Here is a 110086-nt window from a genome sequence, read left to right on the forward strand (position 1 = left end):
AAAACTGATGGTCATCCTAAGCGTTTTCTCAAATTCGAAATGTTTGTGTAATTTATTTAGCAGGAAGATGTAAGCATACCCTAAAAGAAAAATATTTGATATTGTTAATTTGATTACATATATAATCATATCAATATGCAAGAATTTTAATATTTTATGATCAAATTTAAGAATAAGAATGAAATTAAAGGAGATGACGGTAAAAGAGAGGTACAAAAAAATATTTTAATGAGCTAAATTAGCTACTTGAAGGTTAACAACTTTATTCTAAACATGACTTAATTCATTCTACATTCTAGATTTTATACTAACCTCTAAAAGACTTAAGATTATTATCAATTATGACTTAGAACTATTAAGGTAAATATGATTTGAGCATACTTCGTTGAATAATGATAACAACATAACCTATATTTGTTTTACATGGGTGTATAAAGTGATTAGACCGACAAAAAAAATGGGACTTTATGAGGAGTGTATTTCACTATATATTGGTTTATAAGAAAAAAAAAAAAAAAGCATATATTGGTTTTACATGGGTGTATAATACCAAATTTTGTTAATTATAAAAATAATAATTTTATAAACTTTTGAAAATGATATATTTTTTCATATGCAGTGAAAATTTAGGATTATTAAGTTAATATATAAGGTACACTTAGGTGGTGTTTGTTTTTTGACTGAATAAAAAAAGTTAAAATATTTTACTTTATCTATTCAGTTAAAAGTAATCAGTTGAGATCATCCAATATAATTAAATTGAATTTATTGATAACAAGTTCACTTTAATTATATTGGATGATGTCAATAAGTTACTTTTAACTGAAAAAAAAAAACTAAATATTGATTTTTTTCTATTTAGCCAAAACACAAACACCACCTTAATTTTACAATTCATAAAATTTTGTTATGAAAGCCCCTAAATAAAAGAGTTAAGCTATAATTAATATTGAAATTCACTAAATTGGATGGAAGAAGGAGATATAAAGGAAGTCAAATTGATTCTACGATTGTTAAAACATTTTTAGAACAACATTTGGATTCCAATTTTGATTTCTAAAATGATTTTGATAGGTTAAATCTAAATTTTGTTTTCCTATGACAACTAAATTTCGCATTTCACTTTCAAAAATTGATTTTGACATGTGAACTAAGCTCGATGTTGATTTTTACATTATTTGGAAAGTGCAGTTTTGATCTCTCCAAGGCCCATATTGATTTTGTAATAAAATCACTTCATCTACACAAAACTCAAATCAATTTTATATTATAAGTATTGAAACTAAAGCAAAATTTCACTTTAAATCTTCTACACGTCACCATCATTTTTCCTAAAGCCAAATGAAATTCCTTTAGCCTTTCAAATCATTTTTTGATGTGATTCTCTTTTGAACTCTTACTCACGTCGATGTAATCTTGCCTTGATTTTTATCACTTGTAACTTTTATATGACTTGTTAGGGTAATAGCATAGGGATTGTCACATGTTTCTTGGTTTTTTTAATTAGGAGTGGGAGACTTTTAGAGAATTCTAGATTCCGACTTTTTGATCTTATTAAAACTCAAATTTATTTGAATTTGAATTCACTTGTACTTTTCCCTCCATTTTTTTCTTATTCCTTTTATTTTCTTTTATTTTCTTGTGATCAGAGACGACATCTAAGAAAAAAAATCTTCACCATGATTGGTTGACCCAAGGAATGAGCAAGCAAAATGGAGGATTGATTTGAGAAATTATAAATAGTTGTAAATTTTCATCCAAAATTTTGTTTTGAGGTCTAGATCTAATGATTAAATTCTTTTTGTAGTTTGTCTCAATTAAGAAGCAATCGATATTTAACTTATTTATGATAATGCTTGGTTTTCCCTTAATCATTGGATAATCGATTTTGATCAATTAGGCACGAATGAAATGAATCTAGTGTTTAATTGTTGAAATAACAAAGGATTAAGGTTAATTCTATAATTTTTTTACATCTAAACTCAATTGCAAAATTTAGGTTTTAGATTTAAATCAATCTTTAGGTGTGACTTACTCTTGGATAGACCTTTGATCATCAAAGTAAGAAAAATCTTTAGATCTTAGAATTAGTAAATAGTTAATTATTTCATTATAACAACTATGATGGTCCTAAGGGCGATAACCCGACTCACCATGCAACATAGCATTCATTTTTCTTACCAAGGTTATTGTAAACAATTGCAACTTCACTTTTATTTTAAATTTAAAGAGAGACAAGGAAATGAAATAATTAAATCAACGAATTCGAGAAAATGAATAAATGATATTTTATTTTATCATATATTCTATATTATTATTGATCAAACATGAGATAAAATAAGAGATGAACTAAAATATTTTATTTTACTGTTAACCAAATATTGAAAAAATCTTATTTTACCATTAATTCTATTTGATGTTATATCTAACAAATTAAACGTGTCATAACGAACTTATAAAAATAACAAAAAAAAAAATGTAAGTAATATATCAATAGTTATTGCAAAATGACCATAAGTGATAACATGGCCTAAATATAAGTGCTACTATATATTTATACCGAAAACAAGTAGAATAGTTAATTAATCAACTAAAATGAGAATTTACAAAACATAATGTTTTATTTAGAGGTTATTTATATATATATATATATATATATATTACTATAATTAACTTTTAAAATATTTTTATTTTATTCGAATTTGTTTAATAGTTTGTTTTTTATTTAAGGCATATTCCAATCAAGATACCCTAATTCTAAAATGCAAAGAGGCTTGTCTTAAACTCCACTGTTTTAATTTGCTTCAATTTTCATGACAATAACCAAATGATTTTGGCATGCCACACACATTAATCATGATCACTTTCTCAATTCAACAAAACGTCGGCCACTTCCACGTGAACACAACCTTTTTATATCAAAACTTCAACCGTGCTTACCGTGTTCACGTATTATTTCATTTCTAAAGTTTATATTAAATATAGAAAAGCTTTTTAATTTTAAATTAAGTTTTTAATTTCAAAATAGCTAAACATTTGTATTTTAAATTGATATCTTAAAATGAGATATAGGAGAAAACTAAATTCAAAAACTATTTTTATTTTTAATATTATTATAGTTTATTTTCAAACCCTGTATCATAATATTTGACACATTTTTTAAATTTTACATTTAAATTGTTTCTTGATGCAAAATTACTTAAACATAAATAGTCAAAATTTAATTAATAGTTTTAAAAAACTAATATTTTTTATTCAAAAATCTTAATAATTATTTAAGAATATAATAATATTGATGATCGTAGAGTTGCTCTAAATATTTGTATCTCTTATTGTATCTCTTATTCTCTCCTTATCCATATGTTCTTTCACCTTTTTAATTAGATTGAGAGATTATGAAAACATATTCTTAATTTTCTTCGTCGAATTTAATTTTGATTTTACCTAATCAGATATCTCTTATTTATAAAAGAAATTTGTGTACCTCTTCTCAAATTATTTCATTTATGACCTAAAATTAAATGTTATTATATTTATAAAATTTACAATTCATAAAATTTGTGTACCACTTCTCAAATTATTTCATTTATGACCTAAAATTAAATATTATTATATTTATAAAATTTACAATTCATAATCTTTTATTTACAAGTCATTTTTAATATATATATATATATATATATATATATATATTATTTTTATGCTATCATGATTTGATAAACATGAAAATAAATTTAATGTGTAAATATATTTATAAATTACTACTTTTAAAATAAAATAAAAAATACAAAACCTTTTACCAATATTACTACAAATTTTCCATCAGTTTTTTTATATATCGGATAGATATGGATAATTATATTCTAATTTAGTAGGAATTAAATAGCTAAAAACGGTACAAGGGAAAAAGAAATGATAAATTCTAGTGTTAAACCTAGCATAAATTTCAAATTCTTTTCAGACTTAAATCATTTCAAAATCTTACGAACCATTTAAAACAAAATATGATAAATGTATTGGAATTTTTTGTTTTTTGTTTTTTGTTTTTATCATTTTTCATTAAATTTTAACTTTTTTCAATAAAAATATTTTATTATTAATTACTTCACATGGTAAAACTAAAATTTTGATAAAATTAAAAAGAAAATATATTTTAATTAATTTGTGAAATTTGTATTAAATTACTTTCAAGTTGAAATTGAATTTTCTTTAAATACATTTTTTATTTATTAATTCTTTAACAAAATATCATTCATTAAATAATTAATATTTAATTTTCTAATTTTATTAAACAACCCAATTGATTTTGAATCATTCACTAATGCTCCTACTAATATGGAGAGAAATTTTTTTCAAAAAATACAAATAAATAAAATTGTTTGCCAAGTGCAAACCATAACCCTCCAACAATAAACCGAAAGTGCTCCACATTTTTAGATTTAGATATTTAAAAATAAATAAATTGGAGCAGTTTACATGCTTGATATTTAGTCATGGGAAGAAGTATACTTTGAACTTTACAACATTAAATAACGTAATCTTCTAGTCCCAACTTGTCTCAGTATACTAAATTAATAACTTCACTAAATGTATAAGATAATATTTTTAGAAATTCCTAAGGGTCGAATAAAATATAAATTAATAATTAATAAAATACATAATATATATACTTCATCTTTTGGGGCATTAAAGTTTTACACCCCATTTTTAGGAGTTGTATTTTTTTTTATCTATTTTATTTTAGTCTCTTAAACTTCTATGTATTAACTTTCCACTACATTCATTGTTTTTAGATGTAATCGTAAGACATATACAAGTACTCTATAGTAGAAATATAACATTCTTTATAAATTAATAATTATTTATTTTTTGAGAAATCAATAACCCCACTAAAATAGTTACTATTATTTTATAAGGTTTTACTATACATTATGATTACGACACCTAACACAATGTGTATTTAATTAAGATTAACATAATATAGCTAAATTTATCTTCTTTATAAATACTAAACACATCTTAATTATAAAGTCTATTATTACTTTTTACTATTATTTTTGCATCATCTCATACATTGACAAGGCTATATTTGGTTTTCAAAATGTAATAAAGAAAAAAAAAATTAAAATATCATATAAAAATAATTTATTTGAACATTAGATAGCTTATTTCCCTTTTAATTTTCTTACCAAGGTTATGGTACACAATTGCAACCTCATCAAATGTGAGATTAAATGGGAGGTGAGAAATCTCATTATTAACTAAATATGGGATAGAATATCTTATTCTACCACTTATTATATTTGATATTATATCCAGCAAATCAAGTTTTACCTAATGCACTTATAAAAATAACAAAAAATAAATAAATTAAGTAATACATAAATTGTTATTGCAAAATGACCATAAGAGATAGTGGATTCGGTAAATGAGACATTGAAGGTAATTTTAAAATAGTGATAAATTATTTTAGTAAAATGATCGATATTTTCATTTCTATTAACATACAAATAGAAGACATTGGAAATTCAATGCATGACCTAAATATAAATGTTATTATAGTATCTTATTTTGTTCTATATTTTTTCCATTATAAAGCATTTCCCAATCAAGATAGCCTAATTCTTATAAACAAAAAAGCTTGTCTTAAACTCTAATATTTTAATGCGAAAGAAATTTATTGACATCTAGCAAACGATTTTGACATGTCACACACATTAATCATGAATACTCTCTCACTCCAACCAAAATGCTATTCCTTTTTATATCAAAATCCAACCATGTTATACATTGTATTCAAAAGCTTATATTAGATATAGAAAAGTTGGGTATTCTATATTGACATTTTAAATGAGATATAGGAGAAAATTAAATTAAAAAGAAAAATAAATTTTTAATATTATTACTTATAATATAACATTATAAATATTATAAATATTGTAACAAATGTTACTACATATTTATAAGGAATCAAATAAAATAACTAATTATTTAGCTAAAAAGATAATTTACAATCTTTTACTTAGAAGTTAATTTAAAAATAAATAAATAAATATTATAAATTGAATTGCTCCATGAATGTAAGAGAATGGATGCTAGTCATAAAAAAGATATGAAAAATTACCATTAGTGCTTCACTAATATTATTTCAAATATGAAAAAGAGATAATTTACAATATTTTCATTTTTATACTGATAGAGGATATTGAGAATTTAATTCATGATGTAAACGTAAATGTTACTATATTTATAAGAAACAAATAGAATTATTAATTTTTTAACTAAAAATAAAGTTTACAATACATAATCTATTATTTAGAAGTCAATTTATATATATATATATATATATATGTGTGCGTGTGTATGGGCATATTAATGTAACACATTTGATCCTCAAACATGATTTTGACATGTCACACATTAATCACTACATGCTAGTCTCTCCATGTGAACACACCCTCTTTAATATCAAAACTTCGTCCAAACTTATCATTATATTGAATTGTTTTATTTCTAAGACTAATATTAAATATAAAAAAATCTTATGTTTTAAATTGATGAGATAATGGGAGAGAATTAAATTAAAAATAATTTTAAAATTTAATATTCTTATGTTTAAAAATAACATATAAAATTTTATTTTCAACCCTTATACTATAAACCCTTTTTAAATTTTTGCTTTAAAATGTTTTCAGGTTTGTATTTCCACTTCAATGAGGTAAATGTTTTTATTTCCTGTAAATGACAAGTGTTTTAGTAAACTCTATAACTAAATGAACACTTATTTATTTATCTTTGTAATTATATTCCTTTTCATATTTTTATTTTACCCATATTTAAAAGATATGGATTCTCACTCCTATTTATAAAAGAATTTTATAAAACTTATATGTTATTAATTTATGGGGAAAATTATTGAAATTCCAATATATATTTTAGACATTTTCAATTTACTAGTGAGCCACGATTCTTGGAAGTGGTACTAGGGTTCACAAAATATATATTTGTTAATATTATATTTTAAAAATGTTTTTATTAAAAAAAATATAAATAAATAAGAATAAATTTTGATATGAATGATTTGATATTTGCCAACAACAATAATAAAAAGTTATATCAAGAAGTTAATAAAAATTTGGCATCATAGTATTTAACGGGTTTGAATTCCACTTCATCATATCTATATACTTAATTTACATGGAATTATTTAAGTGGACTTTGACTTGTTTATATATATATATATTTCAATTACTTATGATTTTTTAACTATAAAATGATATTTTTATTAATTAATATATTATTTGTATACTATTTCAAAAAAGTATTTAAAATTTGTTGTATCATGGATTTAAATTTATAAAATAAATTATTGTGAGATTTAAGATAATCATTAAATAGTCAAATTAAATTCAATATTTAGACCTCAAATGATACCAAACATTTGTTTTACTTTTACTAATTCAACACTTATATAGTTTAACATTAAAATATTTTTTAATATCTAATTTTATAATTTTATTTTTTATTTTTTAAAAAAGTTGAGTTTGAATCATTCACTAATGCTATTACAAACAGTGTAATATTTTTCAGAAAAAAAAAAAAAAAAAATTGTTTGCCAACTACAAACCATAACCCTTCAACAAGGAGAAAAGTATGCATTATGATATGTAATTAATTAAGAACCACATATCATAACTAAATTTATCTTCTTCTTAATTTAATATAAAGTTCATTATTATTTTTGAATCGACATTATATATTGCAATAGAACTTGTGGCAAACTTTCTTCATTGCCCCATGAATGTAAGAGAATGGATGTATGCTAATTGAGGATATTGGGAATTTAACTCACGATTTCAGTATGCAACACACATTAATCATGACCGCTTACTTCAATGAAACGACAATCTCTTCATATGAACACACCCTTTTTATATCAAAACTTCGAAGACGCTTACCATTGTATTATTTAATTTCTAAAACATATATTAAATATAGAAAAGATTTTAATTTAGAATAAGTTTTTAATTTCATAATAATTAATGATTAGTATTTTAAATTTAACATTTTAAAATGAGATATGGGAGAAAATTAAAATTAAAATTAATTTTTAATTTTTAATATTTTTATAATTAGTATAACATATAAATTTTTATTTTCAAAGATTTTATTGTAATTTTTGAAACCCTTCATAAGTTTTAGTTTTAAAATATTTTCAGATATTAAATTAATTCAACCTTCACGGACAGATATACGTTAAATGTTTTTATTTCCATTCAATATGCTTTTATATTGTAAGTCAAAATCAGGTATATGTAAACTGGATATATAAATGAATAAGGGAATCATGTGATATGGAGAAAATACCCTTGAAAACATGCACTAGTAAGAGATGTATGTTACACGCAAGAATGAAAATATCGGTAATCACGGATATATCGGTACTTCGATTTTACGGATATATCGGATATATCGACGGATATTGAAAAAAAATATTGATAGACTTAAAATTATTAAAAACTCATAGAAATGTAAGGAAAACCTCATAATAATATAATTAGAAGTATAATGGACATTTTAAAGTTGTTTTATTGAAAAATTTGATATATATATATATATATATATATATATATATATATATATATATATATATATATATATGATATAATTTGCGATATTAGATATAATTATATCATGTTGATCTATAAAAAATGTTAATTTTGTAATTGTTCTCATTATAAAATCACATAAAATACTTTATTTCATTAAATATCAATAATTTGTACACATTAAATTCATTAAATAAACATATTTCATATTCAAAATATACTAGTTCATGTTAATTAAATTAATTAAATAATTTAGCATATTAATTAAATTAATTAAATAATTTAGCTAAGTTAACTAGTTTAATTTAATTTTAAATGTGAAAATAAATCACAAATAATAATCTAAAATAAACATATCAATTTATAATTAAATAATCAAATTAACCTAAGTTAATTCAATAAAAATATAAAAATTAATTACAATTGAATGTAAAAATAGCATTAAATCATCCATATTGCAAACATACTAATTAATTGAAAATACATGAGCTAATTACAATTGCAAACAAAATTAATTACAATTTAAATTAAATATACCTTAAAATGATTAAATAATTGAGCAACCTTAATAAAAATTGGAGTAATGAGAGAGCAAATGAAGAATGAAAGAAAAAATGGATGAAATAGATGAAATTTGGGCTATTTATAGAAGAACTTTGGGCCAAAATAGCCGTTGGAACATTAATTTACCATTGAAAATCAATTTTGGCTGTTGGATCAAAATCTGGGAGCAATCTGGCCGTTGGATTGCCATATTACCATTGGAATCACATCTAGGCCGTCGGATCAACACGGATGTGATTTGGGCCGTCAGATCATGTTGCATGAAGGAGGGGAAATATCACAAAAAAAATCAGCGATATATCGCCGATATATCTCCCAGAACCGATATATCGCCGATATTTTGGCGATATTTGCGAAAATATCTCCCCTCCGATTTTTCTTCACGAAATATCGTGTCGACCCCTCCCAATACACGATATATCGCCGATATATGCCGACATTTTCCTCCTTGGTTACACGGGAATAGGGAATGAGAATAGACATCTCATTCATTTTCTCCCTTATTCCTATGTTTGGATAAATGTTAAGAAGGAAGAAATGAAATAAAAAATTATTCAGGTAGAAATCAAATTCAATTTATAAGTTCGGATTTGAATTCATTAAAAGTATGTGGTATTCTGATTCATTAAACCCATCTTCTTTGCAAAGCTAGAGACTCATTCATCATTTACTTCTACTTCTATGCAACAAGTGATTCTCCCAAATTGAATCAATCAAAACTCTTCTTTGCAAAATTAGAGACTCATTCATCATCTACTTCTACTTCTATGCAACAAGTGATTCTCTCAAATTGAATCAATCAATCAATCAAACCTTCCACGACATTTTAAAAAAAAAATTTCAATTTCTAATTTCTAATTTTTTAAGGTTATGGATTTTATGGTATATGATACTTGTTGAAATTAGAATGAAATTTGAATTCTTTAATTTCCTCTTTTGGAAATAGAAAAAACATTTGTTGGCTTTGAGAATTTAAATATTATAATAAATAAATAAATAAATAAATATATATATATATATTGTAAAATATAATTTTATAACTACTTAAACATAACAAATTATTCAATTTTTTAATAAAAATAATAATTGAATATTTGTATATTAGGGTATATGATTTTTTATGGTTAATTTTTTATTTATTAAGTATATATATATTTTTTAGTCTTATTATTTAATAACAAAAAAACTCTCAAAATTTATTTATTTTAAATAAAAATAAAAATAAAATATTTTTAATTATATAAAAGGATATTATTATAATTTTTTTTTTCATTCCTATTATTATCAAACATTGGAATAAAAACAAATAATCATTAAAGTAATTAATCAATATTCCAAACTTACCTTAAAGTCCTCTTCTCTTATAGCCAACTATCACAGTATCACTTTTTTTTGGTTTACCTTTTCATTTTTCTCTTTTAATTAGTTTGACAAGACAAATGAGCTACCATTACTATTATTATTTAAAAAAAAAAAAAACTTTGACGTAACGCAATATTTTAATTTTTCATCTCCTCTGTAACATCCATCTTCTGTTTGCTTTTGTTTTTAAAAATATATTAACTTTGATAAAATCTTTTTAATTTCAATTTTTATTAATATTTCATCTTTTTATATTTATTAATTTTAATTATTTATAGACATTTTTAAACATAAAATAATAATATATAATAAATAATTAATGATAATAAATGTAATATAAAAGTAAATACATGATAAACAAATTTAAAGATTTAGAACATAAATTTTTTTATATCCATGTTAAATAAAATATTTATTTATTTTATAAATCTTATTATATTGTCATATTATTTTATTATCTATATTTTTAAAATTTAAAATTTTTATGTGAAAATAATAATTAATTATTACAGTTTTAGTTTTTTTGCTTATAAATTTAACTGACTCAAATAACAATTGAGATTTAGGATACAATAATTTATCTAACTCAAATCACAATTGAGATTTAGGATATAATTTTTTTTTTCTTTGCTAAAATGTTTAATATTTTTAATTAAATAAAATGAATTGGTTGTGATTATAACATTTTGATTTATTAAAATTTAAAAATTTTTATTTATATTTTTCATAAAAAATTATATTTAATTTGTTATATTAATTTTTCTTAATTTTATTAAAAATTAATTTTTTTGTATACTAATGTTGTGCATTGATCAACACAACCATAATATATATATATATCATTCTTTTATGAATAAGGTATCACTCTTTTATGAAAAAGTTATCACTTTTTTTTATGAAAAAAAAGTAACACTAAAGTGTGTTACTTTTAATACACTTCATGGTACTAAAAGTATACTAATGTTGTGCATTGATCAACACAACTATATATATATATATAAATAGAAACAAAAAAAATAATATGATGAAGGTATTTTAATTAATCTATAATAAGATTTATAAAATAAATAAATATTTTATTTAATATGATATATAAAATCTTATATTCTAAACCTATTTGACATTAATTATTTATCATATATTATTATTATTATTATTATTATTATATGTTTAAAGTATCTTTAAATAATTAAGATCAATAACTATGAAAAGGTGAAAAAGTGAAAAAAAAAAAAAGAAATTTAAAAAAGGGTTGACTATTTACTAGGTAAAATAAAGAAAAATGAAAAATAATGTGGATTATTTTCTAGGTAAAATGAAGAAAAAAAGAAAAATAATGACTTGTGTTAAAAAAAAAAAAAAACAAATGAGTTAATCGGTTTAAAAAGGAGAAAAGAATAAAAGACAATTTTGTACTTTTAATAAAGTTATTATTTAAATGCATTAACAATGCACGTTTACCTAATTTACCCAAACAACATAACATCCCTTATTTATTTATGATATTACTTTTCATATTTTCATTTTAATCCCATATTTAACCTTTTTTCAAATTTCCTAAACTAAGATATTGATTCTTTCACCTTCTATGAGATTAAGATATTATATTACAGAATTTTACAAAACAATATATAACTTACATGTTAACAATTTACGGAATTGGTATATTTATTTTAAACATTTCCAATTTATTACATAAAATTCATAACATTTGCCCATGAAATATTATTACGAATCCTACATAACTCTTTATAATATGTTTTTCATTAAATATTAACTTTTTTTAATAAAAATATTTTATTATTAATTACTTCACATAGTAAAATTAAAATTATGGTATGACAAAATACATTTTAATTAATTTATGAATGTATATTAAATTATTTTCACGTTGAAATTTATTTATTGTTTAAATAAAAATTTTATTATTAATTCTTGAATAAAATAGCATTAGAATTCTAAATTAGCTTTATTTAATTCATTTATAAAAAAAGTATATTTTTCTTTTATTAAAAAGTTATGAAAATTTGCTTTTTTTTTAATAAAATCTTTGATGGTTAATTCTTCCTCATAATAAAACTAAAATTCTAAATTGTCTCTATTTAATTAATTTATAAGGATTAATTTTTATTAAAGAATCTTGAAATTTTAGTTTATTTTAGAGTTATAAACTTAGTTAAATATTATTGCATGGTGATTAATGATCTTATTAAATCTTTGTCATTTATTTCGAGGAATAAATGTTATTTTATATAATTACCATTCTTGCCATTTTGGTTTAGAAGTAAATATATTGTTATTAATTTTATTTTATTTTTTTGTGAATATTATATCTTTTAAATATTTTATATTAGAAAATATAAATGAAGGTGAACAAAATTTGATATCATATAATTTAACGGGTTTGATATATTTAAAAATCATCATATCATCTGTATAAAATTAAATTTATAAAATAAATCATTTTGAGATTTAATCTAATTATTAAATAATTAAATTAAATTCAATATTGAAATCTCAAATGATACCATACATTTGTTTTACTTTTATTAATTCAACACTTATATAATTTAACATTAAAATTTTTTAATATTTAATTTTCCAATTTTATTAAACAACCACTAATGCTATTACAAGTATGGAGTACAATATTTTTCAAAAAATACAAAGAAATAAAATTGTTTGCCAAGTGACCCTTCAACAACAAAGGGAAAGTACTCTACATTTTTAGATTTAGATATTAAAAAATAAAAATAAATTGAAGCGGTTTACATGCTTAACATTTTAGTCATGGGAAGTTGCAAATTTGAACTTACCGTATACATTATGATTATGATACAGTAATTGGTTATACCCAACATGATGCGTATTTAATTAAGAATCACATTACATAACTAAATTTGTCTTCTTTTTTAAGTATTAACTACTTCTCAATTATAAAGTTTATTATTATTTTTGCATCACTTCATGTGATACCACGATACATGCGAGATACTACGGTACGTAAGATCATGTTTGGCTCCAAAAGTGGTAAAAAAAATGATTTTACTATATAAAATACAAAATAAAATTAAATATAATTCAAATTTGTTAAAATATTATATATTTTTAAATTATTTAATCTTTACATAGGAAATGAAAAATAAATAAAATCAAATTATACCTGGATTACTTCCACTGAGGCCATTTGACTGAATCTGTTGACTCCTTCCTCACATTTGACGGACCACTACTATCAGCGGAATCATGCCACACCATCTCCATCTGAGGAAAAGACTTAACATATTGTCACTTGAATTATACCAATGATAAAAAGAGTAAATGGGAGGGAGCTACAAGGCAGGCAGTCATGAGTTGGACAAAAGACCTGACAAATATTGAACGACTGAGATCTTTCTTGTTATTCTTTTCTATTTTAAGAATCAGGGTATTCAACTCTCTTATAAATCATCATTACAGAAGCCTTTGCAAGATACCATCTGAATAAAGTACAGGGCTAGACGTGCCCCCTCCAGCAGAGGGCAAAGTTGAGTCTCTACTTTACTCAGAATAAATGGCCTTTGAAGGGTATCTTGCAATGAGTCATGACAAAATTTTCATGCTAGCATTGTGTTACCCATGTATCTGAGGTCAAGATAGACATAAAATTGAAAACAGTGAGAAGGAAAATGTTTAAAGTTGCATGGACAAACCTCTCCAACAATCACAGTGTCACCTTCTTTGACACCAAGTTTGATGAGAGACTTGTTCACCCCGCAAGCCTCCAGAACATGCTGGAACCTTCTGTCAGATTCTATATATCTATTCCAAAATAGGCATTTATGAATATCAGTGAGATGAATCAGCATCACCAGAAAGGTAATATTTTCTTCCCAGAATGGACAAAATATGGAGTTATAATGCACTATTTGCCAGGTGGAGCATAATATAATGCACATCATGCAAGTTTAATATAAGTTGGAAACACATTGAAGACTATAATGTGCCTTAAAGGTTGGGGAATAATTTGATGAATATACCAAATATGGCAGAAGACATGAAATAAATTGAATCTGAAGGAAAAATTATAGCAAGAATAAGTAGTATCAAGTTATTTGTGCTGTACATGCAAATAGAAACTGGACACATCCTTAGTCCGAGCATAGGAAAAACCTAAAGCAACTGATGTGGTGTGAACAAAGAAGAAGAAAATGGCATTGTGATTTGAAATGGAATCAGAATTATGCATAAAGCTAGTCCAATGGTAATTTAGCAACAGGAAACAATCCTACTCAAAAACCAAAATGAGCATACTTAGATGTTATTAATAAGAGCATCCGTTTATCCACTTTAACCATATCTTATATGTCTAACCACAAAATATCTTGTGTCCAAGTATTTTACAACTCTACACCCAAGAGTCACAATTTTTCTTCTACCCTATCTTGTCTGGCCAGTCCACAAAAAGAACTGCATTACAAGATTTCCCTGTCTAAGAAAGGCCTTGAGCAAGGAATATCCAAATAATCCCACTTTGTCCAACCTAAATCCCAGCTTTCAGGTGGACTTTGTTCTGCCCAATTAACCAAAAAAGCCAACTACTATGCATTCAACAAAGTATTCCCTGTTTATAATTCCATCTGGATTATACCAAACTTGATTAATAGGCATATCCACTCTGAACCCAATTTTTTGCAAACCCCACCTTACGGTCACAAGAAGACAAATACTGTAAAACTGGAAAGGAAGATAATAAATGCGTCTTCAATATCATGTGATCTTCAATTTAAATTTTTTTTTTTTTGATAAGTAAAGGATATGCATTAAGAAAAGGCAAAACGCCACACAGCATACAGGAAGTATACAAGGCAACTTAGGCCTCAAAAAACAAAAACAAAGAATCACCTCCCTTTAAGTGGAAGTTATCCACTCTAAGAAGCCTATAAGGGAGAACACCTCCTCACCTACATACAATTTGGCCCAACTCCACAAGTTACAAACAAAAGAATTCTTTAACTTTTGAACATTCAAACCCCCCCCCCCCAAAAGCTAATCTATTCCTCTCCTTCCACACCGTCCAAAAAATACATAACGGAATGGCATCCCATATCTTTTTCCTTTTCTTCCCCACAAACGATCCCCTCCAACTAGCTAAAACCTCCTTTACAGTTCCTGGAAAAACCCATTTCACATCAACTAAACCAAAAACAATATCCCATAAAGCTCTAACCACTGTACAATATATAAGGATATGATTTACACTTTCTTCTTCACATTCACACAAGAAACAACGATTTGGAATTTGAAGTCCTCTTCTTTAAAGTCTATCCAGAGTTAGCACCTTCCCCCATGACGCCTCCCACACAAAAAAGGCAACTTTAGTTGGCACTCTTGCCACCCAAATGCTTCTTGAAGGAAAACCTATATCATCAGACTTCGTCAACAAACTATAAGCTTCCTTGACCCTAAACTGACCACTTCTTCCTTTCCTCCATAGAACTGAATCTTCCTCCAAGGAGGGTTTGAAACCCCTCAATGTGTGGAGAAAGTCTCCAACCAACTCCAATTCCCAATCATTGAAGTCCCTCAAAAAGTGTAGGTTCCAGTTTCCTTGACCCGAATTTTGATCCCACATTTCCTCAACCGTCGAATTCCGTTGCGCAGTCATACCAAAGAGATGAGGGAAACATTGAGACAATGAGGATTCTGAGCACTACACATCTATCCAAAATCTGATCATGTTGCCCTTCCCTACTCGGAATGTCATGTTATCCCAACACCAATCTGATTCTTTCCAAATCTCCTTCCAAACCCCTACTCCAACCGCCCCATTTGCCTTTTTGGGCCTCCAATCAAGACCCTCCTGCCCATACTTCATCTTGATCACTTGTCTCCACAAATTATCTTTGTCACAGGCATACCTCCATATCCACTTGCCAAGTAAAGCTTTGTTCAACAAAGCTAGCTTCCTAAGTCCTAGCCCACCTTTATCCCTGTCTGTACAAACCACCTCCCATTTAACCAGATGAACTTTTCTCTCCAAATTTCTCCCTCCCCACAAAAAATCCCTTTGCACTTTCTCAATCCTTCTAACAACAACCTTGGGCATTCTGAAAATAGACATTTGATAGATTGGCATGCTAACCAAGGTACTTTTTATTAAGGTGACTCTTCCTCCTTTAGAAATATATTGTCGTTTCCAAAGAGCTAGTCTTCTCCTTATTCTCTCCTCCACCCCATCCCATATATAAGGAGCTCTATTTGGGGCCCCTAAAGGAAGACCCAAATACTGAGAAGGTAAAGTCCCCACCCTGCAACCTAGCTCAACAGCCAACTCCTCCATCTCCACCACCTCTCCAACTGGAATGATTTCACTCTTGGCTAAATTAATCCTTAGGCCTGAAGCCGCTTCAAACCAAAATAAAATCCAACTTAAGTGAGTTAGATGATCCTTTCTGGCCTCACAGAAAATAATTGTGTCATCCGCAAAAAACAAGTGAGAGATGTTCAAAGAAGAGCCACTTCCACCCCTTATGTTGCATCCTGATAAAAACCCCCCCTCCACAGCTCTCCTGATAAGAACATCTAGCACTTCCATCCCCATAATGAAGAGGTAAGGAGACAAAGGATCCCCTTGTCTAAGGCCTTTAGTGCTAGGGAAGAAACCTGCAGGCACTCCATTAACCAACACTGAAAATTTAGCTGAGGATAGGCAACTCCACATCCACCCCACCCACTTAGACCCAAAGCCCATCTTTTGCAACACCTTCAACAAGAACTTCCAATTGATGCTGTCATAGGCTTTCTCTATATCCAATTTGCATATAATGCCATTTTCTTTTTGTTTCTACCACATGTCTATCACTTCATTTGCAATTAAAGAAGCGTCAAGAATTTGTCTTCCCCTCACAAAGGCATTCTGAGAAGTGGAAACCACCTTACCAACTACTTTCTTCAGTCTATTAGCTAACACTTTAGCCAATAACTTGTAAAGTCCCCCCAAGAGACTAATAGGTCTGAAGTCTCTAAGGTCCTCAGCCCCACTTTTCTTGGGGATCAGCACCAAGAAGGTATTGTTGAGACTCTTAAGGAAAGAACTGTGATCATAGAAGTCTTTGAACATTTCTAAAATCTCCTCTTTAATGAACTCCCAACAATTTTGCCGGAATGCCATAGTAAAGCCGTCCGGACCAAGGGCTTTATCCCCATTCATCTCCATCAAAGCCACATGGATTTCATCCTCTGTAAAGGGCCTCTCCAAGTTCTCAGCCTCTTGTAGGCTGATCTGATCAAACTGAAGGTTCCCTATGTCCGCCTTCCACCCCATATCTTTTGAAAGCAAACTTTGAAACGCATTAGCAATTCCTTCCCTGATTTCCTGCTCCTCTATCATCCACTCCCCATTGATCTTTATTCTCTCCAAAGAATTATTTCTACGATGAGCGCTTGCCATGCGATGAAAGAAGCCCGTGTTTCTATCCCCCTCCTTCAACCATATTTCCCTAGAAAGCTGTCTCCAATGAGTTTCCTCCATAATCACCCATTTTCTATAATTATCCTTTGCCTCTTTCTTAAGCTCTGTTTCCTCCACAGTCAGAATTCTTTCACTTTCCTCCCTATCCCAAAATTCCACCTGCTGCAAGGCTAAGGATTTATTGCTCTCCAGCTTTCCAAAGACTTCTCTATTCCAAACTTTTAGTTTCTGTTTGATTTCCTTCATCTTAGTAGCCAATTTGTAACTAGCACTGCCCCTAACCTCAATTCCTTGCCACCAGCTGCGCACAAGATCTTTGAAGCCCTCAACTTTAAGCCACATATTTTCAAATCTGAAAGGAGTCGGGCCTTGTCTTATCCCCCCCCCCCCCACTAACGTAATTGGGAAGTGATCGGATACCGGACGGGGCAGCCTACACTGATTAATCCCATTGAATTGGTCTGTCCAACTAGGGGACACAAGGAACCTGTCCAATCTTGCCCATGCCTGATTGTTTTGTCCCCCATTCCACGTAAATTCTCCCTCCTGAAGGGGAAGATCCATCAGCCCAAGATCATCCACAATTTCAGCAAATTTCCTCATTGCTGAATTCATTCTCCTCTGGCTACTCCTTTCCCTCGAAAACAAAGTAATGTTGAAATCCCCCCCTATACACCAAGGGTCTTCCCACAGCCCTCTAATCGCCCCCAACTCATCCCATAATGCATCCCTTTCCACTTTGGAAAACAGACCATACACTCCCGTAAAAATCCATATAACCCCATTTTCTACATTCCGAAATCTGCAAGATAACGTAAACTGACCCTCTTCCCAATCTAGAATATCCAAAGACCTTCTATCAGAGCATATCAGAATCCCTCCCGAAGCCCCTTCCGCGTTCACAGCTTTCCAATCTAGGAATCTTCCGGAGCCTATACTTCTCACAATGCTATCCGACATGGCTTGAATTTTAGTCTCCTGAATACAGATTAAGTCCACCCTCTGGTTACTTATGAACGTCTTAATGACTTTTCTTTTAGAGCTATCATTTGCTTCCCTCACATTCCAACTCAGGATTTTCATCTTCATTGGACAATCACAATCTGACGCCCTTTGCCCTGTACCGAGCCTTTCTGTTTAATTCCCCCCTCATAATTAATGGAGCATTCCAGTCTTTTTAACTCCCTTTCAAACTTAGATTTTTCCAGTAGCTCTTTATTATGGATTTTCTCCCTTCTTTTTCTGATTTTAGTCAGAAAATTCAGGATTTCCTTCTCCAATCCCTCCGTGGGGAAACCCAGGAATTGGCTGAATTTCGCCAAACCACTCTCCTCCCATTTGCCCTCCTGCTCACCTCTCTCTGTTTGGGTATCATATATGTCACTGACCCCAAACATCCCCCTGCCCTTATCACTGCTACTTTTACTTGCTCCCAAATCCTTACATCCATTGCTCCTTTCATTACAGCCCTCATACACCGTTAACCACATTGTATTGTCAGCCCAAGTTTCCTCATTCCAGTCCCCAGAATGATCGAAAAACTCCCCTCCCGGAGTCCGATCAAAATTAATAGAATTGAGATGAGAGGTCCCCAAAACCCTTTTCCCCCAAGAGCACAACCCCATTCCATACCTCATTGACTCCTCTTCAAGCGCCTTATCCGTCTCTGATATCCTAGCCACACCATTTAGCTTTCTCATGTCCTCAGTCTCCCGTGCAACAAAAGGCTCTGGCACATGAGTATTACCTGGAGCGAGACCCGTCAACAGTAAGTCCTTCTTCTGAGAGTTATTATGTTCTTGGGCTGCTGAGGAAGATGGGCCCTCCCTTAGCTTTACAACTATATCAGACTGATGGATACATCCCTTTGAGTTTGGGCCTTTGTTTAATGGCGACTCTGGGCCTATAGTGGAGCAGCCCACCTCATCAAGCCTATGCGACGGGCCTGCTTCTGGACTAATCTCGCTTGCAGCCACACCTTTCATCTTCAAGCCCATGACTCCACTCTTCAGGCCAGGCCCACCAACCCCTCTTGACTCCTTTGGGTTCGCAGTTGGGTTCGCAGTTGGGCTTAAGGGATGCATTGCACCAGATTGAGCCCAAGACCGGGTTATTAGGCTTCGGACTGCGCTGGATACAACCCGACCCGGTCCAATCCCCTGCTCACCCGTCCCATCCTCTGACGGGTGCAGGGTCTCGAGCCTCACGCTCACCCACCCCTTCGTCACTCGCTTCTCCGCGCGTGAGATCTCCTCACCCCTAACCTCACTGCTATGACGACCATCTGCTTGTCTGCATGACCTCCTTAGCACCGAACGGCATTCCCACCATAAGGATACCGCGTAGACCTCCTCCTCCGCTTCGACTTCCAGGACACTCGGTCTAGCGTCGCCTCTCCCTCTCACCAAAGATTCTGGCCCACTGGAGCTCACCCATCGTTTTCGTTTGTTCATCGACTGTGATAAAACCGCCACATTCATCCCCCACTTTCTTCAAAATCTCTGGGCTCCAAAGCGAGACTAGAAGCCCAAATAATCTCACCCAAATTTCCTTTGTCTCTTCCTTCTCTGTCTAGCATCCACTTCTAGGACTCCAGAAATCCAGCCCTACCTGGACTCCTTCCATCGTGCGATTTCCGGAGGATACAACACGACGAGCCTCTTCCAAATCTTCAAAGTCCAGCAGAACCCTTTCCTTTCCCAACTTAGCCAACCCTAAGCTACCTTTAAGCTCCCACGATTTTGCCCAAAGCTGTCCCAGCTTCTCAAGATCATCTTCTCCCCCTGAGTTATCTTTCCTACTCGCCACAACACAATGTTCCAATTTCTTTAGCAATCCTATTGATTCCTCCCTTCTCACCTTCACTACGATTGCGTTTGGATTGCCCGACAGAGCTCGTTTTGCTATTGTTGCATACGATCTCCCCCCAACAGTCTTCCCCATGTCCTTTCCTTCCTGGGTTTCTGGTTTACTGCCCGAAGAGCCTACCACTTGGTTAAGCTTCTCCGCCATGGTCATCCACCCCCTTTTATCCCTTCTGCCTCTCGGGATGAAGATGCAAAAACGTTTCCTCTCTAGATCGGAGATCCTTAGGAATAAACCCCCCCGCTTTGTTTATCCCTCGTGACATAGAATATATACGGCCCTGCTCCTTCCATTCCCTTCCCCATCTTCCTTCTTTCTCATCCTTGATACAGAGGTTCAATCCTTCCAAGAAAAACCCTAGGCTGTCTGATCCCAATCGGACCCATGACGAGACCCCTCCCTTCTTCTCCACAATGAGGACTTGGCTTTTTCCTTTTCTCTCGTCCACAATAATCCCGAACGCCTTGGATTCCACTATGAAGCTGCATTCCTTCCTTTTGCTTCGCGGCACCGACCCCTCCTCCCCCTCCTCACCATCACACTCACCTACGCACTCTCTCTCGCCTTCTCTCGCTCTCTCTCTCTCTCTTGAAATTATGCTTCGTGCAGTAACATTAATATAGACTCAAGGAATAACAAAGACAGGGAAAGAGATACAAAATAAGAAGTCAACCAACCGCCAGTTTGTCATTTGAACGAAACGTTGCAACCCAGATCCAACTACATGCCAAGTATTGGAACCTTTCTCATGAAAGATCTCAAACTCATTAATAGAGGCACTTCGCTGCTTATGTAGCATATCGGCAACATGGTTCAAATTTACTGGATCTGTCCATCCTAAATCAGAGGGGAATTGTCAATATAGCATTGGATCAAATATGAAGGACAAAAAGGATTAGACTACAAACAAAAATCAAGTCATTATTTGATAATTTTAGTACTTGAAATTAGACAATTTAATCCCAAAAATAATAATGCAAATTCCAAAACTAGCATTATTTCCTATTGATGATCACATAAAATGAATATAAATCACCGCACAAAACATTCTCTGGTGCATCTGGAAAGAAGCTAAATAGGAACCCTTTTGACAAGATGGAGGAATCTTTTACTCAAGTTGCAACCCTTTGCATTGAATTTCATGCTAGGTATGGAATCAGTATAGATGGCTGGTAAGATATTTCTTATGTAGATTTTATTGATTATTTCAAGTTGTAGGAGGTCCTCATTTTCTAGTTTCTGGTTTTCATCTCTGAGCTGTACCCTTTTCTTCATTGGCTTAATGAGATTTTCATTACTTACTAAAAGGAAGGAAAAAAAGGGTATTTGATTAAAAGGGAAAAATAATCATAGATTCGGAAGAATAACCTCCTCCTTGGAAACTTGAAATATAACATTTTTTGGACTAAAATGCTCTTCATCAATTTTTTTATCCCCATCTCACGTCCAAGCACCTTTTGAAAAAAAGTGCAGTGGTAAAAATATCAAATTGAGGTTATATTTATAATTTTCAATAAGTGGGGGTTGTTTTTTCAATGGGGATTATCTTGTCCCTTTGACACAAATATTCCAAAAAAAAAATTCACTGCACATAGTTATATAATCACTAAAAAGCAATAATAAATGAAAAGAGGAGGCAAACATGCATATTCATAACTTTTTCAGCAACTGACCAATAAAAAATAATTTTCACATCCAAAACAAACGGAAACCTGTGATACAATATTCTATCCTTGCCTCATGTATCATTTAAGGGCTAACCAACTACATTACTTGGAACCATCACTCAGACAGACAAGATAGATTAGAAAGGAAATTAAGATAAAATTCTGACCTTCAATTTCTTTATTGCTTTCTGTTCTGTTTCTTAGAAGCTCATAGGCAGCGCAGACCACTTCATGAGTGCCCTCTCCTTTCACCGCACTCATGCAAAAAGTTCCAATCCCACGAGCTTGTAGCCTTTCTTTGAATGATGGCCACCGCTCATATGCCTCTGGAAGGTCCATTTTGTTGTAAGCAACTACGTAAGGTTTTTCAGCAAGTTCAGGACTAAATAGTTCCAGCTCAAGACGAACGGCATCAAACTCATATTCTGGCTGCTGTGAGGAACCATCAACAACATGTACCTAAGCCAGGAAAAGAATAGGAATTCTATTAGACTGCAATAGCTTTCATATAAACACAAACATACATATAATGACAAAAATATCAAATTGATTATTAAGTTTGGAACAGTATACAGGGAATATGTAGAAGGGGCTAAATAGAAATAAATAAGATAAAAGAAACAGTATATACCAAATGACAAACATCTAACACCAAAATCAACTTAGAGATATTTAGAAAGATACCAAGAACATTCAACCAGGTGAAAGCTAATCTTAAAACGCAAGAGGAGCTGAAAATTATTACTACTCATGAGTAATGAACAAAGGGCAATCTCATGGTGTACACCATGCTTCAAGCTGGAGATTACAGGTTATTGAACTCTTCAGGTAATCAAGCAGGTGGAATTTGAATTATGTGACCAAAGCACTATGATTCTATAAAGCTTTTCTTACATGGTTTCCTTTTCCAAAACACAAAATAGAATTCATCAAACAAGTTACAAATGCATAGGAAGAGATAATCAGGCTCAGATTGGCCAAAGAAGCATATGGTAAGAGCAGGAAAAGATGTGTGAAGTGAAATGTCAAACCTTGACTCCCTGCATAAACTTGGCCTGGTCAAGGAAAAGTTTTCCCAACTGAGCATAAGTTTGTTGGAACAACTACAAAATTGAGCAGTAATGCAAAATTCAATTTCATTGGCTTGAAGAGATCCATAGAGTTTTGAGCTCATGTAGGGAATTGCTGAAACAATTAATCTTAAATAGTGGATTTATTAGTGTCATCACCTAATTAACATTCAGGAGCTCAGTTTTTCAATCCTCTGCTTCTTAACCAACATCAAGCCTAAAGCAGAATCTTCCATTGTGACTAAATGTATTTTACCTCTAAGACTTTGTTACAGTAGCAAGGTCAGATATAATATCATCTATTGATAAAACTAAATAACAGGTATGGGTCACTACTGCAACCAGTCAAAAGATTGATGAAGGAAGATTGCAGAAGGTAATTTCATAAGTTCACATAATTAGATGACATGCAAAATTCAATGACAAAAGACTAATACAACTGCCTTTCTAATCATTGGACCAGAAATGCTATGTCTTGAAAAATAAATTAGTTCCAACAGAAAGTTAATACCAGTGAAGAACACCTTTCGGTGTGCCGAAGAAACTCATGACCTAAACCAAAACCCTTGTGTGCTCCTTCAAGTAAACCTGGCAGATCTGCTACAACCATTGTAGCATCATAACCAAATGAAACAACACCCAAGTTTGGAAGTAAGGTTGTAAATGGATAATTTGCTATTGTTGGCTGAGCAGCACTTATCACACTGAGAAGTGTACTTTTCCCTGCATTTGGAGCACCCACTATTCCAACATCTGCAACCAGCTTCAGCTCCAACTCCAACCACCTGATAAAAAAAACCATTATTCTGAATGTGCATATCATGGAAACACATTAATCACCCTTAATGGGGTTGGATAGGAGGACATAGAGCCACAAAATGCAGGAAATGCACAACTACTGCTAAGCTTTACCTATCCTTAAGCTCACAAATAAGCCCCATTCCTAATATTTGGGGTTAGTTAAGATCTACCAATTATTTAAATCTAGCATTAACAAGTAACAGCCAGAAAAAAGGGCACCAAGGATCCCGTATGCTAACCATAAAATCTACCTTTAAACCAGCGCTTGCATGGTTTTCTACACATGCATGTGACCTTTGCAAGGTGGCATGTGAGTTCCACTAGTAAAAGAGCTTGAATTTTAGTTCTCACCCATAAACTTGGGACACTTGCCTCTTTGGGCTTAAATTGTTGATATTTGAATGCATGGTACATCAGGGCTTGAAATTTGGGTGGCAAACCAACATTTGGCTCCATTGAGAATGGTCAAGCAGGCCTATTGCAATGTAAAATAAATTGATAGATTAAATAGATCATTCATAATAAGCAAGCACTGGTACCAAATTCACAGCCTAGCTTTAGAGAATAAAATTGTCATGGTTGCACATTAAAGTAAATCCAAAACTTCCAGAATTGAGCACCATTGTTGTAACTGTACTGGAAGTTTTCTGGCAAGAGAAAATATTCATTCGACTAGTGATTATGTTTTTAAGAACCCATCCCATTTGTTATAACCTACATTATCCAATGAACTGCTCAAAAATGCCAGATTCAATTATTTAAAAATAAGAGAGAGAGCGAGAGAGAGAGAGGAGAAAAAAAAAATTCACATTTCTGGACCCTCTTCACCATTCTCTGCAATCTTTGGCACCTTATTTGTCCCTGACTTAAATGATGCATTGCCTCTCCCACCCCTTCCACCAGGCAGCAACATGGCCCTCTGCCCTGGATGCAACAACTCCAAAAGCACTTCCCCTTCAACCCCATCAGAACCAGCCTCTCTAATAACAGTCCCAGGTGCCACTTTGACCACCACATCCTCCCCCTTAGCCCCATTCTGATTCCTCCCCTGTCCATGACTCCCTCTCCCTGCCCTAAAATGCACGCCATTCCGAAAAGGCAAAAGCGAATTCATAGACCCATCGACCTCCACATACACATTTCCACCTCTCCCTCCATCCCCACCCGAAGGCCCCCCAAACGGCACATACTTCTCTCGCCGAAAAGCCACCACTCCATTCCCACCATCCCCAGCCTTTACATAAATCTTCGCCCGATCAAAACATCGCATGACGGCCGGTAACCCCTTCTCCTTCTCTTCTTCCTCGCCATTAAAAACACTCACCATTTCACCGTGTCCAACAAATACTTGTCCCTCACCATCCTCATCCTCATCCTCATCCTCCTCTTCGGGATCGGAATTAACCTCATATAACTCAAATTTTCCATAATCAAAACCTAATTGCTCGTCAAAAACATCCTCTTCGTGGCTAGATTTGTCGATTTCGGATTCAATAGTGGGCGGAGATAAGTCGGAGAGTTTAATTTCTGTGGAGGATTGGAAAGATGAGTTGAGGGAAGTAGTGAAGAAGTCTTCTCTGGGAGGGAGGCTAGTGTAGGTGGTGGCTTGGTCGCCGTAAGGAAGAACTTCATTGGGACTGGTGGTCCTGGTTCCGGTTCTTTTTCTGATCTTAGGGTTGGGGTTAGGGTTAGGGTTAGGGTTTCTAGGGAGCTTTTTGGGATTGGCTTTCCTGGTGGTGGGGCGAGCTAGCGAAACTGGAGAGAAGCATATCGATAGGGAAGAAGACATGCTTTACGGCTCGAAACAAATTAGCGGTAAACTGAATTTCACTTCTTTTTATTAACGGATTGGATTTCAATTTCCTAAACGACGTCGTTTTAGTTTGGCGCACGCGCATGAAAAAACTCCTTTCATCTGTCTCCAAAAGTTTGAGAAAATGGAGATTCAGAGATAAAATTAGAAATAAGATACTAAAATAATTGTATTAAAATTTTGGAAAATGCGTCTTTTCACACACTCATATAAAATTTGGATTCTTGTGATTTTTTTTCATATGACGTATTGAAACACACTTTTCCCATATAAAAACATTAAAGACTAAAATTGGTTTTAGCCAAAAAAAGAAGGGCCCAAACAGCCTTTTAACGAGGCCCAATACGAACATTCAAGCCCAGGTCCACTCATTCCGGAAAATGCATGATCACTCTTAAAAATAGTTTTATATTCCTTGAAATACAAAACAGATTTCTAATTTAAAATTCTTAAATATGAGAACTTAACAGATGATGATGATGATGATGACGACGATGACGAAATGATAGTAGTGATGATGATGATGAATGATAGTAATGATGATGATGATGATGACGACGATGAAATGATAGTAGTGATGATGATGATGGTGATGAAATGATGAGGAAGAAGAGATGAGGGAGTACAATGAGAATAAAATTTTGATAAACTTGTCTGTAGATAGATAAACTTGTTTGTTTAAGGACTTTATGCCTATTATGTTGCTTGAAATTATTGACTAGCTATAGAAAAAATGGAGAGTAATTAATGCCCTCGTTTTTATGGTAAATTTTGAAAATGAAAAAAATAAAAAAAACAAGTGAAGAATAACATATAAAGAAATATTTAAATATGAAAATTGAACATATTGGATAAGTTATTTTGTTCCAACAACATCTTTTGAGACCGAAACTATTTGATAGGATTTTTGAGCCAACGGTATAATTTGAGAGCTTCTAACACCTACATAAATAAAGTTAATGGATGTATTGGAAAATGTACTATTGAATTGTTAGCAAATGTTTAAAATCTTTGAATTCCTTCAAAATTTCAAACCCCTATACAAAACATTGTAAAACATGGCTTTATGACGATCAAGTCAAAAGTGGAATAATAATGACAATGCAAAAAATAGAAATAAGAATAAAATATTCTAATTCAAAAGGCATTTAACTTATATATTAAACTTTACATTCTCTATACCACCTTATAGCTGTAAACACCTATACATGGCACATAGCGAAGGTGTAGCACCCGACTTTCCTATTGTACAATTTAAAACAAAAGAAAAAGAAAACAAAATGTCATTCTTAGATTCAAGAAGTGAACTAATCAAAAAGCTTAAAAAATCTGCACAAACCATACCACTAGAGGCACAAGAGCATGTTTTCCAAAGATTAGGTCATAAAACAATAATAGTAATAATAATAATAAAAATAATGTTTGAAATAAAAGAAGCTTGCAAATGCATATTCAATTCAAGTAGTACTTGGCCATCAGGAAACTTTGCTTTGTAAACAGAACCAAGGTTCCCTTCACTGAACCTGTTAGCAAATTGAATGGAGAGCAATAGTGAGAATTGCAATCTCAAGCTAGACACTGTTCAATCAAATAATCTTAGTCACTCAAATAACTAAACTAAATAGGATGTTTAGGAATGCCAAATCAAGTCAACTTCTGGATTAGGGCTCTAAATAGCTTGACTGAATCATCTAGACATACTAAGACTGATGATTAAAGTATGTCACTTTCCAAATGCATACAGCAACATCAAACTAACCTACCTACTAAATTGGCTATCACCAAAAAAGGTCCTTGAAATATGTATATTTTATCCTATAATGTAAAAAAAAAAAAAAAAAATCCACATGTTAGGCAATATAGGCATCAAAGAGAGAATATTCCATTTATACTTGATTATACTCGGCAAACTGGGCACCATTTTGGTCATTTTGGTCTACATGACATGACTTACAATGGTTTTTTTTTTTTTTCAAGCAACAACAAAAAATGCAGAACACATAAAGATCAGCAGAAAGATCATTTGATAGAACCTGTCCACTTAACCAAGTCAACAGAAAGATCAGCTATGCACTTATCTTCTAATTCACCACTCCGGTGGCTGACTATCATACCCAATCCAGCAGCTTTAGAGTCTAGTGCAGCTCAAATGGATTCAATCACTATGCCATTTTTTTTTACCTACAATTATATATTACATATGAGATAAGATCAGAATCAACATGCAATATTTCCTAATGAAATATGATGATGATCAACCATAGAACAATTGCCAACAACTATTGTTATACAACTCATCTCCTGTTTAGATATAAAATGACACTGATTTCTTGGCGATTTAACTCATAGGAAGTTATTTGTGGTACAAGACCCAAATCACAACTAAGGAACTTGTGCTTGCTCCAATTTTTGCAATCACAACTAATTAAGAGTTTCCAAACCTATCATTCGAATGATGTAATTCAGAAAATGAATGAAGAAAATGAAAAAAGACAGCTTCAATGTCAACAATGACAACAAGGATGATGGTAATGATTATAGAGATGATGATAATTGCTTCTATGAGAAAAAATACATATAAGAATAACATTGAATATGTAAATCAAACTTACCTTTTGGGGATTTTTTTGCCTACCACACTTTTTAAGATAGTTGAACAGTTGCATAAATATATATAAGAATAACATTGAATATGTAAATCGAACTTACCTTTGCCTACCACACTTCTTAAGATGGTTGAACAGTTGCATAAAACACACTGGTAGAGGCATTACTGCAATCTATTAAGTGGTTAATTTAGAAAACAAATGGAGAAAAAACAAAAGAGAAATAAATAATAAAAGATTCCTAGATATGGAAATAAAACCTGCTTAACAAGGACTTCTCTACCAACTGCATCATTTAAAATCAAATGGTTCAATAAGGGTTCTTGTGTCAACATCATTTGTTAATGTATCACACCTACATCAAGGAAGTCAATTGATGCATTATCAGTAGGCTCTTGAATTATAAAGCAAAAAAGTCATACCTTGGAACCAAAACTTTTTAAGCATTGAGATGTTTGCACCAAAAGCAAGCTGTTTAATAGTTAAGCTTGAAAGAGAATGAAGACAAAAAAAAGAAAATAAGAAGATAATAGACGTGATCTATTTATCCATTAACTTTGTGATAACTATACCTTCGAAGAGCTTTGAACACCAACAAGAAAAGACAAACAACCTAATTTTCCATGACAATGTCAAAAATAGAAGAAAGATAAATAAGAAATAAAATTCTTAAATATGAGAACTTAACCTATTTGTGGAAGGTTCTTGTGTTGCATCTACCATTAGAGAAATCCAAAATCCTACACAAAGTATGTTAAAAGAACCAGAGCATGCTCCTTAAAGCTTAAGTTATGAAATGATAGTGAGGATGAGGATGATGAAGATGATGATGATGATGATGATGATGATGATGATGACGATGATGATGATGACGATGATGACGACGATGAAGATGATGAGGTTAAAAGAACCAGAGCATGCTCCTTAAACCTTAAGTTATGAAATGATAGTGAGGATGAGGATGATGAAGACGATGATGAAGATGATGATGATGATGATGACGATGATGATGACGACAATGATGATGACGATGAGGAGGAGTCCTCAGGATGATGAAAATGATGATGATGATGATGATGACGATGATGACGACGATGACGACGATGAGGAGGAAGAGATGAGAGAGTACAATAAGAATAAACTTGAATATAAATGGATAAACTTGTCTGTTTAGGGACTTTATGCCTACTATGTTGCTTGAGATTGTTGAGTAGCTATAGAAAACAAGGGAGAGGATTAATGCACTCATTTTTATGGTAAATTTTGAAAATGAAAAAAGAAAAATACAAGTGAAGAATAATTTGAGAGCAAGAATAAGTATAAATCATCATAATAATTCATAGCTAATATAATAGTACTATAGATCATCATAAGTATATACATAAGCTAACTAAATTTCACCTTCAATTGTAGTAGTTGGACGATAATACTGTGGACTTTCATAGCCCTCCAGGCTTTTGTGATTGTGTGCATGAGCTTAATTAATGCGAACAACAAGTAGGAGCACTGCACAGCTTACCAACAAAATTCCTCCCCAACAACCAAAAGAGCTATTGCTCCATAACCTGGTTTTTTCTTCTTGTGTTCATGTACTTTCCTAAAGAGGTAGTTCTGAACAACACTTGATTCAACTATTGGTAGCTCAATTTCCAAAGGAAAATCCCAGGGTGAATAAGTTGTCTCTAGGATGGAACCTATTTCCCCAAATCCTAATATAAAAGAGATAAAGATAAAAAATTATCAAAGCACAATTCAATATGGCAGTGTACACAGATTAAAAGCAACAACTTTACTCAGGCGATTATCACTAACCATAAATTTGCTATTGACTAAAATTGTCTTGGTATGATGCTAATAAAATGTTTACCATGGATGTTCCTGGTAAAAAAGAAACAAGTCTTTTGATAAGAGAAATATATAACACCAGTTGATAGAAAGATTGCTATGAAGGGACCTACAGAGAGGGCCAAGAAGACCACATATCTAGAAAAGTGATTGTATGATAAATCATTGGGACAATAGATCCAAATATGGTATGATTTCCAAGGCATAGAAATTTTGCTTATAGAACAGACCAATAGAAGAAGTTAAATAATATGTAAACATTATGATTTATGATAAAACTATATAAGCAACTATCAATTAGTTTTGACTCCATCCACAACAGAATATTAACACATAAGGCATCCATATAAAGAAGGCTTATCATTGTGCCATAATCTTCAAGAAAAACTATTACCACTAGGTAACACCTAATAATATAACTGTCTTGCTTCCTTTTAGATTTTACAGGCCAATAAATATACATTCCTTTTAGATTATGTTGGCCAGTAAACACATTGCCAATGGGTCCAGATAATGAATTGTGGTTCAGATTCCTATAAGAATATAATTGTTATTTATGAGTCATTATGATATAAACCAACCGTAGTAACCAATAAAATAGGCAGTATCGGGAAAAACAATTAACAATTGTCGAAGATTTTTCCTTAAGGTGAGGGAGTGGGGAACATTTTGACTATGTTGCATGCCAAATTTCTGCATTCATAGAAAATGAAATCACAAATAAAATCCCACATGATCGGTAACACAAGCATTAGAGATAAGAAAAGATTCCATTTATACCTGATTATACTACTTGGCAAACCACTTGCTTCAACAAGATGCACCATTTTGGTCTATATGATGTGATATACAATAGTTTCTTTCTAGTAGCAACAAAAAAGGCAGAACACATAACAGAGCTTAAGGAGTTCAGCTGATAGAACCTGTCCACTTGCCAAGCTAACAGAAAGATCATTTATGAAGTTATCCCTCTGATTCACCACTCCATTGGTTGACTATCATACACAATCCTGCAACTTTGCAACTTTAGAGTCTAGTGCAGCTCGAATGGATTCAGTCACCATAACAATCTGGTTGACCAGCAATTATACAGGTAAAATATTAGATAAGATCAGAATCAACATGCAATATTTCATTAGGAGATATAATGATGATCAAACATATAATGATTACTAGTAACTATTGCTGTACTACTCATCTCCTGTTTAGATACAAAATGACACACTGATTTCTTGGTGAAATTTAACTCATAAGAAGTTATTTGTAGAACATCACCCAAATCATAACCAAGGAACCTATGTTTGCTCCAATTTTTTCCATATCAATGTGTTCTTTAGTTTTTCTTATTGCTTTGATTAAATCAATATAACCAATTTGTCTTTCTGAAAAAAAAAAACAAAAAAAAGTATCTAACCACAGTTTTCAACTCTAAAACATATAATTCTAGAACCATCATGTCATTGTATGGATTTGGCTAAATGAAGCTTTTTTGAGATTCATAATTCGTCACTCAAAATCTGAAGATCAAAATAGACTATATATAATAAGGAACCCCAAAGAACTGAAGTCACATGGATGAAGCTGGCATGGTTAGGTACTAGTGTTTGCAATCATGCTTGCAACAACAATCGAAGTTGTAAACTAAGGACAACATGGTCCATGTCTACATAATAGCCTGATACTTTTGAGGGAAACCCCAAAGAATTGTTGTTTCTAGCTGATTGAACCTTTGCTATAGTGTGTTTTGCATTTGCTGGGATTCTGGAAGAAACTTCTCTTGGAAGAAATTTCCTCAAATCTGACATGGCAAGTAGTGGGAATCTGCCTTGACACATCAGTGGAGGACTGAGAGCAAGGAATTGTGGACTTTCGTCTACTGTAGTCAAAGACCATTGAATAACCAGGAAGGAAGGTAAATCAGGAAGGTAACAATCCATAGCTGATATATAACAGTACTATAGATCATCAATAAGCATATACATAGGCTAATAAAATTTTACCTTTGATTGTAGTAATTGGAAGATAATACCATGGACTTTCACTTGCTCTCCAAGCTTTTGTGATTTTGTGCACAAGCTCAATTAAATGTGGACAACAAGTAGGAGCACCATGCAACTTACCATCAGAATGCTTCCATCAACTATGAGGGCTTTCCTCCAGGACCCGATTTTTTTTTTTTCTGGTGCTCATGAACTTTCCTAAAAAGTTAGTTCTTAAAAACACTTGATTCAATTGTTGGTGGGCTATTAATATTTTACTTAGTTTCCAAAGGGAAATCCTAAGGTGAATAAGTTGCCTCTTGGATGGAACCTATTCTCCCAAAACCTAATAAGAGATAAAGACAAAAAATTATCAAAGCATAATCTGATATGGTAGTGTATGCAGATTAAAAGCAACAACATTACTCAGGCTATGATCACCAACCATAAATTTGGTGTTGACTGAAATTGTATTGGGATGATGCCACTAGAATGGTTACCATGGATGTTCCTGGTAAGAAAGAAATAAGTCTTTTGATAAAAGAAACATATAACACCAAGTGATGAGAAAGATTGCAATGCCTACAGACCAACAAGAAGATCACAGACCCAGTAAAGTGATTGTATGATAGATCCTTGGGACAACAGATCCAAATATGGTGCAATTTCCAAAGCATATAAATTTTGCTGATATAACAGACCAATAGAAGAGGCTAAATTATATGTAAACATTATGATTTTTTTTTTTTATAAGTATAAACATTATGATTTCTTAATGAGTAATAAAATTATACAAGCAACTGCCAATTAGTTTCAACTCCATCCACAATAGAATATTAATACACAAGACATCCACATAAAGAAGGCTTATCATTGTGTCATAATCTCCAAGAAAACCCACTACGACCACGTAACACTTAATAATTGCTTCTTTTTAGATTCTGCAGGCCAGTAAATATATAATTGTCATTTATGAGTCATTAGTGTAAACCAACTATAGTAACCATTAAAATGGGCGGTACTAGGACAAACAATTAACATATGTCGAAGATTTTTCAATAAAATGAGGGAATGGGGAATATTTTGACTAAATTTGTTGCATGCCAAATTTTTGCATTCATAGAAAAGAAATCACAAATAAACTACATAAAACATTAGGAAATCTAATAGAAACTTATAATCAAGCATCTCATATATTAGTGGCACATTAGGGAGTAACCCGTATGGAATTTCACCTTGAATGTTATTGAAGCCAACATCCAAATAGAAAACACAGATTGAAAAATAATTAGTGAATAAAACCCACATAAATTTACATAAACCTAAATTTCAATCAACATAATCTCTTACAGTTGCTTCAAATTATGGAGATTATGGAGATGGCCTTCAATACCTATCAAAAAAAAAATTATGGAGCTGGCCTCCAACAATATGTCCACCAAGGTTTAGTCCTGGAAGCTGACTGCAGAGATAAGAGAACATGTGGTTTCCACATATCATCTAAATTGGGCACATAGTTAAAAATGACCTATGTTACATTGCATGAAAATAATAATGGACTTCGAACATCGGACTCCCTTCCATGATTCATCACATGGACCCCATCATATGATCTCCACTTCTGCAACTATAGTGGGTAGAGTTCAGTAACTTTAGTTCCTTGTACAAGTCTTGAAGAGTTTTGATAGATAAACCCACAGAAGATATATTAGAAAAATGGTGTTTAAACGGCAACGCAAAACATATAAGGAGTATACAAGAGTCACCACAAAACAAAAGACAAAAAGGCAACTCACCAACCCTCAATAAGAACCCAACCAATCAACAAAGTTAACTAAAGAAATGGGTCCTACTTCTAAACAAGACTTAGCTCAAGAGAAGAGATTATAAACAAAAGAATTTTTCATTATTTGAATCGACAAAACCTCATTAGCAAAAACTATCATGTTTCTTTCCTTCCAAACCGTCCAAAATAAACAAAGAGGAGCTGCCCGCCAAGTCTTTTCACGCTTCTTGTCCACAAAGGAAGTGAACCAACCTAAGAGAGTGTCTCTAATTGTAAGCGGAAGAACCCAATTAACACCAAACAAAGAAAACACAAGATCCCACAAAACCCTCGCCTTGGGGCAAAGAACAAACAAGTCTTGAAGAGTTCCCACGGCAGAAAGTGAAAAAAAGGGAATCACTTAAGTTTTTTCGGATTATTATCCTATTAATTAGTCGTTTTTATTTTTGATCCAATGTAGCACTCAATCACTTTTGGGCATTCATCCATTTTGGTAGACTCCACTATGATTGCCCACAATATTATATAAGCCCCATTCATAGCTACATAGGTGACCTCAGCATTACCTCATTTGGAGAGAAAACCATTCTGAAAATGATATTGGACTTATGTTAAAAAGGACCTATGTTACATTGCATGAAAATAATAATAGACTTAGAACATGGGACTCCCTTCAGCACATGGACCCAAGCATATGATCTCCACTTGTCCAACTATAGTGGGTAGTTCAGTAACTACAGTTCCTTGTACAAGTCTTGAAGAGTTGCCACAGCAGAAAGTGAAAAGAAGGGAATCACTTAAGTTTTTTCGGATTATTAGCCTATTAATTAGTCATTTTTAGTTTTGATCCAATGTAGCACTCGATCATTTTTGGGCATTCATCCATTTTGGTGGACCCCACTATGATTGCCCACAATATTATATAAGCCCATTCATAGCTACATAGAAGATCTCAGCATTACCTCATTTGGAGAGAACCATTCTGTTATTTTCCCTCAAGAAAAGAACATAAAGATCTTTGCTAGCAAATAAAACTAAGGAAAAGAAAGAGTGAAAAAAAATTCAATTAAGAACCATATTATCTACGTTACTCTTGAAAAAACAGTTTTAGTTTTGATCCAATGTAGCACTCGATCGTTTTTGGGCATTCATCCATTTTGGTGGACCCCTCTATGATTGCCCACAATATTATATAAGCCCCATTCATAGCTACATAGAAGATCTCAGCATTACCTCATTTGGAGAGAACCATTCTGTTATTTTCCCTCAAGAAAAGAACATAAAGATCTTTGCTAGCAAATAAAACTAAGGAAAAGAAAGAGTGAAAAAAAATTCAATTAAGAACCATATTATCTATGTTACTCTTGAAAAAAAAAAGTTTTAGTTTTGATCCAATGTAGCACTCGATTGTTTTTGGGCATTCATCCATTTTGGTGGACCCCACTATGATTGCCCACAATATTATATAAGCCCATTCATAGCTACATAGAAGATCTCAGCATTACCTCATTTGGAGAGAACCATTCTGTTATTTTCCCTCAAGAAAAGAACATAAAGATCTTTGCTAGCAAATAAAACTAAGGAAAAGAAAGAGTGAAAAAAAATTCAATTAAGAACCATATTATCTACGTTACTCTTGAAAAAACAGTTTTAGTTTTGATCCAATGTAGCACTCGATCGTTTTTGGGCATTCATCCATTTTGGTGGACCCCTCTATGATTGCCCACAATATTATATAAGCCCCATTCATAGCTACATAGAAGATCTCAGCATTACCTCATTTGGAGAGAACCATTCTGTTATTTTCCCTCAAGAAAAGAACATAAAGATCTTTGCTAGCAAATAAAACTAAGGAAAAGAAAGAGTGAAAAAAAATTCAATTAAGAACCATATTATCTATGTTACTCTTGAAAAAAAAAGTTTTAGTTTTGATCCAATGTAGCACTCGATTGTTTTTGGGCATTCATCCATTTTGGTGGACCCCACTATGATTGCCCACAATATTATATAAGCCCCATTCATAGCTACATAGAAGATCTCAGCATTAACTCATTTGGAGAGAAAACCATTCTGTTATTTTTCCCTCAAGAAAGAACATAGAGATTTTTGTTGGCAAATAAAACTAAGGAAAAGAAAGAGTGAAAAAAAATTCAATTAAGAACCATATTATCTATGTTACTCTTGAAAAAAAGTTTTAGTTTTGATCCAATGTAGCACTCGATCACTTTTGGGCATTCATCCATTTTGGTAGACCCCACTATGATTGCCCACAATATTATATAAGCCCCATTCACAGCTACATAGAAGATCTCAGCGTTACCTCATTTGGAGAGAAAACCATTCTGTTATTTCCCCTCAAGAAAAGAACATAAAGATCTTTGCTGGCAAAGAAAACTAAGGAAAAGAAAGAGTGAAAAAAATTCAATTAAGAACCATATTATCTATGTTACTCTTGGAGTGGAAAAAAAAAAATCAATTCAGAACCATGTTATCTATGCTACTCTTGTTTTAGAGAAATAAAAAACTAAACTCAACCAACCATTGGGTCCAATTAAGTGGAGGTTTCGCTTTCTAAGATTCCAGAAATTTTCTTGGAGACCAAACAATTGGAATGAAGCATTACAATAACTAGTAATCACCACGTAGTGCAAATTATCTCAATTTTCTAGAGAAATTTAAAAGAAAATGACGAGGAAAAAATCAAGAGTACAAGAACCAGTACCCTTTTTGTGATCCGTAAAAGCTGAAACTGGTTAAATTATTTTTTTAACAGTTAAAGAATCAATCTCCCAACAATAAAAATGAAAAGAAAAAAAAAATCAAAAGATGACAAAAAAATCAAGAACCAAAAAGTGGAGATGCAATCTCGTGGATATGCGATAGCCGAAGCTTGCAAAGTGATGAATGTCGAGAACATAATTACAATGAGAAATAATCGTAGATGTCGTTTCATCATTTCAAGAAGCAGAGTAACATAAGCATGTCTTTTCCCTCGGAGAATCTAAAGAAAATAGAGATATCACAAAGGAAACATATAACAACATCTGTTTGGATGCTGAGAAAACTCATGAAAAGAAAGAGAATGGAAAATCTCGAAAAAAAAAATAACAACATATATGAAAAAGCAATCAAATCTAAACAACATCTGTTTGGATGCCCAGAAAACTCATGAAAATAAAAGCAAGGAAAATCTTGAAAAAAAGAACAACGTATACGAAAAAAATCTTTTATTCAGGAAAAAAAACCAATAAAAAAAAGGTTTTCAAGAATTAATAATCAGTTTTTCAGAGAGATTTCGTTCTTTGAAAAAACAGAGTAAGGAAAGTAATTGAAACTCAAGAGAACAAGGGTTTTGAACTTACCTCTGAGGAAGCTTTAAGAGAGAAAAGCTTATAGAGAGAAAGAGAGGGGTTGAGAACGAGAGCTCTGAGTTGAGTGTTGTGTCCTTGAACAGGTTTTATACATTGATATTGCCAGCTCAGCATTCTCTCACTTGTGAAGCGAGCTGTGTTTTTGCGTTGGCGTTTTGTCCGTTGATATTGCCAGCTCAGCATACCTCACTTTTGAAGCCGTTAACCTCACACGTATAGTGAGAGCTGAGCTCTGTGTTCTTGAACTGGTTTCACCCGTTGATATTGCCAGCTCAACGTATTCTCACTTTTTGAAGCCAACTGATTTTATACGTTACTACTGTCGGTTCAGGATACTCAAAGTAGCCGTTAAGCCGAGAGGAGTCATGTGTTTTATTGAATTATTTGAATATTTACGAAAGCCTTACAAACAATCTTTAGAAAAAAATGAAAACATTTATTATTTAGAAAAATATTTTAATAATTCAAACATGTAACAACTATAAAAATACTATGCTTTTCAGCTATCTATTTTACCCTCCACAATCAAATAAAAAACAAAAGTTTGAATAAAATAATTTCTCAAAAACAATTTTTTATTTTCTAAAATAAAATATCGATCTTTTAACCTTCCAAAACTAATTTTTAAAAAATGTTTTCAAATTAAAAATAATAATATTTTTCTAAGTATTTTATATAAATAAAAAAATGTTTGACAAGTTGTTTTTAAAAATAAAAAATAAAAAACTTTTTTGAATAAGTTGTTTTTAAAAATAACTTTTTATTTTAGTTTTGTAAAAATATTGTAAATTCAATTTATATAATATAGATTAAATTTAATTCGAGTTTTATTAAAAATGAAAATAGTTTTTAATTACAAATAAATTAAAAATCAATAGTTTTTGGTAAAACATAAATAATAATATTATAATAAGTTACATTTTTCATAAAAGAAAAATATTATTTCGGTATATGTTAGAAAGATAAAGATATTAAGCTCTTCCTAATTATTATTTTTGGTTAAAAATGAATAATAATGATTTAAAATAATAATTTTTAACAATATTTTATTGAAAATAAATAATGAATAAAGTTTAATTTTTTAACATATAAATACATGTTTATAAGCATAATATTCTAGAATGTTTTGATTTAATATGCAATTAATTGAATCAGTTTTTCAGTTCAAATTTATTCTTAAAAAAAATCATTAAATAATTTAAATTATTAATTATGTCTTACTTAATTTATAATTTATTTATCTGAATTCAAAAAATATATTTATGTGTATAGGAGAAATAGTAAAGTCATGACACATAATATATCAATTTTGATATATTATTTTTTTAAATGATTAGATCTATTTTTTGAGTTCCAGATTATTTTAAAAAATTGTTAAACCCATTAATAAATTCAATACAAAATGTCACTTAATAATTTTTATAGTGAAAACATTTATAAAAATAAAATTATGTGTAAGAAAAAATAATAGAGCTATTATGAACCAATTTTTATCCATAAAATTCTAGTATTAATAAGTTTGTTACTTGAGTTTCAAATTATTTTTAAAAATTATTAAACTTATTAATGAATCCATCATATTAAGTTTTATTTATTTAATTAATTTGAAGCTTATTTTTCTGATTAAAAAAATTATAAAATAGTGATTTTATATAGTAGATAAACTATAGAGTTATTTTTGTTCATAAATTTTTTATATTCATTGGATCATTATTTGAATTTTACATTATTTTTAAAGATTATTATGTTGGACTTTAACACGGAAATTAACATACAATAATCCAGATCATTATGATTCAAACTCGTCTCTGATAATAAAATAATAATAAAATAATAAAAAACCAGTAATTAACAAATAGATCACATACCATTTGAAGAAGACGCAGCCATGAGAGATTTCCCTTCAACTTATAGATCTTGAATCCTTGATCTCTTCTTCTCCTTATCAAACCTTAATACACAGAGTTATTTTCTGTAATTGATGGAAAAAGCACACACTCCACACATGAAGGGTTTTCTGTATATGTCTTTTATTGATAGGAGAAGAGGGCCAAGAATACACGTTCAAAAACCGTTCTGAACGTGTCAATCAAAATAACTGTTAATTATATCAAATAATAATATTAAAATTATTATAATTTACCCACTCCATCAATGGTAAATATCTATAACAGTTTAAAGATAGTGGATATTATTTAATTGGCTAAATACTAGGTTAGTGGGCCACCCACTTAATTTTAATGTGGAAATAACATATTAGACTTGTTAATTAATCCAACGGATTAGGTCTTGTTTAATTTTGAGTTCATTTGCCTAGTGAAAAAAATCGAAAAATAAGGATTCTATGTAAAAGAGAAACAATAATGTGGTTTTAAATCAATTTTTGTTCATAAATTTCTTGTATCAATTGGTTCACTATTTAAGTTTTAAATTATTTTAAAAAATTACAAGACTTGTTAATGAATTCAACTTATTAAGTTTTGTTTAATTTGAAGTTTATTTACCTAATAAAAAAATTGTGTGTATATGTATATATATAAATTATATGTATATAAAGAAATAAAGAAGAAACTAACTCATGCTTTTAAAATAAAGTTTGGTCTATGAATTACTTATGTTATCAAGTTCCATGACCTTTTGGTATTAATTAAATGGGTTTTTGAGTTCCATGAAAATTAATAAATTTTATGTATCAATTATAATTTGATTTGAAAACTATTTGTTTGATAAAAAAATTTAGTGAAGTAAAAAATAAATTCAGAAAAGTATGTGTAATTTAAAGGAATTTATCACTTTAAGATTTTTCGGTTTCAGTATTAGATCGTGAAAAGAGAAAATGAATGATATCATGTTCAATTGTATTTATTTTTTATGGCTCTGTTAAAAAAAAATTATGTTTTTCTTTTGTTTTTAAAAATAGATGAAAACAACTTCTAATTGTTTACTAAAAATTGTTCTCTATTTCATTTTGTTTTTAAAAACAGTATTAGAGAACAACAGCTAAATAGTATTAGGAATTTTTAAAAACGATTTTCTATTTTTAAAAACAAAAAATTGTTTTTAAATTGAAGAAAACCCAAAAATAGTTCCAAACAAGTTAGTAAATATGGCAAAAGATGAAAATATAAAAGAATTTGTAAATGTAAAAACCACGATAGTAGGGTATAGAAAATAAAAAAGACCCCAATGGAAAATAAAAACAGAACTTTCTAACTCTCTGCAACTAATATATGAATATGGAATGATTTTACATATAGATAATGCATAAAACCTTAATAAAACCATAGAAAACTGGAACAACCTTTAAATTTGGTTGGTGTCATATTATCTTTTGAAAATAAAAAAGAAACATATGAATTTTATAAAAGTACTCTTTAGAGGAATCATATTGTAATTATTTAGGAACATGGAACAAGAAGACGGTAATTATTTTCCAAAAGTTATAAATAATATTAGCATAATAGTATTTATAAATTTAATAAAATTATACTTTTTAGGAACAACTCAAAAATATGTAAATGAACTTGTAATAAATATCCATAAATTAGAACAATTGAAATTGTGTAACTTGTCTTATATAAAAAAGATTGAACAAAAACATAGGAAATATGCAATCCTTGTCAGAGTAGATAGAACACCTAAATATTTTGTGAAACCAAGGTTTGGTTAATCTTGATTTTGATTATAACAAAATAAGGTTTAGAACTAATGATCATATTTCAAGTGTGATTAGGCAAGACGATTTTCAAAGTGGCAATCACAAAGACAAATCAAGCCAATGAGAAATCATGAAGAAGAAGATCACCTCAAAGAGAAGAGTTTTTCAAGATCAAAACTTCATAAGATCTCTTTGTAAGATTGTTGATGCACTAGGACTTTCATGCATTTCATTCTTTATTTATACATCAAAATCATTCAAGAGTAATATTGTTTTAAATATCTTAAGAATTGGATCATTTCATGTTTTCAACTAAAACCTTGTGTTAAATGATTTTCAAACTTGTGTTAAAAGGTTTTAAGTTGAAAAAGGTTGGGTGTTGAGCCAAAAAATGGCTCAATTGGTTCAACCGGTTGAGAGAGGCCAAAAAGTTTCTCTCTCTCCCAGTGGCCTTCTCTTCCCGATCAAGGTTGAACCTCAACCGATTGAGGTCCGGTCAAGGTTTGGTTGAGGTCTGGTTGAGGCCCAACGGTCACTTGCTAAGCATTAAATGCTAACGGCTAGTTAACCGATCGACCCCTAACTCGACCGATCGAACCCCCAACGGCTAGTTTGACTTTTTTATTCTATAAAAAGGCTACAATCTTCATTGTTTCAAGAGCTTAACCTTCCCAAATCTTTCTTTATTATATCTGAGCCTTAGAATAGTATTTTTGAGTGCACCATTATTTCAAAACTTGCATATCTTTAGTGCACCATTCAATCCTAGTTTTTATTGTATCATTTGAGCTTAAAATTCTTGTGCTAGGATTTTTGAGAGATCATTCATTTGTAAATCTTTAAGATGAAGTTTCTCAAGTGTGGGGTATCACTTGAGGGGTTGTTCAAGAGTGAGATATCTCTTGAGAAGTGTAAAGGGTGCTTGGAGCCAAAAGTCTAAGAGGGTGAATTGGAACCATAATTCAATTGTATTGCTTGAAGACTTGGTTTGGAAGCCTTGGATTAGTGGAACCTCAAGCTCGGGATTGAAGCTAGAGGAGAGTGGATGTAGGTCAGGTTGCGCCGAACCACTATAAACTCTTGTGTTTGCATTCTCTCTTCCCTACTCTTTAATTTATATGCAATTGTCTATATATTGATTATTATATACTTACATATAATTGTCTCTTGCATTTACTTGTTTAAATTTGCGAAAAGAGACCATCACCCTATTCACCCCCCTCTAGGGTGATTACCATAGGTTGGATTAGCCTCAAATTCCTAACATATTTAAATAAATATATATTAAAAATATAAGGACCCATGGGAATTATATTATGAAATGAATTTTCAACCTCTAAATATAAGAACTCTCCTTACATGATTACTAGAATGGAGTTTGTAAAAAATTGGTTAGAAAGAGAATGCATAAGTATAGGAAAAAGAAGTTAAATAAAAAATAAAATATAAATCAACAACTTTGTAAAAAATTGCTTATATGAGAAAATCTAGACATAAGATGTAGAGAATATAACTTTAAAAAACCCAACAATTACAAAAGATTCTTAAGAAGAAAAAACTTTTTACAAAAAACGATATTTTCAAACAAGATATAAAAAACTTGGAAAGTTTTAGATAAAAAGAAAAAGAAACAAAGAAAGAAAAAGACAATGTAAATATTATTTGTGTGGTCAAGAAGGTCATATAATACTTGTGAACTTAAAAACCACCAAGTAAACAAAGTAGAAAAATTCAAGTAAAAATTAACCTAATAAATGAACATCAAATAGATAGTGACGAAGAAGAACACAAGGATTAAATTACAAACCATAGAATTAAAAATAGATGCAATGTTAGAAATTGGAGCTAATAAGAACCTTTTATTTGAAATCTTAGTATCCCAAGAAGACCAACAAACACTCTTATACTTATCATAAGTCTATAGGGAAGACATGTTAGCACTTTAATAATTATAGTATCGACTTGCAATTTTTATGATTCAAACTCCTAACCTTTCACTCTATGACCACTCTTTTTTGTCATCTCATCTATAAATTAATTGATGTTAGAAAAATTATACTATACTTTTAATTGAATTTAACATTATAGATATCTTTACATTTTTCTCGAATTATGATTATTTTCTGTGATCATATCAATGAAATAGTAAAAGATTGAGAAAAAAATTAAAATTTTTAAATCAAACTTTATAAAATTATTATTTCTTATTTTCATACAAACATTATTATTATTATATTTTCTAAAAAAGACTTTAAAAAATATAAATTATAAACAAAATTGTTTATGTCAAAAATGAGAAATCAATTTTTAATTTTTTTATAAGTTTTATCTTTTATAAGTACAAAACAACAAATTTTGTTGTGATGATATTTATTCAATATCGAATATATATAAATCTCTAATATCACTTTTATTTATTTATTACTATTTTATAACTAAGCGTTGTCGTCATAAAAAATAAATACTTTAATGATAAAATAATTTGTCACAAAAGGGTAAATGCTTTTATAATTGAAATTTTCACTTTTTTTTTTTCAATATTCTCATGAAAACAGTAGTACAAAACTATGTTACTTGCTTTGAAATTTGTCCATTTAACCTGCTCAAGGAGCTGTGAGTCGTGAGAGACTCAACTGGGAAGTAGACTAAACTCTACAAAAGCATTTGACTTGGTTGCATAAGGCAAGTTCAACGATCATTTACCAAACTTTGTTTGCAAGGCTTTAAATTTTTGTATGGATACTGAGTGCTCTCCTTGGTAAAATTTACTGGGAGACTAGTCTATACCAATATATCAACAGAGGATCGATTCCCACTTCTTTGGCAATCCGTGAGATGCTAAATACTCTTATAAGCCCCAACTCTATCATGGTGACCCGCCACAAGGAAAAAAAATTGCTTCCATTTACCATCATCAGTTAATAACAAATAATACAAAGATGGAGAATAATGGCTTGTAGGTTTAACAGTCCAGGATGATGTTCTTAATGGATGTAGAAGAGCTTCATGTAGAATATTTACATAATCGCATAAATAAGTCATATATGATCGAAGGATACTAATAATAAAAAATCACTATAAAAAACATACCCGAGTCATCATAAAAAAAAAAACAGGTAATTAATTGTTGTAACCAAGTCTTCTTCTCTATGATCTTGATAACAGTTATGGTGGCTTTATGGGAAAAACAGGAAAATCATTTATTTAGATTAGAGAGGAGACTTAGCATAATTCAATATTGGGTTCTCATTGAGCCATCTCATAATAGGCTTTAATGAGACTCATAGCCTACACTTGCTATTTAACTGATCTTCTATTCAAATGATGCAAAACTCAATTCAAAATGTGATCATTAGTTAATTGGACTCATTATATAATAAACTATTCATTAACCCGTTTTTACAAATACAAATTATTTAATTAATGTTAGTCCATATAAAAAAATTTCAACAGTTCAATCTCTATATATTCAAGAACTTTGATTTTTCTCGATTCTTCTTTTTTTCACAACTAATGTGAATATTAAAAATGCAGCTAAATAACTTGTAGCAATATTTTATACATAAAACATAAAGATTTAAAACTTCGATCCACAAAAGAAAGAGTTAACATTTGGCTTTATACTTTTTCTTATTGTAAAAGGTCAAATGTAATTATCGACTTTTACTTGTTTCATGTTGGATGGCATGTTACGAGACTTTATGGGGTTGACAAGATATTTGAGACTCCAACAACACTCAACCCTTTAAAACGTCTTTTCTTTATTTTGAAAAAAAAAAAAAAAAAGTTATCGACATCATTTTTTTTCTCTTTTGTCATCATATATTTTGGACAACTAAATCTTGTATAGGTTCGTTCTTCATAGTCTTCATGTGAAAGTGCCGACAACTAAATTGTGTCTGCATGTGAATGTGCCATAAAGAAGTCATTATTACGAGTCAAAGATTGGGATTGTATATTGAAGTTTCTATGAGAACTTGAAAGAAAAGAGTAGAGAGAATGTACAAGAACATATGAATTTTCCACAGCATTAGGTGAGATAAATTTATCTCTTTTCCAGTCCAGAACTCCTCTGCCAATGGAAGGCCCTTTCTTGATAGACTACCGTACTTACAGCTCATACCCAAAAACTTTTTGGGAAGTCCATCTTGAATTCTCATGCTTGTAGTAATTTTATTTACTTGTCGTACCTCCCGCTAAATAAAGTACCCTAGTGATTTTATGCGGTGGAATTTTTTCCTGAGAGCCAGTCGAACATGTTGACCAGATGCTGCAAATCCCATCTCACTTCACTCGTCTTCAGGTACCATATTCTACTGCCAAAATCTTAAAGTGTGAGCCCATGTATGATTCTTTCACTGAGATCTGTACTTGATTTCATTATTCAATAGTTCAAGTGCTTCAACCTGATCCATGAATCTTTCAAAATCTCAAATCATATCTTATGGGTGTTGGTCAAACCTCAATGAATTTGTTCTCTGTGATGAATCAGTGAAGTATGAAAGCATAATTGTAGAAAGCACAGTTAATTAGCTTTTGCTGTGTAATCTTGTCTGTGTGTCTAAACCCTTGGGAGTTACAGTACTCCCTTGAAAATGACCAAAAAAGAGGGATATGGGTAGGGACTGAAATCTTTATGGGTACCCACTGCCCAATTCAATTTGGATCTCAGTTGGACAACAAGAGGGGACAGGGAATCTTGGGGGATATTACAGCTAGGAAGCACATGTACTATGTTTGGTCATGTAAATGCTTATCTTGGAATAGGCATCATCTTTATTGACTTGATAGTAAAAGATAGACTTTACTAAAGGATTTGACACAGAAAAAAGGAGTAATAATGATCCATGAATTGGGAGTTTAAAGTTCAAATGAAGTAGTAAATAATCATTGAAGTGACTGTTGGTGATTAGGAATTTTGAGGTTAAAGACCATCCTTCACTTTTTCAGTTTCTTTCTATTGAAATGGCTTAATTGACTTGCACTTATGATGGAACTTTTTGGATTATGAGTCGGGTGAGGCCATTCATAGTCTCCAAGGATTGCCTTTATCTGCTTAGGTGGTTGCGGTTTGAGTGTAAAACAGAAGGAACTAGCTGTTCTTTCTGGTTGGTCTATATGGATTGGCCTGCAGCAGTAGTTAAGGGCCTTAAGGCCATTCTATTGCTCTAGTGCATTAAAAGGAAAAAGGGTATTTCTATTTGTAGGAATTTCTCTGTCAGAAAACAATAGAACTATTTTGTCTCGGCCATACCTGAGGATTCAATCAAATAAAAATTAGCATTTCTAATGGGATTAGTGAGGAGAGGGAAAGGGACATATACAAAAGTCATTTGGTTAAGTGATGTAGGTGAGAATATGTTGTCTCTAGTGGGATTAGGGAGAGATGGAAAAGGACCCATGCACCATTCCATTAAGTGCTCTTCATCGTGCCATATTCAATCAAATAAAGAGGCATGTCGCTAATGGGATTGGTGAGAGGACTGAAAGAACCTATCTGTAAGTCACTTGATTAAGTGATCTTTGCTCAGTATGTTCATAATGCCCCCCTTTTAATATTTCCAGCATGATCCAGCATGATGTACTCTTTCAAAGCATTGGTGTGCTATGAGTTTGTGGACATTTCTGCCAGCTGTTGAGTTTTTCACTGGCTTCAGGAGTCAGACTAGGAGTTCGCTGAACCATAAAGAGTCGATCAAACTGCTTTAAAATTCCTGAAACCGGGTTAAATGTGCTGAAACCAGGAAGACTGGGGATCACAGCACACAGTATTCTGCCAAACAAAGTACTCTAGGCAGAGGCCATAATTGACAAAGCAGTTAAAAATCAATAAATGAATGCAAACCTGGAGAAGGGTACCTCTTGGAACACCGTGTTCTGATGTTTTGAATCTAAAGGATTTTCTGTAGTGCTTATAAGCCTTTCTCTAAGCTCCATCAAGATGTTTGCACGCCATTTTCCTATCAAATTGTAAGAACCATGCATTCTTCTCCCAGGACCAGTCAGTTGTCTCCATGCACTTTTTTTTTTTTAAATTTTTTATTACTGCGATTTAGTAAAGAAAGAATATTTTAATTACATTTCACCAAGTCTTTTCAGTACTAAAGGTGCTCTATTGGATCTTTAAGATTGAGTTGTCTGTTCATGAACAGAACTGCTCTTTAGTCTCGTGACTGAGATTATAAGACTGATAATTTGAAGTTGTTTTCAACAAAGACTATTTCATGTTGAGCTGATTGCGGTCCAGTATCAAGATTGAAATACAAATCACATGTAATGTTATTATGCAGGGGCTTCTATATTCCAGTCTTTAACATGAAAGACCGAAGCCGCATATCCCATCTTCAAGTTCTCTCCTTTCGGTATCCTTCTTTTGAGTGTGAGATGTACATAAGATTGGTTTGATATTTCAATATTATTTACATTCTACTTTCATTTCAAGTTCTTAAAATTTGATGCTTGGCCATATAAACATATGCTAAGGATGTCTATATAGCCATATCTGCAAGTTGCAAGGAAGCAATAGAGGTTAAACTTAATGATTCTTTTGTTGCACGTACGCACAGATTATAGCATTATTGCAATGTTCCATGCCATGATATTCGATGGTGGAGTAGAATAATAGAGACTAGAATCAGAAAACCTGCAACTAAATGACAATCTTTTCTGTCACTGTGTCTTTTCTTTCATACTTTCTCTCTGCATTCAACCGACATAAAAATTGCCCCTGTGTGAATTTTTTTGGGATTTCTGGGCCATGTGGTGGCTTGGTGGGACTACTAATAGTCATGTCATTGTACATTATCAGGAAGGGACCCAAATCAGGGCCAAAGTGCTAAAGCTCCCCAGCTAGCCTACCCAATAGAAGGTTGGTATTTCACATCATCAATCAAATGAGTCCATAGTTTATATCCCCACATATAAAGTAGTTTGTGCTGCCTTTGCCTTCTTTTACTCATGCAAACTGATCAAACCAGAGCCAGCTGCTGTTGCTTGGCATAAATAAGCTTAAGCTTGACTTAAAACATAACCAACATGAACAAATGGTTTTTTAATGATTCCCTTCATTTTGAAGTAAACAGTTGGCTCCCCAAAGTAAATTTAGTAGTGCCCTCGCCCATGCCTGTGGTCAGAGCCATCTCTTTTTCATGAATCCTTTCAAGCTCAAGCACAACTTTTTCAATCTTCAGTTGCCATTTTCCTGAAAGACTCATGCATTGCAACATAAGCTTGATCAAGTCCTTCATTCCCTCCATGGTAAAGCTTCCAACTAGCCGATGGTCCACAAAATCATTTATACTCAGACGAGTTTCCACCTTCACAAAGTTAGAAAACAATGAAAGCCTAAGGCTACCGGTTTAATGTACTTGAATAAAAGTGTAACAAAAGAAGAATGCAATTTTAACTGAGCTGTGGCCTGTGAAGTTCTTTGTGATTTGTTCCTAGAAGGGTTATGAAAACAACCTGCCTCAAGCTTGCCATGGCAGGCAAATTCATTCAATGTCTAAAATCAAGCAACTTAATAAAATCTTAGAAGAAACATTAAAAAGAACATCTGAAGTGACCCACACAACACAGAGGCTCAGCATCTAATATCTGAATTTCTTGCATCAAACACTGACAAAATATCTTTTTATAGAAAATCCTGACATAGTGGCACCAAAGTAATGTGGAATTGATTTGAAGAGAAAACACTAGAAATAATTCTTACATACCCATTGAAATAAGCTTTCATCAGATCCAAAGGACTCATCATATAAGGCCTCCCGTCCAGTTATAAGCTCCAAGAGGAAAACTCCAAAGCTGTATACATCACTTATCTCAGAGAAAGTTCTTGATTCTTCTATCCTACGTATTGACATGAATGATAATTAAGCATCGGTGAAAGCTATATTTTCTAGATTAAGTGAATAAAATGCATTCAGAAGGAATTAATTTACTCTGGATGTTGGAAAACATTGACACTGGGTGTTTGAGATGGACCTGCATCTTCTATTTTTTCAAGTAATCGTGAAATCCCTGTATCTGCAACCTTGGCAATAAAGTTCTCATCAACCAAGACATTAGCCGTCTTGAAATTCCTGTGTACTAAGGGAGGCTTTAGAGTATGCAAATGACGTAAACCTGCAATAAGAAACGCACTTTCTTCAATTTATCTTTCCTTAGTTTTTAATTAGTTCAGCACACCGCAATCATATTATTTCACATCTACCTTTGGCTGCCCCTAGAGCTATGGACAGCCTTCGCTTGAACTCTAGTTTTGTTGTTGCATCTAGCCCAGTATCTGTCAAACAGTGAACTACAGTGACATGTCTTGCTGCATAATAATTCAGAACCAGTTTCACAAGTCATTACCATACAAATGATTGCACATGCTGCCATTGGGTAGATATTCAAAAACTAACATTTGTGATCCACTTTCCTGGCAGTAACCCAGAAGAGTAACTAGATTACGGTGTTGAATCTCTGACAAATTAGTTGCCTGCTTGGTAACATAAAACTGTTAGTTATCTACATAATTGAATCTAGAGCTCTCAAGAGTTACTTATATGATCAGTTTGCTGCTAATTAACATGAAATGAAATATTGAAGAGCTCTATGAGATAAAACTAAGCTAAAAGATGCCCCCCAATTGTATCTTCTCAGGGGTGGAAAAACAGTTAGTCTTTTCTTTTTGTTATAGCAAAAGGTATTGACTAGTAACTGGGTTTTGTGCATTAAGGGAGCCCTCCATGTCTAAGAGAAGAAATAATTTAGGCTCTTAGTTGATTTGGCATTTCCTATTATGAACATTGTGTGAGAGAGAGCACTTACATGTATATCACAATGCACATAATATACAACTAGATTAATGAGTTGTATGTTGGAATTTAACTATACCTCAGCAACAAATTCCCGTCTAGGAGGGCCTGGACGCCTTTTGATGGCCACAATAGTCCCATCAGAAAGGAAACCTTTATAAACCAAACCAAAGCTTCCATATCCGATTAGATTGCTTTCATTGAATTGCTTGGTAGCTTGCTCCAATTCTTCCATTGTGAACTGTCTTGCTCCCTGTGGTCCGGATAGAGGCGGGGCTGCAGCTGAGCTGGGTCCACCTCTCCTATTCCATTCCACTTTTTATGTTGGGGAGAAAACTAGTAAATGTTATCCAGGTATGCAGAAATATAACACATCCTCCATATTTTAACCCAGTGAATAACCTTACCTGGTGCAGATGGATCTGAGGAACCTGTCTCTGAGTTCTTGTTTGAGAAGTTTTTACACTGTAACTTGCAAAACCATACAAATCCAACAACTACTGCCACTAGTGCAAGCACCCCCGCAGCACCTCCAACTATAGCTCCATACGGCTTCAACATCAGGTAAAAGCTCTGTGTCTCCTTCAACAAACCTGAACATTGAACCTGTGATGCAGAAGAACCATATAGCCTGAAATATAAGAATTTAAAGAATCTTAATTGAATGATCCATCTTATTCATAAAATGCCAATAATGATGACCTCAACAACTCAAGACCAGATTTTGGAGAAAAAAGAGCTCAGGATTTCAATACCAGTAAAGGAAGTCCGAGATCAGGTGGTCTCCTTGATTGAAAATCCTCTAGTGTGTAATGACATTTCAACAGTTCGTACCACTTCGAATGTGTGCTGTGCCGACAAGAGCTCAAAAATGAAAACTGGATGATCCTGAGTATCCACTTGGGAGACAGATAATGTGGTAAGGACCAATGCTACTGAAATTTAAACCAGAGATCAACAGACAACTCATTGGCTTGTCAAGGTGCCCCACTTAGCTGTTCAATGCCCAGCATCTTATTGGACATGACAATGAATCTCCATTGCTAAAGAGCAAGTTGTCCTTCTTCCAAACTTACTCTGCTTTGTGTGTGGGAGGGGAGTGGGGTGGGGGGAGACAGAGGGTGATTCCCAAAACAAGTAGAAAAATTCAAGTAGAAGTCACTACTCTATCACTTACTGCTGACAGAAGCCATGTTGATTATGTCCCAGCATTGGTTCCACATAAGTCTCATAATCAGTCTCTTGTACTTCAAATTTCAGGTACCTCAGGCAGAATGGTAGTAGCAAGAGCCTGGATGGGCATTTGACTACAGCAAGTATTTCTATCAGGTAAAAGAGAGCATTACATATGCACAATTTCATGAAGATGTCTTTGTAGATGCATATAGACCACTCCGTGGAATCTCCCTACCAAAAAATCAATGCCCATGTGAGCTGTTGTTACCAACTGTAAATGAGCGGATTTTACTATGTGGGTGTGGACAGGAGTGAAAGTGACCATAATTGGACTAGTACTGGAAGACATCATTATTGAAGGGGATCAAAAGAAAAGGTAGTTATCCGGCTATCAATTCCAAGTCTCTTCCCTCAATTCACCTATCTTCCTTTTTGCCTCTTTTTTGTCATCTGATCTGGAAAGAAGAGAGTGAGTTCCCATTCTTGTATATTGAGATGGGACTCTTCCTCATATGGGGTCATGACAGCTGAACCAATGAGACATTGCCCCAGCCCGTCCAGCAGGTGCCCAGTTTCCCTGGTTTATATGTTCTTAGTTTTCTTGCAAGAAAGATAAGTTCGTCTGTTTTGGCAAAATGGGCATTTGTATTTTCCTCTCTTCTTGCTTTCTTTTTGTAGGTATGCAACTGGTTGGGCTCTGATAGTGAAGAGATGGGTAATGCTCTTGAGCTGTAAGTATCTCCCTCCCTCTCTCTATCTCATATTTATTTACCTTGCATGTTTTCCTGAGTTTGTTCTGTACTGTCTTGTGCTGTAAAGCACAAGGGGATTGGTGGAAAGAAGCTTGTCATCTTGTGCAGTTCTGAATGCTGGATACAAGAGGCCCATTTCACAGAGAGAGATAGAGGTTTTGTTGGGAAATGTGGACTTCCAACAGCATGTTGTTAGGATCTGCTCTCTTTGACTGTCTCAGCAAGTGGTATATCTTTAAGCTTCACCCCTTCCTTTTATTGCTCTTTATTTTTTTTCTTTGGCTGTCTTGAGCTACAACCTTCCTCTGCCACAGCTACAAAAGCATAAACACCACCACATTCGTGGTTTGGCCTCACTGCATTAAACCCCTGCCCCAACCCCACACTGAAACAATTCCCCACCTTCTTCCTCCTACCTCTTGATGATGTTGTGCAAAGCCCTCTACCGACACAATCTTGATATTCCTCAAGTCAACTACCGGGTATGACACTAAACTTGATTGCACATGTTGGATCAAAATTTAATTGCGATAAGGCAGTTTGCATTTGGCCTTATTAGGCTAGGTTGACCATACATGATGAACAGTTCGAGGCAATGCAAACTATTAGTATCCTTTTCTGTCATCTTCCTACTGGCTCTTGGAAATGGCTGCGGGGCAGCAGATCAGATGCCATCCACACTTGCTACACATGATGGTGATACAAAAGGAATCAAAGAAAGTTGATCTGGCTTTTCTTACTATGATAAGTCTGCAAAAAAATGATGGTTCTGGCCTCATTCAATCTTTCATTTGTTGTTCTGTGATTATTACTTGTCAAAGAAATGGTTTTCCAGACCTTGAAACTTCAGAAGTAGCATGATTTTTTTTACCAACTCTGGTTGCCTGCCTGTAATTAACATCAAAATTTATGATATTTCATTCTCTGGTTTATAGTGGTACATGCTTTGAATCTCTCATTTTTACTGTTTGCCCTATTGAAGTACTTGCTGTGTCATTTTGTGCAGACCATGAAAGTAACCTTAGCCTTGTTTGGATCTCATAAAAGAATGAGATGTGGTTAGAAAAAGAAGAAAAAAAAGGAATAAAAGGGAAATTAAGGCTTTGTTTGGTTCCCCGAAAGCAATTAAAAAAAAATTGGTTAAAGAAAATGATTTTCTCATATTTTGTTATATTATGAAAAATACAAAAAAATGTAAAATATAATTAATATTAATAAAAAATTATATATTTTTAAATTATATAATCTTTATATCTAAGAGTTATGAAAGTAAAATGAGTTTGAAATAATATATAAAAATAATTTATTTATTTTAAATCTATTTTTTATTTTTTATTTTTTATATTTTTCCTCAAACTTTTTGAGAGTCAAACATAAAGTATAAATATTTTGTTTTTTGAATATCAATTAAAGGCTTTTATTAAAAATTTGATGTTCCATAAGAAAGTATAATATTTTTATTTACAAGTATAAAACAAGAATTAATAATATGTGGAAAAAGCTCCATAAATATTCTCTCTATTTAGTTAAAGAAAAGAATGAGAGCATTTCCTTATCCTGGGGTATTATGGTAGTTGGGGGAAGGCCGACCAGGGTAGTTTATTTGACCACAATGGGCTGTATCCATTTTCCATCCCTGCAGTTCAGCGTTTACAATTTTTATCCATTGTGATTTTTCCTTTTTCTGAAAGAAAATCTCAAAAAAAAAAAAAAAAAAATTGTTCATAAAGTTGATGGGGTTTGGATAATATAAATGGGGTGTTGGATTAGACAGAGCTCATTCATTAGCAAAACAAAAATGGAATTTTTCTCCACTGTGTCTGAAAGATATAGTACAAGAAAAAGAAATGAAAAGTTTGTCAGGGGTGAAATTTGACCATATGCTAGTGTAAAATGTGGGGCTCATGCTGAAACATAGGCCATCACCTCACCTGCCATCAGAATCAAAGGCCCAAAATGGTCTGTCCGGCCAGCATTTGTGTTGGGTTATGTGCCAGTGCAGTTGTGGGCCTTGGGGGAGCTTTGCCCTCTCAGAAGTCAGGATTTAGCTGACTTGACATTAATTCACGGCTTTTAATTTTTTTTAATAGAGCATAGATGAAAATTATTTTAAATAAATACCATGGAGTTTGGATGTGGATAATACATCGCAAACCTGTCTCGTTGTCATCCCTATTTATTGAGTAGGTAAAAAAAGGTGATTTACATTCATTAAATTTGAAAATATTTTGTTATCTAATTACTACTCATGATAAAAACTTTCATATTTAGTAGATATTTGATGTCATAGATTCATGATTTTTATTATATATAGAAAGGTTAAAATATATTGTGATTGTATAGAATATCGATCAAAATTATTTTGAATAAATAGGATGGAGTTGGGATGTGGACAATTCATCACAAACCCGTCTCGTTGTCATCCTTATTTATTGGGTAGGTAAAAAAATGATTTACATACATTAAATTTAAAAACATTTTGATATCTAATTATCGATTCGTGATGAAAACTTTTACATTCAGGAGGTGTTTAGTACGTCGGAATAGGGAATGAAAATAATATTTTGTTTCCTTTCCTATTTCTTAGTGGAATGGAATGAATTTGATGATTTCATTTCTAGCGTTTAGATGAACTTAGAAATGCAAGATTGGAATGATTATTTGTTTCCATTCCAATGTTTGATAATAATATGAATGGAAATGAAAAAGAAATAAATTTACAATAATATCCTTACATATAATTTAAAATATTTTTTTATTTTTACTTTTATTTTAAAAAAATAAAATTTGAGAGGTTTTTTGTTATTAAATAATAAGACTAAAATATATATATATACTCAATAAAAAAAAAATTAACCATAAAAATCGTATAATCCTAATGCACAAATATTCAATTATTATTTTTATTAAAAATTTGAATAATTTGTCATGCTTAAGTAGTTATAAAATTATATTTTTTTAAAAAAAATTATTTATTATAATATTTAAATTCTCAAAGCTAGCAAATGTTTTTCTTATTTTCAAAAGAGGAAATAAAATAATTGAAATTTATTCTAATTTTCAACAAGTATCATATCCTATAAAATCCATAACCTTAAAAAATTTTAAATATTCGTTTTTTTTTTTATCAAAATTTTAAATAATTTGTCATGCAAAAAAAAAAGCTATAGAATTATATTTTACTAAGAAAAAAAAAAAGAGAAAAAAAAATATAAGAACATATAAATTGTCAAAGCTACCAAATACTTATTTCTTATTTGCAAAAAAGGAAATAAAAAAACACAAACTTCATTCTAGTTCTCAATATAAGTATCATATCTACTAAAATCTACAACTAGTATGTCCTCCAAAATTAATCCATCAAATCAATAAAAAAGTTCATAGGAAATTGATGAAACAAAATCCAACCTAAAATTTATATCAATCCAACCCAAAGACAATAAATCAACAAGGATGCAACATGGAGATTTAAGGGGTTTGAAGAAGTCAACCTTGAGATCTTCGTCTAAATTGAACAAAAGTTTGACTTGCATTGGGTCACTCATAATAATTTGACTTAACTTCAATATGTCCAATCTATTAAGATTAGGAAGTTTCTCCAACTCACCAACCACTCTATTTTCCTTTTTCGTTTGTTGGTTGATTCCAAACATAAATTAATAAAAAAAAAATAATTGATTTATAGAGAAAAAGAAACACATATAAAGAAGTAGAAGAAGAAAGAGAAAATAAGGTAAACCTGATCGAAGATGTAGAAGGGAGTTTTCAGAACCTAGTTACAGCAAACAATGACGAATCCTAGATCCAACAATCAAAATGAACATCCAAAACCCTATAAATTAGAAATTGATTTTTTTTTTTTAAAAATATCGTGGAAGGTTTAATTGATTCAATTTAGAATAATCACTTGTTGCAGAGAATTGGATGATGAGTGGGTTTCTAGCTTTGCAAAGAAGATAAGAAGTGGATGATGAATGGATCTCTACATTTACAAAGAAGATAAACATCGGGTTTGAAGAACAAGATAAGAGGGTAAAATAGTAATTTAGGTTATTTTATATTATCAAATAGGTTTAATGAATCATAATACCACCTACTTTTAATGAATGCAAATCCGACTCATAAGTTGGATTTGATTTATGCCGGAATAATTTTTTATTTCATTTCCGCCTTCTTAACATTTATCCAAACATAGAAATAAGGGAGAAAATGAATGAAATGTCTATTCCCACTCCCTATTCCCGTGGTACCCTATTCCCGTGTACCAAACACCCCCTCAGTAGATATTTGATACAATCTATAGATCCACGATTTTTACATACACAAAGATTAAAATAAATTTTACCATTGATTTCCATATATATTGTGATTGTATATTTTTTGGATTATCATATGCATAAACTTTCACAAGGTTAATCAAAACATCATAATTGAATCCTATTGATCAATTTGAGATAGGCCTAAAAAGTATTAATTTAAGATATTTCATTATGACATAAAAATTTGAGGATTATTTGTTCACCCTATTTAAATAGTTCAACTTATAAATACTATAAAAAAATAGTAAATCCATATATATTATTATTATGTTATAATAGAGTGTAACGTGACCATGATGTGTGAAAGAAAATACTTGATATTTGAAAGAACTTCAAAACACTCCCACTAAATTTTAAAAACAAGAAATCGGATTCAAAATTATATTTTTAAGGAATAGATTTAAATATCATTCAAGTTTTGTTTAACAAGGAATTTATATAAATGTATTGACGGACGATAGTCGAATTGTCACGTCAAAAAGTCATAAGATTAACTTAAATACCACGATTTATTTATAGGGTTATAATTTATTTAATTCATTTAAAGTTTAGAATCTAGCTATGTTTTGATAATGAATAAATTTTAAAAATTAAAATAAATAATTATGAGAATAATTGTACCATATATGGTTTGATTGTATCATAATCATGGGATGATTAAATTCAAAGCAAACCATAGTCAATATAATATGATGAATTAAATAGGTCAAAATGGGATGTGCTTGCATTGAAGGCTTCAATTCAAAAACTACCCATTAATAAATGATATTAAATGATTAATTTCAGCCGAAATTCGTTAATTACGAATTTTAATCAAACTGTTTTTTATTTTTGTTTTTTTTATTTTATTTTATAATATTGTGGGTCTTTGGATTCAAAAATCACTGGGCAAAAAGGATATTTTCCAAAGAAATGTGGGGACCTCCTGTTATTTTGACAAATATCAGGGTGTATGTTTACAATTTACTCAAACTTTACCCTTCAATGCTAGCAGAAAAGCCCCTGTTCGAATCCGGAGTGTCCGTACACGCCCATGGATGAGGGCGCATGGCTAGGGTTTTTTAATCATTAATGTCTCTGGTTCTAGGGTTTTTTTTTTTCCAAAACGGTGTCGTATCTGAAGGCTAAACACGAGACTCGTCCGAGGTGATTCGGTTTCGAAGAATAGTGACTCGCCATGTACAGTGGGTCCAGCGATGGCGAAGGCCACGAAGCCCCGCCGCGGAAGATCCCGCCGGCGTCGTCGATGCTGTGGGTCCGGAACCTTCGCCGGTTCATCGGATCCGGTACCGGACTCGGATCCGAAGCACTGATGGGTCTGTATCTTCTTTCATTTATCTGTAATTACGTAATTAATGTCTAATTACTCGTTACTCATTTGAAAATTGTTCGATTGTTCGTGTTTGAAACTAATGGTATGCAATATTGGACCTCATTGCTGTGATCGTTGTGAATGGCTGGACTGAATTTGAAATGTAATTTTGGAATTTTAGAAGTCTTAATTGTAAGTAAAATATTGCAAGTAAAATATTTTTTATGTGTATTGGAGAATTTCTTTCGTTTGGTTGATTGGAAATGCAGGAAGTAGAATTTGAATCTTAGGGTTTTTGTGTGACGGCTTTGAGTTTTTCTTTTCCCATGCTTTATATGCAGAAAAACAAAATGCTGGTGGTTTTTATTTTGTTTCCTTTTATTTTATTTTATTTTATTTTGTTTCCTCCAATGGCATTTTGAGGTGGTCAAGGCTGTTGAAGATTTTCGGTTGTGGATGGTGATGACTTGGTAGCCATTGTTGGTCAAATGGTAATGTGGATCTGATGTTGTGTATTTTTTGACAATTCCCTCCAGTAATCCCTTGTGAAGGTTTATTGCTTTACAGAACCATTTGACTAAGTACTCATTTATGCTATTGTGGATCCCAAGGAAATAACCATGGTTTAGCGGATGAAGTATAGGTTTTTTTTTGTTTTTTTTGAAAAGGGTTTGAGTGGAGATTAGGTTACATGTTGTTCTGTTACTATGTGAATCAAGGACTTTGGCTGCATGAATCTCTCCTGTTAGGTAACAGTATAGTTCTATAACCGTGACTCCTCACCTCTTACTTATAAACTGTAAGACTCGTATATGACTTGTGATAAAACCCCGTTTTCATGATGACCAGTGAACCACAATTGAGTTTTGTTATTCTGGAAAAGAAGAGTCCTGCATCTCAATTAAAAAAGCACCCTGTAGATCTGTCCCCTCTTCTTGATTGATGACTTAGAAGGTTTTTATGTTAATTTGTTGTTAATTGTTGGTTCTTACTTACATTTCATTTGCCTACATTACTGTTCTTTTTAGAACTTGAGACGAAAAGAATCTTGCTTGATATTTTTAAAGAGAAGCAACAAAAGAGTGCTGAAGCTGGCTCAATCCCAAGTTTCTATAAAAAGGTGAGGGTTACAATTGCTTGCTTGAAACTTCAATTAAAAGATTATGCATTACTATTGATATAGGGCATGACTAAATATGAGAGTTTCTTAGCCATGGATTGAATCCCTATCAGTGAATCCTAGATTTTGAATTATAAATATAGTCTACATACAAAAAGCTAATGAGAGAATTCCCTGACTACTTTTGGAATTTCAACTATTTCCTTTTATGACAGTTTATCTTTTTTCTTTATGCATATTTTATTTTGATTTTCTTTTAATCATGTTCTGGCATTGGTTTGCAATGTAAGATAATTTTCCTCCAGAACAGTAGAAATTTAACTATTTTTCTGTTCTGATAATTTGTCCTTTTTGCTCCTTATTCATACTCTAACTTAAGACCTCTATCTGTTTTCTTGTTTTCCCATGGTCTAGAAACCTGAAGAAGGGTCCATCAGTCACCGGGTCCAGAGGCTGGCAAAATATCGTTTTTTAAGGGTATGGTTTGCATCTACTGCCAGGTTTGCTGATTTATATTAGTTTTAATCATTTAAGCATTTCGTAAATGCACTTTTGGCATCTGAAACTCCTACCCTAGTTTGTGTCTCTTTGACCTACAAATGATATAACTTAAAAATTTTTGGTCACTGGTTGATATAAGCATCAATATGGTTGCCATAGTGTAGTTGATCATTTGACCATTTGATTGTTAGTTTAATTTGGTTTTAACAGTATCTGACTCAAGTTATATCTTCCTTGTGCAGAAACAATCTGATCTTTTATTAAATGCTGATGATTTAGATGCAATGTGGGTTTGCTTAAGAGAAAATTGTGTGATTGATGATGCCACAAATGCTGAAAAGGTCTTAGCTTCTATCTCGATCTATTTTATGCAACATCAAATAATATTAACATTTTTCATACAAATCCAGCTTTTATTCAAATATTTCAACTCAATTGTGATTCTCTAATTGATTTTTCTCTAAAGGTTATTCCATATTAATATTTTAGATATTGTTGGGCAATATATGTAGTTATCTGGTAATTTCTTGATTCAAACATGGTTTTGTTGTACGGTGTTTCATGTGGTAGATTGGCCTTTTTCTTTTCCTTTTTTATAGAGTAGAGATGTTCGTCTTTTTATAAATATTTTTTATGCCACTGATTACTCACTATCTAACATCTAATTAAAGTTAATTTATATAATCACAAATTTAGAGTATTTTTCGTATTTCAGAAAGAAACTACCATGTATTATGATTTAATACATTTCTGCTGTTTAATGACATTCATTAGAGGCTGTAAAAATGTGGATTATAAATTATTTTCATGTCGATATAAATACTTATTTTAGTCGAGAATTCTGGATTGCTTGCTAGCTGCATGGATTTCTTATTTTTGTGTTCCTCTCTCTCTTTAGGCCTTTGGCGCCTTGTATATACCGTGTATCTTTTGTGCGCCCATTGGTAGGCGCTTTTAATACAATTTTTCTTTACCTATCAAAAACCAAAAAAAAAATCTAGTTTTCAATCATGGTTGATCAAATTCCTTCAGAAGGTCAGGGCTATGACTGATAGTAGAAATGGAAATTGTTTCTTCAGAATTACAATGAAAACAATGGCCATGTTAATTTTTAGATCATTTTTAATTGCTAAAAATGTTTGTTGAACAAACAATTTTCCTAAAAACTTGAGCTTGTAGGATCTAGACTCATAATGTATATCATGCACTCTAACATCCTTCTTCACATGTAGCCTCCATTTTTGAGCTTACATGTGAGCTTAATAAATTGGGTAAATAAACATGCAATGGTAAGGTTTGAACAATTGACCTCCCATTAAACAAGGCTTTGATACCATGTTAAACAACCAATTTTCCTAAAAGTTTAAGCTTGTATTATTTGGACTCACAATGTATATCATGCACTTGATCAAATTTTATTTTAATGTTTCCCAAAAATGATCCATTTCCAGGATATGTTTTCAAAATCATTTCTCATTTCTGCTACCAATGGGCACTTAACTTTATGTAATATAATTTTCTGCCCTTTTTTTTTCCTTATTTTTATTTTTTGTATTCCATAATTTATAGCATTGTAGCTTCTCTTGATCTTGTTGTGATGCTAATAATATCTTGATTGCCATTTTATAGATGAATTATGAAGATTTTTGCCACATTGCCTCTGTTTGTACGGAGCAAATAGGCCCTAAGTGTCGACGCTTTTTCAGTCCTTCCAATTTCATGAAGTTTGAGAAAGATGAGTCTGGAAGAATTGCCATTCTGCCCTTTTACCTTTATGTGATGCGCACAGTGAGTCTTGCTCTTCTATGCTGAAGAAAATCACAGCCATTTATGATGAGAATTTTCTTTTTGCTTTCGTACTAGAAGTAAAACATATATATTAAATTATTTAGGTATTGTTTGGATACACTTTTTGTTTTCTGTTTTCAAAAACAGAAAATGATCTTGTTTATATAATGCAAGAACTCTTTAAGGTTTACTTTAAAAAAAATAATGACTTTTAGAAATTGTTTAAAAAAAATTGAGGTATTAAAATTTTTTTATTACCTCAAGTTTAAAAAAATTTAAAAGTAATTTTTAAGACACAAGGTAAATTCATATTATTAATATAAGAATTACTATATTTTATATAGAAGTTATTACTATCTTAGTCTTTCAGTTGAAGTTATTTTTTTTCCTTTTTTTGGCAGATCTTAGATTCTACTGATGTTACCAATACTATTTGATTTTCTTGTGTGTGTTCATATATGTGTTGTTTGAATGTGGTCATGCTATAAAGTCAATGCCCTAAAATTGTTGGCCAATAAGCTTTGTGAATAATGCTTACAAGGTCCTGTCCAACTTTCTAGTGAACAGGATGAACTGGGTTTTTCTGTATAAGCTTGTCCATCTAGATTTCCAAATATTCTTCTTGCAAGTAAGTCTACTTACATAAAAAGGAGATGTGAGGTGCCCATGGCTATACTTCAGGTTTTTGAAGTCTTCACTTGGGCATGGATAAAAGAGCCTTCTATCTTTTGTCGTTAAGGTTGGCATTTGTGTGTGTGTGTGTGTGTGTGCACGCATGTGTTTTTTTGGGGGTGGGGAGGTGGGTTGAGATTACTGTGCATAGGGGTTCTTAAGGTCGATTGATTGAGTTTCTTGGGGATGGGTGGTCCAAATTGGTGCATCATGTTTAAAGTTAATGTTCGTCTATCAAAAAAAAAATGTTTAAAGCTAATGTTCAGTTCTGTGGAATTCTGCTTTAGTAGAACTGATTTGTTGAAAAAGTCTTGATGCCTTAGACATGCAGTGCCTGGTGATGGAAGGGGTCAAAGTTTCAGAGGACATTATTGCACTTCATTCTGGTTGTTTGACAGGAAATAAATAGCATGATTTTTCATAAAACAAGTCTTCATTTTTTAATGTATTTGGGAGGCTAGCTTTGCCTACTGGTTGCTGGTTGGTGGTCAATAGGATTTTCTGGGAGTTCTGATTTTAGATTTTCTCTTAGGATTTGTGCATTTTTGCAAATCTTTTTAGAACTTTGGCTTATTGCCTTTTTCTTTTTCTTTTTTCTTTTTAAAAAAAGAAAAATAAGGAGAAGAAGAAAAATCTTTCTGCTTTTTTTGGTTGCTTATCTTTTACATCTTCCATAACAATATTCTTTATTTTCTTTTTCTTATTTATGAAAAATTCAAGCATCATTGGAGCCAAATATAGTTATCTTTCTGAAATCACTGACTCCCTTCTTATTATTGTCTAGGTTTCACTTACACAGGCCAGAATTGATATGAGTGAGCTTGATGAGGATTCTGATGGCTTCCTTCAACCCCATGTATGTACTTTTACACTTTTAGGCTCTCAATCTTCCTAAATGGGACACTGGTTCTTCTTCTGTAATATGATCTTAATATAAAATGTTTCCATGCCAACTTATGCTGCACTGTTTTCTTATATATGAAATTTGTATTTATTTTTATTTTCAGGAAATGGAGGCCTATATACGAGGACTTATTCCCAATCTGGCACAACTACGGGATATGCCTGCAGCCTTTGTTCAAATGTACTGCCGCATTGCTGCGCACAAATTCTTCTTCTTTTGTGATCCTCATAGACGAGGTTTGCCATGATTAAGTTTTAGTTGTATCCTATTCCAATGACTTGCTAACATATTCAAGATGTGTCCTTGTTATAGCACTTTTTATATATTCTTGTTTGCCTATCAAAAAAAAAAAGTTGTAGTAGAGTAGGTTTCCATAGTATTTTAATTCCTATATTCATATTGTTATATTAAAAAGAAAATCTATATTTATTGCAATATTGACCGGTACACTGTTTTTTCCTGTAGTTGTTTATTTTCCTCAATCTCATTATATTCTACTTCCCTGACACTCTTTAGGTTTTCATTAGATCTCCTGCCATAAGAACTGTCTTTTTTTTTTTGATAGGTAAATTTTTGTCCCATTGGGACTAGAACCTCAAACCTTCTACAAACTCTTCCAACCTTTTATCCCTTGAGCCCAACCTCAAGGACTTTATAAGTAAATTCCCTTTTGATAGCAAAAGTGAATTGGAATCTGAACTGATTTGAACTTCTAAAAGACTGGAAGGGAAATGATGGCAAATTTCCACTTGTGTATTTAGTAGAGAAGTGTGAGTTGAGGATGGAGGATATGGTGATGCTTAGTGTTGGTGGAAGAGAACTCATGAAATTTTCTGCTTTCCTTTTGGAAGGTGGAGTGGAGTTGGTATATTACATTTCAACATCAAGGGGGTTTAGGTGTGAATAATTTCCTTCTGAAATTTACTGCAGTTTTTGTCTTCAAGCACTGCTTGCTTTGATTCCTATCAAATTGATTGTCTATCATTGAGCCTTTTTTTGTTAGGTAAAGAAAGGAATTACCAAAAAACACCTAACAAAAGAAGGTGGCTGCACCCCAAATACACAGAGGGGCTATTATTTGGCCTTATCTGACCTATTGAAGATGATTTTCCTCTTTGATATTCTTAGGCATGTGAAATGTTCTTTATTTCATCTTCAGGTGTCAAAAGTATTAACACTTTGTTTTGCTTACAGGAAAAGCCTGCATAAAGAAGGTGTTGCTTAGTAACTGTCTCCAGGAATTAATGGAACTGCACCAGGTATTTTTTATGTGAATATTTTCTTGCTTTATCACCAACAATCTTCAGTTAGAAAATGTTAATGTTTTAGACTGTTTCCAGCTGTCATTAATGTATTGTTTCATCACTTTAATAGTGTTCTTGTCCCTGTTATTTTGTGGGATCATATTGACTGACTGAATGTCTATTCTGTGTGAAAATTGCATACCAATTTTTAGTTCTCTTGTTTTTTTACCTCTTAGAGAAAAGTCCTGAATGACTGGCACACTCACCTTGGTTGCTAAGTGACTGGTGCATTCACCTTTGTTGCTATGCAGGCCCTAATATTTCATTTGTTTTGTTATGAATGCTTAATCTAGCCATGAAAGAGAAAGGTGTTATTATTACCAGAGCTGTATTTTTTTTTTCTTCAGCAGTTTGAGGCAGATCATGGGGCATCAACAAGTGAAAACTGTGGAGGCAGCCAAAACAGCTTTGGCAATTACAGTCACCACTGTGACCCTAACACAGACACCCACACACACAAAAAATAACTCATAAGGGCTTAATACTCTGTTGTTTCAATTTAAGGTGTTTTTTTAGCTTCAGAGCTGTTTCTGTGAGGCTAATTAAACTGGGAATATCAAGTCCGTGTTTGTCTACTTTGAAACCTGTTAAAAAAATACTGGCAGAATATGTTTAATTTGTTATATTAGTAATCTTCTTCAACTGGTAAAATTTTCTTGAAGATTTGGCAGAAGTTGTTTTCAACATTTCTTTACAAGAACAATTTCGTGCTCTTTATCTCATCTGGTTCCTTCAAACCCCAACCCTCTCCTACCCGGTGGGGCAAAATGCTTAGTAGAAATGATGAAATTACTATCTTTTTGGCTGTGGCAACAAGGCAAGAACTGTTGTGGGCTTACTTCTCTTCACACGACAAAGGAATAGAAAAAACAACTTGTGGCTGATCTTTTAAGAAAAATTACCATTAAATGAATGGAAACGGTATATAGTGGAGAAGAAACCACTGAAAATTTGTTTTCTTTCATGTTTGATGACTGAAAAAATAATAACTTTCTTGAAAATTATTTGTATAGAGTAGATGCCAATCTTATTGACCTAGGCTAGTTTTCTATTTTGTTTTATCTGATCCAAGAAGTGTGAGTCTTGATTTGGAGCTGACCTTATGTATTTTGAATTTGTTGTTGTTTGTTTTCCTTTAATTCCTTTTTCCTTTTCTGATATTAGGAAAGTGAGGAAGAAGTCACTGATACCGAGCAAGCTGAAAACTGGTTCTCTTTGACATCTGCCCAACGAATATGTGGTGGGTGCTTTGGATTTCTGTGTTTCATATATTTAGTCTCCCAGTCTCTTTTTTCCTCAATTCCTGCTGTTGTTGGATTGACTATATTAGGTTCCTTCAAATTAGACAATGCTTGTCATATGCAAGTTTAATGCATTTGTTTGATGGGTTTAGTCTCACTGAAGATATATTTCAGTTATGGTTTATTTGTTTATTTATTTTGATCAGAAACAGATATTTATTAAAATGGATTAGAAGCACCAGTGAAGGATGAGAAATCCTTCCCAAATTTACATCTGATAAAAAACAGAGGTTGAGAAACCTTCTCCAATATACATGAGACAATACATAGAAAAGTGACTCAATATTCCTTGTGGTTAGCAATCTATAACAACTGTCATTGTCATTGGTGTAGCTGACTGCACTCTTGCTCTTTCTGCAGATATGTTTCTTGCACTCGATAAAGATATGAATGGAACATTGAGCAAGCAAGAGCTTCGAGAATATGCAGATGGAACATTAACTGAAATTTTCATTGAGAGAGGTAACTATCCATGCATGCCACAAACCATGGTTGCCACATTCTTTGGAGTTGATTCAGTTATTTGCCATTGCTCATGCATTCATTGCAGTCTATCTGTTGCATTTTTTTAATTTGATTTTTCAGTAGTTGCCCTCTGTTGAAAAGCACTTTAATTGCTTAGAGAGCTCTTTTGTTTTGCTATCAATGGAGACACGGGTTTTGATTGCTTCTGTTTCTTTATCTGTCAATATAACTAGGTTATTCAAGATAAAATAAAACTTTGGAAACAGTGAGCTGTATAAAAGTTATACTAATGGCACTGCACAGATGCTTCTCTTGTTCATTTATTTTTTCAATGGATTATAGAAACTATGAACCATTTCCTGTGCTAATCCATCCCTACATAACCTGTCCTGGGTTGTTTTCCATAGGAATTGGAATGTGACCTTAGTAGACAAATCATTTATCCTAATGGAGTTCAAGCTCACTAGCAACATGGCTTTGCATGCTGTCTTCTAAGCTGAAAATTAATGCTATTTACAATATAAAAAATAAAAAATTGAGCCAGCCTTCTATAATTATTTGTTTGATCAAGTGTTCTCATAGTAAAATATTTTCTTTTTAATTGGACTAGTGAGAAAGAGGTTGCTTTGCTGTTTTTCTTATGCTAAGCACAGAAATGTTATCACAGAATGAAGTAACCAATTGAATATCAGTTGATGTCGTCTCATTCTTAACTTCATTCTTATTCTTATGGATGGTGCATTCTGCTCTCTCTCTCCCCCTCCCTCCCTCCTTCCCAGTGATAATCCTTCCATCATCTATTACTGTTCTGTGACCTCCTCTTTTCTTACTTGATTTGTTTGTATTTTCTATTTTATCTGCAGCAATATTCCGTCGCTTTTATGACATTTTCTTCATATGATTAAACTAGGAGCTACTAGTTTATTATGTTCTGCATTTCATTTAAAAATGAATCTGTTTGGTTTCCTTAGGTTATAAAATGACCTAGTTATACCCCAAACTTGACCAGTCTTAAGGATTTTAAAAAATGACATATTTACTTCTTCTGGACATGATACTCTGAGGCCGGCTTTAATATTCTGCAGCAGTTTTCTTCTCAAGGATGGATTTGCATATCAAATTTCATTTCTATGGATGTCCAAACTCTGTGCCAGTGCATTACTTCATGCCATGTTTTATGTGTCAGTGCATTTTGTTTTGATCACCTTTGATTCTTTGAGTTTGTTCTGCTTCCAATAGCATTTGATGAGCACGTTCGTCGTGGCAAAAGTGGAGGGGGTAATGCTCGGGAGATGGATTTTGAAAGTTTTCTTGATTTTGTTCTGGCCCTCGAAAATAAAGACACGCCAGAAGGTTTAACATATTTGTTTCGGTGCCTCGATCTTCATGGACGGGGATACCTCACAACAGCAGATATTCACACGCTTTTCAGGTGAGACACTGTCTGAAATTCAACTTCTGACTAAGGAGGAGGTTTGTCAAAAAGAACACATACTTATCCATCATCTTATTAACCATGCCCGGTTTTAGCAAAATATGGAAGCAAAGAAGGGGAGCATCCTAAAGCTGAGATGTTACCTGATACAATCTTCCTACAAAAAAAACATCTGGATTTTCGTGCTTGTTGTTTCTAAGCAAGCTCTACAAGCCTCAAGTTACCAGAGACATGAGTCCTAATTTGAGAATCTTATTCAATACATTTGGAACCTTGGGTTAGCATGTTGCAGTTTTCAGTGATAACCTCTTCATATAAATTGACTGACTGAAATTTTTTGTACTGGATATGAAACAGGGATGTACACCAGAAATGGATTGAGGGAGGCAATTATGAACTATGTATTGAGGATGTTAGGGATGAAATTTGGGATATGGTGAAGCCAGCTGATGAGCTAAGAATTACATTGGCTGATCTACTAGCTTGTAAACAGGGTGGAACTGTTGCCAGCATGCTAATTGATGTGCGTGGGTTCTGGGCGCATGACAATAGAGAAAATCTTCTCCAAGAAGAGGAAGAGCCAGAAGAAGAATGAAAGGCATGAGATACTTTAGGAGGCTAGGAGCTGCCCTTTGTACTAACATCAAATTTAGTGTAATTTGTGGGATTGTATCTTTACCTAATGGAATGTTTTCTGAATCGCTGGTTTTTTTGTGAGGACTGAGGAGAATTGGGCGTGTGTATCCATCTCTAATGTTAAATGTTAAAGAATTGTAGATTTGACAAGTGCTTCGGCTTGAGAATTAAAGGCTTCCATGATTCCAGACCTGCAGAATATGTTTCTAATATCCATGCATGGATCAATGCAACTATTTAGTAAACACGAAAACAAAGGGCCTTTTTTTTCTTTCTAACTTTTAACTACTGTCCAAAATAATTTGACACTATTTAGAATAAAAAACTATCTTCTAACTTAGGAGCATAATTGATGAATTTTTTTACTAAAATTAATTTTTTGCAGGTATTCTACATGGAGAATATTTTGAAAACTTTTAAATTATACACAAATTTTAAATTATACGTAAGTGTACAGCTACATGGTAACAACTATATCAGATGCAGCAGAATTGTTTTTTATTTATTTATATATATATATATATATTATAACCCATCTTAATTTCACTGCATCATTCCTGCACGCGTGAATGTTTGGCACGGCTAAATGCAATCTTGTGAACCACAAATACAACATTGAGATTGCTAAGGGATTGATGACAGAAAAAGAAAAACATGATTTTTCCTGCAGCACAACAATTCCCACCCATGAGATCTTATCTACCAGATTTGGGGTCTCAAAGCAGCCTGTAAGCAGAGATACTGATGATTAGAATCATTTTGGCATATGACATTTGCCTTGTTCTCCCACATCTAAACTGCGCTCAGGACCTGCAGTAATCCAAAGGTTGAGCTTGTGCATGCAAAGATACAAATATTACTGATTAATTCTGTTTGATAAGAAGGGTTAAATGCCCTTATAAAATTGAGAAGATCCAATAATATGTGATCTCCAGCTCGGGATAACACCTTTGGCCTGCCTGAATTGGTCATTCTTGAAGAGCTGCCAACTCCACGGAAGCTGCTGAATATGCGCTCTGCTGAATGAGCACCCTGCTAACAGGGAATCATCCTTCCTGCTACTTTGCTGATGAATATATATCCACTTTAATTATTTCCATCAACCTTGATAAGATCTTCATTCGACCCATCATCTAGGGCACTTCAACCACGTTAGTAAACTCCAAATTTCATGCTAGGCATATGCACCTCACCCCCCTCCCTCTTAAGCTAAAGATAGATCAGCTGATTACTCAAAACTGATGAACAGCTCTTGTTAAAACCTCAAGAACACTAGTGCAACATTCATACAAAAGTATGAACTCTCCACTCAATGAGACAGGTTTCAATACTGAGACAGGCAAAGCACATGAAACCTTAAGGTGCCATTGATGCCAGCATAGCACCCTGGATGCCATGAACAAACAAAGAGATGCAGGGAATTCTTTCTTCTACACTTAACCCGATGGTTCATATTTAACCACTGCATCATACGTTTCCATGTTAAATGTGCTGTCTGCAAAACAACTGAAGAACATTTAAGAGGAAAAAAAATAAATTAGAAAATGACAATAATAAGCAAGCCAAAAATATTCTTACCAAATAAAGAAGATAAAAAAAAGGAAGCATAGTAGTGGTAGATAATGTAAATAAAGTGTTGTTACATTCTACAGTCTTTTGTATTAGCATCCTAAATATCATTCATAAGACACCAGAAGCCTCAACTAGATATACTAAAAGGAACAGCCAGTGTCCAGAGGAAACCAGAGGTTTAATTACATTTGCATGTGCCTCTATCGATAAATTGATCCCAGCAACACAACTACCTATCCCCCAAAAGATCTGTGGCTTTAGATGCATAATCTTTTGATAACCAACGATGCTAGCCTACATTGCCCTACATTTGCCATATTGTACATCCTCTTTTCCCAAATTTTATAGTTAGTATATGGGTCAAATGCAGTTTTTTCGGTGAAAATTTTGAACAAATAACCAGCAGAACCAAAACATATTAACATTACAAATTGTTCATTCAGGTGAGAAGCCATTATTCTACATCTCACTTTTCCTCATCCCCACTGCCACTCGAGAGAGGACTAATTCAGTGGAAATGGCATGCAGGAATTGTGAAATTTAGGTCACCCCCCACTGCCACCCCAGAGAGGGCTAGTTCCATCTAAATGGCATGCAGGAGCCATGGAATTTAAGTCACAACCACATAAAATGCCGAACATATCCAACACTAGATGGTCTAAATTTTACTATTTATGTACCTAAGTTCATGCCAAAATGTATTAGTCTGGTTGTGCAGAAAAGATCGCAGAGGTGCTAGAAAGTCATCTTCACCACCAAGATATCCTAAAGGAGTGTTCTCTTCAAGGCTTGAGACAAAAAGCGAGGTTGCAACATGAACAATAACAGCTGCATCTGGATCATGAAGAATAGCATGCAGCTCTCTTTGAATCCATGGTTCAATCCTCTGCAGTATTCTTTCTTTGGCACTGCTATTTCCTGATATATTCTGAAAGTAAAAAGAACAAGAGCGAAAATAAGATGGCAACCAAGTCATTCAACTGAAGTCATTTCCTCTTTCCTGAATGCAAACATGAATAATTCAGTAAAGCCTTATGTCAACCATTGAAAATTAGCTACAATATCCATAGAATGTGTAGGACATTAAACCTTTGGGCAAAACATAAATAACATTTCTCAAACGCTAGAAATGCATGGAAACTCACCCCCAGAGAGGGGAAGAGTCACCATTCCATGCTGTCTAGCCTTTAATCCGCCCAAAAAGAATTAACAGCAACTCATTCCAATTGATAATCAGAAACTTCTAGAAATGTTTCGAAAACAATATTCTTGCCCTGTTCTGAACATTGAAATAATTTGAGGAAATTATAATTTCAATATTCCCATATGGTGAATTTGTAAGATGGAGCCATCACCAAAATGATAAGGACAAAATAAAATGACGCATTTTGGGTTCATTTTCTTAAATGAACATATACCATTGGAGTGCTAGCAAAACCTATAACTTCATTTCAAGATATATGAAAAAATAAAGAGACAGAATGATTGTATGGTTGAGACCAGTAAGCATACCTGTTTAAGACGATTCCTGGGAGAAAAAGGAACAGCCTGCATACCTTGGCTGTATATGCTACAGAAAATTAATAGTCTCATGTCAAATTATCAAGTACATTTTTTATCTTCAAATCTTCCATAAATGAATACATTGAATAGAAAGTCTAATGTAGATAAACACGACCACAATTTTTGAGGAAGGCAATTTGAAATTATAGGTCCTCATGCAGTACCTGGCACGCCACTGAAGAATTCTTTCAGCAACAACATCAGAAGGCAAAGATCCTGGCCTACCAAAAGATCGCCGCCATGGCAACGGCCTTGTTCTCCTGCTATCACTGTTTGATTCATCCCAATATCTTCTGAGAACCCTAAAATAAATAGAAACTCAAAATCTGAATACAAAATAGATAACCAATTGAAACTCTACCCCTTATTTGGTTGCCAAGAAATTAAAAAAAAAAAAAAAATCGTTTATCATCAAAACCAAACGAAATAACAGAACAAAAGAAAAGATAAAATACTTAACCAGAACATATAATTTGTTTGGCTGCTGAGAAAGCATCTCAAACGAAAAAGAAATTTGGAACAATATAAATTTTAGAATAGTTAAGAGTTAAGTGTTAACGCTCTTTTAATTTCTCCTCAGACAAACATAGCGTAACCAAACAGATAGCCTAAAGATCAAACATCACCTTCGGCCGGCATTTCCACCTCCAAAATTGACCGTTCCACCCTCCGCGAGAGGCCGCAACTTCTCCTTAAGAAAGGTTTGAGAAGAGAGGCTAATGCGGTAGAACAGAGAATCGAAGTGAGCATTGCAGAGAGGGCATTTCCTCTTCAAATCACTCCACCTCCGAATGCATCGGAAGCAGTAGGCATGAAGACAGGCGGTGATAACCGCCGCTCTCCGATCAACCACGTGGCTCAAGCATATCGGACACGACTTCCCTTCGATTGCCGGCGCCATCACCTTCTTCACGAATTTGCCTCGACTCATCCGCGACGACGACGACGACGACGACAACGATGACGACGATGATGTTCGGGGAGACGACGCTTCCATCGTTCGTTCCAGATTAACGGTTGGTCGCAGCGTAGCTGTTGTAAGGCCGACTACAGAGGAGCTAAAACTTGAAAGGCGATTTGTATATGGACCTAAGGCCCAACCCTTTGTCTTGGGCCGCTTTCATTTGGGTTATGTTGTTGATCAAAAGCCCTTTTTCTATGAACCAAATTGCTTCCTTCAATCTCAATTTATCTCACACGTATCAATGACATGTCTAATATTATAAACCACAAAGTGCAGTTATGTTTGAAAAAAAAAAAAAAAAAAAAAAAAAAAATAATAATAATAATATTTCAATTGCTTTGAATGAATGGTTTTAATATGAAATCGATTATGAATTACATTTTAAATATATATATTTTAAATAATCGGTCTAATCAATCAAGTATATTTTAAATGAATTACAAATGTTAAATGAATGGTTTTAATCGGTCTAAATCAATCAATTTTCAAATATATATATTTTAAATAATTTTGAATTTTTAAATATAAAATTAAAAGAATAAAAGTTAATTTAAAAGACGTATAATAAAAGGCAAAGAGCGAGTATTTTTGGGTGTTCAAAAAGAGAGCGGGGTTGGGGTTTCAGTGTGAAGAACACACAACCCACTGCAAGTCTGCAAGCTCTCCGGCCATGGATGTTCCCAGAGATCAAGTCACAACCCTCATGGAGCACGGCCTCTACACTTCTGCTCAGATGCTTGTACTATCTACTTCTTCTTTCTGCCCTTTATCATTCCCCCATTTTTCAAACTTACGTTCACTTTTATTTCTTCATGATCGCCCAGGGTTGTTTTCTTGTTTCTTCCTCTGCTGTTAATCCCGAAACCAGTCCCCACATCAAGGCTGAAAGCTTGGTCTGTCTTCATTTTCTTTTCTCAATTGTTGTTTTAATTTTTGCAATTCATGCATCTGGGTTTCTTCTTTTGTTGTAGAATTTGATGGAATGGTTTGATGTTGTATCCGATGCAGGTGCTTCTGGGTGACGCTTTGTTCCGTGAAAGAGAGCATCGGAGAGCAATTGTAAGAGCTCTAATAATTGAATATCTCCTGGGTATTTCATATTTCAAATTGTTGGTTTTGCTGGTCTGGATTCTTTATTTACTATTAGGGGTGCTTGGGAAATTGATACAGTATCAGGCTTAAAAATCTTGGGCTGTTCTCGGATTAGCTCATCTAGGACTTTGCAGTGCAGGACTATATAACTGTGCAGTGCATTCTTTTGCTATAATATGAACTTCATGTTTATGAAATCATGTATTGTGGAAAAATATGGAGAAATTTATTGTGTTTCATTTTAACCTTTTGATAAGTTGGGGATTATTTTCATCCTCATTGTTTGACATTGTTTTCGTTTCATTTGTTATTCATGTGGTTTGTTGAACTTGTATTTGTGCATGATTGACTGGGATTTTTTAGTCGTTTAGTCAAGAATTCTTATCATCATAACTTTCTGACAGCACACATACAAGCAAGCCTTGCAACACTACAAGATTATTCCCAGACAAAATTCAACAACTAGAATTTCATTGTCAACATCAAACAGGTCTTCTTCTCCAAATTCTTTTAACATTTCAGCAATTAACGAAAATGAGGTAGACTGGTTTCATTCCTTGTGTGGTCAGCTCTTTTTTTTTAGGCTTATTTGGAATGCACCAATTATTAATTTTAAAATTCTTTTATAAGGTTAAATAGTTTATCTGGTTCACTGTTTCTTTCTCCATGACAGGTGAAGTTCAAAATTGCATCGTGTCATTGTGCAATAAATGAGAACGTAGCAGCCCTTGCTGAGGTTTTGTTTCATTACTTTTTTCTCAAAATACTTTGGTGCTAAGGAACTTTGATATATCATTATTCATATGATTTGTTAGACGGTTCTTGTTTTTGTTACTGGATGAAGATTAATATTTCATTATGTGGAATTTTTACAATTATGAAGTTTTTCTTTCCAATTTAACTGCTATTGGTTTTATTGATTCTAGTTTCTTTTCATTTGAATGATATGGGTCATTTATTCATTTTACAGATGGAGGGAATTCCAAGCAAAGCAAGAAATTTGCAGATGAACCTATTAATGGGTAAGCTTCATCGAAATTCTAGACAGAATCGTGCTGCTATTGCTTGTTACAAAGAGTGTCTGAGGTTTGTCTAATTGGATTGCCCATTGCCAGAATTCCTTGATCTGATACATTTCTAAATCTTAGATGCTTACTTTTCCTCTTCTTTCTTTGGTGAAATTTTGACAGGCATTGTCCTTATGTCATTGAAGCTATTATTGCTTTAGCTGAATTAGGAGTTACTGCAAAAGATATTCTATCATTGTTTCCTCAGGTTTGTTGGCGAAACCATTTTCATGGAACTAATCAGTTGATTTTTATCGTGTATTTAATCATGCAAATATTATCTATGCCACTTATTTGTTATGAATATTTTATTTGTAAGTCAAAGTTTTGTTGAGTTGAGTTTTCTCTTACACACATGTAAGATCAAAAGGTGGCATATAAGAGTTCAACAGGTTGATGTTCTTACACTATATACAAGAAGTTCCTAAGTTTAATTTGAAGTCTTGAATCATCATTTACTTTGCATGAGCTAAATATTGTAGCTTGTAGCTCATAAATACAGACATTTAACTATTTATTGCTGTGCCATTTTTGTAAGAGAACTTAAATTCTTATTGATAGTTAGAGAATTACTTTCACAGATTTGTCGAGTGTGTGAAAAGATGTTGTTGTGTATTAGGTTTAATATTTCTTCCCTAGGTTGTGGGTCTGCATGGTTTATGGTTTCATGAACTTTTACATTGTTCTGATATCTGTTAATGTTCTTGACTGCTTATTCCAGACACCAAATAGAAGTGGGAGGCCACCATTTGATCATTTTGACTCGAGTCGTTGGCTGCAAGTAAGTGCAAGTTGCAATAAACGAGATTTTGTGATTATTTTTTGTATTGTAGGTATGATTCTTTTGTATGTCAATATTTGTGGCCCCTCTGGAACTAAAGAAATAAGAAGATTTTTGAGGGGTTAGATGTAACATTAGATGATGTTCATCTACATGAAGAATCTGGTTGCTTTCTGGTTTTCATGCATATCCACTTTAGAGAACTCCATTTTTTAGATTACATAGGACTTGGTTCTTCGGCATACCAGTCTAATTTAATCTGAGAGTCGTCAGCATTTACATTGAAACTTCCACATTTGTCAGGTGGAAAGGATAGCCATTTTTTTGCTTACTCTATGTATCCAAGTTCAGCTACTTATATAAGTTAACCGCTATTTTATGTCAAAAGAATCAATTTAATTGCATAATACCTGGTCACTGTCCAATTACAAAATAAGTTTAGGTCCACATGCTTGGTTCTTGGGGAGTGCCTGGCAGTTGCCACATGGGTGCCTAATTTCTCAAAATTGTTTTAATTGCAATTGGAAATTAGTGTTGATATGATTACTCTTAGAGTTGTATTGTTTATTCATGCATTTGTGTTTTTTTTTTTCTACTCCAAATTGTTAATAATTTGTTCTTTCTGTGCAGCGTTATGTTGAAGCACAATGTTGTATTGCTTCAAATGATTACAAAGGTAAGATACTTCTCCTTCCGGTTTTGAGGATATTATTTGCTTCTATATTTTAGCATGAAATTTGAGCAACGCTTGAAAAGGCTATCGAGCCTCAAGGCAACTTCGCAAATAAGCTTTGAAGCTATAGCCTCAATACAGGGTAATTGAGGCTTAAGCCACACAATATTGAGGCTTTAACTTAAGCCTCAACTATTCAAAGGATTTTAATGAATTTAAGGGTTTAAGGCCTTTGTAGGCTTTTAGTATATATTTTATAAAATGTTTAATCTCAATATTCAATGGTTTTAATGGGTTTTGTGCTATTGTCGAGCTTTGGTATAGTTTTTATAAGTTTTATATTCGGTCCAAGGATAAAGTTAGACGTTTTACAAAACAAGGGCTTAGCTTCCTATTTAAGTCTTTAAATGGAGGGTACAAAAAGAGAGCGAGAATAAAAAATAAAGGAGTTGTTAGCTGCTGTAGTGGTTGAACTCATATAATCATTATCTTACTATTAATAGATAAAGGAAAAAAAACCTTGTTGCAATTGATGGATGTAAAAGAAGACTGCATGAATATTAACTCTAATGGGGGCATAATATATTAATTGGATATGATAATGATTACTTGGAGGATCTTAATAGTGACAGTGATGATAGTATAGCAGATTATATGATCAAGCCATGAAGAAGAGTTAGATTTTAGAAGAGAGAAAGAGGAATTGCATCATAAATTATTGACATAACAAACAATTTTGATTTGGTTATTATGAATTTTATTTTATTTTTCTTATTATTCAGTTTTCATAGAATTTTATTAGTATTTTTCAATTTTTTTTATTTGTTCTTTTCTCTATTATTTATTTATTTAAGTTAGTGCTTATGCTTTGTGAGGTTTATGCCCCACCTCAAGGTTTATGCCTTGCCTCATTTAGGCAAAATGCCTCAAGACCACCTTTGGCTTTTTAAAACATTTAATTTGATGGTATTGTCATGGGAGAGTTATACAGGGCTTATGGGTAGTGTTATCTATGCACTATATCACAATATGGAAAAATAGAAAAATGGTACATGGTATGATTTAACTATGGGTATATCAAGGGTATCCAAAAGCCTGAAATGATCATTTTCTTTCCTTTTGGTGGAGATTGGCTCATATTCACACATACATATACCAAGTTTGTCCAAAGGATCATTCTTGTGTTGTCATTTGACACTTCCTGTACATCTCTATGGCATTGTGACCCTGATCTCCAGAGGAATGCTGAAAAGCCTGAAATTGCTATGGTGCTTCTTGGGGGCAGAAACCTAAAACCTTGCCATTCCTCCAAAGATGCACAGACTATAATAAATATAATCTGTCCTCATATACACATTCTGTGTGATGAAATTTACAGAGTCTGAGCTTTATCTATTGTCATAATGGTGCAATGTCACTTTATGTGTCAAACTATTATTGTTCATGCAAAATCACCCTCTAGTTGTGCAAGGGCATTACCATTACTGGTATTCTAACCAAAAGCAAAGGAATGGAAAGGGGAAGCATTAGAAAATAATATTGGGGCTGCGACCTTATCTTTTTTTAGGTTTACAGTAGTTTATTGTTTTGGGTTTTTTCTTGATCCTAGATTTAGTTTACTAATTTTGAACTTTTGTTTGCACTGTCTACTTGAGTTATTATCCATGATAATAATGGTTTTTTCTGTCTTTATGCTGTCTTTTTTATGGAAGCAGGTGGTTTGGAACTCTTCACAGAACTTCTACAACGTTTTCCTAATAATATACACATATTGCTCGAAATTGCAAAGGTTGGGAATAGTCCTAAGGAATCCAAATTCATTCAGTATCCCAAAATTGTACATATGTTGCCACATTGGATTTGCTTGATTGACTAAAAATACCGTGATATGCATTTCAAGTTGAATGGTATTTGCTTTTTGCTTCTCTGCCTATGGAGGAGATTGTCACTTGTGATGATCCTTTGTCACATGTGCTCTTCTAAATGTTTACTTTTCTAAGTTCTAAAGCTTATATAATTCTTGAAATTAAAAGGCGGATCAACCTGGCTTGTAGCATCTGAAGATAAATATCAATCTTCTTTTACAAGTATCGTATGTGTGTATCATTTTCTATACTTCTGCCCCCTTAAATAATACTCATCAAATAGGTCTTTATCTAGTGTATCATATTAAGAGAACCCATCATCCTTGCCCATACAGTAGCCCCACCCCCAATCCAAGTAGAGAATTAAATCCTAGACTTTTCCCCACTGGGGAGCATGATGGTAGTGATACCACTAGTAGTTTGAGAAGGTTCAATTGTCCAAAATGGATTCCTGAGTCCATAAATTTATTGACTTCAAGCTCTTAAAAAGAAACCATAAACAAACCATCCTCTAATCTTTGTGTAACATTAAGCTGTAGGTGCATGCATGCAAATAAAAATTAGTAATATCCCTACCAAAAAGACAAGGACATAAGGCTTAACTGGGTGGAAATTTTATGTGGGATGTGATTGGAGGATGATTAGGAGTAAAACCAGTAAAACCCTTGGAATTCATGGAATTATCAATTATGATGAAAAATGTCTCTGATACATCATGTTTGTATGTTAAATTGATGGCAAAAAGGCTGCCTTCTCATTCTGATAACTGATGTTAAATTTTACATTTGGTTGGTTGGTTTTAGTTCAACCAAAGCATCTGTTTCTGTCTAATTCATAAACAATTTTGTGAAGGTTGAAGCCATTATTGGAAAGAATGATGAGGCCATAATGAATTTTGAAAAGGTAATTTGTAGTTTTAGTTTCTTATGCTAATGCAACTATTCACTTTCTTTGTATGCATACATATAGATATATTTAAAGTGTTGTCTTTACAGGCTCGATCAATTGATCCACATATTATCACTTATATGGATGAGTATGCAATGCTTCTGATGATAAAGTCTGATCATCTAAAGCTGAACAAGTTGGTGCATGATTTGCTGAGTATTGATCCTACAAGGCCTGAAGTTTTTGTGGCTTTGTCTGTGGTGTGGGAGAGGAAAGAAGAGAGAGGTGCCTTGTCTTATGCTGAGAAGGTTAGCCTTTTAATTTGGAGTGTTGTGGATTGTTTCCCTTCTCTAATAATTTATCTCACAATCCCATCTTTGCAACCAGAGTATCCGAATTGATGAGAGGCATATACCAGGTTATATCATGAAGGTACTGGAATAACTTTACACCTGATAAAGACGGGGATGGTTAAATCTTTTTTTTCAAAGTGATGGAATGCATCCATCTATATACATTCTAGATATTTTAATTTCTTATGTTTCTCTTGAGACCCAATGATCATGGGAGTAATTTGTAAATTATCAGGGTAACCTGTATCTATCAATGAATCGGCCAGATGCTGCTGTAGTTGCCTTCAGGGGAGCTCAAGAATTGAAACCTGATCTTCGTTCCTATCAAGGTGTGATTTGTGATGAAAAGTCGTAAGGTTAATTAATTAGCTATTATTTCAGCTTTGCTGTTGACATACTTCTTATTTCTACCATTGGCCCTCAACTAGTTCCTTGCAAACATTTTGTAGAGAATGGAGGCCTTGTATAATTGGGAGCTCATTGTAATTTCAGGTTTGGTTCGTTCTTATTTGGCACTCTCAAAAATCAAAGAGGCTCTTTATGTTGCCAGGGAGGCAATGAAGGCCATGCCTCAATCTGCAAAGGCTTTAAAGTTAGTTGGGGATGTACATGCTAGTAACTCTGGTGGCAGAGAGAAGGTAATATTTGACAACTTATTTCAGAGGCAGAGATTGCCCCCAAATTTGTAACAAAATAGTTTGTCAAATGTTTATTTTGAATGGTTCATACTTCTCTAGAGTACATTGATTAAATATGATATCTAATAGTAATATTGTGCCAAATGTGGTTTTATAATGTCATGAGTTGTCATAAGGTTGCCAAATACCTATTGGATTAATGCAGTTTCCTACAAAAGGGCCTTCTACCCACCTTACTATACCCTTTCATTGCCTAGGAAATTTGCATAGGATTACTCCCTTCTCTGTACTAGTTTAAACTGCATAATCAGTACAGTTGGTTTCCCTGCTTGCATACCATCTTTATCAAGTTTCATGGCAGGTTGAGAGCCTGTCATAAATTTTCTCAGCCGTTTATGATTATCCTTCATCTATGAAGCTGACCAAATATGGTTGGGAGAAGCCTTGCTGGTTCTGGTTTTAGTCTGATGTGTCTGTGTTATATTCTCTCCTCTGATTCAGATTTTTTTTTCTTTCTTTTTCAGTTTTTCTTGAGGGTTGAGTCTACAAATAATGATGCTGGTCAATGGATTTTTCCTTCAATTTTAGTTGCCTCCTTGAAATGCCTAAAAGATTTATTTGAATACAATTTTTTAGGGGCAACTTTATGTTGTTCAAATGCATTGCTAATTGTCTGCTCTGACTAGTGTTTATCTGCTTTAGTGAAATAAGCACCTGTGAGGAAGGTCAATGATTTGTTGGCTTGCCTCTTCAATTTCAAAATCCTCCTTTCCATATAGTGTGGATCATTCTTAACAAAAGCAAAAATGTTCAAACTAGAAAAACAACCAGTGTATGTTCAGTGGCTATCTGCATTTATTTGTTTCATAGCATATCTAACTCTCTCTCTCTGACTCACTCACTCACTCACTCACTCACTCACTCTATCTCTCTCAAGCAAGTGCTCATGCATGAAACCATGGTTTTATGCATTTCTATTGGTGAGTTTCTTTAATTGTTTAATTATTTAATCTGGGAGAATCTCTCACTTTGACGCTCACACATGCATGCTTGCTTGAATACATACACAAATTTTTATGGATGTCTTATGGTGAGGTTTTTTTAATTGGAAGCTAAAGCTCCCTTTTTTGTTTTTTCTGAAGAATTTGATTTAATGAAGATTCATATGTTATAATCTGGTAGTGACATTTCATATAGGTATGCTTCTATTTTCCTGTGCTTATACATTGACGAGCAAGAAAATGTTATATTAATATATTCTATATTGACATGAGGATTAAGATCAATGATATTATGTGCTATCCTCAATGCATTCAGGGGAATACTTGAGTTTAGGTTCAACTATCAGAACCTCTTTCTGGAACTTTACAATGATGTGAATTTGCCCTAAACTTTTGGTTTTGCAGGCAAAAAAGTTCTATGAGTCAGCCCTCAGATTGGAACCTGGTTATCTTGGAGCTGCACTAGCTTTAGCTGAGCTCCATGTCATGGAGGGCCGAACTGGGGATGCTATATCTCTGCTTGAGAGATATCTCAAGGACTGGGCGGATGATTCTCTTCATGTCAAGTTGGCTCAAGTATTTGCTGCTACAAATATGCTGCAAGATGCCTTGTCACATTATCAGTCTGCATTGAGGTTAAACCTTATCCAAGATGTATTTCAATTTTCTGACTTGCTCAACATGTGCAATCCATGCCTGAGTTTTTCCTTTTGGCCTGAATCCAATGCAATATGTTACCATGCCTTCAACAGAAAGTTAAAAACGGAATATTAAAACAAAATGTTTGTTTCTCATGCCCTCACCCTAAATAGGTATTATTGTTCTTTTATTGCATTCTAGGATAAATGCACAGAATGAAGCTGCCAAAAAAGGATTAGAGCGCTTGGAGAAACAGATGAAGGTTTGTTAAACACAATTTTCTCAAGTTTGGCGGTTTCCCACTTTTTTTTTTCTTGAAATATAGTGTTGTAATTAAGTCCCAAAAAATTTAGTAATAATTCAAAGCTTTAAAGAAAACTAAATTGCATTTGCAGATGAATCAAACAATTGGATTGCACCTGGGTCTAAACTGGTGAATTTTTTTTGTTTTATTTGTTTAGGGAGTGGATCCTGATGCACCTGAAGAAGATGAAGAGAATGAAGTTGAGGATGCTGATGGAGACCAGGAAGAGGCAGAGCTTTTGTGAGGAACAGATAAAGGAGGCCTTTGTCAAATTTGACAAAATGAGGGGTACTACACCTTCGTTGATTGCTTTGTTGTGACCACTGCCCCATTGCCATGACAACTACGGCGATTTCCACTCCTCCTGAAAGCTGGGCTATCGATCTCCCTGTCTGCCATATCCACCTTGTCAGAGAATCCAAAACAAGAAATTGTGCTTTTAACATTTTTATCAAAATTTTCATGATGTCATTGAATGCATTGTAAGGAGCAAATAATGGTATCAAGTGATCATCTGATGGATCACTTATTTTTAATCGAAAAGGTACAAAGTTGTTCTTAGTATTTGGGTAAACAATAACTTAGGAAGTCATTGCTCCAACATTAGTTCCAAAATGGATCATCTTACATCCAGTTAGCCCTACAAAGTTTAAATTCATTGAACAAATAGGCAATGTTACAAAATACAGCTGACGGATAATGGATTGGTATGTAGTTACATTTACAGCTACATCATCCAGAGATTTACAATACAGGCATGGAAGCAAATTTATTACATCTGAGCAACCATGTAAGTAGATTCAGCATATATATAAATATGTACACAAGATCGAGTTCCTCAGGTTCATACAAAATGTTTCTTGATACTACTACACGTGGAAAGGTTTCCTGGGAGTTGGCGCTCGATTCTCCATGGACTGCAACCTTTGTTTGAGATGGAAAACTTCAACCTGCACATTGATGAATGAACCTGGGTTGTTATTAGGCTCCATTTGATATTAGGGCATGAAGTACAAGGTAGTTTGTTCAGGATTAATATGTCACAGACCGTGTTCCACAACAGTCAAGCTGTGAACTGTGATATGAACTATGAACTCAACTAACAGTTAGTTGGGCATTTTTAAATAGAAGAGGGAAATAATCTGCAGAGGAGATGGTCATTTTTCATTTTTCACTTGTCCTGCTTGGTCACTATGTAATGAACACATAAAACATGGCTACTCTTGGTATGTACATGACTTTCTTTGATCACTCAACTCCAGGGGAGATTTAGTCAGGGGTTCCCATTTTTGCACCATTTGAACACATGGAAAAATGACAGGTTCAAATAAGATGTTTCACTAAAATAACATAAAAATGTTTAGGTAGTACAAATTTCACTAACCTTTTATAGCATCCTTGAAAAGTGGTAAATGAACTAAAAAATGGTTGAATTTATCAATTTTAGCTGACTGATACCGTCCATGATCTTGAAGTTCTCAAATTTGGATAAAACTGGGGTGGTTCAGTCAAGTTTTGGACTAACTTATCAAGTATTGGAATATTGGTATGACAAGCTTTGTCAAAAGATGATATAAGCAGCCAGATGTGTAGTTTCATTTTCTTTCACATCTTTTCTTCTCTCCCTCGCTTTTTTCTTTTTCTTTTTTTTTTTCTCTTTTTTGGTTCAAAACCATACCTGCAGTTGGAATGCTCTTGCCCTCTCTCCTGCAAGCACTCCTCTAGTTGAATGAAGCTCCTGAAATGAAATGAATTTCCAATAAGCTTACATAAAATGGTTCACCAGATATTATAAATTACAAGTCACCAACTTCAATCAACTTGCAAGATGCTACAAACCTTTTGGGTATCATCTAAAACCGCCTTAAGGAAAGCCACATCATGTTCAAGCCTTACATTGTCAGAGTGGACCATGTTGGACAGGTTGTTGGCCTCTTCTTGTGCTAGCTCTACACCTGCCAACTTCTCTTTCAGCATCTCCATTTCCTTCAATGTGTCAGCCAGTTTTTTCTCCATTTCCTGTCTATTTTTAAGAACAGAGGATAAATTTTTCTCCACAGCTTCTCTGCTTGCCAATGCAGCTGTTAACTGTCCTTCTAAAATTCCATTCTTTCTTATTAGGGCAGCCATTTTTGTTTCATACAATTGATATATGCTTGATGGTGCCGAAAATGCTACTGATTTACCATGACTTTCTGGGAATACTTCATCATCATTATCAACTAGGAGGTTCCCATTTCCTTGGTTGTATGCATTTGAGTTTTCTGAGTCCAATACAGAAGGAATCTCGTCCACGTTGATTTTACATCCAGCAAGGCTACCATGGATTCCAGTATCAAACAATTTCATTCTGTGTTCACTTGCCTGAAAATCAACAAAACCTTTATGGTAACGGAGAATATGCAAAATTTAGCTTAACAAATTTTTTCAAAGAAATTATGCAATGTTGAACTTACTAATGCATTCCTGCCTTTGAATAATTATGAACATACAACAATATTAGTAGAGTTATCACTTACCTGTGAAGAATAACATTCATCTTCTAGACTCCTTAATGTCTTAACAGCTGTGTTATACTCTTCCTCATTATGAAATTGCTTGCGGAGTGAAACATTGCCAGGAGCAGGATTTGGATCAACAAGTGAGGACTCTGACAGAGATTTCCTACCAGAGCCATGCTGTTCAATCGCAGATGCTAGATTTTGCCTCATAACAGATTCAACTGGATGCTGGGGAGCACCATTACTGAGTTGAGAAGCCAATCCTGCAGATGATGAACGATTCTCAGACAGAAAAAGTTCTGAACCTTTATTCAGGGTAGACCGCCGACTTATGGATACTTCATTCTTTTCCTTGATTAATACTTCAACCTGTAACAGAACATAAAACAATATCAGCTAATGCTTCTGAAAAACTGCAAATATAAATTTATATCCTCAACCTCATTTGATGGCTCCTTTTTGGTTCCCCCAAATGCAACAAGGAAATCCTTTTCTTTGTGCTGCACAAGCACTAGGCTGAATCCCTGGGAAACAACAGACTTTAGATGCCAAGCAACAATACAAAATGAGAATATATCCAATGCCCAGTAAGAAAAATGCTACCAACTGAACCAGTTGTGTCTGAAAATCTTTTCAGACAAGTAAAGTCATATACATGACAGTAAGAAGTTAAGGCCATGTTTGGAAAATAGCCAGCAGCCCCATACTATTTGGCAATGTCATCCACAAAATGTAAATTTGATTTTCATTTTTTATATTTTAAATGGACAGACAAATCAGGAAGGCAGCCAACTGGGTTGGGACACAAGGAATCAACAAAGATTTTGGTGTACATCTGAAACCAGACCAGATGGATAATGCAAAATCCCACCATGTTGGTGACCTGGTCTGTACAAAAGAATTAGACCTTAAATCTCAGAGCTACCTTTTTGTAACATTCTTTCCCCTCATATATTCAGTGGGTAAAATCATGCATACCCCCAAAGTCCTGATTTATTTGGCTCCCCACACTTGCAAAAGTACAAGTGGCATAATATTTTACACAATTAAGTAAGAAACATTTGCCAGTACTAGTCAATATAAATTGCATTGACCTTCCAAAAGTGAGCGACAGTAAACTCTCTTTTCTAAAAATCAGACTGACGGTTCAGGTCCAATAGCCAACACCAACCACAACAACAGGGTAATAAAATGAAACTTAAACTCACACTTCTATAGAACAATTAAGGCCAGAATCGACATAGCTCACCTTGTTGGTGGTAATAGAAGAAGTTGGTCCTGCAATAACAGACCACTCCACTTTTAACACATCATAGATCAAGGTCTCTGCATGTCCTGGAAAAGAAAAGCAAAATGTTATAAATAAAAATAAAAACACCATTAGGAGTAAAACAAGTTCTTAACACATATTTTAGGCAAGCTCAAGAGAGCTTCAATCCAACATCAAGAAATGAAACTTTCAAACATCAACCACAAATAAAAACAGATCGATTAGAGATAGGGAACTTTCTTTTTTATCAGAGAGATGGGAAAACTTAATGGTTAAATGACAACTGTATCGTGGTGAAATCAGTATCAAGCACACCTATATGGGTGTCATTTGCCAGTTCCTGGCACAGGTAATCACAATTGCAACAGTAAAAGTAACATGCAACAAAGCCTATCCCCAAGACAAAATTCATAACCATATTCACGATTCAAGACTGGAAGGGGAGATTACTGGGTGCCGGGAGCACTAACATTTTTATGAGTGATTATTACCCTGCAGTTGCCATGGTACTAATGGCAACTGGATACATAGAAACAGTCCTAAAAGTTTCTGAATGTATCTGATAGTAAATTTTTTGACACCTTTGTGTAATGGAAACTACCTTGATGGAAGTGGCTTGAACCCTCCCAGTGAGTTACTAAGAATCCATTTAAGTAGGTGGTCGTCAACATCCTGAGCATCTATGAGATAAGTTAGTTCATGACTTGAACCAAGAGTGAATAATTTTGAGGGCAAGAATCTTGGAGATATAGGAACAAAAGGTCTGAAAATGTCAACCACCATAGTATGATTGTGAGCTAACCAGAATTGGAACATAGCATAGCAGTCAGCTATTTAGTTTCAATTGAGTCAAATCCGATGTAAGAAACTGAATTTTTTTTGTACAAACAAACACTAGAAGCTGCATGGTTGGTCATAGATCAGCTAAGGGGTAGGACCTTCTCTTAGGATGTATGACCACTATCCCTTTCCTAGTAGCTAGCTCTCCCAGGGAAATAGGTTACAGCTACATAACTGGAAAGGTCCGAGCCTTACTCATTCTCCAGCCATCACTTGTGGTTCAGGGGCATGCATACATTTGAGACACCAGACCCAAAAAAAAACACCTCTATCATGTATCTAAGAGAAGAACTCATTAAAATGGAGCGACCAGAAGACATGATGTACCTATTGCTATACTGTTACTAATACAGGAACAGAAGGGGGGCCTGGTTAGAAAAAGAGCTATGAACTTTTTCTGATAGGCAAATAAAATAAAAAAATTAAGAACATGATGTAGGACAACCTTAGGTTGGTTGCCTACAATCAAATAGGTGGGTTAGGGTTTTTGTTTTTTAGGGTTTAAGGAGAGGAACAAGGGATAAAGTTTATGGTAGAGAAAAATAAAATAAAAAATAAAGAGAAAAAGGATAAGGAGAAGAAGGGATAGAAATCTTACAGTTGCACTAAGGCTTTCTAGGTGTCTCACTTAGAAAAAAATCACTAGAGTTTCACCATTGAAAAATGCAAAAAAAAACATAATATTATTAATCATCGATCCATTAATTTGATTTATGTTAATTGGCCTTATTTATAGGATTCTCCAAGAAATTCAAAGTCTATTTGGATTTTAATAACCTATTATGACTCTAAATCTAATTATCATATAACCTAATTAGCTACTCCTAATTTAACTCCAATAAAATACTAATCCTACTTTAATTGCAACTAATACTAATCTCCCATCTTGATGTATATCTTGGAGATTCATCCTCATCAGAACGCCTAGCAAAAGCGCACCAAAGTACATAGGTTATATACAAAGAACGCTTAAAAAGCAAAACACAAAAGAAAGGGCAACAAAAACAAAGGCCCCATCATGAGGACCCTAACCAATCTATAAAATTTAACCTGATTAGGGAACCCTTATCTATGTACAACCTAACTCACATCAAAAGGTTATATAAAGAAATGCAAGTTTCAGCATTTGATTACGCATTTTTTTGCTTTTGAATGATCTTTGGTTCCTCTCCTTTCATAATTTCCAAAATACACATAGCAAGACAAACCTTCAGACCTTTTGTTTTTCACCAACAAAAGAACCATGCCACCTTAAAAGGATTTCTACAACTGAACTTGCCATCATCCACACAACCCTAAACAAGGAAAATACCAAACTCCATAATGCCCTAGTTTTGGCACAATGTAGAAAGGCGCAATCTACCGATCCTTTGTCTACCTTACAAAGAAAACATCAGTTCACCAAAGATACCCCTCTGTTGCAATCGATCCAAAGTAAAAACATTTTCTCAAGAAGCTTCCAATGCCAAAAAAAAAAATTAGTTATAACCGTAATATTCCAACTCAAAAAAGTGTAAAAGGATTTGACTAAAAATTTACCCTTCCTTACATCCATCCATTTAGAATAGTGTAAAAGGATTTGACTCGAAATTTACCCTTCCTTTTCATCCCCCAATCAGTCAAATTCCTTGAAAAGCAAGGGTTGCAATGCATACCATTCAAATTCCTTGTGATCTCATAGATCAGCCACCCAAGTATCCTTTTTCAAAGCCATGGAATACAAAGAGAGGAAAGACTCTCTTATAGTAGAATTACCAAACCATTTGTTTTTCCAAAGCATCACCCTTCTGCCATTGCCCAAGCCTAAAGAAATTCTGCTATTAAAATTCCCCCAAACTCTCTTGATGGTCTTCCACAACCCAACATCAAAACCACCCATACTTTCTCGAGAGCACCAACCCCCTCATCATTCCCATACTTACCAGCAATACCCTATTTCCAAAGGGACTCTTTCTCTAAGGCGAACCTCTGAACTTAGTTAATTGCGCCTTAACTTTCTAATACCTAAACCCCCATTACATTTCTCCCTCTCCCATCTCACCAAGTGCATTTTTTTTGTGTCAAAATATCCACTGTCATTTCCTGATATATCCATCAAAACCAATATTTTCATCCTTGCTCTAAAGACGCCGACGAGGTTTCGTTCACAAACATAAAAAAATCTAGCTCTACAGGTGCACCATTTGATCCAACCAATCCATTTTTTATTGAACCCCATTTTCTAAAGGATTTCTAGCAAATAAGCCCAACTAACATAATCATAAGCCTTTTCTTTGTCAAGCTTGTGTTTCATACCATTCAAACCATTCTTTAACCTTGAGTCAATTGCCTCATTAGCAGTTAGAACTGCATCTAAGCTTTGTCTCCTTTCAACAAAAGTATTTTGAAAAGTAGAAACAACCAACCCCATCACCTTCTCAAACCCACTTGCCAAAACTTTAGCAAGTTAGCTTGTATAAACAACTCGCCAAGCTTATAAAGCTTAAAATATTTCAATTCTTCTGCCCCTTCCTTTTTAGGGATCAACACCAAGAAAGTGACATTTAAGCTTCTTTCAAAAGATCCAAACTCATAGAACACCTTAAAAAAATTCATTGCCTCAAGCCTCACAAATTCCCAATAGTGTTGCCAAAATGCCATTGTGAAACTATCTAGCCCTAGTGCTTTCCCCCCACTCATTGAATTCAAAACTGACAAAACATCCTCTAAGAAAGGAACCTCAAAAGCTTCAACATAATCCCTGCCTAAAGTCTCCAACAACATCCCACTAATACTTGGTCTTCACTCACTTGATCCATAAGAGGCTATCAAAGGACTGAGTTACTACCCCTTTACTTTATCCTCCTCATCAAAAAGCTAACAATCATTAACCTTAATCCTAGACAAGAAATTCCTCATTCTATGGGCATTCACCATTTTATGAAAGAATTTAATGTTTCATAATACAAAAGCTTGACTGGAAAAGAATTTAGAGCTATGACCTTGTTTCTAGGAATAGGAAGCACTGGAAGCACAATACAAAAGTTTGGCTATTCCCTTACCTAAGGAGAGGAATGACCTTAGCCTAACTCATTCTCCAGCCTCATGAATTGCTCAGGAAAGACAAGAATCTAGTATTACTACCTTAGCAACTAGAAGCTAAAATGTTTTCAAAGTTGCATCTTGGGAAAAGCAAGTTATGAGCTTGTAAATATGCTTTCATTTCAAATATTCCAAATGAAAAAAACAAGTTAGAAAAGTTCAAACATTTTGCTTTTTAGCTACTAGCTCATACGTTTTTTCCTGCTTCCACCCCCTGCTATATACCATTTAGTTCCACATAAAACTCCACAACAACCAGCTCTAGGTGATGGAAATCCTCGTTTCTTCTTAATTCTTGACCATATCATCTGAGACAAAAATCCACATATCAAAATCAACTAATGAAGATGTAAGTTTTCATCATTATAGAAATAAAGTTGTTTGACAATAAACTCCAGAAGAATGGTTGCTCTACAAACCGTTTCAAAGTCAAGAGAGTACAAGTCATTCAGAGTCCTAGATTTTGATCCTCCTCCGAAAATAAAAAGAATTTTATCATCATAGAGAGCTGCCACATGATTGGATCTTGGGGAGGGCCCCGTTCCTCTGTACATACATAACCCCAAATCTTAGATAATAGTTCATAAGGAGATATGGCATATAATAAAGAAAAAAAATTCAAAATATTTTAGTAGAAAGACAATATTTAAAGATATTAGTGAGAAATTCAATACAGTTGACTGAAACCCACTTACGTGCAATGAAGAGGGAGCCATGTCAAAGACTTTAGATCAAACATATGTAGATCATTGAGTTTCCTTCTTTTAGAATCTTCACCCCCAAATAGGATTAAGACAGAGCTTGCTCTGACCACAGTGTGACCACTGCGAGCAACCTGCAACACATAAACTTTGATTATCACTGACTATTCATGTAAACACTCAATCAATTTTTAACTCCAGCGACAAAAGATGAAGAAATTAACATATTCAAGGTTGAAATATTTAGCTAGCCCAGGCTCATGTTGACTGTACTAGGTTGTTAAAAGGAGCAAAACTTAAGTTTGAGCTCCAACTTGAGCTGAATTTAGCCAACCTCAGGCCTGAGTGCATAACGGATAGTTTTTTAGTGACAAAAGGAAAAAAAAACAACAATATTTATATGTGTGTGCTTGTGTATCTATATGTATATTTATCAGTATTAATGGTGAAAGAATAAGACCAATAAAACTAATGCCCAGTGGGATAAAAACAAAGTCCTAATGCTCAAAGGGTTGGATCCTTTAAAGGGATATTTGTTGAAGGGGTAGAGAAGAGAGGCTAATGCTAGATAGATTGGATTTTCCATCCATTAATGATGCATCAAAGAGTTATCTTGAAAGAGACCCTTTGAAGAAGAAGAAGGGGCTCCTTAAATAAAAAAAAAAGAGTTAATAGAAAGACGATGAGGCCTTTTCTTTTTTTCCTTTTTCCCTTTTTCTTAATAGAAAGAAAAGGTAGAGGCACTTTTTGGCTTGAATTGGCAGGGAGACCATAAGATAGAGCCCAGGCTGGTTAATTTTGGCTTTTTTCCACAAATGTGGGAATGTGATGGAGAACAATTCATGTTGGTCTTTAAGAAACTCCTTTATCATTTTTGTTCTGAAAGAAACCTAAATGCCAAGTTTTTTAAAAGAAACTCAAATGCTAATTGTTCAGGTGCACAAAACCTTTAGCAAGCTTTTACAAGATATTGGTGAAGATATAGGTTGAAGGTTGTGGTAAAAGAGGTGGTGACATAAAACCAAGTTTCCCTCAACCTTATTCATTTAATTAATTTTCTTATTTGACCAAAAGTAAACATCAAAGTATGACTATGTTCTGAGCATTATTAAAATGGTGATGATTTATAAAGAGAGAATACCGGTATGTCTCCCTTTGCTTCCATTAGTGACCAACACTCTGTTTCTATGTCAAATGCCCACACTACAAAAGCAAAAAAAGAGAGTTAGGTTTATTTCACATCAACTGAGAAACAAAATGGGGAAAGAGAAGCAATTACACACATGCAAAACATATAAAATCAACCTGAAACTCTTTCACTCCCAGGTTCAGTTTTTCCTCCAACTAAGAGAACCTTCTGGCCCCAAGATACCTAGTCATAGAAAATAACAAACAACTTTCAGTAGGGGAGTACTTCCAAATTTTTTTTTACCCACAAGCCACAAGCCATAAGATAAAACATCATCATTAATGGGGTAACTAACTTCAAGGAATACGTTGAGTAATTACGAATGTGTTTGTTTAAGAAACAACATATAACTTTAGCTTATGCAGATTAACTAATACAATCTATACATTGCTGTGGCACACATATCCTTTCTATATTTTTTTTTTTAAATTCTTGCAGTTTACTTTTGCATTTTATTGAAAGGTTGAAAATTTTAGGGAAATTATTTGCCTTCTATTTCTTCTCATATTCCTGCTGGATTTTTGCCTTTTTTTTTTTTTTTTTGCTATAACAATTCTGTTAAATTTGGTAGGATGATAACTGGAAGATGTTCAACATGTTTCTCTTCTTCTTTTATGGTGTTTAATCTCCTCTCTATAGTATGCTAAACATCAATTCCATGAAACTCTCTTATATATGAGTTTTCCATGCATTTGTTTCTGGAGAAGGGATGATTCATCATTTGGTAGGGTGGGGCTGTCCCAGGTTTGTTCACCTGGCATTGTGGTTTGTGTCAGGTGCTTCTCTTTTCTTTTCTTGTCCTTGTGGGGCAAGCATTATCTACTCACGGTGCACTACTGTTCACACCCTTTTTGGCAACCTTTTATATTTTATTTTGTTTTTAAGAAAATGATTCCCCATTTGCCAAGGCTGGTTTGGAGGAATATGATATATATTGTCAAACTCACCATCCCCCACTAAGATCGATGAATCAGCTTGTATCTAATTTTTGCCAATCATTTCTACATGTTTTTTTGTTGGGGAGGCCAAATCCATAGCACTTACTATGGCTAAACATCTACTCCACTGTCCACGAAACTCTCTTAAGTCACAAAGGCTTCCACATTGGAGGCATTTGGTTCAGGAGAAAACATGACAGTCCATTTGATAAAGGCTTGGGTTGGGAGGAATCTGATATATGGTCACAACTCACATATCCTCTTGCTAGATCAACCAACCAACTAGTATCTGATATTCATCAATCATTGATGCTTTTTTTCCTTCAACAGCATCAAGACCCAATTCTACAGCACTCACCAACCCGTCTGTCTGTATATAATGTCTGTCTAGGGTGCAATATGCACAGAATATGAGATCCAATTTTAACAATAAGATTGATAATTATACCAGACTATGACCCTTGCATGCAGGGATCTTCAGTGGTAGACTGGTAGGTGACAAGTAAATCTTTGACGAAGGAGCGCTCCAGGTAAATCTATCAAAATTAAGCACCTGAACAAAGAAAAAAGATATACAGAATCCTCAGCATTACATTACAAGAAATGAAAGAATTTATTTATTTTTTATAAGCAAGCAAGAAACTATTATAAATAAAAGAGAAGGAAGCTATACACCAAAATACACTGGATGTATACAAAGGATGCCAACAAAGAGAGAGAACAGAGATGAAAGAATTTATGAAATGATTCAAAGTGAACGACTATTCCTCTACCTGTACATCTTCTAATAATCCATTTTCAGATTCACCACCAACCACTACCATCTTGTTCCCAATTACAGCTGCTGCATGCTATTTAGGAAAACAAAATAAAGGTTTCAGTTTGGAAGAATAGCTTTGACATACAACTTTAATCAAATTATTATGTATAGCAAACCTAGGATCAGATATCAACAGTTTTTTACATTGAACCGAGGCGTAGGCTTATCCCCAGCAATTGACAGCACCATCCAATTCTCAGATTTCCCAGTTGTAGTGTTGTTCGCCTCAGGCGCATCCGATGAATACTGACAGTTGAGTTCATCGGATTGACCACTAGCACGTCCACCTGATTCTCCCTGAAAAATTAAGAGAAATCACTTCACATGCTTGCTGAGCAAAACTGCACCCAGACAAGTCAAATGCCTTACATTATTTGTATTGCTAGTGCGCTTAGACTGTTTTATAGGACTTCTAGTTCCCTGAGCAGAGTCTGCAAGCTGAACTTTCAATCTGAGACAAGGTACTAATGACATCAGAACTCCAGCATAGAAAACTAACTCTTTCTATTATACTATTGAAAAGCAAAGTATTAGAATAGCACCAATGAATATAATCAAAAGCTGAATAAAAGTTGTCCATTTGACATAGCACTAAAATATTGCAAACATAACATTAATATAAGGACAAAGTAACTAAACTAAACCGGTCCTAGCTCACAGAAGTCAATCTCTCTCTGAAAGATCAGTTCTGTTCATTTACTTCTATAGTAGAAGCTGTATAAGTGAAATCAATTCTTATTAAATATTTGTAACCCAGAATTGTCTATTGGTGTATTATTATCTCTTAGTTCAATTTACTTGAGTTCCAATATCACTAGAACCATCTTTGAAGTGTTAATAGAGTGTTTGGTGGGGAACAGAGTTTAACTAAAGCACAAAGAGGCATAAAGTACAAGATTTAGTCCAACATACCAAATTATCCTAAATGCTTGAAGAAAATTATCAAATTTCCTCTACCAATCAATCTATTACCAAGGCAATATACATCACCCACATTATCAAAACAAAACATAAAATCCAAAAACAGAACACTAAAGCTAAAAACTCACCTTCCCAGCTTCATCCGCCTCCGAGAGAACCCAAACATCTTCTCAAATCAAATCTTTAAAAAATAAAAAAATAAAAAAATCAAGAAAAGCATAAAGAACCCTAAAAAGTAACGAAAAAAAAAGCTGCATTACCGTCACAAAACCCTAAAAAACTAAAAAGCGAGAACTGAAATCCGAAAACAGAGAGACGAAAACAACAACCGTAAATGCATATGAAATACCTCCAGAAAAAGGCCTGACGGAAGACGTACAGTCTGTTTGGTTTCCGAGAAAAGAAAATAAAATGACGAGAAAATCACGGAGTTGAGTTTAGAGTATTAGGCCTTAGCAGAAGTAGAAGTGATTGTAGGGAGAAGAAAAAAAAATATATTAAAACGTTTTTTTAATTTTTTTAATTTTAAGCAGTGTGTTGTACAGAGTGAGACAGCGAGGCGCAGGTTAGCATCTTGTTTTTATATGGTATTGTTATTGTGCTGGGAGGGGTGAATGATTGGGGATGAGGCTAAATTACGCCCGGGGCAGTGACAGCACAGTGAAATGGCCGTTAGGCGGGCGTCGTGGTGGGGGTGGCGTTTGAGAGAGCCGAGGCAAAGCCTGATTTGCATTTATTGCCTGCGGCATTGGGCCTTTTGTGGCTTGGAACTTGGATCCTCACTTAGTGGGCTCATCATTCCATGGGCCTCAGTCCAGCCCAATAAGCCCTTTCTTCTCTGTTTGGAAATTGGAATATTGTACTCTATCTCGGAATGGGATTTTCTTGTCTTTGGTTACCCTCTTTGGACAATTTTTGTTCAATTCAAACCATCCATCCATCCATCCCACCCAAAACTATGACCCTAAATTGCTTTCCATTCCCATCCCTTACTTTCTTCGCTCTCTTAATCTCATCCTCTCACTTCAAATTTTTTAAAAGTAATGGGTAATTTTACATATATTTGAATAAAAAATAGAAAGTGAGATACCAATTAAGGATGAAAGTGGAATACAAATAGAACTCCTCCTACCCAATCCTGATCAATCCAAACAATCCCCAAGCAAATCCAAAAAATGTGTAGCATTTCCAAGTTAAAAGCACATTAGATAAGAAGAATCAAGACTCAAACAAAAAGTGCAACTTTATTAGCCAAAACCATACCTTACATTACATTACAATATTACATCACAGTACCAAAAAAGTGATCAGTACATATATATATATATATATATATATAGGATATAGAGTGTTTATTAGTAGTACATATAGTATTATACAAAACAGTCACACTATATGCTGCCTCGTACGATAGGGGTTCATCTCATCTTATAACTTGAAGAAAGATGACATGATTATTATGGTGATAATTAGAGAGTTATGGTTCAGACCCATAAGGCACCAGCCCTCTTGAGCATGGGGATTAAGGATCTATTGAGGTGAAGGGTCATGATCTCATTGGTTCCACCCACCCGTTCACCACCAATGAACACTGTTGGCACCGTGGGGTTGCACCCAAGCCTGGCCAAGGCCTGCTCAATTTCACGCCCTCTCGGCATTTCATCCAGCTCGTGGACGGCCGGGTTAACTCCAAAGTCCGAGAAAAGGGTCTTGATGGTGTGGCACATGCAGCATGAGCTCTTGCTGAATATCACCACTGGCCTCTCTGATGCCAACCTTGCCACTGCCCTCTCCATTGCACTACTTACTTTCAATCCAAGAAAATGTGGCAAGGGATGTGTAAAATGGAAGGAAGAGTAGGCAATTGAGAAGTAATGGATCAACAAGACTGAAGAGAAAAGATTTGGGGGGAATGTGAGCCTTGTAGAGTAGTGGTGGAGACACTTGCTGTAGGGATTTGCTTGTGGAGCTTTAGGTCCAAATGGAAGTTATTTATAGTGAACGGTGAAGATACTAGTGGGATTAGCATTCTAACCAACAAAAATTTGTCCATGTGAAGAATGAAAAAGAAAACAAAAAAGGAGAATGTTCTAATAGATATTTCGGTCTATTTCCAAATCTCTTGATCATTACTGGGCATGCAATGAACTATTCGTCGCACTATATGGAATAAAAGTTGCACATCAACGATTCTTTGCATACGGAAATGAAGACGCGTCGATGGTACGGCTACACATTCCCTGGTGTCTGTCACCTTTTTTTTCTTTCCTTTGTCCAAATTCCTTCTCTTTTTCCACCAAAACTACTCCACATTCCTTTTAAGTGCATGCATTTCTAGCAACTCCATGACCCAAAAACCCAAGGACATGCAGCCCAATTAGGGTTTGTCCTTATGTATATGGACGATTATGGCCAATCATTTACAAAATATATGCTATGATGAAGCCCCTAGGATGAGATCAACCCAATCGAATCAGCTGTAATGACTAATGGGTTATTGCTCCATTAAGTAAGGGAATTTGTAATATTTTGAATTACTAGTCCATTTTCCATTTTTTGGGGCCTGTACCTATCGTGGAGGCATCTGCTGAGTTGGATCAAACAGTTGGATTTATCCATTTGGGACCCCTACACACTTCCTTTATATGTAACAAGATTCCCATTCGATTCAAATGAATAAAGAGAATATATGGCTAGCCGGAAAGCCAAAATAAAGAGAGAGAAAAAAAACATTTACTAATAAGTTAAAGACATATGGTTGGTAACATAAGCCGTAAGTCATCAACAACATGACATCTCAGCCAACAACCCTTGGATGAGATCCATTGGACTACATTTTTCTTGGTTGTGGCACAACCATTGAGGGGATGAAATCTTTTTCTCATCAATGCTTAAGCCTAAGCCAAGCCAAGCAAAGCAAAGCTACTTTCCACTTTTCAAGGACACATACAATACCAGAGAATGACCGTACATGAAAAGAGGAGACAGATGCCATAAGGTCCCCAACATTATCTTCACTATTTCATTCAATTTTTTATTTTTTATTTTAGTTAAAGTTATATACTAGATGAATATATATATGTACCCATTAAGATCTTATAATATGGCCTTTTGGGTGGGCTATATATGGATCATTTTATGACAAAGAATTCATGGAATTAGTCTTTAATGAGGAGTGTGTTCATGGAGATAACATAATTCTTAGTTGATCAATAAACTAAATTGATTAAAAAAAAAATAGATTTGTTAGCATTGTAGAAGCATGTATGCATAAATAAAGTTCTTGAAGACTTAGAGATCATACATTGGTCTCTAGAAAAATCATGTCAATGCAAAAGCTCGTCCACTTTTTTTCCCACTTTTAATTCTCCACTGGGGAATCTTGATTGTTCTATCCATATATGGTAGTTGCTAAAAGTATGCATATCTTTCTATATGCATATATACTCTTTATAGTGTCAATTGATTTTAGATTCTCAAATGTTAATGGTATGACTAGGGATGGCAATGGGGCGGGTCTTTTCAGGTACCCGCCTCTCCCCTAATGGGATGGCGTTTAATTTTAATAAACGGGTTTGGGACGGGTTTGAAAATTTTTTTTAAAACCCGGGGTGGGTTCGGGTATCGTCCCACCCCGTCCCGACCTGACCCGATTATATATAAAATTAAATTTAAAATTTAAAATTAATTTAATTTAATTTTTATTTTACTATTTTTAATATATAGATAATGATAAAATATTTTTAATAAAATAAGTTATAAAAAATATATAATAATTTAATTATTTATAAAATATATTTATTTTAATATAATTAAAATTTTTAAAAGAAGTTTTTAAAAAAATTAAATTAAATTAAAAAAAAAAAGTTAAATGAGACGGGTATGGGAATTTATCATACCCGCCCACCCCACCCTATCCCGTTTAATTTTTTAAATGGGATAAGGATGAGAATTGTTTTGAATAAACGGGACAGGGTTGGGATGGGGGCGACCCGTCCCGAATCCACCCTATTGCTATCCCAAGGTATGACCTAGAAAAAGCATGCGACCTCAATACCAAGGACCCATTCCCCACCCATAACCGGCTCAAATGGGAGTCCAAGGGCCATTTTGTAGGGTTACTTGACCGTAACACAATTGCCGTACTTATCAATGCATGCATGCATGCATGGCCTTTTATCTCTGATTATTCCTATATCCACAAAGTTGAATTTTGTAGAATATATATGATGGGTAGATGAACTTATGCTTGTTCTAAAGAATGGAGACCATCTGTTTCCCATCAACCTCCTTTTATGTAAGTGTGGTTATAGACATTCATGCATCAGATGCAGGACTGTAAAGTAATTTTTAGGGTTTTTTTATTAGACTCATAAAATTTCTTCCTTGAACAACTACAGGACATAACCATCTTTAATTTTAGGAAAAAAGATCGAAGTTTAATTACTTATTAATATTGATGTCCATGGGAAAATTTGAAGAGAATGAGAGACATGGGCATAGGAGATTCATGTGTATGCGCACAGACGAGAGTTCAAGAAGATAATTAGGAGCATGGGTGGTGCCAGTTGAAGGAAGAATGTCAACTTTTACGCGCATAAGATAAAAGAGAACGCGAGGACGGATCGTGGCATATGGTGGATTATGTTAAGAGGTTGGTGAGGTACATGTCTGTACAAATTGCCCTAGCTCATATTCCTTTTCTCTTAAAGAAAGGGAAAGAAAGCTGAGGAACAAATATAATGCTCTCACTTTTATTGCTTTTCCATATGTGAAAGTGAGAGGGAATAACTCTATCAAAAATTCTCTCGCATTTAAACATGAGTACAGATCATAATCATTTCAATTATACGAACAAAAGGATAAAAATGATGATGATGATGATGATGATGATGATACAATCTTCCATAGCCTAATTCTCATGTGTTTTGTTCTTTAATCATTTTGGTTATTCTGCAACGTGATCTTTTTAGTACTGATTGCGATTCTCGCGATATTCTTCATGTTGGCATCTACCAAAAAATGTGTGTCCATATTATATCCTCAATCTATCTGTAACAAGTACGCGTGATCGTGGGGCCATTTCAGATAATCATGAACTTCATATCAATGTTCTTCATCCATGAATTGATTTCTGTTTCCAATCCGATATATGGAACGATGTAATGTTACGTTTCCAGTACTGTTTGTGAATTCCCGTCTCAAACATCAGATTCATCAAACACCTTCTGCTTCAATGTTATGTTAGGAACGTTGGTGGCCATGTAAAAAATTTTACTTTCTGTAAAGAAAAAGTTGATGAAATTTTCCAGGGAAATTGGCCCTACACCTACACCAGATTCATGCACCCTACAGTCTGAATCCAATCTGGGCAACTTTAAATGGGGCAAATCTTAGCCATACTTGCAACTGTATCTGCGCGTCATATATGTGTGGTGGCACAGCAGCTAGCCTTCTCATGACACACTATCCAAAGTTGACATTCCCCACCCACCCTTACATATCATAAATTCAAAGGCATTTTTGATATCCCTATGTTACATGTATATGTTTTTTCCTTCTCTTTTTGTTGCCTTAGCATGGCCACTTTCGGCGGGGTCCGGAACATTGGTTATTTTGTACAGAAACCCTTTGTGGATTCTAAGGCATAGTTTGTAGCTATCAAATCAAGGGTGTTTTGGGCATCAAATCCAAATATCTGAAGGAACCTTTCACCTTTTCATCCTCTTTTCTTCATTTACATTAAACAATGCAAGTATGCAATGCACCACTGTCATCTGTCTGCGTATATATAAGCCCAGCATCCCTCCATTCCCATCACAACTTCATCTAATCCACCAACAACCTCAATTCATATATATAACCACCATTGTTCTTCTACTTCAAGCCTATAGGGCAACTACATTCGAATCGTTGTCTCAATACAACTACTACGCATTTTTTTCTAACCTATAGACATATATATAGTTCTTCGATGGATCGTGTTGGGAAGTTGGCGTCGCAAAAGGCAGTGGTGATCTTCAGTAAGAGTTCCTGTTGCATGAGCCATGCCATCAAGAGATTGTTCTATGAACAAGGGGTTAGTCCGGCAATCCACGAGCTCGACGAGGACTCCAGAGGGAAAGAAATGGAGTGGGCTCTGATGAGGCTAGGGTGCAACCCCTCAGTTCCGGCTGTGTTCATTGGGGGGAAATTTGTGGGCTCTGCAAATACTGTGATGACCCTTCATCTCAATGGCTCACTTAAGAAAATGCTGAAAGAAGCCGGAGCTATATGGCTTTAGTGGTAATGGAGGAAGCTGGCTAGCGACCTAATACTAAAGCCTATAATAAGGTTAATCAACTTGTATCAAAGCTCTCTTTTTTTGCCCTTTTTTTCCCTATATAACTGGCGGCTTGAGGAGTATATAGATTGTATCCTGAAACGATCTATAGAGTCTATAAATATAATTTAACAGTGTACTTAAATATTATAGTATTGAAACTAGAATAAGAATGATTTCTGCTTCCATTGTTAATCAATTTTAAGTGCTTTTTCCCATATAAAGGTTTACTTTTTCTGTATTTAAACTTGGAAAGCGCTTCCATAACCACTAAAAAAATTGGAATATCATGCTTTCATAATCGTCTAGTGGCATATGAATATGCTTATATATGGTACAAGACAAAAAAAAACACTTCCACCATTAATGCCCTAAGATCACCAGTAGAGCTGATCAGTTTTCCAAATGATCATCCTCTCAATTTTCCGTCCATCCATCGATCTAATTGCGTGAGAAACGATCCACTAATATCATCTCGATCATGCTGATTGCTCTTTGGAGTTTAATCATGTGTTAACTAATTTAATTAATTCAATTAACAAGATGAAGCTAAAGATTATGAGATGCATGGATGAGTGTCACGCACACTTTTGAATAAACTTTGAAATTCCCCAGCAATTACGTGGCCCAAATTGAAATGATCATTTCAATAGATGAATATATTCTTCCACAACTAAACTGGAGGTCATACAAGAAGTCCTATATACATGTATATTCTTGTTAGTGTTGTTCCATCGTATGTGAATGATCTTCAAAAGCTTGTCCCCTAAAACCTTAGATAATTAACATGTCTGATCAATCAGAAGAGGAAGTAAATCACCTGAGTAATTTGATATTCAGAGGTGCTCATTCGGAGAATATTTGAATATTTAAGCTACTTAACTCCCACTAACCTGTCGGATTTTGATCGAATCAGCCTTGTCACCATCCAGACTGATTCTTGGCATTGTCGGTAGGATCCACCATTTAGTCATTCATAAGGTTATTTGATTTGTCTAGTGCCTGTCCTTGGAATTCCAGGTGCAAATTCTTTATAATGGGGTGTGACGCCGAGCCTTTCCAAAATGGCATTTTATCTATATCCAGTAAGCTGTTTACCATCGATCGAAGAACCCGGTTCGGAACACCTCATAAAGCCTTGGTTAATTCAATTTTCAACCAACCATCTACCTACATTTTCACAGATAATGTTTATTGCCATCCTATGTGTATATCCAAAGGGCAAAAAAAGAACCCCAGTTGGGATAGCTAGAATTTGATGATCAACTCCTATCCATTCCTTTCAAACTATACTCTAAATCAAGTCCAAATAAATTGATTCGAGGATACCTAATTTGTGATCTGTCTCTGAGGTAATATTCTTTGTATAAACATACGGCAATATGTATATACAGGTTACAACATTTTCCCCTAAAAGCTGTCCTCTTCATGGCTCATGACAGCTTATTTGATTGAGGATGTAAAGAAGATAGCGAAAACCTGGAAGAATCTGGCTCTTTCAGAATTTCTGAACTTTTACTATCTTTAAAAGCTGTATAGATATGGACAGAAAGACGAAGACATGCATGGACTCCATCTGCCATCCATGAGATTTCTCCCAACAAACTGTCGGTAGCATTAAGCAAATAACATCCAGAATTAGGGAAGTTTTTCAAGAGGGGTTACCAAAAGTAATAATGAAAACTACTAATCATGACGATGGAAAGTCTTGTGCTTCATGATTTTGCCATACATTTGACTAGCTATCCCTGATCCACCCGGACCGGCCCCTCAGATGCCGTTATGACCAAGGCAAGAAAAGCTAGCTCAAACGCATCACGCACGTTGGAACCTTTAAGCTTTATGATTATCTTCATCAATTTCCCATCTTCATCAGTTTCCACAATGTTCATACTTGCCTAAAGCTACAGGACAGTGTAAGCTCTTTCACGCAAGCGAAAAATTCCCTTTTCTAGCTCTTTCCCATGAATGAAGAACAAACATCTAGTCAGTACTGATGCAGTTTAGATAGTTAAGCATCACCAGAGTTGCGCCGCACAGGAACTCAAGATCAAAAAGACTTCATTTCCTTCACGTATTAGTCAACCCCATAGTGAAAAAAGAAAGAAAGAAAGAAAGGAATAGATTGCGAGATTATCCTGTTATATATGAGGGTTTTACCATCTGGGATTTGGCCAGACACTAGCATGAGGAACATCAAACCAAACTTCACTGCCTTGACGATCAGTAGCCTGCCGTAGAGCGCGGCATCTTTAGGTCTTCATTGTGGCAGAACTGCAGCATCCAAATGCTAGCATTTGATTGAAATTATAGTGAAATTAATTAAATTGCCTGAACAATTATCCAACCAACATGAGATGCCAAAGGGAGAGGAGAAAATGTATGCTCCCAACTTTAATTTGGAAGCACTCTTGTATTCCTCCATTTCCAGACAGGCTAAGACGAAATATTCACCTTTGTAATATGTTGATGGAATTGATTCCATTTTATCTTACAATAGAGAAAGGTAGTTCATATTCAATTCCTTCCACAATCTTAGATGTGCATGTGTTTTTTGTGGTATGTATGATCTGTTCATGATGAGAAATGTTTCTATTTTTCTGACATCCATTGAAAATATTTGTAAATCTGGTTAGTATCATACACATTTATCAGGCACATTGTGCGTGTTTGATCAGTTTCCTATCTTTCTACAGTGTAAACCCCACAAAAGTTGTAGATGAAGATACGAAAATCAGTCATATTTGAACTGATTCCATCGCAAGAATTAATACATAGGGTCCATCCCTAAAGTGATCATATCAATCAACTAACTTTCTGTCAATTTCCTCTCCGAATAATCGATAATTATTATTTAAAAAAAAAAGAAAAAGGAAAAAAAAAAAAAAGAAGGGGAAATTGAAGGGAATGTTTATAAAGCAAGCACCACCAGCGCCTATACATAACAAATGAAAGAATACAAAGTAGGGAAATGCAAAGGTGGAACAACAAAACTGTGGTGGACCTCATTGCAGATGTGTCCAGCCAGTCTCCATGGCCATGGACCGCCTGAACCTGCCTTTTCTTTGTTTGTCACTATACCCATTAAGGCATTGAAATCACTTAGCTGAAGACTATCTCCTTCCACATCCATCTCATTATTCTAATCAGACGATAGACCTCTGCAATTCTAGCAGTTTCCAACCACTTTCTCACATGGGGTTCCAATTATAGTGTCATTGATTTGAGCCATACCACATGGTTTCCTGGTTCCACCAATTCATATATTTATATATATATACACACAGTCTAGGACAATCACGGGGGTTCAGAATTTTTGGGTCAAGATTGATATATATACATTGTAGACCCTTGTAGAAACATGGTGCATATTTATGAAAAAAAAAAAATTAGACAGAATTTTCACTTACAGACAATGAGTTCCTCTCCATTTTCTTTCACGTTTTATATATTCTCCTCTTTTTATTGGAATCATTATCCATCTTTGTTGTGGTGGGAAACAAAAGTTGAATTCTTTTCTTCCATACTACACTTTTCTCATCTGTCACTCTTCACAGAATACCGACAATCACTTAGGAGAGGTTCTCAAAATCTCAAGAACAAATGGGGGGTTTTCCTATACACTATATTATGGCATATACTTAAATATATGGCTCACTCTCTAGCCAGTGCTATAAATAAGACAGCATAAGATCTCAAGCATTGATATAGGAATAATTTTTTCCTGGGCTGTAGGGCAAAACCTTTTTTTGGTCTTCTTCATCAAGATATCCATATACTGCAATGTTGGGGCTTCTTGTTACATGGATCCCCAAGGTAATTCAGCTCATCTGTGGCCCTTGAGGGAGCAGCATGTGAATCAAGCGAATCGACCGTTGTGTTCATCTAAGGAGAATTTCATTCAAATTGCTGGTTGCCACCATGGTAACTGTGAATGATCCATGGAGATTACCAAGTAGTCTCACCATGCTCATGTGTGCATTCTTACCTTATATTTGTGGAAAGGTTTTTCTTAATTGTCTGGTCAAGCTCTATAACTCTAATTAAGTAAATGGGCCCATTAGTAGGTGATCAAACCCACACAATTAGGAAGCCTATGGGCCCATTTGCTTTGTCCAAATTGCTTAATTAATTCTACTGTCTGCACACAACTTGTTTTTTTAAAGCAAATGTGAAAGCCTCATTCAATGGGAAATCTCTTTTGATTGCCCATAATCTTGGCTAAAGGAAAAACAAATCAAACAGCTTGGAGGAACTCAGAAACACTTTCAAGCAAGCGAATACCTACCTAGCTAGCTACCAGATTACCCATCTTGATCAATGACAAACATCATGATTTGTCTAATACTCTACTCATAGCACAAATCAGCTACAGCCAAGATGAAGGCTAGTCTTTGTTTGGACTCTCAGTATTAAAACAAACTTCAAAGTTTGTTTGGTTCCTAGCCACTTGAACCTAATTTTTTCTGGAAAATAGATTTTAGTACTCAATAAATACAAAATTTTAATTACTAGAAATTTGAAATGTCTGTCCAATTTTGTTTGGTGCTAAGTTATGTTTGTGATGTTCCAAATTAATTAAGGGAAAAAGTTTCTTATTCTATATTTGCATCGGGCTCTTTAACCATAAAGACTTATTTTTAGGTTGTAAGGACTTATTAAACTTAGAACGGATAATAAATGACTTCTTCCTATCCTCGATTTCTCAATCTTGTGAAACACCATGAAAGAAAATATCATCACTTTATGGACTCCTCCTAACTATGTAGGATTTATTGGGCTAGTATCATTTGTGCATATGATATGCTTCCTTTAACTATGTAACGGCCTAATGGGCAAAGAATTTAAGACATCATAATGTTGGAAATAATATAAATTTATGGGGTAAATTTCATTATCTCTTTTGAACATCCCGACTAAATACATTTAGGTACTATTAATTTAAATACGTAAACAATTATCCTATTATCCTATTAGTTTAAACTTGATTTGCATCCAAACATGAAAATTTTCTACCTATATATAAAATATCAATTCCTTGGTAAAGATACTAAAACATGGATTGCATTTAAGAGACTAAAAAATGTTATTTATATCTCCATTTAAATATTAGTTATAAAAAATGGTAAAAATAGAAATGCAAATTTTTTAAGAAAATATTAGTTGGTTCTTTTACCTTATTCTTAACTCCTTTACATTTAAAATTAAATAATTTGTACCCAAATTTGTTAAATAATGTCATTCCATGATTTTTATTTTTTTTTAGATGATCTTATTTTCATTGTAGAATTTCGATTGAAAAAATATATATTTCATTTGTATCACAGGATAATTCATATTAGTGAATTATATCTGTGTCATGTCAAAACCTAGATATTTTACTCTATAACTCAATTCAAACTCAACACGAATAATAATCATGTCAAAAATATAAACTCAAATACTACCTAATTATTAAATAAGTTGCATATCTCGTGACCCATTTAATCTATTTATTGATCAATTTCTCTTATTTAATAATCAAGTTGAGTTAGATCTTGTATATATCTATATAATTAATGTTTCAATCAAATGTGTTTATAACCAAATTGACCTATTTATTTAAAAACAAATTTAAAATGAGTTAGATATGAATTAAATGGTTTAAAATACAATTAGGTTAATAAGAAAATTATTAAATGAGTTAATTCGAATTTTGTTAAATAAGTTAATATAAAAATTATCTATTTATTATATAAGTTACGTAGGTCGATACGAATTTGACTTAACTCATTAATACTTAACCTAAATTTACGAAAAGTGTTTTAGGTTAATTTCTTATTGAAAATTTGTATGAAAATTTGTGGCCATTAACAAAACCCAAAACCCAAGCAGGTTAAAAAGAGAATTTTAAATTTTATTTTAATTTTCTCTTTCCTTCTTCACTTTCCTAATTTTTATATGGGCCATCAGCCATGGCAAGGGAGCCGAACGAAGAATCTTTGAAGGCCATGTAAGTGGCAGTGTCACCATCCTTCCAGAATCATCTTCATTTGACTGACATCACAGGCAATGGTCAACTCAATCAACGCTTCCTGATTGGTCTACCGAATATGCCTTCCACATGGCAACCCCAAAACAGAATCTAAGTTTATCGACCGTGTGATCCTCCATCCAATCACCTTCTTTGGACGGCCCTTGATGAAAAAGAAAGAAACTTCTAGAAAGTACGAATACAAAAACTGGTCAACGATGATCACCCGCGGCTACACGTTTCGAGATTCAATTGGTTGGACGGTGGTCTTTCAGCCGCCTACTTTTCGCACGTAAATCCTGCTCATTCGGAGGAGACTTTCCAAAGGTAGACCGCCACGTTTCATTTTAAAAATGGAAGATTCATCACCACCTCACATCAGATTTGTCTGGCATGATCTAAACCGTCCGCTTCAGCGGTTGAATCATATTTTTTCTTTGTGGACACGTGTATTGTCACTAAGGGAGCACCGAATACTCGCTCAGGGATAGCAAATACAAATGAAATTTTTGAATGGTGCGTCTCAACGGCCGAGTCGGCCGTCTACTCCCTCTCCGAAAGTCCTCCTCTCAACTCTCAACGGCTCCTTTTTCCTTTTCCTTTTCTTTTTCTTTTCTTTTTTCTTATTTTATTTTAAATATATATATTAATTATTTTCACACTTTTTAAATTGAAAATTTTCACCGGAATATGCCACTTTTCCAAGAAAAAAGAGATTTTGATTAAAGTTTCATTAAAAAATAATAATTAATCGGGTAATTCCATAAAAATGGATGATAAAAAGAAAATTAAAAATTAATTGTACGATATAGAAGAAAGCCAAAATGATAAGTTTCAAAGGTCAAATGGGTAAATTCTTGGAAAATCGTGCCCTAAAATATGTTGAAAAAAATGGGCATTTTTTTCTAGGAAGCAGCAGCCAACCAAACAGTGGCTCAACGAAGGGGTAAAAAGAGAGCATCAGATTCAGGCGTTCAGACATGGGGAAAAAAGAAAGACCAAACTGTGTGGTTTAAACTCCAAGCATCTTTGTACTTAAAAGCAGTCAGACAGAGGATATCATCTCCATACATAAATATATCTATAAAGGCCCCCTATTATTATACTATCTTAGCCACCTTTTCCTCCCGCATTAATCACGCTTTGGAATATTTTTCCCCCTTTTGTTTTTTAAAATATATTATTTATATATATTACTTAAAATTCATTTTATTTTTTTAATTCTTTAATTTGAAAATATACAACTTTATAATTAATTTTAATTATATTTAATATTTTTATATTTTTCATGAGAAATCACTTTCCTTTGACTCAAATAAGTTAAATTATACTATCCAAAAGAAAGACTGATTCTTAAAATTTTTCTCCCAACAAAAATCAATTCATTTCAAAATACTTCAATTGGTACACATAAAAAAATTGGTTAATTCAACAACTTTTTGTTTCATTTTTCGTGGCGTCAAACTCTCATCAATACAAGTCAAGGGAATGGCCCACTAACCTCAAAAAAATTGAGAAAAGTAGGGAAAAAATATAATAAAGAAAAAAAGGTAAATAAAATAATATATATATATTTAAAACTAATAAATTAACTACTTCAATTATTTTAACTCTTTAATATAAATTAAATAATTTTAAAATATATAAATTTATAATTACTTTTAATTATTATTTTTTTCTTATTTTGTAATTACAGCCAAATAAAATAAAATCATTTTATTTATTTATTTTTTTCATACTACTTTTTGAAATCAAACATAATCTTTACATTTTTTTTCCTTTTTTTTTTTAGTTTTTTTCCAAAATATCAAGCATAACTTAGAGTGTTGTATACGATAAGAAAAAGTATGTTTTATATTGAGAGAATGTGTACATCTATATATATATATTATATAGTCTAAAACCAAGGGGCTGAAGTGGGTTTGAGTAGGTTAGGTCAGCAGACTACCAAATTAAGACAGCAAGTTGCATAAAAGTAATGCATGATGGCCCCCTATTGGAAGACAATAATATATAGGTCTTTGGCAACTTGCAAAATCAATCTATTTACTGCTCTATCTACCAATTCTCCCCAACTTTGGAAAGAATGGATCACATCTCTTCTTGGGGTATCCCCATTTCTTTGACCACAATTTGATTCCTTTTGATCCTAAATATAGGGGGGGAAAGAAATTGAAAGTTGTCATTTCATTGAAGAAGTATGATTGAGAAAGTATAATGGGCAGAAGAATTCTAAGAAGATTTCACATTCGAGGCCAGGGCACTGAGAAAAATGCTTCACCATTCAAATTTCTCCAATTCAGGGATGATGTGATTGGAAAGCAATAATGTGACCCCTAATGGGGATTTTGAATTCAAAAGGGGAAAAAAGGGAGTTGGTAATGTCAATTTTGAAACTTACCCACTAGAAGAACTAGGTTGGCCCATTTTGAATCACACTCTTATTAAATAATTATACATAATTTTCCATGGGTTGGGTGCTTTGGCACCTACTACAATTGGGCCTTAATCCATGTTATAGTAATTAAATTAAATCAAATCAAGTTTCACATTTATATAAATGGACTTATTAATTATTGAACTGCTAATTTCCCTAAATGTTTAACCTCGTAGGATTTAGATTCAATATGAAAAAGATAGATAGAATTTTGATTCGTGTCAAACAAGTTACAAATTGAAGAAGATTTTGGATTTATATTCAATTAAACAAATAAGAAAAATGTAAATTATAGAGAGACGACTTGAGTACAAGGACCTCCTGCTAAATCAAAATTTGATATCATGTTAAATTGCTAATTTTTAAAAAAAATTATACTTATAAAATTTAAGTTCAATATATATCACACTATTAATACTATTAAATGAAATAATATTCTATTTTTCTTTAATACTTCCAAAATTATTCTTGTATTGCTTTTCTCCTAATTCTTTATATATATATACTCCTTTTTCCTTAATAGTCGAGGATGATGGGTTTGTTTTGGCTCCATCCATAAAAATTGTGGTTGCTCTAAAACTAATGGATCGCCCCCAAATGGCGGAGAGTGGCCCAAGCCCTATCCTTATGCTTTTAGCTTTGAAGTGGAAGTGGGTAATGCCAGGGCATTGGATCAAAGGTGGAGATTTTGAAAACATATATATATATATATATATATATATATATATATATAATAATTTTTTAGAATATGACGTTTAAAAAAAAAAAAAGTTATTTGTTCAAAAGATAATTATTTTATTTCCATATTTTTTAAATTCGGGTATTTTTTAAAATGATTGTAATAATTTAAAAATCCCTAATCAATTGTAGAAGTACATAGTTGGTGTGGGGGGTGGGGATCTTCATCTAACCTTGTTGCTTGCCCACGAGGCAGCCAGCCACTGTGGACTGCAATCTGCAGAGCTTGTGCTCAGGCCCTAATCAATATTTCATCCCTTTTGGTTTGGATCCAAGCCTGAATTATTTTACTTCTATTCTAAGTCACCAAGGTTTTTTTTTTTTTTTTTTGAATTTAATATAATATTTCAAAATATTTGGATAAAACTTCAAATGCCATGCAAATTTAAGCTTAATAAATTTTTTAAAATGGCCATGAAATCAATTTTATAATACATTCATTGAAGAAATATGTCAAAAAAAAAAAAGGAAATAGATAATTTTTGTCCTTAAAGTTTTCAAAATTGAAACACCATTATTAAAAAAATTCACTATAAATATTTTCAATTAAATAATTTATTTAAAAATTGAGGGGATGCTTGACATCTAAACTTTACTTCATCCATTACATTGCACCTAATGTGCCACCCAAAATTAAATTTCATATTTTTTAAATTTTTTTATAAATATCCTTTGCATTATTGGGTAGATGATTGAGAGTTCATTTAACAAATTTTACGAAATATTTTTAATATTTAAAATTTTTTATCATTTAAGTTTTAAAAAAGTTAAAAAATGTTTTATAAAATAATTATCAAATACACTCAAAATTAAGTTTTATAGTGTTTTCTTTAAAAATATTTTGTTTTTAGAAAACATTATAAGTAATTTTTTTCAATATTACATCTAATTTTTCCAGATTTTTAAATATCATTAAACACCTTTTTTTTTAAAAATAAAATTTTAACCATTTAAAAATAATTTTTAAGTTAAAAACCCTT

The 110086-nt window shown here is 33.3% G+C and overlaps 8 protein-coding genes, 3 long non-coding RNA genes and 1 other non-coding gene across 18 annotated transcripts; 5 read left to right on the forward strand and 7 right to left on the reverse strand.

Moving 5' to 3' along the window:
- Nucleotides 1-13612: 13612 nt before the first annotated feature.
- LOC100247638 (GTP-binding protein OBGC, chloroplastic) lies at nt 13613-26368 on the reverse strand. Of its 2 annotated transcripts, XM_010651461.3 has the most exons (7): nt 25201-26368; nt 24102-24375; nt 23552-23623; nt 22688-22979; nt 21531-21681; nt 14228-14336; nt 13613-13799 (listed from the first exon to the last, which is right to left on the reverse strand). In XM_010651461.3, the coding sequence occupies exons 1-7, from the start codon at nt 26178-26180 to the stop codon at nt 13704-13706; spliced, it is 1974 nt and encodes a 657-aa protein (XP_010649763.1). In that variant the 5' UTR covers nt 26181-26368; the 3' UTR covers nt 13613-13703. The 2 variants fall into 2 exon arrangements, with proteins under 2 accessions (XP_010649763.1, XP_010649764.1); XM_010651462.3 differs by lacking the exon at nt 23552-23623 and having other exon boundaries at nt 25201-26330.
- Nucleotides 26369-27334: 966 nt separating this feature from the next.
- LOC104879236 (uncharacterized) lies at nt 27335-29397 on the reverse strand. The gene is made up of 2 exons (XR_009465638.1): nt 29071-29397; nt 27335-28984 (listed from the first exon to the last, which is right to left on the reverse strand). It is a non-coding gene; the product is annotated as an uncharacterized LOC104879236 (long non-coding RNA).
- Nucleotides 29398-29634: 237 nt separating this feature from the next.
- On the reverse strand, nt 29635-37834 carry LOC132253775 (uncharacterized). The gene is made up of 2 exons (XR_009465639.1): nt 30623-37834; nt 29635-30519 (listed from the first exon to the last, which is right to left on the reverse strand). It is a non-coding gene; the product is annotated as an uncharacterized LOC132253775 (long non-coding RNA).
- Nucleotides 37835-48078: 10244 nt separating this feature from the next.
- LOC100264795 (probable serine/threonine-protein kinase PBL15) lies at nt 48079-50811 on the reverse strand. Of its 4 annotated transcripts, none has more exons than XM_010651465.3 (7): nt 50658-50811; nt 50330-50565; nt 49805-49931; nt 49662-49733; nt 49390-49573; nt 49165-49297; nt 48079-48765 (listed from the first exon to the last, which is right to left on the reverse strand). In XM_010651465.3, exons 1-7 carry the CDS (start codon nt 50809-50811, stop codon nt 48514-48516), a joined length of 1158 nt encoding a protein of 385 aa, XP_010649767.1. In that variant the 3' UTR covers nt 48079-48513. The 4 variants fall into 4 exon arrangements, with proteins under 4 accessions (XP_010649767.1, XP_010649769.1, XP_010649766.1 ...); XM_010651467.3 differs by having other exon boundaries at nt 49165-49252; nt 49662-49748; XM_010651464.3 differs by having other exon boundaries at nt 49662-49748.
- Nucleotides 48228-53118, forward strand: LOC104879237 (uncharacterized). The gene is made up of 3 exons (XR_009465640.1): nt 48228-48317; nt 50667-51579; nt 51736-53118. It is a non-coding gene; the product is annotated as an uncharacterized LOC104879237 (long non-coding RNA).
- A 4322-nt stretch (nt 53119-57440) lies between these two features.
- On the forward strand, nt 57441-68127 carry LOC100247694 (probable serine/threonine-protein phosphatase 2A regulatory subunit B'' subunit TON2). Its single transcript, XM_002275157.5, has 12 exons — nt 57441-57813; nt 58838-58929; nt 59344-59406; nt 59673-59771; nt 61060-61218; nt 62675-62746; nt 62898-63030; nt 63989-64053; nt 65263-65338; nt 65760-65861; nt 67104-67296; nt 67657-68127. The coding sequence occupies exons 1-12, from the start codon at nt 57675-57677 to the stop codon at nt 67892-67894; spliced, it is 1431 nt and encodes a 476-aa protein (XP_002275193.1). The 5' UTR covers nt 57441-57674; the 3' UTR covers nt 67895-68127.
- On the forward strand, nt 67415-67534 carry LOC132253872 (small nucleolar RNA snoR104). The gene has a single exon (XR_009465786.1). It is a non-coding gene; the product is annotated as a small nucleolar RNA snoR104 (small nucleolar RNA).
- Nucleotides 68128-68416: 289 nt separating the features above from the next.
- On the reverse strand, nt 68417-72350 carry LOC100259613 (uncharacterized). 2 transcript variants are annotated; one of them, XM_010651469.3, is made up of 5 exons: nt 71697-72350; nt 71235-71363; nt 71020-71077; nt 70188-70435; nt 68417-69441 (listed from the first exon to the last, which is right to left on the reverse strand). In XM_010651469.3, the coding sequence occupies exons 1-5, from the start codon at nt 72065-72067 to the stop codon at nt 69372-69374; spliced, it is 876 nt and encodes a 291-aa protein (XP_010649771.1). In that variant the 5' UTR covers nt 72068-72350; the 3' UTR covers nt 68417-69371. The 2 variants fall into 2 exon arrangements, with proteins under 2 accessions (XP_010649771.1, XP_002276564.1); XM_002276528.4 differs by having other exon boundaries at nt 71235-71372.
- Nucleotides 72351-72600: 250 nt separating this feature from the next.
- Nucleotides 72601-81896, forward strand: LOC100242558 (anaphase-promoting complex subunit 7). The gene is made up of 18 exons (XM_002275274.5): nt 72601-72773; nt 72859-72927; nt 73043-73093; nt 73531-73665; nt 73800-73862; nt 74097-74212; nt 74317-74401; nt 74915-74974; nt 75605-75650; nt 77363-77436; nt 78365-78415; nt 78508-78708; nt 78788-78832; nt 78989-79082; nt 79246-79391; nt 80798-81027; nt 81233-81293; nt 81493-81896. The coding sequence occupies exons 1-18, from the start codon at nt 72705-72707 to the stop codon at nt 81577-81579; spliced, it is 1683 nt and encodes a 560-aa protein (XP_002275310.1). The 5' UTR covers nt 72601-72704; the 3' UTR covers nt 81580-81896.
- A 73-nt stretch (nt 81897-81969) lies between these two features.
- LOC100264848 (acyl-CoA-binding domain-containing protein 6) lies at nt 81970-94266 on the reverse strand. 2 transcript variants are annotated; one of them, XM_003631928.4, is made up of 17 exons: nt 93946-94266; nt 93725-93777; nt 93045-93126; nt 92820-92972; nt 92629-92706; nt 92304-92408; nt 91034-91100; nt 90870-90931; nt 89723-89862; nt 89447-89573; nt 89221-89335; nt 85086-85171; nt 84277-84360; nt 83855-84205; nt 83175-83699; nt 83014-83073; nt 81970-82285 (listed from the first exon to the last, which is right to left on the reverse strand). In XM_003631928.4, exons 2-17 carry the CDS (start codon nt 93760-93762, stop codon nt 82205-82207), a joined length of 2154 nt encoding a protein of 717 aa, XP_003631976.1. In that variant the 5' UTR covers nt 93763-93777; nt 93946-94266; the 3' UTR covers nt 81970-82204. The 2 variants fall into 2 exon arrangements, with proteins under 2 accessions (XP_003631976.1, XP_059592776.1); XM_059736793.1 differs by lacking the exon at nt 93946-94266 and adding an exon at nt 93857-93900.
- A 555-nt stretch (nt 94267-94821) lies between these two features.
- LOC100259665 (monothiol glutaredoxin-S2) lies at nt 94822-95577 on the reverse strand. The gene has a single exon (XM_002275348.4). The coding sequence runs from the start codon at nt 95390-95392 to the stop codon at nt 95081-95083; it is 312 nt and encodes a 103-aa protein (XP_002275384.1). The 5' UTR covers nt 95393-95577; the 3' UTR covers nt 94822-95080.
- Nucleotides 95578-99378: 3801 nt separating this feature from the next.
- Nucleotides 99379-100135, forward strand: LOC100254548 (monothiol glutaredoxin-S10). Its single transcript, XM_010651471.3, has one exon. It carries the CDS (start codon nt 99571-99573, stop codon nt 99877-99879), a length of 309 nt encoding a protein of 102 aa, XP_010649773.1. The 5' UTR covers nt 99379-99570; the 3' UTR covers nt 99880-100135.
- The last annotated feature ends 9951 nt before the right edge of the window (nt 100136-110086 follow it).

Source organism: Vitis vinifera, chromosome 5, assembly GCF_030704535.1.
Source record: "Vitis vinifera cultivar Pinot Noir 40024 chromosome 5, ASM3070453v1".
NCBI classification, from domain to species: Eukaryota; Viridiplantae; Streptophyta; class Magnoliopsida; order Vitales; family Vitaceae; genus Vitis; species Vitis vinifera.

Excerpts from the sequence above, each read along its gene's own strand:
- LOC100259665 (XM_002275348.4), bottom strand. The coding sequence starts at position 95,392 with ATGGAGAGGGCAGTGGCAAGGTTGGCATCAGAGAGGCCAGTGGTGATA.
- LOC100247694 (XM_002275157.5), top strand. The coding sequence starts at position 57,675 with ATGTACAGTGGGTCCAGCGATGGCGAAGGCCACGAAGCCCCGCCGCGG. Across the intron at positions 59,407-59,672 it reads CAAAATATCGTTTTTTAAGG|AAACAATCTGATCTTTTATT; the intron begins GTATGGTTTGCA and ends TTCCTTGTGCAG. Across the intron at positions 63,031-63,988 it reads TTGTGATCCTCATAGACGAG|GAAAAGCCTGCATAAAGAAG; the intron begins GTTTGCCATGAT and ends TTTTGCTTACAG.
- LOC100254548 (XM_010651471.3), top strand. The coding sequence starts at position 99,571 with ATGGATCGTGTTGGGAAGTTGGCGTCGCAAAAGGCAGTGGTGATCTTC.
- LOC100264848 (XM_003631928.4), bottom strand. The coding sequence starts at position 93,762 with ATGTTTGGGTTCTCTCGGAGGCGGATGAAGCTGGGAAG. Across the intron at positions 92,409-92,628 it reads GATTATTAGAAGATGTACAG|GTGCTTAATTTTGATAGATT; the intron begins GTAGAGGAATAG and ends TTCTTTGTTCAG. Across the intron at positions 84,206-84,276 it reads AAAAGGAGCCATCAAATGAG|GTTGAAGTATTAATCAAGGA; the intron begins GTTGAGGATATA and ends GTTCTGTTACAG.
- LOC100264795 (XM_010651464.3), bottom strand. The coding sequence starts at position 50,811 with ATGTTGAAGCCGTATGGAGCTATAGTTGGAGGTGCTGCGGGGGTGCTT. Across the intron at positions 50,566-50,657 it reads CTCAGATCCATCTGCACCAG|TGGAATGGAATAGGAGAGGT; the intron begins GTAAGGTTATTC and ends CAACATAAAAAG. Across the intron at positions 49,298-49,389 it reads AATGTTTTCCAACATCCAGA|GATAGAAGAATCAAGAACTT; the intron begins GTAAATTAATTC and ends GTCAATACGTAG.
- LOC100242558 (XM_002275274.5), top strand. The coding sequence starts at position 72,705 with ATGGATGTTCCCAGAGATCAAGTCACAACCCTCATGGAGCACGGCCTC. Across the intron at positions 72,928-73,042 it reads ACATCAAGGCTGAAAGCTTG|GTGCTTCTGGGTGACGCTTT; the intron begins GTCTGTCTTCAT and ends TATCCGATGCAG. Across the intron at positions 73,094-73,530 it reads GAGAGCATCGGAGAGCAATT|CACACATACAAGCAAGCCTT; the intron begins GTAAGAGCTCTA and ends ACTTTCTGACAG.
- LOC100259613 (XM_002276528.4), bottom strand. The coding sequence starts at position 72,067 with ATGGAAGCGTCGTCTCCCCGAACATCATCGTCGTCATCGTTGTCGTCG. Across the intron at positions 70,436-71,019 it reads CCAGGAATCGTCTTAAACAG|AATATATCAGGAAATAGCAG; the intron begins GTATGCTTACTG and ends TTTTACTTTCAG. Across the intron at positions 69,442-70,187 it reads ACATTTTGGCATGAACTTAG|TTGTTTTGCAGACAGCACAT; the intron begins GTACATAAATAG and ends AATGTTCTTCAG.
- LOC100247638 (XM_010651461.3), bottom strand. The coding sequence starts at position 26,180 with ATGTCTTCTTCCCTATCGATATGCTTCTCTCCAGTTTCGCTAGCTCGC. Across the intron at positions 22,980-23,551 it reads AGTTTATGCAGGGAGTCAAG|GTACATGTTGTTGATGGTTC; the intron begins GTTTGACATTTC and ends TTCCTGGCTTAG. Across the intron at positions 13,800-14,227 it reads ACACTGTGATTGTTGGAGAG|ATGGAGATGGTGTGGCATGA; the intron begins GTTTGTCCATGC and ends TCTTTTCCTCAG.